The sequence below is a fragment of the Hyla sarda genome, chromosome 1 (assembly GCF_029499605.1).
Source record: "Hyla sarda isolate aHylSar1 chromosome 1, aHylSar1.hap1, whole genome shotgun sequence".
Lineage (NCBI taxonomy): Eukaryota > Metazoa > Chordata > Amphibia > Anura > Hylidae > Hyla > Hyla sarda.
Window position 1 is genome coordinate 402,610,839 of NC_079189.1, and position 138,507 is coordinate 402,749,345.

At 43.5% G+C, this 138,507-nt stretch overlaps 1 protein-coding gene and 1 long non-coding RNA gene across 3 annotated transcripts; one reads left to right on the forward strand and one right to left on the reverse strand.

Annotated features, from left to right (window-relative positions):
• The first annotated feature begins 18,141 nt into the window (after nucleotides 1-18,141).
• NFATC4 (nuclear factor of activated T cells 4) lies at nucleotides 18,142-108,678 on the forward strand. Of its 2 annotated transcripts, XM_056528157.1 has the most exons (11): nucleotides 25,276-25,588; nucleotides 27,126-27,218; nucleotides 68,505-69,594; nucleotides 72,352-72,514; nucleotides 83,265-83,464; nucleotides 83,609-83,781; nucleotides 87,418-87,558; nucleotides 93,433-93,488; nucleotides 99,343-99,469; nucleotides 99,670-100,845; nucleotides 108,191-108,678. In XM_056528157.1, exons 1-11 carry the CDS (start codon nucleotides 25,480-25,482, stop codon nucleotides 108,244-108,246), a joined length of 3,384 nt encoding a protein of 1,127 aa, XP_056384132.1. In that variant the 5' UTR covers nucleotides 25,276-25,479; the 3' UTR covers nucleotides 108,247-108,678. The 2 variants fall into 2 exon arrangements, with proteins under 2 accessions (XP_056384135.1, XP_056384132.1); XM_056528160.1 differs by lacking the exons at nucleotides 25,276-25,588; nucleotides 27,126-27,218 and adding an exon at nucleotides 18,142-18,183.
• Nucleotides 44,068-112,622, reverse strand: LOC130277512 (uncharacterized). Its single transcript, XR_008845463.1, has 3 exons — nucleotides 111,142-112,622; nucleotides 100,574-100,694; nucleotides 44,068-44,107 (listed from the first exon to the last, which is right to left on the reverse strand). It is a non-coding gene; the product is annotated as an uncharacterized LOC130277512 (long non-coding RNA).
• Nucleotides 112,623-138,507: the final 25,885 nt, after the last annotated feature.

Consider the following 138,507-nt stretch of genomic DNA (forward strand, 5'->3'; position numbering starts at 1 on the left):
AATGACAAAATATGGGTAAGTACACTTTTAGCATAATGCAATGTCTTCCCAGACAGGAAGCCTCCCATTGCAGCAAAACTACAACTGTAGTTTTGCTACTATTGGTTATTGAGTTTTAGTGTAGCAACAGTCGGGACGTTGGTGGGCGGAGTCTTGCTTCGCTGCGCTGAGGCCGGAGTTTACGTCAAGAAAGAAGACAGCGTAGCGCCAACAGGCACATAAACAATAGTGAAGCCACAAAAAAAAAAAAAAAATGGCTCGGTACGTTACCCACCCCAAAATGTGCATGAAGCTGTATTATTTTGGATGTTTCTTTTTTTTTAAGGAAAAATTTTTGTGCCACATATGGGTTATTTCCGTAGTCTGTAAAAATTCTTACACAATTATTTAGTACCTTATTCTATTTTAACACATTTATATTTATATAGTGGGTACGCCAGCATGTACGTGTCCTAAAAATAACAAGGTATACGCAGTGTGTATTTTCAACCTTAAAATTTATAGAGTTATTAGTTATATAATAATTTTTTCTATAATTAAGATTAATTGAGTAGCTTTGTTTCATGATGCAGAACAAGAACAGTTGTTAAAGTGGGTGTTAATGTCCTTTTCTGCAGACGTATGCACTTTCTGTAAGCCAGGTTGGACCTGGAATACATATGCAACTTTTAAATGGAGATGCAACTTTTTTTTATCATAAATAGTGACTATCGCATTTGATAAATACATGACCACTGCAAAGTAAAAAAAAAAAGAATAAAATACTACGTGAGCAGATTTTCAAAAATGTGCTTTGGAATAAGGAAAAATCTAAAAGTCGCAGCATGTATAGAAAAGTCGCACTTGTGCAAGTACGTGCAACTTTTTTACACACAAAAAATCTACTACGGAGCTTGATAAATCTCCTTTATAATTCTGACTTCATTGATCCACTGGACACATAAAACCAACTAAAACTGACTGTATCGAGATGGGAGAGTAATAAAGGTATATAAAGATAGCTAAATGTTTACACTTTTTTTTCAGATTTTTTTTTTCCTGTAACATAAATGCTGCTGATTGCAGACAGTAACATAGTTGGGGTACAGTCAGGGCCTGACTGGGTGTGAAAACCAGCCCTGGAAAAAATTACATACCAGCCCCATAGTGTTGCGTCATTATACCAGCACTTCGTCATTTTCTTGTTCATAAAAGGTAAAATATATTTCCCCCACATTAGGTGCAGTATAGTCCCCCGCATTAGGTGCAGTATAGTCGCTCACATTAAGTGCAGTATAGTCCCCCACATTAGGTGCAGTATAGTCCCCCACATTTGGTGCAGTATAGTTCCCCCAACATTAGGTGCACTATAGCTCCCCACATTAGGTGCAGTATCGTCCCCCACATTAGGTCCAGTATAGTTCCCCACATTAGGTGCAGTATAGTTCCCCCACATTAGGTGCAGTATAGTTCCCCACATTAGGTGCAGTATAGCTCCCCACATTAGGTGCAGTACAGTTCCCCCACAGACATACAGCCTTCAACCATATACAGTGTATGGCTGGAGGCTGTATGCCTGTTTGCTACCCCACTTCAGTATTCCGACCACCGCTCCGGGGTCATGATCTACTGCTATGGCCTATGGGTAGATCGTGACCCCAGAGCGATGGTCGGAATACTGAAGATGACGTGCCGCTGGTCACTTACCATATGCGCGCATCCTCCTCACCGCTCTGCTCTGTTACTATGGGTGCATGCACGGGATGTCAGTGACGTCCCTGTGTGCGCTACCTCCCGGAGGCCCCCGAGTTTTTAAAGTTAACGCGGGGCCGGTGGCCGCAGAGAGGTAACCGGTGCAACCTTGTGTCCCAAAAAGATTTTTCGGGACACAGGGAAGTCCCTAATGTGACGCAGCCACATCTCAAAGCGGCGACATGTCCGGCAGCCCACAGGGAAATTTCACCGGTAGGCCAGTCCGGGCCTGGGTACAGTTAGAAATTACAATCTTCTTACATCAACTATCAGCAATGGGTGACTTTAAAATTGTTTCCACCAGACAGCTGGAACATAAGAAAAGAAAAAGGCACGGGGAGTCCGAATGCTGGGACCCGCCGCAATCTCCTGCACGGGGCTGCGGCTCTCCCGTGCAGGAGGCGTGATGGCAGCAGCATGATGCTGCGGCCCACACGCCTCCTTCATGTAGTTCTATGGGAGAGGTGGGGAGGCCTATCCCATAGAACTGTACGGGGAGGGGGCATAACTGTCGACCTCTCTAGGTCGACGCTGTGTGCATTAGCGATCTCACTGAGCGCTAATGCGGGGGCCCCGTTCAGGAGATCCCGGGGGATCCCAGTGGTCGGACCCCCCGCGATCAAACCCTTATGACCTATCCTGTGGATAGGGGATAAGTGTAATAACGCTGCAGTTGTCCTTTAGGTCCTCCTTCAGACTCCTCTGTCCCCCCAGGACCCATCTAAAAGCGGCAGCTGCCGGGCCCAACTCTTAAAGTAAAGAAAGGAAGAAGATTTTACCATATATAATACTTTGTCTCGCATTATATATGGTAAAATTTGATATCAAGTTCCCTTAAAGGGGTTAACAGACCTTATTTTCAAATCTAGCGATTGGGACACTTTATGTGAGCATAACTTTGGGGTTCTTTTTCTCATCCGAGACTCATTCTGAGACTGTTTTAGTGACATTTTGGCCTTGATTTACTTAGAGTGGAGTGTAGGTTTCTGTGGGTTTTAATCCCCTACAAAAAAAATTCTATGGTATTTACTAAGGTTTCCCTACACTTTGCACTTTTCCCAACACTTTGCTTTTTTTTTACACATGCTCTGATCTGTGGGGTTTTCCTCAGCTCAAATCCACATTTTCTGTGGAAACCTTAGTAAATATGTTGGGTTTTTGCGAAAATGTCGGAACCACGTCCCTTTTTCGGTAGCCATGCCCCCTTTCCAGATGGGCACACCCCTTTTTTGGATTCTCAGTAAAATGGAGAGCTAATTGCTCTCCATGTTGGGTTTGCAATAGTAAATGAGGGCCATTGTACTTTATGTTTAGATATGTTAACAGAAAAGTACAGCTTAATATTTATATATATAAAACTCAACGTGTGTGTGTGTGTGTGTGTGTGTATGTGTGTGTATGTTCCACAAAAACTTCCAAACGGCTAACATGAAACTTAGCACACATGTTACTTATATGTAGGATAGGTGATTTAACCCTTACTCACTCCCATTTGCCACGGTCGGGGTTTTTGTTTAAAGTCCCATACAAGTCAATGGGAAATATATGTTACTGCATAACTTCCAAACGGCTGGAGATATTTCCATAATACTTGGTCACATGTTACTTATATGTCCACTTAAAATATAGGATAGTTAATTTAACCCTTAACTACCCCCATTTGTGAAGGTCAGGGTTTTTGTTTAATGTCCCATGTAAATCAATGGGAAATGTATGTTCTCACATAACTTCTGTACGGCTGGATGGGATGGGAGGTTAACCCCTTCATGACCCAGCCCATTTTCACCTTCATGACCTGGGCATTTTTTGAAAATCTGACCACTGTCACTTTAAACATTAATATCTCTGGAATGCTTTTACTTATCATTCTGGTTCCGAGATTGTTTTTTCGTGACATATTCTACTTTATGTTATCGGTAAAATTTCACTGATATTTGTATCCTTTCTTGGTAAAAAATATAAAAATTTCATGAAAATTTTGAAAATTTAGCATTTTTCTAACTTTGAAAGTCTCTGCTTGAAAGGAAAATGGATATTCCAAATAAATTACATATTGATTCACATATACAATATGTCTACTTTGTGTTTGCATTAAAAAATTGACAAGTTTTTACTTTTGGAAGACACCAGAGGGCTTCAAAGTTCCGCAGCAATTTTCCAATTTTTCTCAAGATTTTCAAAATCGTAATTTTTCAGGGCCCAGTTCAGGTTGGAAGTGGATTTTAAGGATCTTCATATTAGAAATACCCCATAAATGACCCCATTATAAAAACTGCACCCCCCAAAGTATTCAAAATGACATTCAGTAAGTGTTTTAACCCTTTAGGTGTTTCACAGGAATAGCAGCAAAGTGAAGGAGAAAATTCTAAATCTTCATTTTTTACACTCGCATTTTCTTGTAGACCCAATTTTTGAATTTTTACAAGGGGTAAAAGGAGAGAAATCACCCTAAAATTGGTAACCCAATTTCTCTTGAGTAAGGAAATACCTCATATGCGTATGTAAAGTGTTCGGCGGGCGCAGTAGAGGGCTCAGAAGGGAAGGAGCGACAATGGGATTTTGGAGAGTGAGTTTTTCTGAAAGGGTTTTTGGGGGGCATGTCACATTTAGGAAGCCCCTATGGTGCCAGAACAGTGGACCCCCCCCCCACATGTGACCCCATTTTGGAAACTATACCCCTCATGGAATTTAATAAGGGGTGCAGTGAGCATTTACACCCCACTGGCGTTTGACAGATATTTGAAACAGTGGACTGTGCAAATCAAAAATTTTATTTTTCATTTTCACAGACCACTGTTCCAAAACTCTGTCATACGCCAGTGGGGTGTAAATGCTCACTGCACCCCTTATTACATTCCGTGAGGGGTGTAGTTTCCAAAATGGGGTCACATATTTATTGTTTTGCGTTTGTCAGAACCGAGAGGAGGAAAATAGAAGGGGTCCAGCTCCTGGGTGGATAATCCAATAAAACTTAACCTTTAATGGCAACCAATTAAAACATGGAAAGTCGCCACAGAGGTGACGAGTGACATGTCACTAAAAACAAGGGGGGGGGGTGAAACGCCGACGCGTTTCGAGCAGTTGCTCTTAGTCATGGCGTTGGTACCTAGTCACACGGGGGTTTAAATACCCTCTGGCATATGGTCGGGTCCCACCGTGGAAAAAACTCCCCGCCTCCGTCCAACAGGATGTGACGTGGCATAGGGAAGGTAGTGAAGAAAAAAGAAGGTGCGGCCAGGTAAGAACTGACTAGGTGGAAAAAGATGGCCGATTAACCCATGCGTGACCCGTATGTCAATACATACTAAGTGTAAAGGCATACGATGTATGCGAACAATGCAGTGTAATAGTGCAGCGGCCGCTAGTGGGATATTAGCCTGTCGGGTAATTAGCCTGTCATATGACAAAAAGCGCATGTTGTGAATTAGCCTGTCATATAGCAAAAAGCGCATGTTGTGAATTACCACCTAAAAGTCCAAACTTGCAAATAAATATATTCATACACATGAGAGTTTAGCCCGTAACTAAATGTAACATGATAATAAACATGTTTAGCAATTGAGCAAATTAAATGCTTGAATGCGATGTACAAAGGATACATATAGAAACATATGAAAAAACTGTCTGGGAGACATGAGAATTCATGAATATGTTATAGTATACGGACACATGGGGACCTGTGGGTAAGTATAAATAGTAACAAAGGACAGGAATCACAACTTGAATTAAAACTCCAAAGATAAGTGAGTTTTACCATAGCCACAATAAGGTGATATATAGAAAAAACCAAATAAGGCCAAAAGAAAAAAATATATAAATTTTTTTGTACTGATTTAGTAAAAATACATGAGATCATTTCTATAGTTGAGACCCTTAGGAGCACGTGTTTCCATCCTTAGAATCCAAAAAGCCTCTCTTGTATGAAGGGCATGTAACCAATCACTCCCCCCCCCCCCCCCCCCGTTTGGGACGGGGTACTTTTTCAATTCCTTGGATGGAAACAGTGTTACTTTTCCCTTCATGGTGCTCCACTAAATGCCTGGTCAAACCAGACATAGATCTGGAGGAAAAATTAGGACGAATAGCAAGATGTTCATATATCCTTCTTTTTAATTTTCGTCCCGTGCATCCAATGTATTGCATACTGCATGCAACACATGTTGCACAGTATACAACATATTCGCTATCGCAGTTAATAAAGTTTTTTATAGTATAGCTAATGCCTGTTGCTGCTGACACAACCTGATGGGTGGAGGGCATTAGAGCGCATATATTACACCGTGACCTCCCACATTTATGGCTCCCATTGGAGTGGAGCCATGTGTTAGCGGGTTTGTCGCCCGGTAGATCACTGGGTGACAAAATAGACCCCAGAGATCTAGATCTTTTAGCTACACATCTAACCCCTCCAGATAACAGTTTCGCCATGTCGTCGTTTTGTAGCAGTACCGGGATATGCTTAGTGATAATATTTTTGATTTGATCAAAGTTTTGGCTATAAGGAGTGGTGAAAGTAGGAGTAAAGCACCCCTCCTTATTTTCTTCATGTGACGGAAGCAAGTATTCATCTCTAGATTTGGAATCGGCAATGGCTTTTGCCCTAGCAAGTATGGCACCACTGTATCCCCTCTGTTTCAGGCGTCCAGTGATGCCGGCACTTGCTAACTGATAGGATGTGTCATTCGAGGATGCCCTTTTTGCCCTTATGTATTCTCCTATAGGGAGATTCTTAGTGGTATGTGCAGGATGTCCACTTTGGGCATGCAGAATGCTGTTGCCCGCTGTGGTTTTACGGAACATACTAGTATCAATTTTTAGAGTACGTTTGTTCCCCACCAGAGTGACATCAAGGAAATTAATCGCTTCTTTTTCTCTGACCATAGTGAAGCGTAGATTCAAATCATTATCGTTGAGGCCAGACAAAAAACCATCACTTTCATGTTCCCCCAAACCTTGGCATATTAGGAGGAGATCGTCTATATACCTGCCGTACCAGTAGATGTTACTCTGGTACGGGTTACAGGTAGCATATAGACGATGCTCCTCCCAGAACGCCATGTAAAGATTAGCGAGGGAGGGGGAGAATTTTGCCCCCATAGGACAACCAGTAACCTGAAGAAAAAACAGACCATTGAAGGTGAAATAATTGTGTTGTAACAGAAAAGCCAGAACTTCAACCATATACTGTCTTAAACAGGGACTGTACTCAGTGTATTTGTTAAGATGATATGTTAACGCTAGTTCAGCCTTGTCATGTGGTATGCAGCTATATAGTGATACCACATCACATGAGACCCACTCAAACCCACTTTTCCACTCAATTTGAGACATGGCGTTTAGGAGAGACTTAGTATCCCTAATATAGCCCATCGTTCTCTGGACCAGGGGCTGTAGCATATGATCAAGCCAATTGCCCATACGCTCAAGGAGCGAATCAATACCCACAACTATAGGGCGGAAAGGGGGTGGGAAGACATTTTTGTGGGTCTTCGGAAGAGCATGAAAAACCGGTATTTTTGGATACTTGGGATTAAGGAATTCTTTTTGTTTTTGAGTGATTATATCCAACATAACCCCTTCCTCCAATATACGTTCCAATTTTGTTCTCACCACATTCGTGGGATCAGATGGAATTCTTTTATATGTTGTTATATCCCCTAACATATTCATGATCTCTCTTTCATACAGGCTTTTGTCCAAAATAACCACAGATCCTCCCTTATCTGCCTGTCTGATGTATATGTGTGGGTTATTCTTTAGATCCTGTAAAGCTTTATTTTCCTTCTTATTGAAATTAGTAGGTGATGTTGATGTTTGTCTTTCTAGATTGCGCAAGTCCATTTCCACTCTGCGTTGATATATATCCATAGCCTCGACTCTAGAGTTGATAGGGTAGAAGCTGGGGTTTGTTGTGGAAAAAATGTCCTTCGTGGAAGTGATATCATTGTTTGTACTATTAGATGGAACTTGCAAATCCATGAGGTTTAAACATGTGATCTGATCTGCAAAGCTCGTATGGAGCGGTAAATTGGCTTTTCCTATTTGGTTCAATATAGAAGGTTTTGATCCATTTGATTGTAATTCCACCATATCTGTATCACAGAAATGTTTCTTTACAGTAAGGGCTCGAATGAATTTATTGACATCCCTGATGGTCTGGTATAGATCAAAGGAATATAGTGGCACAAATCCTAGGCCTTTTTCCAAGACCTTCGTCTGTTGCTGGGTAATGGTGCATGCAGACAAATTAATAACAGTGTATTCATGAGATAGATCCTCAGGTATATGTCCCATTATTGTCTCCTGTTTCTGGTCCGCATGCCGTCGGTGTTTGCGTCCCGCTCTGTGTTTCCTTGATCGTGTCTTTTTGGTTTGTATTTTCTCCTCTTTCTGGTATCCGGACCTACGTCGTTTTTTGAAACCGTGTTATAAGGTGAGTTATGTTGATTTTGTCCAGCATGATTTTGATATCGGCCATTATCTTTTTGCTGATGTCTAGTTTGACTCCGATCGTCATCCGATCCCTCTGTGCAGTAATCTGTAGTATCGTTATCTGATGACGTGAAACTAACATTTTTTGCGGCATGAGTGTCCGGTTGATTATGATGTTTCAGTATTGATCTGGGTTTATACTCTTTACGTTGCCATGTATAGACTGTGTCATTTTGGTAATCATTTGTGTCCCTGGTAAATTAGATTTTTTTGACATCTGCAATAGCATCCTCCAATTTTGATAAGTGTTCATTCATTTTGTCCTGTAATGTGACAAGCTCCTGAGATCCAGTATATTTTTCCAAGAGAATAGTGGTTTGATTTATGTTGTCCTCCAGTTCGGTCATGCGTTGCTGTTCGCACTCTATGATCAGTTGCATGAGATCAAAGGAACATTTATCAAGTTACGGGCTAAACTCTCATGTGTATGAATATATTTATTTGCAAGTTTGGACTTTTAGGTGGTAATTCACAACATGCGCTTTTTGCTATATGACAGGCTAATTCACAACATGCGCTTTTTGTCATATGACAGGCTAATTACCCGACAGGCTAATATCCCACTAGCGGCCGCTGCACTATTACACTGCATTGTTCGCATACATCGTATGCCTTTACACTTAGTATGTATTGACATACGGGTCACGCATGGGTTAATCGGCCATCTTTTTCCACCTAGTCAGTTCTTACCTGGCCGCACCTTCTTTTTTCTTCACTACCTTCCCTATGCCACGTCACATCCTGTTGGACGGAGGCGGGGAGTTTTTTCCACGGTGGGACCCGACCATATGCCAGAGGGTATTTAAACCCCCGTGTGACTAGGTACCAACGCCATGACTAAGAGCAACTGCTCGAAACGCGTCGGCGTTTCACCCCCCCCCCTTGTTTTTAGTGACATGTCACTCGTCACCTCTGTGGCGACTTTCCATGTTTTAATTGGTTGCCATTAAAGGTTAAGTTTTATTGGATTATCCACCCAGGAGCTGGACCCCTTCTATTTTCCTCCTCTCAGTCTCACGGGGAGTGGCGGCTCCCTGCGTCCGTGCTCCGGGACTATTGCCTGATGCTTGACACATATGGATTTGGTGAGCTGATCTACCCCTTTTGTTTCTCTACTACTTTGTCAGAACCGCTGTAACAATCAGCCACCCCTGTGCAAATCGCCTCAAATGTACATGGCGCACTCTCTCTTCTGAGCTTTGTTGTGCGCCCCCAGAGCACTTTACGCCTACATATGGGGTATCGCCGTACTCGGGAGAAATTGCATTACAAATTTAGAGGGTCTTTTTTCCCTTTTACCTCTTGTGAAAATGAAAAGTATAGGGCAACACCAGCATGTCAGTGTAAAAAATTTATTTTTTTACACTAACATGCTGGTGTAGACCCCAACTTCACCTTTTCATAAGGGGTTAAAGAAGAAAAAGCCCCCCAAAATTTGTAAGGCAATTTCTCCCGAGTACGGCGATACCCCATATGTGTCCCAAAACTGTTGCCCTGAAATACGACAGGGCTCCAAAGTGAGAGCGCCATGCGCATTTGAGGCCTGAATTAGGGATTTGCATAGGGGTGGACATAGGGGTATTCTACGCCAGTGATTCCCAAACAGGGTGCCTCCAGCTGTTGCAAAACTCCCAGCATGCCTGGACAGTCAATGGCTGTCCGGCAATACTGGGAGTTATTATTTTGCAACAGCTGGAGGCTCCGTTTTGGAAACAGTAGCGTACCAGACGTTTTTCATTTTTTGGGGGGAGGGGGGCTGTGTAGGGGTATGTGTATATGTAGTGTTTTTTACTTTTTATTTTAGGTTAGTGTCAGTGTAGTGTAGTGTTTTTAGGGTACAGTCACATGGGCAGAGGTTCACAGCAAGTTTGCCGCTGGAAGTTTGAGCTGCAGCGCAAAATTTGCGCCATCTCAAACTTGCAGCACTCACTGTAAACCTCCGCCCATGTGAGTGTACCCTGTACATTCACATTGGGGGGAGGGGGAAAACATCCAGATGTTGCAAACTCCGAGCATGCCCTTTGGCTGTCCGTGCATGCTGAGAGTTGTAGTTTTGCAACAGCTGGAGGAACACTGGTTTGGAAACACTAAGTTAAGTAATAAACTTTCAAGTGTTTTGCAACCAAACTTAGTGTTTCCAAACCAGTGTGCCTCCAGCTGTTGCAAAACTACAACTCCCAGCATGCATGGTCTGTCAGTGCATGCTGGGAGTTATAGTTTTGCAACAATTGCAACAGCTGGAGGCACTGAGGTAGGAAACGGACAATGTTTCCCAACTAGTGTGCCTCCAGTTGTTGCAAAACTACAACTCCCAGCATGCCCAGACTGCCAAGGCATGCTGGAAGTTGTAGTTCGGCAATATCTGAAGGATCAGATGTTGCCGAACTACAACTTCCAGCATGCTTGGGCAGTCTGGGCATGCTGGGAGTTGTAGTTTTGCAACATCTGGAGGTCCACAGTTTGGAGACCACTGTATAATGGTCTCCAATCTGTGCTCTTCCAGATGTTAGAGAACTACAACTCCCAGCATGCCTGGACAGACTGAGCATGCTGAGATTTGTAGTTTTGCAACATCTGGAAGAGCACAGATTGGAGACCATTATACAGTGGTCTCCAAACTGTGGACCTCCAGATGTTGCAAAACTACAACTCCCAGCATGCCCAGAAAGCCAAAGGCTGTCTGGGCATGCTGGGAGTTGCAGTTTTGAAACTCTCAGAGGCAGCAGTGAGATCGCTTTACGGTGATCTCACTGCTGCCAATGAAGATGCCGCACTGCTGCCGGAAACTCACCTCCGGGACGCAGCGCCGCCAGGACCGCACGGAGGACGCCGGGACCGCACGGAGGACGCCGGGACCGCTCGGGACACCGCTCGGACGGGTAAGTGACGCCGGGGGACGGGTCAGGGACACTTAGCAGAGCGGTGTGTGTCCCGATCCCCGTGATCGGAACTCACACACCGCGCTGCTAAGTATTCTGATAGCGAAACGCTGCTATCAGCTAGTCAGATTTGATCAGCTGATAGCAGCGATCGCTGGGGGGGGGGGGGGGACGAAACCCCCCGTGGTCGCACGGTAAGATGGCTGGCTATCAGTGATAGCCACCATCTTTCCGGGCACTGCGGGGTGCCACGAGTAGCGGCAGTAATGTCCATGACGTACCTGTATGTCATGGGTCGGGAACACCTTGCCACCCATGACGTACAGGTATGTCATAGGTCGGGAAGGGGTTAAAGGGGTATTCTGGTGAAAACCTTTTTTCTTTTAAATCAACTGGTGCCAGAAAGTTAAACATATTTGTAAATTACTTCTATTAAAAAATCTTAATCCTTCCAGTACTTATTAGCTGCTGAATGCTACAGAGGAAATCCCTTTCTTTTTGGAACACTGATGACATCACGAGCACAGTGCTCTCTGCTGACATCTCTGTCCATTTTAGCAACCATGCATAGCAGATGTATGCTAAGGGCAGCATGGTGGCTTAGTGGTTAGCACTGCTGCCCTGCAGTGCTAGGCCCTTAGGTTCAAATCCCACAAAGGAAAACAATAAATAAAGACTAATTATTATAACGTCACCAGAGAGCACTGTGCTCGTGATGTCATCAGAGAGCATTCCAAAAAGAAAAGAATTTCCTATTCAGCTAATAAGTACAGGAAGGATTAAGATTTTTTAATAGAAGTAATGTAAAAATCTGTTTAACTTTCCAGAGCCAGTTGATTTAAAAGAAAAAAGGTTTTCACCGGAGTACCCCTTTAAGATAGAAGAATGAGATAGGAGGACGGGATGGTCAGGATAGGAGGTCGAGATAGGAGGACGGGATAGGAGGACGGGATATGAGGACGAGAAAGGTGGACGGGATAGGAGGTCCTGATAGGAGGTTTGAATAGGAGGTCGGGATAGGAGGTCAGGATAGGAGGACAGGATAGGAGGACAGGATAGGAGGTTGGGATAGGAGGTTGGGATATGAGGATGAGAAAGGAGGACGGGATAGGAGGATTGGGTAGGAGGTCGAGATAGGAGGTCGGGATAGGAGGACGGGATAGGAGGATGGGATAGGAGGACGGGATAGGAGGACAGGATAGGAGGTCGGCATAGTAGGACGTGATATGGGGATGGGATATGACAACAATATATGAAGACGGGATATGAAGTCAAAAGCTTCCTCCTTTGTTGATTTTCCTCCCCAACAAGGATTAGGAAGGAAAAACTGGGCACCGCCAGGTATTCAGCTAGTATTTACTATTTCTCATGATACAGCAGTTTTAAACTATGTTTAAATTAGGCCTTATGTGGCCCTATGTGCATGTACCTTTCTGTTTACATTTATTTGGTCAATAAGTAATGACATATGTTTGTTGATTTATATTTGTGTTCATTGGAGGAATTTTATGGGGTACTCTAAGGAAAGATATCTATCTATATATATATATATATATGTGTGTGTGTTAGTGTGTGTATGTATGTATGTTTCACAATAACGTCCAAATGGCTAAAGATATTAACATGAAACTTGGCACACATGTTACTTATATGTCCAAAACAAACATAGGATAGGTAATTTAACCCTTACTCACCCCCATTTGCCAGGGTCGGGGTTTTTGTTTAAAGTCCCATACAAGTCTATAGAAAATATATGTTACTGCATAACTTCCAAATGGCTGGAGATATTTCGATAATACTTGGTCACATGTTACTTATATGCTTAAAATAAAGGATAGTTTATTTAACACTTAACTACCCCCATTTGTGAGGGTCAATGGGAAATGTATGTTCCCACATAACTTCTTACGGCTGGAGTTATTTCAATACCTGATACACATATTGCTGGTCGAGATATGAGGACGGGATGGGAGGTCGGGATAGGAGATCGAGATAGGAGGTCGAGATAGGAGGACGGATGGTCAGGATGGTCGGGATAGGAGGTCGAGATAGGAGGTCGAGGTAGGAGGTCGAGATAGGAGGACGGGATGGTCGGGAAAGGAGGTTGAGATAGGAGGTCGAGATAGGAGGACAGGATGGTCGAGATAGGAGGTCGGGATAGGAGGACGGGATAGGAGGACGGGATAGGAGGATGGGATAGGAGGACGGGATAGGAGGTCGGGATAGGAGGTCGGGGTATGAGGACGAGATATGGGGTTGGGATATGACAACAATATATGAGGACGGGATATGAAGTCAAAAGCTTCCTCTATTGATTTTCCTGTTGATTCTTTGCCATCTTTCTCTCCCCTTGCCTATATCTCCCAGAAATCATTACAGCTCTGCTCTGCCACATATGTAGTGAGGTATAAATATGCTCTTGCTTGCATACACAGTAGAGACTAACTAGCAATAGGAGGTGACCTGATCATGTTTGTTGTTTGGCTGTCTTAGTGAATGCCCTAAGACTGTCATAACCAATGGCGACACATGGTGTTTTTAAATCAGTTTTGACCTATTATTTATCTTTGAGGGAACACCCCTTTTACATGTTCTTGCTGAATAGTTAGAGTCCATGCCATCACAGCAGATTGCTCAAGGTGTCCCTGTCATTTCAAAAAATGTTTGACATGGCAGGGAGAAGAATGTGGTAGCGCGCTTCTCTCACCCATTGGTAGGACGAACCTGCTATCATTATCCACATTTTGTACTATTTTAAATGTATTCGATAAAATTGTATGATTGTATATGCAAAATAAATGAAATTTACTGTTTTATTAATACATGTGTTATGAATTTATTTGGGTACTAAACTGCTATGGCATGTAGGGTATATATATTGGCTTTTCCGGTAGCCTTGTGTCACTGTGGGTGACACTGAGCGGTGTTTTTGGTTGTACAGATACCAAGCAAGCAGCAACAGTCTGGTATTACCTTAGTGGATAATGTGGTAGTATTTGGGAGTTAGTGCTAGCAGTTTTGGGGGCTATCGCTGAGCCCCGGATTAGTAATGGATTCCATCTATAAGACGGCTTCCTCCAATAAGCCTGAAAATTAAATAAAAAATACATCTGGAAAAATTTATTTGAAAAACACTCCCCCCACAAAGCCCTCATTAGCCATTTTATTAAAAGAAAAAATGAAAATGCTGGTCATCGACATAGTCTATGAAATCCAATGTAGTGCACAGGATACATAGATCTGAAATAAGAAGAAGAAAAAATGACAAAATATGGGTAAGTACACTTTTAGCATAATGCAATGTCTTCCCAGACAGGAAGCCTCCCATTGCAGCAAAACTACAACTGTAGTTTTGCTACTATTGGTTATTGAGTTTTAGTATAGCAACAGTCGGGACGTTGGTGGGCGGAGTCTTGCTTTGCTGCGCTGAGGCCGGAGTTTACGTCAAGAAAGAAGACAGCGTAGCGCCAACAGGCACATAAACAATAGTGAAGCCACAAAAAAAAAAAAAATGGCTCGGTACGTTACCCACCCCAAAATGTGCATGAAGCTGTATTATTTTGGATGTTTCTTTTTTTTTTTAAGGAAAAATTTTAGTGCCACATATGGGTTATTTCCGTAGTCTGTAAAAATTCTTACACAATTATTTAGTACCTTATTCTATTTTAACACATTTATATTTATATAGTGGGTACGTCAGCATGTACGTGTCCTAAAAATAACAAGGTATGCAGTGTGTATTTTCAACCTTAAAATTTATAGAGTTATTAGTTATATAATAATTTTTTCTATAATTAAGATTAATTGAGTAGCTTTGTTTCATGATGCAGAACAAGAACAGTTGTTAAAGTGGGTGTTAATGTCCTTTTCTGCAGACGTATGCACTTTCTGTAAGCCAGGTTGGACCTGGAATACATATGTAACTTTTAAATGGAGATGCAACTTTTTTTCTTCATAAATAGTGACTATCGCATTTGATAAATACATGACCACTGCAAAGTAAAAAAAAAAAAGAATAAAATACTACGTGAGCAGATTTTCAGAAATGTGCTTTGGAATAAGGAAAAATCTAAATGTCGCAGCATGTATAGAAAAGTCGCACTTGTGCAAGTACGTGCGACTTTTTTACACAAAAAAAATCTACTATGGAGCTTGATAAATCTCCTTTATAATTCTGACTTCATTGATCCACTGGACACATAAAACCAACTAAATCTGACTGTATCGAGATGGGAGAGTAAAAAAGGTATATAAAGATAGCTAAATGTTTACACTTTTTTTTCAGATTTTTTTTTTCCTGTAACATAAATGCTGCTGATTGCAGACAGTAACATAGTTGGGGTACAGTCAGGGCCTGACTGGGTGTGAAAACCAGCCCTGGAAAAAATTACATACCAGCCCCATAGTGTTGGGTCATTATACCAGCACTTCGTCATTTTCTTGTTCATAAAAGGTAAAATATATTTCCCCCACATTAGGTGCAGTATAGTCCCCCACATTTGATGCAGTATAGTTCCCCCAACATTAGGTGCACTATAGTTCCCCACATTAGATGCAGTATCGTCCCCCACATTAGATCCAGTATAGTTCCCCACATTAGGTGCAGTATAGTTCCCCCACATTAGGTGCAGTATAGTTCCCCACATTAGGTGCAGTATAGCTCCCCACATTAGGTGTAGTACAGTTCCCCCACAGACATACAGCCTTCAACCATATACAGTGTATGGCTGGAGGCTGTATGCCTGTTTGCTACCCCACTTCAGTATTCCGACCACCGCTCCGGGGTCATGATCTACTGCTATGGCCTATGGGTAGATCATGACCTCGGAATACTGAAGATGACGTGCCGCTGGTCACTTACCATATGCGCTCATCCTCCTCACCGCTCTGCTCTGTTACTATGGGTGCATGCACGGGATGTCAGTGACGTCCCTGTGTGCGCTACCTCCCGGAGGCCCCCGAGTTTTTAAAGTTAGCGCGGGGCCGGTGGCCGCAGAGATGTAACCGGAGCAACCTTGTGTCCCAAAAAGATTTTTCGGGACACAGGGATGTCCCTAATGTGACGCAGCCACATCTCAAATCGGCGACATGTCCGGCGGCCCACAGGGAAATTTCACCGGTAGGCCAGTCCGGGCCTGGGTACAGTTAGACATTACAATCTTCTTACATCAACTATCAGCAATGGGTGACTTTAAAATTGTTTCCACCAGACAGCTGGAACATAAGAAAAGAAAAAGGCACTATGGGTAGTTCTTGATAGATATGCATAATTTATTAGCCCTGCCACCATACAAAGACCAAATAATACTGCTATATCATGACTACATATTACCATCACATGGTCAAATACATTAACCAAATAGTGACTACATAGTTACACAAGTTCCCTACTGCTCCGCAGCTGATCGTACAACACAGAATGTGTGCCAGGGTGATCTGTGATACAGGTTGTACTATGAACAAATTAGTTTCCATATTTGATTAAACTAATAATACTGAGATAAAGACCAGTTACATGTTACCGATCTCACCACTGATTAGTAATGCTTTAAAGGCTCCGGTTACACAATTAAAAAGTTAAACAGATTTGTAAATTACTTCTATTAAAAAATCTTAATCCTTCCAGTACTTATTTGCTGCTGAATACTACAGAGGAAATTATTATCTTTTTGGAACACAGTGCTCTCTGCTGACATCATGACCACAGTGCTCTCTGCTGACATCTCTGTCCATTTTAGGAACTGTCCAGAGCAGCATCCAAAAAGAAAAGAATTTCCTCTGTAGTATTCAGAAGCTAATAAGTACTGGAAGTATTAAGATTTTTTAATAGAAGTCATTAACAAATCTGTTAAAATTTCTGGCTCCAGTTGAAAAAAAAAAGTTCCCCTTTAACCCCTTAAGGACTCAGACAATTTAATTTTTACGTTTTCCTTTTTTCCTCCTAGCCTTCAAAAAATCATAACTCTTTTATATTTTCATCCACAGACTAGTATTAGGGCTTGTTTTTTGTGCGACCAGTTGTCCATTGTAATGCCATCACTCACTTTACCGTAAAATGTATGGCGCAACCAAAAAAATTCTATTTGTGTGGGAAATTTAAAAGAAAACTATCCCGTCCTCCAGGGACGTGCACAGACATTTTGGAGTGCAGGGGCTGAAGTAAAAAAAGAGGGCACTTCTCATCATTTAAAAAATGTCTGCCAGACTTAATGGGCTGCGGCCCAGGGACACAGTGGACCCTTGACATTCCTAGCCCCCATAAAAGTTGGTGCTTTTGTAAAATAAAGTCAAGAACAGTTTCTATGAAGGTCTGCCATGTGTATATACACTTTGGCTGTGCTGTCAGTCTTATTTACAGAAAACATGTGACAGCTGCACTATAATATACTGTATTATAGAGGAGATTCATCAAAACCTGTGCAGAGAAAGAGCAGTGCAGTCGCCCATAGCAACCAATAAGATCGCTGCTTTCATTTTGCAGAAGGCTTTTCCTCTGCAAAGGTTTAAATAAATCTCCCCCTATATGCCCCGGTCTGACCTCTATATAACAGAACGGGCACTGTATCTGGCCTCACCCAGCACCAATCACCAATTAACCAGCACCCATCCCCAATCACCCAGCACCCATCCCCAATCACCCATCAGCCAGCACCTATCCCCAATCACCCATCACCAATCACCCAGCACCCATCACCCAGCACCTATCCCCAATCACCCATCACCAATCACCCAGCACCCATCACCCACCACCCATCAACCAGCACCCATCCCCAATCACCCAGCACCCATCCCCAATCACCCAGCACCAATCCCCAATCACCCATCACCCAGCACCCACCTTATGCAGGAATCTCCACACAGCTCTGGATCTTACACTGAAGAGATGGACACCACACAAATATATACTTACATGCTGCAATATACAAGTTGGCAAAAAAAGAGTTATGAATATACAAAGATGGCCAGGCATAGCACAGCATACAGGATGGAGGCAAGGAAGCTCCGCCTCCATTGTGCACAAGACTGAATTTGCATACTAGCAATGTGGGGCAATACCTAGAAAACAGCTGGTCCACATTTAGTAAGTATAACATTATCTTTCTCCTGTTCTGTAACCTAGTGTATTGGGTTTAGTGCGAGTAAACAGCCTGTCAGTTTCCCTTTAATTATATACCGTACCCCCCTTAATGATCTATATATTGTGCCACCATTCATCTATTAATTCCCTATATACTGTGCCACCATTAATGAACTATATACTGTGCCACTATTAATTAACTATACTGTGCCACCATTAACGATCTATACTCAGTGCCAGCATACATAAAAATATAATGTTCCAATATAATGAAATATATACTGTGCTTCCATAAATTCCCTATATACTGTGCTTACATTCCTCTATTAGTTCCCTAATAATGTGCTTCAATCAATACAAACAAGCACATAACATAAAGGCGCATACAGTACATAGGTAATATACACACATACATAGAGACACTTTGACAGACACATATAACATGGAATATATACTAAAAGATATAGCCAATAAGCACATCATACATACAGGTACACACATACAATCACTCACAAATATATACACACACATATACATACATTCACTCGCTTACATTATATATATATATATATATATATATATATATATATATATGCGTGTGTGTGTGTGTGTGTGTGAGCAAGTTAATCTATGTGTGTGTGTGTGTGTGTATATACGGTATATATATACAGTATGTATATAAATATATATATATATATATATACACACACACACAGATTCACTTGCTCACATATATATATATATATATATATACACACACACACATATATATGTGTGTGTGAGCAATTGAATCTATGTGTGTGTGTGTGTGTGTGTGTATATATATATATATATATATATATATATATATATATATATATATACAGTATGTATATATATATATATATATATATATATATATATATTTATACACACACACAGACTCACTTGCTCACATATATACACACACATATACATAGATTCACTTGCTCACATATATATAGGCACATACATAGAGATACACACACACACATATATATACACATCATACAGACACACTGACATACAATCACTCATATATACACACTCACAGTCACTTACACTAAGGCCCCAGCCATCCCTCTCTGCACAGGCACATACATAAAGATACACATACACACACAATATCACTCACTCATATTTTCAGCTACTTACAGTAAGTAAGGGCACCATCCCCCTCTGCATAGACTGAAGTTTGTGGCCGGGCAGACTGTGGGCGGGGCTTCTCTCTGCCTCCTCTGCTCCTGTCTCCTCAGTGTGGAGAGTAGCAGAGAAATAGCTGATAATGACAGGGGGAGTGGCGCCCCCTTCCTGCAGGGAGGGCACAGCACCCTCCATTAAACCACATACAAATCTCCCCAGCAATGGATCCTTTTAACTGCACCTATCACCCAGAGTCTGTAGCTCCTTTTGTGAGGGCACTATAGGGGCAGGTGAGGAAAAGGGGCAGGGGCTCCAGCCCCCTTTTACCCCTATGTGTGCACGTCCCTACCGTCCTCCTATCTCGACCTCCAACTATCCCTCCTCCTATCCCGCCCTCCTATCCTGTCCTCATATCTCAACCTCCTATCTCGACCTCCTATCCCGACCATCCCGTCCTCCTATCTCGACCTCCTATCTCGACCTCCTATCCCGACCTCCTATCTCGACCTCCTATCCCGTCCTCCTATCGCATCCTCCTATCCTGACCTCTGATCCCGACCTCCTATCCCGTCCTCCTATCTCGACCTCCTATCTCGACTTCCTAACCCTCCTATCCCGACCTCCTATCACGACCTCCTATCCCCTCCTCATATCCCGTCCTCCTATCCTGCCCTCCTATCCTGTCCTCATATCTCAACCTCCTATCTTGACCTCCTATCCCGACCTCCTATCCCGTCCTCCTATATCGACCTCCTATCTCGACCTCCAATCCTGACCTTATCGAAATATCTCCAGCCGTTTGGAAGTTATGCAGTAACATATATTTCTCATAGACTTGTATGGGACATCAAATCCTGTAAGGCTGGGTTCCCATTACATCTTCCCCCATACGGGAGCGCATACGGCAGGGGAGAGCTAAAAACTTGCGCTCCCGAATGCCTTTCTATGCGGTCGGCTCATTAAAATGAATTACATATGGAAGCAGTGGCGTTGCTAGGGTTGGTGTCACCCGGTGCGGTAGAAAATGGTGTCACCCCATACCTTCCTCCCCCTCCCCTCAGTAAGTTTTTAGCCTGTTGTGACAGACACCACTGTTGTAGCGCATTGTGAGAAATTCCAGTATAATAATCAGATATACCAGTTGCCACAGAATGGGAAAGTGTTAAAGAAGTTTTCACCATTTAAATATACAGCTCCCAGAATTACTTAAAGGGGTACTCCACTGGAAAACATTTACTTTTATATCAACTGGTGCCAGAAAGTTAAACAGATTTTTAAATTACTTCTATTTAAAATCTTAATACTTACAGTACTTATAAGCTGGTGTATGCTCCACAGGAAGTTGCGTAGTTCTTTCCAATCTGACCACAGTGCTATTTGCTGACACCTCTGTCCATGTCAGGAACTGTCCAGAGCAGGATAGGTTTGCTATGGGGATTTGCTCCTACTATGGACAGTTCTTGACATGGACAGAGGTGTCAGCATAGAGCACTGTGGTCAGACAGAAAAGAAATTAAAAAAGAAAATAACTTCCTGTGAATCGCTTATACAGCAGCTAATAAGTACTGGAAGGATTAAGATTTTTAAATAGAAGTAATTTACAAATCTGTTTAACTTTGTAGCACCAGTTGATTAAAAAAAAATGTTTTCCAGTAGAGTACCCCTTTATGCAGTGGTGAGGTTATGCTGGGAGTTGTAGTTTCACTGACCATAACTGTAGAACTGACAAGCGACTACAGCTCTGATAGGACACAAAGAGGAGAATACACAATGATATCAGTGACGTCTTCTCTATAGTGAGGAGAATACACAATGATATCAGTGACTACAGGAGACGTCTTCTCTATAGTGAGGAGAATACACAATGATATCAGTGACTACAGGTGACGTCTTCTCTATAGTGAGGAGAATACACAGTGATATCAGTGACTACAGGTGACGTCTTCTCTATAGGGAGGAGAATACACAATGATATCAGTGACTACAGGAGACGTCTTCTCTATAGTCTTCCCTTATCTAATTCAGATGGTACATACCGCCTGGTCCAGCTAAAACTTCTGTCTGTAGAATGTGACGCCCAGACGTCTCCTCACTATGTCAGCGCATTCTCATCCTCTATATGAAAACAATTATTATTATAAACCTGCCAGACACTGTATCCTCTAAATATAATACTACTATACACTATACTCTTTGATTATAAACTTTCCATACACCGTACCCACTGAATATAATACTACCACACTCTGTACATTCTGAATATAATACCAACACATACTGTACACTCTGAATATAAATCTGCCACATACTCTACCCCTGAATATAATACTATCACATACTGTACCCTCTGAATATAATACTACCATATACTGTACCCTCTGAATATAAATCTGCCACATACTGTACCCCTGAATATAATACTATCACACACTGTACCCCTGAATATAATACTATCACATACTGTACCCTCTGAATATAATACCAACACATACTGTACACTCTGAATATATTACTACCACCCACTGCGCCCTCTGAATATAATACTTAAAGATGAGCAAACTACAGTAAATTCAACTCGTCACAAACTTCTCGGCTCGGCAGTTGATGACTTATCCTGCATAAATTAGTTCAGCTTTCCGGTGCTCCCGTGGGCTGGAAAAGGTGTATATTGTCCTAGGAGAATCTTTCCTATGAATGTATCCACCTTTTCCAGCCCACCGGAGCACCTGAAGGCTGAACTAATTTACGCAGGATAAGTCATCAACTGCTGAGCCGACAAGTTCGTGACGAATCGAATTTACTGTAAGTTCGCTCATCTCTAATAATACTACCACAAACTGCGCCCTCTGAATATAATACTACCACCCACTGTGCCCTCTGAATATAACACTACCACAAACTGCGCCCTCTGAATATAACGTTGCCATACAGTGCACCCTCTGAATATAATACCACAACCGCAGTAACACCCCTCAACATCCGTTAGCTGATGCTATTACCACGGGAGGGGGGTATTGGTGGTGTTGCTAGTGGATGATCGGGGTGCTACTACTGGGAGGGGGGGGGGTGTTGCTGAAGGATGATGAGGGTGCTACTGGCCATCCCCCCTGGCAGTATCACCCCCATCATCCATCGGCAGGATCATCCTCCTTGCAGGAGCACCGCCATCATCCACCATCAGGATCTGCTGATGGAGGTGCTGCTGGGGGGGGGTAGTTGCTGGCGGATGATGATGGTGCTACTGCCAGGGGGGGGAGCATTAGGTAGGTAGCAGTTTCCCCACATTAGGTAGCATCTTTTCCCCACATTAGGCAGCATAGATTCCCCACATTTGGTACCAGTTTCCCCACATTAGGTAGGTACCAGTTACCCCACATTAGGTAGCAATTTCCCCATATTAGGTAGCACAGATTCCCCACATTAGGTAGCAGTTTCCCCACATTCGGTAGCACAGATTCCCCACATTAGCTAGCATAGACTCCCCACATTAGGTAGCATAGGCTCCGCACATTAGGTATCATATACTCCGCAGATTAGGTAGCATAGACTCCCCACATTAGGTAGCATAGACTCCCCACATTAGGCCGCAGGTTCCCCACAATGCGTCAAAGTCTCCCCACACACACACACACACACACACATGCACACACACAAAAAAAAAACACATACAACACAGAGAGACACACACACAAACACACAGTCAGAGAGACACACAGTCACAGACAGACACACAGTCACACACACACACACAGAGTCACACACACACACACACACACACACACAGAGTCACACAAACACACAGTCACACACAGAGTCACACAAATACACAGAGTCACACACACAGAGAGTCACACAAACACAAACAGTCACACACACACACACACAAACATAGATAGAGACAGACATACACACTCACCCATCCAGCGCAGCGATCCTTCTCACCGGGCGCAATGCGAGTGACGTAACTGACGTCCCCCTGCGCGGCCATGCGGTGTGACGTCAGGCCGGCCCAGACGTGGGAGCGGAGGCCGGGCACAATACTGGTGAAGGTGAGGGGGGGGCGTGATGACGGACGGGCGCACTGAAAGGGGGGGGTGCTAACGGACGGGCGCACCGCACACACAGCACAGGGGGGTGTGTGCTGACGGATGGGAGGCCGGTCGGGCACATAGGGGGGTGTCAGTGTAGCTGGGGAGGGGGTGTGGGTGCTGCGGAGCGTCTTGGTGTCACCCCATTAGGTTGGTGTCACCCGGTGCGGGCCGCACCCCCTGCACCCGGGTCGCAACGCCACTGTATGGAAGCGCATAGAAAGGCATTCGGGAGCGCAAGTTTTTAGCTCTCCTCTGCCGTATGCGCTCCCGTATGGGGGAAAATGTAATGGGAACCCAACCTAATACTGGAGTTTTAGTGCAGATTTTAACTCAATGGGAAATGTTAGAAGTCAATTTGGCAGCAGATTTGCAATATAAATTGACATGCTACAAAAATCCACACTGCAATGAAATTCCTCAATGGTTCCGAGCAGATTTTTTTTTCCACATCATGTAAAAGAAATTTTCCAAAATTTCACTCACAATACTGCTACTGTAATATGCTGCAGATTTTCTGCATGAAATTTCACTGAAGAAAATATGCTATTTACCCATCCTGTGGGTAAGTAGCCATAGAAGTAAGTAGTATGTTAGCTAATACTATGGACACTATAGAAATTCCGCTCAGAATAATTCCTTCCTTTAGGTGTGCGTTCACACTGAGGAATAGGAGAGGAATCCTCATGTAAAAATTCCACAGCGGAATTTATGTGAGGAAAGAGCGGAATATAGGAGGAAACTTTTTTTTTTTTTTGCTGGACTACAACCACCAATTGGAATTTCCCTTTTTATTTATTTCTTTTTCGTGCAGAATTTCTGCATGAATTCCACACAAATTCCAGGCGAATTCTGCACGGATTTTGCGAAAAATTCAGTGCGGAAATTATTTCAAGCGGAAACATTTTTATCATTGACTGCAATGGACTTCTGTCGCATATTCCACTAGAAGAATTCCGCGAGCGGAATTTACACAGTGCAAACAGTGCAGAGTGAAATACATTGAAGTCAATGGCAAAGCAGATGTTAATTATTTCTAAGCGGAGAGTTCAAGAGGAATTACGCTGTATGCTAACAGCTGAATTTTGTGACAGAATTTCAACTGCGGATATTCCAAACATGTTCCTTCTTTTCGCCAGGAACTGCATCGCTGTCCCTGGCGGGCAGTGCTAAATATCTGCGCTGACATTAGCGCCAATTCCAGTGACGCCTGCTGCACATGGAATCTCCTCCTGCCGGAATTTCTCCGTAGTATGCAAGGTCCCTAAGAATTTTTCAAACAGCTTTGGAAACATGAGGGGAGATTTATCAAAACCTGAAAAAAACCTGAGGAAAATTTGCCCAGTTGCCCATAGCAACCAATCAGAATGCTTTTTTCATTTCTAACAAGGCCTCTGCAAAATGAAAGAAGCGAGCTGATTGGTTGCTATGGGCAACTGGGCAACTTTTCCTCTGGACAGGTTTTGATCAATCTCCCCCATGATGTACTCAAAGAAAGAAAAGTACCCCAAGTGACAAATTCCAAGAACTCATACAGAATCCATGTTTTTTTGAATGTTTTTGTATACAGTGACCCCTCGACCTACGATGGCCCCAACATACGATAATTTCAACATGCGATGGCCTCTCAGAGGCCATCGCATGTTGAAGGCAGCATCAACATACGATGCTTTTGTTTGTCGGTCCCATCGCATAAACAGCTATCCGGCAGCGCAGACTGCTTCAGCTGCCACCTGATATCCGTTTACGGTGCCCCGTGTGGTCCGGTGACGATCACTTACCTGTCCTCGGGGCTCCGGCGCATCCTCTTCAGGATCCCCTGCATCGTCGGCGCTCTCCATCGACGTCATCACGTCGCTGCGCACACCGTCCCGTCATCCAATAGTAGCGACGTGATGGCGGCGACAGAGAGCGCGGATGCCGGGGAAGCAGAGGCCTTGCTGGAGGGTCGGGAACACCTCAGAGACGCGGTGACAGCGATGGACGGTGACATCCAGGGCAGCGGTGATGGTTGGAGCGTCAGGGACACCTCGGGGACGCGGCGACAACAATGGACGGCGACATCACGGGTGGCGGTGACGGTCGGAGCGTCAGTGACACCTCGGGGACGTGGCAACAGCAATGGACGGCGACATCGCGGGCAGCGGTGACGGGGACAGGTGAGTACAACTTCCTCTAACGGTGGTCTTCAACCTGCGGACCTCCAGATGTTGCAAAACTACAACTCCCAGCATGCCCGGACAGCCGTTGGCTGTCTGGGCATGCTGGGTGCTGTAGTTTTGCAACATCTGGAGGTCCACAGGTTGTAGACCACTGTCCTATACTTTACATTACACAGATCCCTCAACATGCGATGGTTTCAACAAACGATGGTCCATTTGGAACGGATTACCATCGTATGTTGAGGGACCACTGTATTATCTACTGAAACCTTCATTTGATTCCCAGATATCAGACGTTCGTTTTCCATAGTTTTGTCGAAGTTGTTGAACTTAACAGATGTCTCTTGCTCTTTTCCTTGTTTACATACATGAGAACCAATGAGATGTGATAGGAGCGAGCCAAAGATTCATTACAGTAATAACATCCAGGCCTCTCTGCTTCCAGTGACTGGACACATCAGCATGCAGACTGCAGGCGAGAGACAGAGGCAGGGAGGAAAACAAAAGATGGGGGAACTCAGCATTTAATAGATTTGTCTCCTGACGGGGGGGGGAAGTAGGAAAAGAAAAGTTTATGTAACTTCTTTCAAGAAACATTTATTACTAGTACTGGAAACTACGAAAAGTAAAGATGACATAGGAGAAGCTGGTTAATAGCTGGCACACCACTGCTGTCCCGTCCGCAGCTGCACTCTTTCCTTTAATGTTCCTTTTACAATTTGGACGTAAAGAGGCACGGCTCTGTCCTCAGCATCCCACCAGCCAATTGACAGTCTGCCTATCCAATGATATAGGAAGGTGGGAGCCTTCCTGGCCAACCAAGGCACATCCTGTCAAAAGCCTGGATCTTTTAAAACAAACATCCCTTCCAGTGACATACTGTATTTTTAGAGGGAGAGAGAGCAGAGGCCAGGACTAGGAAAAAAAAAAAAAGATTGGAATGATGTCAGTACAGGCTACAGCCAATTGCAAATGTCAAGGGGCGGCGCTGGAAACGTTCCTTTCTTCTTTTTGGGTTTTCCCTGCCCTGGAACAAAAAAAAAAAAAAAATCTATAATAAGTTTCCCATTTAAAAAAAAAAAAAAAAAAAAACAGAGGGAAAAATTTGGGAGTGAGGAATGCTGAGGCTGAGCAGTGGAGAGGACAAGAACAGGAGGGGAGCTAGGGATACTAGCATCTGCAGGAGGAATCCCCCCCCTCTGTCTGTCTTTCTGTATTTATATATTCCTCCTGTATATACAGTAACGTGCTTCATTCCTCTCCTTTTGTATCTGCACGCTCACATGTTCCCTGCTTTCCCCTGCTAGCTCTTGTCTCCAGCTTCTGTTGGACTCCACACAACTTTTCCACACTTTGGTCCTCACCTCCAATTTATTTTCTCCTATCCGTCATATTACTGCGCTGTGCACTTTTTACCTTTCTTTCAGAGACTTTCTCCTAATATCCCGATCGCCCGTTTCACTTTATTTCGTATATATAGTCCTATTTATTCTTATAATCTCCTGACTTTCCGCACGCTTCCAAATGGGGACAGCTATTTGCCAAGATGGGGACTTAGATTTTCGCCTGATTTTTGGTGAAGAAGATTCCGATTCGCCATCGCCCAGGAGTACTCTGCACACAGCTGGTAAGTAAGTGATATAGTACCGATTGGGGCTGAACAACAAAAAAAAAAAAAAAAAAACAAGGCTTGTAATTTTTTACTAAGTGCCTTATTTTATCTTGATATTGCTGCCTCTATATCAGTTTGTCTATGCATATGAATGTTAAGCACCTTTCTAACCTCTATTTTACGTTTCTTCCTATGGGGACCTGTATTGGGGACATCATTTCAGCGTTAATCTGAGTTGTATTCTATAGAAATAGCCAGACATGTGAACTGTAAAACAATAGGGAGAACAGTATAAAGCAGTGGTCTTCAACCTGCGGACCTCCAGATGTTGCAAAACTACAACTCCCAGCAGCCGTTGGCTGTCCGGGCATGCTGGGAGTTGTAGTTTTGCAACATCTGGAGGTCCGCAGGTTGAAGACCACGCATCTGGACTGACAGATAGCAGACTATAAGAAGAAAAAAGTAAGCATCTAAGTAGAATAAACTTTATCTATAGATATATTCTATTTAATTTATATGACAATTACGTTTAAAATGCATTATACATATTCTAGAACAGAAGAAAGGATGAGGGGGCAGAGACTGGATCCATTATATGATATAATCAGATAGCTAAATACTGCATAAAGTTACATTTTTAGGCCTGTGATAAAGGACCATAAATCTAGATCAGTCATAGCTGCCCAATGGCAAACGACAGGAACAATCACGATCCAGGCTACTAGTCATTGAATGAAGCATTGTCTGTGACTAATGTCAATCTCAGTGCAGGGCAGGCAGTGTGAAACAAAGCAGAAAAATACAATAGGTCTGGCAGATGAGGTATGGTACATCTAACTAAGGGAACCGTACATATTGTATTATTTTTACTATTATTATGATGATGATGATGATGATGATGAATGATGATAATAAAAAATGTATATTTATCTAAAAGAAAATTCACAATAAGTCCCATAGGAAATAAACACAGATCATTCCGATCTTACTTTTCACAAGAATAAAATACCACCACAGTGATAAGGTGTAGTTACACCCTACACTGTAGATCTAGATCAGACACTTAACCAAATGCCTCCACTGTGGGTTGGATATCAGGATGTGGTTTTTTATATAACAAATATGGGTCACAGACCTGGGAACACTATGTACTAAATCAGATAAGAACTTGACAGTGATATGTATTAGTCCGTTTCCAGATAAAACATTCAATAAAAAGTCTGTTCTCGGTAAGGCTGCATTCACACCACGTTTTTGCAATACAGTTCCCGTATCAGGTTTTTGATGAAAAACTGATTCCACAAAAACGGACTAAACTGTATCAAAACTTGTGTACAAATTTTAACCCGTATACAGTTAAAAACCGTATACAGTTTAGAAAATGATGTCCGGTTGCATCCGTTTTTAAGAAAAAAACATATACGTTTTTAACTTTTCACTCCATTTTGAATAAAGTTTCACTTTTTTGATTGAAATTCCAAGAAAAAAAAACTGTGCAAAGTCGAAAACCATATAATGAAAACCGGATGGAACCGTATGCACATACAGTTCTGTACGGTTCCCATTGACTCCCATGTTTTAAAAAAACTTATACGGTTTAATACAGTTTTTCACCCGGATCAAAAACCGTGGTAGGCTATGGTTTTGGGTACGGTAGAAAAACCGACAAAACCGTACCGGTTGCAAAACGGACTCAATCTGATGCATCTTTTGACATATGGTTTTCAATGGAGAGTCAATGCATATGGTTTTCAATACGTTTCCATATGGTTTTCACATAGAAAACGTATACGGGAACTGTATTGCAAAAACGTGATGTGAATGCACCCTAACTTATAATTGTTACATATTGTACTGCAATGTGTTTTATCACAAAGGCAGTCAGAGAAAAAAATTCATTATGGATTTGCTTATTTTAAGTAAAACAGGCGGAAAAGATTTTTTTTTCTGTGCCAGAGAAAGCTGGGTTACCATGTAGCTACCATTACAGCTCTTCTAAGAGTTGTCAACCAAGTCCGATAACACATTTGCCTAGATCTATTGTCATCCATCCCACATTATTGGGTGCCTTCCTTTGAATACATCTTCTATTTTAATGTACATAAATGGAGTCATGTGTTTACATGTGCTCTGTGCATATTATGGCCCTAGTTCATAATATATGGCCCCATAATGCTTCCTTCACACCTAGTATTTTTCGGATTGTAAAAAAGGCCATGCATTTTAATTAGATTTTAACAGTGTTTTTAATGCCGGTTTTTTTACTCTCCAAGTCCTATAGAGCAGGCGTAGAGCATGCAAAAATAAAATGCAAAAAGGGCACAGCCAAAAATGTATATGGTAAACATATAATAGACTATAAGGTAACATCTGGTCGCGTGCATAAAAAATGCCATTAAAAACCTGAAAGAAAAGCTGCAGAGAAATGGGCAAAAAGCGGCCATAACACTGAGTGTGACTACAGATAAGAGCGTGGGGTTCAGGAACAGGTGTTTCTATCCATGACATAGTTAACACAACATGACCTCTGGCCTGAGACTGGTCCTTGTTACGCCGAGCGCTCCGGGTCCCCGCTCCTCCCCGGAGCGCTCGCTTCACTCCCTCCGCTGCAGCGCTCCGGTCACGTCCTCTGACCCGGGGCGCTGCGATCCTGCTGCCAGCCGGGATGCGATTCGCGATGCGGGTAGCGCCCGCTCGCGATGCGCACCCCGGCTCCCCTACCTGACTCGCTCCCCGTCTGTTCTGTCCCGGCGCGCGCGGCCCCGCTCCCTAGGGCGCGCGCGCGCCGGGTCTCTGCGATTTAAAGGGCCACTGCGCCGCTGATTGGCGCAGTGGTTCCAATTAGGGTTTTCACCTGTGCACTTCCCTATATTACCTCACTTCCCTTGCACTCCCTTGCCGGATCTTGTTGCCTTAGTGCCAGTGAAAGCGTTCCTTGTGTGTTCCTTGCCTGTGTTTCCAGACCTTCTGCCGTTGCCCCTGACTACGATCCTTGCTGCCTGCCCCGACCTTCTGCTACGTCCGACCTTGCTTCTGCCTACTCCCTTGTACCGCGCCTATCTTCAGCAGCCAGAGAGGTGAGCCGTTGCTAGTGGATACGACCTGGTCACTACCGCCGCAGCAAGACCATCCCGCTTTGCGGCGGGCTCTGGTGAAAACCAGTAGTGGCTTAGAACCGGTCCACTAGCACGGTCCACGCCAATCCCTCTCTGGCACAGAGGGTCCACTACCTGTCAGCCGGCATCGTGACAGTAGATCCGGCCATGGATCCCGCTGAAGTTCCTCTGCCAGTTGTCGCTGACCTCACCACGGTGGTCGCCCAGCAGTCACAACAGATAGCGCAACAAGGCCAACAGCTGTCTCAACTGACCGTTATGCTACAACAGTTGCTACCACAGCTTCAGCAGTCATCTCCTCCGCCAGCTCCTGCACCTCCTCCGCAGCGAGTGGCCGCTCCTGGGATACGCTTATCCTTGCCGGATAAATTTGATGGGGACTCTAAGTTTTGCCGTGGCTTTCTTTCCCAATGTTCCCTGCATCTGGAGATGATGTCGGACCTGTTTCCCACTGAAAGGTCTAAGGTGGCTTTCGTAGTCAGTCTTCTGTCCGGAAAAGCCCTGTCATGGGCCACACCGCTCTGGGACCGCAATGACCCCGTCACTGCCTCTGTACACTCCTTCTTCTCGGAAATCCGAAGTGTCTTTGAGGAACCTGCCCGAGCCTCTTCTGCTGAGACTGCCCTGTTGAACCTGGTCCAGGGTAATTCTTCCGTTGGCGAGTATGCCGTACAATTCCGTACACTTGCTTCAGAATTGTCCTGGAATAATGAGGCCCTCTGCGCGACCTTCAAAAAAGGCCTATCCAGCAACATTAAAGATGTTCTGGCCGCACGAGAAATTCCTGCTAATCTACATGAACTTATTCACCTAGCCACTCGCATTGACATGCGTTTTTCTGAAAGGCGTCAGGAACTCCGCCAAGATATGGACTCTGTTCGCACGAGGCGTTTCGTCTCCTCGGCTCCTCTCTCCTCTGGTCCCCTGCAATCTGTTCCTGTGCCTCCCGCCGTGGAGGCTATGCAGGTCGACCGGTCTCGCCTGACACCTCAAGAGAGGACACGACGCCGTATGGAGAACCTCTGCCTGTACTGTGCTAGTACCGAACACTTCCTGAGGGATTGTCCTATCCGTCCTCCCCGCCTGGAAAGACGTACGCTGACTCCGCACAAAGGTGAGACAGTCCTTGATGTCTACTCTGCTTCTCCACGTCTTACTGTGCCTGTGCGGATGTCTGCCTCTGCCTTCTCCTTCTCTACAGTGGCCTTCTTGGACTCTGGATCTGCAGGAAATTTTATTTTGGCCTCTCTCGTCAACAGGTTCAACATCCCAGTGACCAGTCTCGCCAGACCCCTCTACATCAATTGTGTAAATAATGAAAGATTGGACTGTACCATACGTTTCCGCACGGAGCCCCTTCTTATGAGCATCGGATCTCATCATGAGAGGATTGAACTTTTGGTCCTCCCCAATTGCACCTCGGAGATTCTCCTTGGACTTCCCTGGCTTCAACTTCATTCCCCAACCCTGGATTGGTCCACTGGGGAGATCAAGAGTTGGGGGTCCTCTTGTTCCAAGAACTGTCTAAAACCGGTTCCCAGTAACCCTTGCCGTAACTCTGTGGTTCCTCCAGTAACCGGTCTCCCTAAGGCCTATATGGACTTCGCGGATGTTTTCTGCAAAAAACAAGCTGAGACTCTACCTCCTCACAGGCCTTATGATTGCCCTATCGACCTCCTCCCGGGTACTACTCCACCCCGGGGCAGAATTTATCCTCTCTCTGCCCCAGAGACTCTTGCCATGTCCGAATACGTCCAGGAGAATCTAAAAAAGGGCTTTATCCGTAAATCCTCCTCTCCTGCCGGAGCCGGATTTTTCTTTGTGTCCAAAAAAGATGGCTCCCTACGTCCTTGCATTGACTACCGCGGTCTTAATAAAATCACGGTTAAGAACCGCTACCCCTTACCCCTCATCTCTGAACTCTTTGATCGCCTCCAAGGTGCCCACATCTTCACTAAATTGGACTTAAGAGGCGCCTATAACCTCATCCGCATCAGAGAGGGGGACGAGTGGAAAACGGCATTTAACACCAGAGATGGACACTTTGAGTATCTGGTCATGCCCTTTGGACTGTGCAATGCCCCTGCCGTCTTCCAAGACTTTGTCAATGAAATTTTTCGTGATCTGTTATACTCCTGTGTTGTGGTATATCTGGACGATATCCTAATTTTTTCTGCCAATCTAGAAGAACACCGCCAGCATGTCCGTATGGTTCTTCAGAGACTTCGTGACAACCAACTCTATGCCAAAATTGAGAAATGTCTGTTTGAATGCCAATCTCTTCCTTTTCTAGGATATTTGGTCTCTGGCCAGGGACTACAGATGGATCCAGACAAACTCTCTGCCGTCTTAAATTGGCCACGCCCCTCCGGACTCCGTGCTATCCAACGCTTTTTGGGGTTCGCCAATTATTACAGGCAATTTATTCCACATTTTTCTACCATTGTGGCTCCTATCGTGGCTTTAACCAAGAAAAATGCTGATCCCAAGTCCTGGCCTCCTCAAGCAGAAGACTCCTTTAAACGACTCAAGTCTGCCTTTTCTTCGGCTCCCGTGCTCTCCAGACCTGACCCTTCCAAACCCTTCCTATTGGAGGTTGATGCCTCCTCAGTAGGAGCTGGAGCTGTTCTTCTACAAAAAAATCCTTCCGGGCATGCTGTCACTTGTGGTTTTTTCTCTAGGACCTTCTCTCCAGCGGAGAGGAACTACTCCATCGGGGATCGAGAGCTTCTAGCCATTAAATTAGCACTTGAGGAATGGAGGCATCTGCTGGAGGGATCAAGATTTCCTGTTATTATCTACACCGACCACAAGAACCTCTCCTACCTCCAGTCGGCCCAACGGCTGAATCCTCGCCAGGCCCGGTGGTCTCTGTTCTTTGCCCGATTTAATTTTGAGATTCACTTTCGTCCTGCCGATAAGAACATTAGGGCCGATGCTCTCTCTCGTTCCTCGGATGCCTCAGAAGTTGATCTCCCTCCGCAACACATCATTCCACCTGACTGCCTGATCTCCACTTCTCCTGCCTCCATCAGGCAGACTCCTCCAGGAAAGACCTTTGTTTCTCCACGCCAACGCCTCGGAATCCTCAAATGGGGTCACTCCTCCCATCTCGCAGGTCATGCGGGCATCAAGAAATCTGTGCAACTCATCTCCCGCTTCTATTGGTGGCCGACTCTGGAGACGGATGTTGGGGACTTTGTGCGAGCCTGCACTATCTGTGCCCGGGATAAGACTCCTCGCCAGAAGCCCGCTGGTTTTCTTCATCCTCTGCCTGTCCCCGAACAGCCTTGGTCTCTGATTGGTATGGATTTTATTACTGATTTACCCCCTTCCCGTGGCAACACCGTTATTTGGGTGGTCGTTGATCGATTCTCCAAAATGGCACATTTCATCCCTCTTCCTGGTCTTCCTTCTGCGCCTCAGTTGGCTAAGCAATTTTTTGTACACATTTTTCGTCTTCACGGGTTGCCTACGCAGATTGTCTCGGATAGAGGGGTCCAATTCGTGTCTAAATTCTGGAGGGCTCTCTGTAAACAACTCAAGATTAAATTAAATTTTTCCTCTGCATATCATCCCCAGTCCAATGGACAAGTAGAAAGAATTAACCAGATCCTGGGTGATTATTTGCGACATTTTGTTTCCTCCCGCCAGGATGACTGGGCAGATCTCCTTCCATGGGCCGAATTTTCGTATAACTTCAGGGTCTCTGAATCTTCCTCCAAATCCCCATTTTTCGTGGTGTACGGCCGTCACCCTCTTCCCCCCCTCCCTACCCCCTTGCCCTCTGGTCTGCCCGCTGTGGATGAAATTTCTCGTGACCTTTCCATTATATGGAGAGAGACCCAAAATTCTCTCTTACAGGCTTCTTCACGCATGAAGAGGTTCGCGGATAAGAAAAGAAGAGCTCCCCCCGTTTTTTCCCCTGGAGACAAGGTATGGCTCTCCGCTAAATATGTCCGCTTCCGTGTCCCTAGCTACAAGTTGGGACCACGCTATCTTGGTCCTTTCAAAATTTTGTGTCAAATTAATCCTGTCTCTTATAAACTTCTTCTTCCTCCTTCTCTTCGTATCCCTAATGCCTTTCACGTCTCTCTTCTCAAACCACTCATCCTCAACCGTTTTTCTCCCAAATCTGTTCCTCCCACTCCTGTTTCCGGCTCCTCGGACGTCTTCTCGGTCAAGGAAATTTTGGCTGCCAAAAAGGTCAGAGGGAAAAATTTTTTTTTAGTAGACTGGGAGGGTTGTGGTCCTGAAGAGAGATCCTGGGAACCTGAGGACAACATCCTTGACAAAAGTCTGCTCCTCAGGTTCTCAGGCTCCAAGAAGAGGGGGAGACCCAAGGGGGGGGGTACTGTTACGCCGAGCGCTCCGGGTCCCCGCTCCTCCCCGGAGCGCTCGCTTCACTCCCTCCGCTGCAGCGCTCCGGTCACGTCCTCTGACCCGGGGCGCTGCGATCCTGCTGCCAGCCGGGATGCGATTCGCGATGCGGGTAGCGCCCGCTCGCGATGCGCACCCCGGCTCCCCTACCTGACTCGCTCCCCGTCTGTTCTGTCCCGGCGCGCGCGGCCCCGCTCCCTAGGGCGCGCGCGCGCCGGGTCTCTGCGATTTAAAGGGCCACTGCGCCGCTGATTGGCGCAGTGGTTCCAATTAGGGTTTTCACCTGTGCACTTCCCTATATTACCTCACTTCCCTTGCACTCCCTTGCCGGATCTTGTTGCCTTAGTGCCAGTGAAAGCGTTCCTTGTGTGTTCCTTGCCTGTGTTTCCAGACCTTCTGCCGTTGCCCCTGACTACGATCCTTGCTGCCTGCCCCGACCTTCTGCTACGTCCGACCTTGCTTCTGCCTACTCCCTTGTACCGCGCCTATCTTCAGCAGCCAGAGAGGTGAGCCGTTGCTAGTGGATACGACCTGGTCACTACCGCCGCAGCAAGACCATCCCGCTTTGCGGCGGGCTCTGGTGAAAACCAGTAGTGGCTTAGAACCGGTCCACTAGCACGGTCCACGCCAATCCCTCTCTGGCACAGAGGGTCCACTACCTGTCAGCCGGCATCGTGACAGTCCTGTTTCCTTCTGTTTGTATAGTCTACTGTCTGAGACTAGGAGAGCCACACACAGTAGATAAACGTGTTACTAGACAGCACTGAGTAGTGAAATATATCTAGTATGTGTTACTATACAAAATCATTTTCATAAATTCCGGTATGTTTTCCAATAATAGCTTCCATGGATGAAACTGTGTGAGAAAAGGTTTTATTGTTATCCATAGGAAGCATCCCAGCTCACCTTTTCTTTTCTTAAGTCTAGATATTCTAGAGGAACACTGGTTACTGCAGACAACATGGACATTAGATCACATAGTTGTGTAAGGCTGGGTCCACACTACGTTTTGTCCCATACGGGAGCGCATACGGCAGGGGGGAACTAAAAGCTCACTCTCCCGTATGTTACCGTATGCGCTCCCGTATGTCATTCATTTCAATGAGCCGACCGGAGTGAAACGTTCGGTCCGGTCGGCTCATTTTTGCGCCGTATGCGCTTTTACAACCGGACCTAAAACTGTGGTCAACCACGGTTTTAGGTCCGGTTGTAAAAGCGCATACGGCGCAAAAATGAGCCGACCGGACCGAACGTTTCATATCCGGTCGGCTCATTGAAATGAATGACATACGGGAGCGCATACGGTAACATACGGGAGCGCGAGCTTTTAGCTCCCCCCTGCCGTATGCGCTCCCGTATGGGACAAAACGTAGTGTGGACCCAGCCTAAGATGCTCCCATACATGTGGCTTTAGAGTCAAGAAAAAACCCTGGCAAAGGAAGAAAAGCTCTGCTAGGTTTAATCGTGGCCTTTCTGTGGAAAAATATATAAAAAATTATCTTAAAGATGTCCTTATTCCAGCACTGGGCAAAGCAGCTTTCTTTCCTTTCTTACAATGCTGAAGCTAATGGATGGTGCCATGTATGAGTACTATGCTACCAGTTATGATGTGCGTGACACAACTAGGTGTCACGATTCGGCAGGCTGGAGGTGGATCCTCTGTGCCAGAGAGGGATTGGCGTGGACCGTGTCAGTGGACCGGTTCTAAGTTGCTACTGGTATTCACCAGAGCCCGCCGCAAAGCGAGATGGTCTTGCAGCGGCGGTAGCAACCAGGTCGTATCCACTGGCAATGGCTCAACCTCTCTGACTGCTGAGATAAGCGCGGTACAAGGGAGTAGGCAAGAGCAAGGTCAGACGTAGCAGAAGGTCGGGACAGGCGGCAAGGTTCGTAGTCAATGGTGGAATAGCAGGAGGTCTGGAACACAGTATGGGTAACACAGTAAAGCTTTCTCAAGGCACAAGGCAACAAGATCCGGCAAGGGAGTGCAGGGGAAGTGAGGTATAAGTAGGGCAAGGAACAGGTGCAAGCTAATCAGGGTGATTGGGCCAGGCACCATCATTGGTGCACTGGCCCTTTAAATCTCAGAGCGCTGGCACGCGCGCGCCCTAGTGAGCGGAGCCGCGCGCGCCAGAGCATGACAGCCGGGGACCAGGACAGGTAAGTGACCTGGGATGCGATTCGCGGGCGGGCGCGTCCCGCTATGCGAATCGCATCCCCGCCGGCCATGTCAGTGCAGCGCTCCCGGTCAGCGGGTCTGACCGGGGCGCTGCAGGGAGAGAAACGCCGCGAGCGCTTCGGGGAGGAGCAGGGACCCGGAGCGCTCGGCGTAACAGTACCCCCCCCCCCTTAGGTCTCCCCCTCTTTTTGTCGGGATGTCGCTCCACAGAGTACGAGGACATCGGGAGCGATTGTAGAGTCTCCTTCTGGGGGACAGTGAAGTCCTGGGTATAAACATGAATGGCAGACCGGTCAGAAGGAGTGGGAATGGGGAGGGGGGGCAGAGGGTGAGGCTTGGCACGGGGCAGAGTGTCACCAGGACGGGGACTATGAGGGGGCACGGCACAGTCCTGACAGGCCTTGGGGAGACCAGGCACAGGAGGAGACACTGAGGACCGACAGACAGGGCTGGGAGCAGACGTGAGGCACTCCTTGCGGCAAGCAGGACCCCAATTCTTGATCTCCCCGGTGGTCCAGTCAAGGGTGGGAGAATGGTGCTGGAGCCATGGCAGACCGAGGAGGATTTCAGAGGTACAGCCGGGCAAAACCAAAAATTCAATTTCCTCGAGATGCGGTCCAATGTTCATAAGCAGGGGCACTGTGCAATAACGCACAGTGCAGTGCAGCTTGACCCCGTTGACCGAAGAAATATAGAGCGGCTTGATGAGACGGGTCACCGGGATGCAGTACGTATCAAGCAAAGAGGCCAGAATAAAATTTCCAGAAGAACCAGAGTCCAAGACGGCCACAGCAGAGAAGGAGGAGTTGGCAGAAGGAGAAATCTGTACGGGCACAGAGAGAGATGGAGAAGCAGACTCCGTACCCAGAGACGCCAGGCCCACATGAACAGGTTGCGTGCGTGCATTTTCCAGACGTGGAGGACGAATAGGACAATTCACCAAGAAATGTTCGGTACTAGCGCAGTACAGACATAGATTTTTATCCCTACGGCGAGGCCTCTCTTCAATAGTCAGGCGAGACCGATCTACTTGCATAGGCTCCTCGGCGGGAGGCACAGGGGTAGATTGCAAGGGATACCGAGAGAGAGGTTCCCAGGGATTAAGGTCTTTTTCCTGGCGGAGTTCCTGGTGTCTTTCAGAAAAACGCATGTCAATGCGGGTGGCCAAATGGATAAGTTCATGCAGGTTGGCAGGAATCTCTCGTGCGGCCAGCACATCTTTGATGTTACTGGATAGGCCTTTTTTAAAGGTCGCGCAGAGAGCCTCGTTGTTCCAAGATAATTCGGAAGCGAGAGTACGAAATCGGATGGCGTACTCGCCTACTGAAGAATTACCCTGGACCAGGTTCAGCAGGGCAGTCTCGGCAGAAGAAGCTCGGGCTGGTTCCTTGAAGACACTGCGAACCTCAGAGAAGAAGGAGTGTACAGAGGCGGTGACAGGGTCATCGCAGTCCCAGAGCGGTGTGGCCCAAGACAAGGCCTTCCCAGACAGGAGACTGACCACGAAAGCCACCTTCGACCGTTCTGTAGGAAATTGGTCCGATAACATCTCCAAATGAAGGGAACATTGCGACAGAAAACCACGGCAGAGTCTAGAGTCCCCATCAAATTTGTCCGGCAGGGACAAGCGGAGGTTAGGAGCGGCCACTCGCTGCGGAGGAGGTGCAGGAGCTGGTGGAGGAGATGGTAGCTGCTGTTGCAGATGCTGTAGCTGCGACTGAAGTTGCTGTACCATGGTGACACTTCCGACAGCTGGTGACTTAGATGGGCGATCTGTCGGGATTGTTGGGCGACCACCGTGGTGAGGTCAGAGACAACTGGCAGGGGAACCTCAGCGGGATCCATGGCCGGATCTACTGTCACGATTCGGCAGGCTGGAGGTGGATCCTCTGTGCCAGAGAGGGATTGGCGTGGACCGTGTCAGTGGACCGGTTCTAAGTTGCTACTGGTATCCACCAGAGCCCGCCGCAAAGCGGGATGGTCTTGCAGCGGCGGTAGCAACCAGGTCGTATCCACTGGCAACGGCTCAACCTCTCTGACTGCTGAGATAAGCGCGGTACAAGGGAGTAGGCAAGAGCAAGGTCAGACGTAGCAGAAGGTCGGGACAGGCGGCAAGGTTCGTAGTCAATGGTGGAATAGCAGGAGGTCTGGAACACAGTATGGGTAACACAGTAAAGCTTTCTCAAGGCACAAGGCAACAAGATCCGGCAAGGGAGTGCAGGGGAAGTGAGGTATAAGTAGGGCAAGGAACAGGTGCAAGCTAATCAGGGTGATTGGGCCAGGCACCATCATTGGTGCACTGGCCCTTTAAATCTCAGAGCGCTGGCGCGCGCGCGCCCTAGTGAGTGGAGCCGCGCGCGCCAGAGCATGACAGCCGGGGACCGGGACAGGTAAGTGACCTGGGATGCGATTCGCGGACGGGCGCGTCCCGCTATGCGAATCGCATCCCCGCCGGCCATGTCAGTGCAGCGCTCCCGGTCAGCGGGTCTGACCGGGGCGCTGCAGGGAGAGAAACGCCGCGAGCGCTTCGGGGAGGAGCAGGGACCCGGAGCGCTCGGCGTAACACTAGGTAGAAGCATGGAGATGACGCTTTGCCATCCACCTAAGGTACAATCACATGTGTTTCATCCGCTGCACATTAGCTACCCATTGATTTAAAGGGGTTATCCAACATAAGGTGAATTTAGTACTTACCTGCAAGACAGTAATGGACATGCTTAGGAAGGTTTTGTCCTTGTCTTGGGGCCAAATGGCTGTGTTGTCCACCATAACATTGCTGCTTTCCTTTTGTGAAATTACTATTTCCTGTTGGAGTTCTCTCCCTTCAAATCCCAGGATCCCTTGTTTGTAAGTGTAAGGTCATTTTTCTCCCTCCCAGTCACCCCACCCAGCAAGGTCCCTTCCATGCACTGTATGCTTGAAACTACAATTCCCTATGGAGAATTATTTCCCTCCCACCCAGCAGTTGCTCCACCCATCGAAGCACTGCCATGGTCCCTTTCAACGCCTGACTCTTCATGTAATGTCTCGGTCCGCACTGCAACCTGGGAAAAGTAAGAGACAACAGTCATTTTGTATGCTGCTAAAAAATTAATATTGTGGCAAAGATCACATAAGAATTGGCAAGACCGGCCGTTAAACACAGATACAGACACTATACTGTGAACTATGCTAACTTTACAGCTCATCTAGCACAGTCAAATAAATAAATGCCAGAATACCCCTTTAATGTTTTAGCAAATTTGCTACTAATTCACAAAAAACATGTGGGTCCTGCAATCCATGGACAAGGACTGTAAGGAGTGCACTGCCACCAAAGTGTTTATTTGGAACTCAGAATGATACCCTTAGGGTATGTTCACACAATGGAATTTCAATGCAGAATTCCGCATTAGAATGATGCACAGAGATTCCGCAGCATTGGGATTCTGTGGCACTGTGCACATGCCAGATTTTCGGCAGCAGATGTTTTTGCCGCGGAAATCCATATTCCAGAATCCACAGAAAGAATAGACATGTCTATTCTTCCTGTGGAGTCCTCATGGAAATGCACTGCCATCCATTTTCTGCTGGCGCTCCACTGTCAGTGGAATGTCCTCATGTAGATTTTCCATGCGTACATTCCATTGTCTGACCATAGCCTGTTTTTTTTTTGTCAAATTTTGATCAATATTTTCACTCAAACCAGAATTGGGTCCAAAACACAGAAAAAGTTCCAAAATTTTCAGCCATCTACTACAGGTTTTGGTATAAATACTGCCCAAAACGTGGCTCCAAAGTTTACAATGGCAAACTCTTGTTACAGGAATTTCCCTTTAACCACTTAAAAAAATAATTTGTAATATCAGGGGAAAAAGTAAAAGAAAATAGAAAATAACTGTTGCTCAAAGCAACCAATCGCAGCTCGGCTTACAAATCACCATAGCTCGTAAGGATAGGAAAGCTGAGCTGTGATTGCTGTTATGGGTAAAATCCCTCCAGTTTTTCTTTCACATATTTTAATAAATCAACTGTCAATAGATCTCACCAAATCTAACATTGGATCTGCCAAAGTTTTTCAAATAAATATCTTATTTCTGTGAGCACCTTAACCCAAGGGTAAAGCTTACCATACATATATGGCCATCTGCTATTCACCCAACTCCCTCATATATATGCAGCTTGGTATAGGAAGAGGGGAATAAGCCACTTCCAGGCTCCTTTTGGCAGGGTTTTCAGTATCTACAGAGGGAGCAAAGACTTTGGCCCTATTCTTGTTACCTCAGCTCCAGTCAGAACCCCAAAGTGCCAAAGAATTCCATGCAACAGGCAGTGTCCTTACAGATACACTATATAGACACAAGTTTTAGGACATGATACGAGAAGAGCGAGATGTGACTGGCGAACCTGTTTTTGTGCCAAACTTTGGTGTGACATTGACTCGCCAAACTTTCGAACATTGCCAGGCTCGTGCAAACCTGGCAATGGTGGTAATAATAGCAAAAGAGATGGGAAACCCATGATGCTTTGGTGCCTGAATGAAAGGAAGCACTTGGAACACTCAGATATTATCAGGGAGGCCTTGCAGCTATGTTCAGCATGATCATATGATGTTATCCAAACATTGCTTGCATTTATGTGATATACAGCTCCCAAGCCAAGGACACAGCACTGTTGTAAGTTTAAGTGGCTAGTAACGCACAGTGCACTGCATTGCTTCTTCCATTTTGGAGAGAGAAAGCTGAGAAAGCCTTTACAAATTTTATAAAATGAAAACCGATATGTGCACGAAGTGCGCCTGAGATAACCCCAGTAAAGATCAAGTCATAAAATAAATAGATAACTTCATGTGAAAAATATATATATTTTTTTTATTATTAGTTCATTTTGACAACAGTTTATTACACATAAGGACAGAATAAAAAATAAGGATAAAAATTGTATATAAAAGAATTAATATATGTGTCTTAAAGGTAAAACTACAAGGAGTAGGAGGGGAGTCCAAACAATATGCTGAGTAAGAGGTATATAGATGACCAGAACTAGCTATCACTGCTGTATGGGGGAGGGAGGACAAGGGGGGAAAAGGGAAAAAATAATAAAAGTGATATAGACAAACAGAAAGCTGGCCTAAACTACAGCTTGGTTATCTGGTAAATGTGTAGCAGTTTAAACTGATAGGTAAAGTGAAAAGTGCAAAAAAGTTAACACATATAGGCCCTCATTTACTATTCTAAACCCGACTATTCGCAGACATCGTGCGCCAGTCTGCGACACGATGCGACATTTTTTCCCGACGGACCCGATGTGGATTCTCCCAAACCCGAAAAAGGGGCGTAACCCGACATTTCTGAGCTTTCCCACGTATTTATAAAGGTTTCCAATCCGAATTTGTTGTATTGTTGTGGATTTTTTCCCGACAGCTCAGAGGAGTTGGAAACCAAAACCAACAAAACCCACGTGCGACAAACAGGATGCGACATAATAATAAATACCAGGGGAAAAAAGCAGTCGGGTAAGAAAGCAACATAGACTTACAACCCGATTTTCTTAGTAAATGAGGGCCATAGTGCAGTTGAATTCAGCCACTAACCTGTGTGCAAAAAGACACATTCATAAACAAAGTGCAATGTGCAAAATAAAAAGTGCAAACAGCAAAGTGCGGGGACAAGGTAAATCACAGCAGTGACACAAAAAAGGGGGGATACATACAGGACAGGACTCCACCACTCCGCTCCGTTCTCCAACGAGTTTCGCTCGAGGGCTTTATCAAGGAGTGAGGTTGTGTAGGATACGTGCGGTATATATATAAGAGGAAACTGATCTGATACCTTAAACACACCTGCCGGAATGGCTGTCAGTGAATGCGCATGTGCATCCCGCGCGTGTATCACGAGATGCCCAGCATTAGCGTGTATAGAATGACTATAGAAAAATGGACGCCGTTTAAGATTTTTACAGAATTAAAAAGCAAGCTGAGCAAAAGCATAAATCAGTGGGCTGAGCTCAGCTGGGGAACTACTAATCCCAGCCAGCAGTGAACTAGCACCATAAAAGCTATAGTTCAGTGGGCTGAACTTCAGACAGTGACCTCCTATCACCTCAACTACTGTGTACAGTTGGTGCACTACAAACACTCCTCATTGTCTGCAATTACATGCCACGCTGGGAATGTTCATCCTAGAGGTCTGTTCCATCACCTCTACCTTTGCTTCCCCTCCTAGTGCTAAGCAGAATGACAGCATATGCCAGGAGGGGGAGTTGTGTCATAGTCAGCCTTTAGACTGTGTTGGACTGGGACTGGGGGTGGGACTGGGGGTGGTAGGTGTCGTGGTGAGATTGTAAGGCATCATAGTTGATATTCTGAGGTGGAGCAAGTAGCCCATGATTAGACATCAAAAGTATATACTGAGGGGGGGATGATGATGAGGAAATTGATGAAGAGGATGTCAGCAGGCCTGTTGATCTCATCAGCTCAGGAGTAGGTGCCGTGACACTGCTGCATCTGCAGTCTTGAGAAAAAATCCTTCCAAAATATGGCACAGTCAGTGGTTGTGTACCTATCTCTTTACATTATCCTGCAGTGTCAAAATTCAGATCAGATCAGATGCAGAAAACTAGTCAGAGTGCCGTCTCTGCAAAAAGACAGTAAGACATAGCGAGGATCCAAATTTTTTAACTACAACTCTATATAAGCACATGGACAAGCATCACAAGGCCTGGCTGCTGGCTACAGCTACCACTAGTCCACCAATGCCTGTAGTCCGCTGGGTACAGCTACCACTAGTCCACCAATGCCTGTAGTCCGCTGGGTACAGCTACCACTAGTCCACCAATGCCTGTAGTCCGCTGGGTACAGCTACCACTAGTCCACCAATGCATGCTGACACTGTCAGGCGTATTGTGTGCATGAGGAATGAGTACATTCTAAGATCCTCAGTATGAAGCCAGAGTTGCCGAATTGTTTTTACCTTCCATGGCTTTCCAACAGAAAATAGGGGTCTACTCTCCAATCCCCACTGAGTCAACAATCCACTCCTTCTTACAGTGCTACCCCTGGCAGAGGCATGAGAATAGACGCACACTTCTAATCTTTAGAATTTCAAAAGCTTTAGTAACATTTAGTTAATATAAAAGGTTACAAAAAATTATATTGAAGTATGTTCTGAATGAACTGAGCATCCACTTACCGTTAGCCACACTTATACCCTTGTGCTATATTCCGGGTGTTAATCCATTTATTTGTTGAACTGTTAAAGTAAATAATGATGACAAAGTTTTAAATCTGTTATTCCTACCTGACAAGAATCTTCATCAAAGGGATGTACTGCTAAAACCAGCCAGGCCTACACATTGACAACACGTCATTATAAAAAAAACATTTTGTATAGTTTTTTTCACATTTTTAAAATTTACTAAAGCTTTTTAACCACTTTGTACAGGTTCTTCCCTATAATAACTTCCAAAAGGAGAATTTTGTATATTTTATTCAAATTTAAAAAATAAAAAAGCTCTCTTTTCTGTGTACAGGTTTTTCAATATCCAGTTTCAACTCCCAAAAGGACAATTTTGTATAGGTTTCTGAAATTTTAAAATGTAAAGAGTTCATTTGTTTACTGTGTACAGGTTGTCAATATCCTGTTGCAACTCACAATAAGATAGACTTTTGTATAATTTTTTTCAAATTTCCAGAATTCAGAAAAGAGATTTATTCGCTGTGAACTGGTTCTTTTTTGAGATACCTTCACCAATCCTGTTGCAACTAACAAAAAAGGGATCATCTTTGGAACACTAAGAAAAAGCCATTGCATCTTCCCATACCCTCATTTTAACAACGGCAGACATCTGCCAACAACCAGTTCTAAGCACACAAAATCCGCTAGCGCAGTGTGTTTCTAAACAAACTGTTAGTTGCCATGGGTTACCACATATTGCCGTAATCTTGACATTAACTTAGCCTTAAAACTATTGGAATACATTCATAGGTGACCCTTGTAGTGTTATACAGGGCTTTAGAGCTCTCGGCAGTGTTATACATGTATTTTGAGGCTTATTTCATTGCTGGTTCGCGGAGAACCAAAAGTTAGGCAAGCTCGGCCAACAAATCTTTTGAAATCAGGTGTTATTCAGTCCCATTACCACTGGTACATAACATCATGCCCCTAACAATTCAGTCTGCCTTTATAAACATTTCTGAAAGAATTGGTCCTTTTAAAGAGCTCACTGATATTCCAGCATGGCACTGTTATAGGATACCACCACTACAACAAGTCAGTTTATAAAATGTATTCCGTCCTAGATGTTCCATGATGGGTATTACTGAAAATTGGAAGTGTTTAAGAACCACGTAAAGTAACAGAGCAGGAGTGTTGAGACGCATAATGCATTAACCCCTTAAAGGGGTAGTCCAGTGGTGAAAAACGTATCCCCTATCCTAAGGATAGGGGATAAGTTTGAGATAGCGGGGGGTCCGACCGCTGGGGCCCCCTGCGATCTCTCTGTACGGGGCCCTGGCTCTCGGCCCAGATAGCGGGTGTCGACCCCCGCACGAAGCGGCGGCTGACACGCCCCCTCAATACATCTCTATGGCAGAGCCGGAGATTGCCGAAGGCAGCTCTTCGGCTCTGCCATAGAGTTGAATTGAGGGGGCGTGTCGGCCGCCGCCTCGTGCGGAGGTCGACTCGCCCCCTTCCCGCGGGCTGTCGGGGCTCCGTACAGGAGATTGCAGGGGGCCCCAGCTGTCGGACCCCCCGCGATCTGCAACTCATCCCCTATCCTTAGGATAGGGGATAAGTTGCTCACCACTGAGTCACCACTGGACTACTCCTTTAAGGACAAAGCCCATTTTGACCCTAAATGGGGTACTCCGCCCCTAGACATCTTATCCGCTATCCAAATGATCATCATCCCAGCCATGCCCCCTCCATGCAAGTCTATGGGACAGCCATCACGCCCCCTCCCATAGACGTGCATGGAGGGGGCATGGTCATGACGAGTGGGGCTTGACCGAGTGGTCGTGATGTCACGAACCTCCGCCCCGCATCACCAGTCATCCGGCATCCATGCACCCGATGTCTGGGGTGCCGCAGCCGAGATCGCGGGGGTGGCCAGCGGCAGGATCCCTGCGATCAGACATCTTATCCCCTATCATTTGGGCCACTAAGGACCCCATCTTGGACCCCATCTTTAAAGGGGTACTCCGTGGAAAACTTTTTTTTTTTTTAAATCAACTGGTGCCAGAAAGTTAAACAGATTTGATAACTACTTCTATTAAAAAATCTTAATCCTTACAGTACTTATTAGCTGCAGAATACTACAGAGGAAATTCTTTTCTTTTTGGAACACAGAGCTCTCTGCTGACATCATGACCACAGTGCTCTCTGCTGACATCTGTGTCCATTTTAGGAACTGTCCAGAGCAGCATATGTTATCTATGGGGATTTTCTCCTACGCTGGACAGTTCTTAAAATGGACAGAGATGTCAGCAGAGAGCACTGTGGTCATGATGTCAGCAGAGAGGTCTGTGTTCCAAAAAGAAAATCATTTCCTCTGTAGTTTTCAGCAGCTAATAAGTACTGGAAGGATTAGGATTTTTTAATAGAAGTAATTTACAAATCTGTTTCTGGCACTTTCTGGCACCAGTTGTTTAAAAAAAAAAGAATTTTCCACCGGAGTACCCCTTTAACCCCTTAAGGACGCAGGACGTAAATGTACGTCCTGGTGAGGTGGTACTTAACGCACCAGGACGTACATTTACGTCCTAAGCATAACCGCGGGCATCGGAGCGATGCCCGTGTCATGCGCGGCTGATCCCGGCTGCTGATCGCAGCCAGGGACCCGCCGGCAATGGCCGACGCCCGCGATCTCGCGGGCGTCCGCCATTAACCCCTCAGGTGCCGGGATCAATACAGATCCCGGCATCTGCGGGAGTTCGCGATTAAAATGAACGATCGGATCGCCCGCAGCGCTGCTGCGGGGATCCGATCATTCATAACGCCGCATGGAGGTCCCCTCTCCTTCCTCCGTGCGGCTCCCGGCGTCTCCTGCTCTGGTCTGTGATCGAGCAGACCAGAGCAGGAGATGACCGATGATACTGATCTGTTCTATGTCCTATACATAGAACAGATCAGTATTAGCAATCATGGTATTGCTATGAATAGTCCCCTATGGGGACTATTCAAGTGTAAAAAAAAATGTAAAAAAATGTAAAAGTAAAAGTAAAAAAAAAGTGAAAAATCCCCTCCCCCAATAAAAAAGTAAAACGTCCGTTTTTTCCTATTTTACCCCCAAAAAGCGTAAAAAACATTTTTTATAGACATATTTGGTATCGACGCGTGCGTAAATGTCCGAACTATTAAAATAAAATGTTAATGATCCCGTACGGTGAACGTCGTGAATGAAAAAAAATTTTAAAAGTCCAAAATTCCTACTTTTTTAATACATTTTATTTAAAAAAAAATTATAAAAAATGTATTAAAAGTTTTTTATATGCAAATGTGGTATCAAAAAAAAGTACAGATCATGGCGCAAAAAATGAGCCCCCATACCGCCGCTTATACGGAAAAATAAAAAAGTTATAGGTCATCAAAATAAAGGGATTATAAACGTACTAATTTGGTTAAAAAGTTTGTGATTTTTTTTAAGCGCAACAATAATATAAAAGTATATAATAATGGGTATCATTTTAATCGTATTGACCCTCAGAATAAAGAACACACGTCATTTTTACCATAAATTGTACGGCGTGAAAACGAAACCTTCCAAAATTAGCAAAATTGCGTTTTTCGTTTTAATTTCCCCACAAAAATAGTGTTTTTTGGTTGCGCCATACATTTTATGATATAATGAGTGATGTCATTACAAAGGACAACTGGTCGCGCAAAAAACAAGCCCTCATACTAGTCTGTGGATGAAAATATAAAAGAGTTATGATTTTTAGAAGGCGAGGAGGAAAAAATGAAAACGTAAAAATTAAATTGTCTGAGTCCTTAAGGCCAAAATGGGCTGAGTCCTTAAGGGGTTAAGGAGTAGGGAATTGTTTTTGCAAATCTGACAAGTGTCACGTTATGCATTAATAAGTCTGGGATGCTTTTACTTATCAGTCTGATTCTGAGATTTTTTTTTTTTACATATTCTACTTCTTAATGAAAACTTCCAAAATTTCATGAATATTTTAAACATTTTGCGTTTTTCACACTTTGGAAATCTCTGCTTGTAAGGAAAATGGACATGCCAAATAAATGATATATTGATTCACATATACAATTTGTCTACTTTATGTTGGCATCATAAAGTTGACATGTTTTTACTTTTTAAAGACATTAAATGGCTTCAAAGTATACCAGCAAATTTTCCAGAAAAATTCAGAATCTGAATTTTTCTTGGACCAGTCTAGTTTGAATGGATTTAAGGTGTTTTTCTTTAAGGAATCCCCCATAAATGACCCTATTATAGAAACTGCACCCCTCAAGGTATTCAAAATGACATTCAGAAAGTTTTACAGGAATAGCAGCAAAGTGGAGGAGAAAACTCAACGGGGGAGAGTTATCAAAAACTGTGTAGAAGAAGAGTGGTGCAGTTGCTCATAGCAACCAGACTGCTTCTTTAATTTCTCATAGGTCTCTTTAAAAATGAAAGAAGCAATCTGATTGGTTGCCATGGTCAACTGCACCACTCTTCCTCTGCACAGTTTTTGATAAATCTCCAACATCTCCATTTTTTTACATGTTCTTGAAGCCTCTTTTTTTTTTTTCTTCATTTTTACAAGGGGTAAAAGGAAAAAAGCCCCCTAAAATTTATAACCCAATTTCTCTCGAGTATGGAAATTCCTCATATGTGGATGTAAAGTGCTCTGCGGGTGCACAACATGGCTCAGGAGGGAAGGAGTGACCTTGTGACTTTGGAGAGACAATTTTGCTGAAATGGTTTTGGAAATGGCATGTCACATTTAAGAATTCCCCATGATGCCAGAACAGCAAAAAAACAAACAAAAACAAAACAAAACACATGGCCCACTATTTGGGAAACTACACCCATCAAGAAATTAAACAAGGAGTATAGTGAGCCTAAACACCCTACAGTTTAGTTTTCACTAAAATGCTGGTGTTACCCCAAATTTTTCATATTCACAAGGGGTAATAGGAGGCCCGGATGACCCGAAATCTTTGTGATTCGCCGGTCAGAATTGACAGGCGAATCGCTGCGATCTCCGACATGACCCCCCAAGGCATAGCCATAGGATGCCTGCTGAACGATTTCAGCAGGCATCCTATTCCAATCAATGCCGGTTACCAACAGTGAACTGAAATGCTGAGGGCATACATGTACGCCTTCGGCCCTTAAAGGGGTACTCCGGTGCTTACACATCTTATCCCCTATACAAAGGATAGGGGATAAGATGCCTAATCGTGGGAGTCCCGCAGCTGGGGACCCCCGTGATCATGCACGCGGCACCCCGTTTGTAATCAGTCCTCGGAGCGTGTTCGCTCCGGTTCTGATTACGGGTCACACGCCGCCGGCCCTGCGGTTGCCCGTAATCAGACCCGGAGCGAACATGCTCCGGGGACTGATTACAAACAGGGTGCCGCATGCATGATCACGGGCGTCCCCAGCTGCGGGACTCCCGCGATCAGGCATCTTATCCCCTATCCTTTGGATAGGGGATAAGATGTGTAAGCACCGGAGTACCCCTTTAAGTACCAGGACGCAAGGGCGTACCTCTTCGCCCTTCTTCCTCGAGGGGTTAAAGTCACCAACACTCTGCTGACTCAATAACTGAAATACCTTACAAACTTGAAAACGTTATCTGACATTAAAACCACCATAAAAACTGTGTCAGAAGCTTCATGCCATTATTTTGCATGGCCAAGCTGTTGCAATGCAAATTCCCTATTTCTGAATGAAGTGATGTAAAGCACAGCTCCATTGAACTCTGAAGCAGTGAAAACAAGTTCTGTTGACGGCTGAATCACTCAAGGGGGATAATGCTAGAGGATTGTTTTTTGTTTGTTTTTTCTTTTTTTTTTTTTATGGGTGGGCTAGGCCCCTTAGTCCAAGTTAGGGGACATCGTCAGCATACCAGGACATTTCCAGACAATTGTTTGCTCTTACTTTTTGTTTGGGAAGGCCCTATTCTGTTACAGTATGACTGTGTACAAAACAAGGACCATAAAGGCATGGTTATGTGAGATTGTTGTGGAAGAACTTGGCTGATTCTGCCACTCGTCTTATAAGTGATTTATTTCTTTTAAACAAATCTTTTGTTATATATTTATATTAATTTTCTCCGGTGCCACTACTGGTTTTATGGTCTTCTTTGTTATTAGTCCCTAGCATGGCTAATCCCCAGCATTGCTTTCTCTCATTACTAGTCCCCAGCATTACTCCCCTCTAATTTCTAGTCTTCGGCATTGCCCCACTCTCATTCATAGTCTACAACATTGCTCCCCTGTCATTTTAAGTCACCATGATGGCTCACCTGTCATTCTAAGTCACCATGATGGCTTCCTTGTCATTCTTATACACCATCATTACTTCTCTCTCTTCTCATCATATCCCCACTCTAGTAACACCTCTTATACATGAATAAGCTGGGCAATGAATTGTGATGTGGGCAGTACCTTGTCCTTCTTTTACAACCCTCCACTTGCTCCTATGAGTCATGATCATATAGTGTTGCTCACGAATATTCGCAATTCGAATTTTATTCGCGAATATCGCATATTCGCAAATTCGCGAATTCGCGAATATTCACGAATATAGTGCTATATATTCGTAATTACGAATATTTGTTTATTTTTTATTTTCTTCACAGTACACATCACAGTGATCACCCCTCTCTGCTTCCAGCTAATACTACTGGGTGAGACTGGTGTGCTGATTTTTGTATATGCAAATTTTCACATACACAAATTTTCCCACACACAAATATTCGCATATGCGAAAATAAACCGAGAATATTACGAATATGCGAATATTCACGAATAAGACGAATATTTGTCCATATATTCGCGAATATTCGCGAATTCGAATATGGCCTATGCCGCTCAACACTATGATCATATGAAGAGCTTTCCTTGTAGTGGTACTCTGAGGGGATGATAGGTGCGGTAGTGTAGGCTAGCTGGGAGCAGAAGTCCTGCGGGGATTTGGATAATAATGTCAAGAAGCAGAGTAGTATAGCTAATGTGAGGTCTTCAAACGCTTTTGTCAAATAGGTTGTTCCCATAGTGTAAAGCACAGAATTCAGAAATCCAGAACAAGTGTAAAATGGAAACAATGTAGGACTTTACATTGCATTCTGTGCAAATTCAAGTAAAACGCAGTCATTCTAGCACACAGTAGGAGGTTACACATTTTAGGCAGAGGCGTGAAAAGTGGGTTACTGTCTCTTTGAGACTTGCTTTAATAGTAGATACAGTGGTGCCACAAGTTACAATATTAATTAGTTCTGGGACAACCATTATAAGTTTAAACCATTGTATCTTGAGACCATAACTGTATCGAAAACTGGTGATTGGTTCCAAAGCCTTTAAAAATGTCATCCCACAATAAGAAAAATTTAGATAAAAAAAAAAATAAGTTGATTAAATGAAATACACATAATGCAAATCAAAAAGAGCTGGTGGAAACTATAAATCACTATTAGGTTCTATTCATACGGCAGAATTCCACCTGAAGTGAGAGCCCGATACACTTCTTTGGGTTTACGCACTCCCGCTCTGCGAGTGGAAATTCTGAAGTGTCAATGTTAAATTCTGCCGCGTGAATAGACCCATAGAGTATATTCAGATGGCAAAATTTCCGCATGCTGAACTCCGCATAGTTGATTCAGCATCAAATTAAATAGAGATGAGCGAAGTTACAGTAATTCGATTCGTCACAAACTTCTCGGCTCGGCAGTTGCTGACTTTAGCCTGCATAAATTAGTTCAGGTGCTCAGGGGGGCTGGAAAAGGTGGATACAGTACTAGGAGAGAGTCTCCTGTATCCACCTTTTCCAGCCCACCAGAGCACCTGAAAGCTGAACTAATTTATGCAGGAAAAGTCAGCAACCGCCGAGCTGCGAGGTTCCTGACAAATCGAATTGCTGTAACTTCGCTCATCTCTAACATTAAAGCCTAATAGACTTCAATAGGATTCCGCACTCCCATTCCCACTGCAGAATTACAGCATTCAGATTCTGCATGGATTCTGTACAATATCAGCACTGATTCCGTGCAAAATCTGCACCAGTCAAAAACCACCAAAATTAAAGGGGATGCAGAATTAGCGCAGGAATTCTGCCATGTGAATATACACTTAGGGCACGTTCCCACGTGCCATATTTTGCTGCGTATTTGCTGCTGCATATTTTCTTTCCCATTGAAGTTCAATGGGAAAGAAAATAGGCAGCAGCAAATGTGCAGCAAAATACGGCACATGGGAACGTGCCCTTAGTGTAGATGACAGCAGTTTCTTCATACAAACAGTGGAGCAAATACATCAAAACTTGTGCAGAGAAAAAGATGACCAGTTGCCTAACAACCAATCAGAAGGCTTCTTTCATTTTTGAAAAGGCCTCTGAAAAATAAAAGAAACAATCTTATTGGTTTCTATGGGCAACTGGTCAACCTTTTCTCAGCACAGGTCTTTAAAAATCTCCACCAGAAAAATAAAATGGATCCATCCCCACCTGGTATGCAAAGGATCAGCTCATCGTGGCACAGAAAAAGAGCAGTACAGAACATGTAGTACCACACTGTGCTTTTGAGGGGCGCTACTAGATCGCCAATCACCCAATTCAATAATTCAGGGATTTCACAAATTAAATGCCCACTCAAATTGGTTGGGTCTCCCAGCCATTCTCATATGCCACCTATCCAGACTGTCTATAGAATTGTATGTTGAGTATGGTTTCAAGTTAAATAGTACAGGAAAGACCATTGTATTTAGAAAATATTGTAATCTGAAGCAATTGTAATTTGCGGGATCACTGTGCACTTACTGAAAAGTATACTTACTTACTTGCTTGTTGCACATTGTGGTGTCCCGATACTGGACTCGATCCCGTACCTTTGGTTGTAAGTCCCCATAGTCAGAGTTCCTCATGCTGATAGGGCTCTCCTGGTGGGATAATCCCTAGTCGCCTCCTAGTGTTCTATAAATTGTATATATTTAATATATTATAATGTAGTGTAAGTAATGTACAGGACCTTAGGTCACGTGATCAATGATATTTGTGTTATATTTGAGGTTAAGGACCTTCGCGTCATGTGATTAGGTCATGTGTTATATCCACAATCCTTTGTACTAGGACTGACAGGTTTGGGGAACCAATAAGCTTCGAACCTGCCCCTTCAGATATAAGTTCGCTGTATCCAAAGATCGCTCTCTTTCCTCCGGGAAATGACAGCGAGCGGAGCTCTGTGTAATTCTACAAGCAAATTAGGCCTGAAGCCTACCAATTTCAGATGCATACTGAACCGTGAGTTTATCCAACTCCATCCTAAAATCCTACGTGACCACTTAACCTAAAACATACCCCTAAATTCAGTGGAACAGCATCAAAACAAGGATTCAAAGCTTATTCCCTACAAGATCCCAGTCAACCTGTGAGGAGCCTAAATTCCGGTCCTCTTGTAAAGACGTTTGTTAATTGCATCCTGCATAAAATCTGCAGTAAAGTTATTTCAAGTTAAATACAATTCCGGTTGTGGACAATCCTTTATTCCTCCCTATCGTTCCTGGGACGGATGGCGGTAGGATATATATACATTGAAGAAACCCGCACCCTGGCGTCACGACCATTAAGGGTTAAATCTATACCCAGCAACACCATCCTGCAACACCCCTGTTCACCCCTCATCCCAAGTCACCATAATATGTAAGGCATATTCTAGTAAAAAAGCAGTTACAGATATAAAACTAGAACAGGATACAGTCAAATTAGAGCCTCTCTACTGTAAAGAGCCTACACAGGTAAGCTCCATGTGGTTTGCAGGACGATACCCTATACGGAGAGTTTACACTAAAGAAACTTCTGGGACCCATTAAGCCACACAGCACTAACTCTGACAATAGGTCACTGAAAAGATTAGTGTATGCAGATGGCTTCTTGATCAGCTTTTTCCTCCTCTGGTTAGAAGCAACTCCTACTTGGATCTGTAAACATCAAAACAGATGATTTAGCCTTTGTAATACAGGTGACCATTTCACCAAGTACAATCATTTTCTTTCCTTGTACCAGTCTTGGTGAAAAACAGAGATGAGCGAATTGAAGCTGTCCAACTCGAATTCGTTAGGAATTTCAGGAAATATTCGATTCGCAACGAATGCGAATATCGCCGCGATTCTATCGCGCAAATCGCTTCATTAAACTCCATTTTACAGCTTTCCATGCTCCAGGGCATCTAAAATGGCGGATCCACATGTCAGTACATGGGGCAAGGGACGCTGGGAAGGCGGGAAGGCAAGGCGGGAAGGGAAGTAGGCGGTATGATCCTGAATCACATGCAGGATGCAGCCTATCAGCAGCAAGTCACCCCTGTGATGTCACAGCCCTATATAATCGGCAGCCATATTACGGCCAGCCACTTCATTCATTACACTGCAGAGAGATAGGATGGACACCCTGTGTGTGTGTAACAGCAGAGAAAAGCGCAGTCCAGCAGCGTTTAACATCCTCCTAGTCACATCAGTGTTCTCGTGAACAGAGAGCATTGTTTTTTTCACTGAAAAGGATTTTTACTGCAGCTGCAGGCATTAACCTCCCAGTCACTTTCTTCAGCATAGTATTACAGAGAGGGTCACATAGCTGTGTGTTGCCTCATACATTTCAACAAACTGCCTCAACTTCATAAACCTTAGCAGAGGAGGCTGGAATAATTTTTCACCGCAATTCTGTGTCTTTGTTGCACAAAAAAAAATCATCTACTGGTTATACTAGTCTGTAGACTGTTTAATACCCAGCAGTCCCTTCCTAATAGTCTTTGACAGAGTGCAATTTTGTGTTTAGTACACAGCCTTTTTTGGGCTGCAACACTGTTGTGTACTGCTGGTGTTTTACAAAAATATATTTTAGGGTACTGTAGAGCATTTTTCTGCCCTCATCAGTGCATACCTCATACGTACATCTAAGTAGTGTACTATTTTGTACCTGTTAATCTGTCAAGGGCCTACATACTGTGAAAGTAGAGCCAAAAGTAATCACCGGCTGGTGTTTAAAAAAAATTACAGAGTTTTTAGGCTCATTGTAGCGCATTTTTCTGCCCTCATAAGTGCATACCGCATACATACATCTAAGTAGTGTACCATTTTGTACCTGTTAATCTGTCAAGTGCCTACATACTGTGAAAGTCCAGGCAAAAGTACTCATCAGCTGGTGTTGTACTCAGATACTTTTTTAAGTGTACTGTAGAGCATTTTTCTGCCCTCATCAGTGCATACTACATACCTACATCTAAGTAGTGTACTATTTTGTACCTGTTAATCTGTCAAGGGCCTACATACAGTGAAAGGAGAGCCAAAAGTAATCACCGGCTGGTGTTTTAAAAAAATTACAGAGTTTTTAGGCTCATTGTAGCACATTTTTCTGCCCTCATAAGTGCATACCACATACATACATCTATGTAGTGTACCATTTTGTACCTGTTAATCTGTCAAGTGCCTACATACTGTGAAAGTCCAGGCAAAAGTACTCACCAGCTGGTGTTGTACTCAGATACTTTTTTAAGTGTACTGTAGAGCATTTTTCTGCCCTCATCAGTGCATACTACATACCTACATCTAAGTAGTGTACTATTTTGTACCTGTTAATCTGTCAAGGGCCTACATACAGTGAAAGGAGAGCCAAAAGTAATCACCGGCTGGTGCTTTAAAAAAATTACAGAGTTTTTAGGCTCATTGTAGCACATTTTTCTGCCCTCATAAGTGCATACCGCATACATACATCTAAGTAGTGTACCATTTTGTACCTGTTAATCTGTCAAGTGCCTACATACTGTGAAAGTCCAGGCAAAAGTACTCATCAGCTGATGTTGTACTTTTTAAGTGTACTGAAGAGCATTTTTCTGCCCTTATTAGGTGCATACCAAATACCTACATCTAAGTAGTGTACTATTTTGTACTTGTTAATCTGTCGGGGGCCTAGATACTGTGAAAGGACAGCCAATAGTAAACACCTGCTGCTGTTCTAGATAAATACTGTTTAGTGAAGCGTATTGTAATCCCCTCATATACGCAATAAGTATGTCAGGCAGAGTAGTGCCAGGACGTGCACAGAGGAGTGGCAGAGGCCTAAATTCATCAGGTGCAGGCAGAGGTTGCAGCAGAGAAGGGGTGTGGGGCAGCCGGAGTCGCAGCGAGAAGTCTGAGCTCCTGTGTCAGCTAGCAGTCGTGTCGCGACCAGCAACCCAGCAGCTATGATTGATCGGTTCACTCGGTCATCCACTTCATCCCAAGTGAGGTTCACTCGGTCATCCCCTTCATCTGAAGTGACATCCGACACCCCCAGTTAACAGTCGCTGGGTTCCTCAGACTCAACCCTCAGTTGGCATGGCCCTCATGCTGCTGCTGCCACCTCCAGGCTCTGTCATTTTGCTGCTCTATGCTCTCCTCATACTAATGCTACCACCTCCAGGCTCTGTCATTGTGCCGCCATATGGTCTCCTCATGCTGATGCTGCCACCTCCAGTCTCTCTCATTCTGCTGCTCTATTGTCTCCTCATGCTGATGCTGCCACCTCCAGGCTCTCTTATTATTCTGCTCTATAGTCTCCCCATGCTGATGCTACCGCCTTCATGCTCTGTCATTGTGCCACCATATGGTCTCCTCATACTGATGCTAGCCCCTCCAGGCACTGTCATTGTGCCGCCATATGGTCTCCTCATGCTGATGCTGCCACCTCAAGGCTCTCTAATTGTGCTGCTCTATGGTCTCCTGTGTCATTCAGCCAATATATTGTTTTCTGATGCTGCTGGGACTGTCTTGGATATTACCTAAAAAAAATGTATGGTAGCACTAGCAAACATACATGCTCAATAGAGATTTCAATATTGATCTTTTAATGTTAGGGGTTGTGAAGCCCTCTTATGTTCGCATCTTGCTGCCTGATCCAGGCTGTGTGTTTCAGGAACGACTTGGCTTACTGATGCTGCTGCTGGGCCTGTGCCTAGCTAACATACACGTTCTATACAGATTTCAACATTGAAGGGGTACTCCGCCCCTAGACATCTTATCCCCTATCCAAAGGATAGGGGATAAGATGTCAGACCGCTGGAGTCCCACTGCTGGGGACCCCCAGGATCGCTGCGGCACCGCGCTATCATTACTGCACAGAGCGAGTTCGATCTGCGCGTCTTGACGGGCAATACAGGGGCCGGACATGATTATGTCACAGCATCGCCCCTCGTGATGTCACGGCCCGCCTCCTCAATACAAGTCAATGGGAGGGGGCATGGCAGTCGTCATGCCCCCTGCCATAGACGTGCATTAAGGGGGCGGGGCGTGATGTCACGAGGGGCAGAGCCATGACGTCACGCTGCTCCGTCCCCTGTATCGCCTGTCATTACGCACAGAGCGAACCAGCAGCGGGACCCCGGCGATCTGACATCTTATCCCCTATCCTTTGGATAGGGGATAAGACGTCCAGAGGCGGAGTACCTCCTTAACATTTTTATGGGGTTGTGAAGCCGTCTTTTAAACTCATGCTGATGCCTGCTCCAGGCTGTGTGTTTCACATAGCACGAGGTAACATACCTCTCCAAAAGAGATTTCAACATTGATCTTTCAATCTTAGGGGTTATGAAACCCTCTTGAGTACTACTGCTGCTTCCTGCTCCTGACTGTGTCTTTCAGGAACTACTTGGTTTATTGATGCTGCTGGGCTTGGGCCCTACATTTTTGGATCTTAGCACTAGCTTGCTTACATGCTTAATTGAGATTTCAACATTGATTTTTCAATCTTACGGGTTATGAAACTGCCTTGTGTACTCCTGCTCCTGACTGCTCCTGTTTGTGTCATTCAGCAACTACATGGTTTACTGATGCTGCTGGGCTGGGCCTTAAATTTTTGGAAGGTAGCACTAGCTAACATGCATCTTCAATAGAGATTTCAACATTTACCTTTTAATGTTAGGGGTTGTGAACCCCTCTTGTGTACTCATGCTGCTGCCTGCTCCTGTCTGTGTCATTCAGCAACTACATGGTTTAGTGATGCTGCTGGGCCTAGGACATTACCTATATACATATATATGTATATGGTAACACTAGGTACCATACATCTTCAATGGAAATTTCTAAATTTATCTTTTATTCTTAGAGATTGTGAGGCCCTATTGTCTCCTCATCTGCCACCAACTCCAGTCTCCTCATGCTTAAGCCAACTTCAGGCTGTGTCATTCAGCCAATATATCGTTTACTGATACTGCTGGGCCTGGGTCTGGGAATAAAAACTTTTGTTATCGTAGCACTAGCTACCCAAAATCTTCAGTTTAAATTTCAGAATTAATTTTATAATCTTAGGGATTGTGAAGGCCTAGTGTCTACTCATGCTGCTGCCAACTCCAGGCTGTGTCATTCAGGCAATAAGTGGTTTACTGATGCTGCTGGGTCTGGGTCTGGGAATAAAAATTTTGTTATGGTAGCACTAGCTACCCAAAATCTTCGGTTTAAATTGCAGAATTCATCTTATAATCTTAGGTATTGTAAAGGCCTAGTGTCTATTCATGCTGCTGCCAACTCCTGGCTGTGCCATTCAGCCACTATATGGTCTCCTCATGCTGCCTACACCTCCACACTGTGTCATTCAGCCACTATATGGCCTCCTCATGCTGCCAACACCTCCACGTTGTGTCATTCAGCCACTATGTGGTCTCCTCATGCTGCCAACACCTCCACGCTGTGTTATTCAACCACTATATGGTGTCCTCATGCTTCAGCCTCATCCAAGCTGTGTCATTCAGCCACTATATGGTCTCCTCATGCTGCCAACAACACCACGCTGTGTCATTCAGCCACTATATGGTCTCCTCATGCTGCCAACACCTCCATGCTGTGTTATTCAGCCACTATATGGTCTCCTCATGCTGCCAGCACCTCCACGCTGTGTCATTCAGCCACAATATGGTCTCCTCATGCTGCCAATACCTCCACGCTGTGTCATTCAGCCACAATATGGTCTCCTCATGCTGCCAACACCTCCATGCTGTGTCATTCAGCCACTATATGATCTCCTCATGCTGCCAACACCTCCACGCTGTGTCATTCAGCCACTATATGGTGTCCTCATGCTTCAGCCTCATCCAAGCTGTGTCATTCAGCCACTATATGGTCTCCTCATGCTGCCAACAACACCACGCTGTGTCATTCAGCCACTATATGGTCTCCTCATGCTGCCAACACCTCCATGCGGTGTCATTCAGCCACTATATGGTCTCCTCATGCTGCCAACACCTCCACGCTGTGTCATTCAGCCACTATATTGTCTGTGTCATTCAGCCACTATATTGCAATCTGCATGTCATTCTGAATAACAGTATTATTTCACTACCCTGGCACACTCCATAGGCGTGTTAGAACACAGCAAAGTGTTCTACATCCCTATTGAGGCTCTCTGTAGGCCACAAATAGCCGTTTTTAATAGAGATTCGCAACAAATAAATTCGGATCGAAACAAATTTTTTCAAAAAATTGGGCAAATCGGTCAAATCGAATTTTTCAAAAGTTTGCTCATCTCTAGTGATAACAGATGTATTATACAATCGACGCCCTGCTATATCAGCTGGGTTTGGAGATAACTCTGGTTCTGGCTGTTTAACCTCATATACAATGCATGTGAAAAGTCTTCAGACACTTTTACTTTTTTCACATTTTGTTCCGTTACTGAAATAAAAAAAAATAAAAAAAGGTTTTCCCAATAATCTGCACTCAATACCCCATAATGACAAACAAACACTAGAAAAATTGAGTCATTTCAAAATAAATTTAAAAAATTTATATTTTATTAAACCATAATAAAAGCAGAGGAAGGGGAGAGGGGGCGGGAAACCAACAGAGGGGGGATAGGACAGAACAATGGCGTCAATACTGCCAGCACTTATAAACAATACAGGTATTATAACAAAGAGGCGACAGGTAAACTGTGCATAATATTACAGGGACATAAGTCTCAAAGTGCTTAAGATACAGTACCAACCTCAAAAAGAAAAAAATAAGGTGCAAGAGTGCAGCAGGAGTGACGCCACCCCAACGTACGTTTCGGCGATATCCTTCGTCTACCCCCAGGACGAATCAGCCCATCTCTACATATACAGTCAACCATTAGTTTATAAACCTCACAAATAATGATAAAGGTGAGGAGGTAAATTGTAGTAAATCATCCTAAAACCTTAGAATGATCTTTTTTGAGCAAAGATGAATCAAGCATAGTTGTCCCTACAGATAGGAAAAAAACTTTTAGCAATTGCTTTACTGCTTGCTGATAGTGTGCACTTGAATAACCTATAATCCTTATTATTATGATAGTAACAGCTTTCTTGTATATACAGCAAGACAAACTAGACCACTTTTGTCAGGACCGGTGGACTTTAAACATCATACTAATTTGTGGAACTTATGCTCATTTCTTTCCGGATGTCTGTTGGGATGTGTGCATTCTCCTAGGCATATCCCTATGATTTAGCATTAACTACACTGCTCAAAAAAATAAAGGGAACACTTAAACAACACAATGTAAATCCAAGTCAATCACACTTCTGTAAAATCACACTGTCCACTCAGGAAGCAACACTGATTGACAATCAATTTCATATGTTATTGTGCAAATGGAACAGACAACAGGTGGAAATTATAGGCAATTAGGAAGACACCCCAATAAAGGAGTTGTTCTGCAGCTGGTCACCACTTCTCAGTTCCTATGCTTCTTGGCTGATGTTTTGGTCACTTTTGAATGTTGGCGGTGCTTTCACTCTAGTGGTAGTCTACAACCCACACAAGTGGCTCAGGTAGTGCAGCTCATCCAGGATGGCACATCAATGCGAGCTGTGGAAAGAAGGTTTGCTGTGTCCGTCAGCATAGTGTCCAGAGCATGGAGACGCTACCAGGAGAAAGGCCAGTACATCAGAATATGTGGAGGAGGCCGTAGGAGGGCAACAACCCAGCACCAGGGCCGCTACCTCTGTCTTTGTGCAAGGAGGAGCAGGGGGAGCACTGCCAGAGCCCTGCAAAATGACCTCCAGCAGGCCCCAAATGTGCATGCGTCTACTCAAATGGTCAGAAAAAGACTCCATGATGGTGGTATGAGCACAGGTGGGGGTTGTGCTTACAGCCCAACAATGTGCAGGATGTTTAGCATTTGCCAGAACACCAAGATTGGCAAATTCGGCACTGGCGTGCTCTTCACAGATGAAAGCAGGTTCACACTGAGCACATGTGACAGAGTCTGGAGATGCCGTGGAGAACGTTCATGCGGCCTGCATGACCAGTTTGGCGGTGGGTCAGAAATGGTGTAGGGTGGCATTTCTTTGGGGGGCAGCACAGTCCTCCATGTGCTTGCCAGAGGTAGCCTGACTGCCATTAGGTACCAAGATGAGATCCTCAGACCCCTTGTGAGACCATATGCTGGTGCGGTTGGCCCTGGGTTCCTCCTAATGCAAGACAATGCTAGACCTCATGTGGCTGGAGTGTGTTAGCAGTTCCTGCAAGAGGAAGGCAATGATGCTATGGACTGGCCCGCCCGTTTCCCAGACCTGAATCCGATTGAGCATATCTGGGACATCATCTCTCGCTCCATCCACCAACGCCACGTTGCACCACAGACTGTCCAGGATTAGGCGGATGCTTTAGTCATCAGGAGCATGCCCAGGCGTTGTAGGGAACTCATACGGGCACGTGGAGGCTACACACACTACTGAGCCTCATTTTGACTTGTTTTAAGGACATTACATCAAAGTTGGATCAGTCTGTAGTGTGGTTTCCACTTTGATTTTGACTATGACTCCATATCCAGACCTCCATGGGTTGATAAATTTTATTTCCATTGAAAATTTTTGTGTGATTTTGTAGTCAACACATTCATCTATGTAAAGACCAAAGTATTTCATACGATTAGGTCATTCATTTAGATCTAGGATGTGTTATCTTAGTGTTCCCTTTATTATTTTGAGTAGTGTATAAAAGCCTTAGGAAACCCATAGCTCTCCAGCAAACACCAGAGAAAACATGCTGGGACTATATTACCAGCTGATGCTCCACATTGTGCCTGTCTGTGAAGAAAAGAAGTGGAAAGCCAAGAGTTAAAGCTGTCTTGCTGATCCTTTATTTATTATAAACAATTTTGCCATGTCTGAGTCTCTGCAGCTTTTCAGCCCCCATCCAAGCTCTATCTCTGCAATACTATCCTGAATTTTTTTTCCCCTCTGACCCTTAGCATACCTAACAACTTTGCGGAAGGACAAAGAGGGACTGTTATGGTTCATTGTATAAAAGTTTCATTTTTATGTGTATTTCTATATGCCTGCATAGTTTTAAGTTTAAGAGGTCAATAAATTTTCCATTAAATGTCAAAAGTTCTGATCAGTTGCTGGTCTGGGTGTTCAGACTCTGGCCAATCACTAGAACAAGATGGAAGAAGAGAGTGCTGAGGCCCCTTTTACACTACGCTTATTACACAGTAGTGTGACGGCCGTCGGGGCCGCTGGGGAAAATACAGCTTGTACCGTCTTTTTCTCCCACTATTCTCATTGAAAAACAGTAGCGCCCTACAGACCCCATTGACTATAATGGGGTCCATAGGACCCACTGTTGCCCGTTGCGCCCCGTCAAAATGACGGCCGTAAAACTCTGAAAAAGATAGTTTGACGGCCGTTCTCGACGCAGCGGCAGTGTGAAAGAAGCCTAAGTGTGTTCTTTCCCAGATCCATGCCATGTGGCTGAGAGAGCCTCATAATGCAACTCTATGGAGCTGTCTCAGGGCAAGTGCACAGAACACTCAGAACTCGACTTATCGAAAACTTTTGAGGTCCCTAGGACACAGGTACCTTTTAAATATTATCACACAAATTATCTGAATATAACAAATTGTAAGATTCAACTTGTTTCAGATGATAAAATAATATGTAATTTGGGGTATTATATACATTTAGGAGCCAGAAAGTTTATTAATATCAATCTAGGTCCCAGGTGAAAAAGAGGGACATTTAATCAACAAATAACACGGTATGCCTTAGGACATATAGAAATCAATACTTCCTATGTAAACTATGCACTATATACTAAAATGTACTGTAGGAACTTTATATTGCACATTTTATAGTGCACATTAGTCTTTCCCTTCTTTCAATTTATTCCTATAAGTTCTTTCTTGAGTATTTCTAAATTTGTGTCTATAGTCTCTCAGTTCAGAGTGTTATTGTGTCCACGGATTATTAATGTGGCTGGCTGCGTGTTCCAGCCCCTGTGTTTTCCTCTTTTTCCTTCATCCGTTTATTACTCTGGATATTTGTCTTCCCGCCGTCCCTCTCTTACTTGTTTAGAATATCATTCTTATTTAGATATTCCAACATGTGGTACAAGTTAGTCCCTCAGAGGTTTGGCAGGCGAGCGTTGCCGTGGTGACGGTGATTTCGGCTGGCGTAGTTTGGGTTGGGGGGGTGTAATTAGGTACACATGTCCCTGAACTTCTGGATAACTTTATGGAGCTGAGGGGGAGGGATCCCATGAGCCACAGAGTGTCTGTGAGGAAAGATTTCTGCCTGCTATAAAGGTCAATGAACATTCAACGTCAGCTTAAAGGGAACCGACCTCCTCCTCTCCTCTATAGTTCTTTTTCATACCTTACCCTCTCATTTATATGAGTCTGTATTCCTAAACCCATTCACACTTGTCCTCTCACAGGCAGACCTGATCGTCACTATTCAGATATAAGAATAATGTTGTCACTGGAGTAAAATAGTTTTTAACCTAATGATTTTTCTATACGACTGCTGGCCAACTTTATTTTGTAACTTTTCCTCTTTAAACTAGAGGAACTAGCTTCAAGAAAGACAAATGGCCATTAACTTATAATGACCTGAACCTTTGCTATAGATAAACCTGGTGCCCGAATTTCTCAAACGTGACTTATTTATCTCAAGTGATGGTACACCAAATAGAAAATCTCTCAACGATATAAGAAATCACATATGTGATAACGCACACATATTTTCCATTTCGGTTGACACGTGCAGAAGGTGTGATTGTCACATACTGCCTCTGACGAGTTTGAGTTTAGTTACTGAGAATTCTTTAAGCAACTTTTTACACTTTTTTCAAGACCTTGTGCCACCCTAACTGGGTTATATTTAAAGCTATATAGATTTGCCCAGAAAATGGCTTTTGACAAGTGATAGGATGAAACAAAGCAGCTTATTGTAGACATCAGCTATATGGTTGTAGAGCAAAGGGTAGACAAAATATACAAAGATATGTGCCCCTATTAGAATTAAAGGGACTGCCCTATATGGATACACCTTTCTTAGACTGAAGCCATCCCAGAGACCAGCTGTTATTTCCATGGGAAGCTGCATTTAATATGTCATCCCCACTGCAGAGAAACAAAATATACTGGCCCACATTTATCATTGTCTTTAGACTGTTTTTTGTGTCTAAAAAAGGGGCAAAAAAGGTGCAAGCAGGGTTTTTTTTTTGCGCCTTTTTTTTGCCCCTTTTTGTTTACACATTTCTGCTGATTTTGAGTTGCACTTCACTGATTTTGGCAATAGAAATTATATGGAAGGGATTTATCATTGCACCTTTTTGTACAAAGGAGCAAAAAAAGGCGCAAAGCCTCTGAAAAGTCTCTACATGGTCCCAGACATGGTGTGGCTTTTTGGTGTATGTGTAGACAGAAATTTCAGAAAATGTGGACTTGCACAAAATTTATGAAAGCTCTTTTACCTTTATAAAAGTTGGCGCTCCTACACATTACCAGCACACACAAAAAAAGGTGTAAAAAAATGCTTGACTTGCACTGCAATGATAAATGTGGGCCACTGTGCCTACTCATATGGAATAAAACCATATAGTACATAATTGTGTTGAGGCCAACATAGCAGGAACCACTTTTTTAGCAGCTCTGGAAATGGTCCCTCTGTAACATTCATGTGTGCTAATAGGACATATGGAAATGGATTGTCCTGATGGTAAAAATTCAAATAAATGACATCAGATGAATATTTTTTTAGGTCAAGGTTCATGCGTTGTATTGTGGTGCAACATCATTTATGGTTTTGTTGTGCTTTAAGGCTAGGTTCACACATAGTATTTAAAAAAAAAAGTATTTATTTAGTTTTACAATTTAATTAACAAACATAACCAACAAGGTGAAGCATAAAACAACCACCTCCGTAGGTCCACAGACCAACTCCATCACAATAACAAAGATGCAAGGTATGCAAAAACATTCACCAGCAGGAAGGAAGGGGGCATCTTTGACCCAACCAGAGAAGCCCAACACCGATAGACAAACACACACTCACACAAACACACATCCAGGTCACCCCAATACCCGGCCCTTTCTAGTAAAGAACAGCAGCACGCTATAGAAAACCTTCTGGGACAATCTAGTAGGAGGGTCAGCCAACACATCACGTAAAAGCCAGGGGGTCCACACCTTGTCAAATTTCTTAGGGTACTTACAACTCACATACAATGCCTGGTACAATGGTACATATTTGTTAACCGTATTCAGCCATCGAGACAGAGGGGGAGGGGAGGTATCCTTCCAAGTCATTACTACCACTTTACGGGCACAGAACAGCAGGAACCGGATCTGTAGGTGTCTATGCAAACTAGAGACCACCTCATTAATAACTCCCAACATACATACCACAGGGGTAAGTAGAAAAGGGAAGTCCAAATTATCTGCCAGAAACATCATCACCTCCCTCCAGAAGGAGGATATGACAGGGCACTCCCAGACAGCATGCAAAAAGGTTCCCGACTTCTGAAGAACAACGAAAACATAGGTCAGACGAGGAAACACCAATACACTTCAGCTTAGCAGGGGTATAATACAATCTGAAGACATAGCTAGACTGAATCAACATGTCTCTACTACTAACTATGGTGGAATAGTACGAGCCTTCAACCTCTTTCCACTGGCACTCCGGAATACCAGCCACCCATTTATGAAAGGCTTCTGATAATGGGCTAGGTTCCAGCGACTTGAAGAGAGAATAGGACTGACTAAGCGGTTTAGAAAGATCTGTGATGCCCAAGAGAAGCTCCACATCAGAAAACACAGGAGTAAATGTCAGGGAGCCAAATTGTGCCTGAACCGCATGCCTAAGCTGAAGATACCTATAAAAGGCATTTCCAGGGATGCCATAACATTCCTTTATGTCCCAAAAGGATAAGAAAACCTGATCCTCCCAGAACAAGTGGATTACAAACTTGACTCCATGAGAACCCCAGAATCTGGCTTCCTGTATCCCATGCAGGTGAGGTAAATGTACATTCCCCCACAAGGGTGCTCTAGGAAATACCAGAGGCTGCGGAAATTTGCTCGACACCACGGACCACACTTTAGCTATAGTTTGTAGGGGAATAGGAAAGCAGGAGTGAGAGTGATACCTGTAGAGCAAGTTAGTGAGAGCTTCGTAGGAACCCATAAGTGCTCCAGCCAAGGCAGTTGCCGAGTTTGACAGATCCAGGTCAATCCACCATGCTGCATAAACCAGTTGAGAGGCAAGAAAATAGTTATATACATCAGGGGCAGCTAGGCTGCCATACCGTTTAGGAGCCTGGAGAAGAGCCCGACTAAGTCTGGGAGGCCTTCCCTGCCAGTAGAAGGATCCCAGAGCATTACACAGTTTAATGAAATATTTCCATGCAGGGGGATCATGGGAGCCAAATAAAAAGGTAAAGAAATTTAGGGAGGTAAATATATTGATCCTTCCGGCCAGAGAGAGAGGGAGTGAGGACCAAGCAGTCAACCGCTCCACAAGGGCGGCTCCAAATTCAGGGACAGATATTCCACCAGGGACGCAGTAACCTCCAATCCCAGGTATCTAAAATGGGGGACCACTTGCACCCCTGTTGAAAGAGAGGAGGGGAGAGGGACTCCAGGCGAGAGTGCCGTTAGAGAGGATTTATCATGGTTGCCCGACGAGCTTGAAATCGAACTAATCCGGTCAAGTAGGTCGATAAGAGACCCTAGAGAACCCCCTGCATCTGCTAAATACACCAGTGTGTCATCCGCACAAAGGGAAACGTTCTCTACAATAGACCCCCCGGGAATCCCACTGATAGTGGAATCTTTACGGATGGCAGCCGCCAAACGCTCAACTGCCAGCGCAAAAAGGAAGGGAGATAGTGGGCATCACACATAGTAATTTGATAACTATTTGGATCAGTATTTATAGCCAAAACCAGGAGGGAAACAAATTCTGAAAAAAAAACTCTTAAGGAAAGATTTTTTTTTGTTTGTTTGTTTGTTTTGGACCCAATCCTAGATTTAGCTAAAAATACTGACCAAAATGAGGGCCAAACACCGACCATAAAATGTGTGTGAAATATGATGTTTATTATAGTGGTATCCAGAACCTCTGCTGTATGGTAAATAAATCCTATAGAGAAATTTAACAGGTTTTCCATATGGTTTAGAAACCTGAAACCAACTTACAGTATGCAGCACATGATTCTGCAAAATGACTATTAAAGGAGTACTCCGCTGGAAATTTTTTTTTTTTATTAACTGGTGCCAGAAAGTTTAACAGATTTGTAAATTACTTCTATTTAAAAATCGTAATCCTTCCAGTACTTATCAGCTGCTGTATACTCCAGAGGAAGTTCTTTTCTTTTTGAATTTCCTCTCTGACTGACCACAGTGCTCTCTGCTGACACCTCTGTCCATGTCAGGAACTGTCTAGGGCAGGAGCAAATCCGCATAGCAAACCTATCTTGCTCTGGACAGTTCCTGACATGGACAGAGGTGTCAGCAGAGAGCACTGTGGTCAGACAGAAAAGAAATTCAAAAAAATAAAGAACTTCCTGTGAAGCATGTAGCAGCTGATAAGTACTGGAAGGATTAAGATTTTTCAAATAGAAGTAATTTACAGAGGATATGTATCCTCAGTCACCTCCTTTCCCTCAAGCAAGCTGTTCAAATATTCTTTTTCCTGCTGTAAGATTCGTTTTTTCTGTATCTCAGGAATGGTAATATAAGACTGTGTTTATTTACTGTCTCACAATACAGGGACACAATATTGGGATGAGACTCTAAATGTCAAGAAATGTTTCCCTGTAAAGAGAAAAATGAATACCAAGAGACCTGTCGAAGTCTCATACTCCCATGACTCAATTGGATATTTTTGGTTTCATAGTGCAGATAAACTGTTGATCATAGTTTTACAATCAGAACACAGAGCTCTTTGTCCTAATGTGTATGTAGCTAAGGGTTATATTTCAGCCTTTCAAGATCAAAAGGGTCAGTCATAATGAATGCTTGTATTAGCAAGAAATATTAAAGGTAAGTCTAACTGTATGCTACAAAGGCGGAAAACTAATAAAGTGTCAGGTTCTTTAGCCAATACAAAACAATAATAAAGTTTAAAACTTAATTAAAACAATTTTAAATTAAATTCAGGGTTAATATTTGTTAACATTCTATTTCTTTATCATACCACTGCAGATCTGGAATCAGATGATCCTTCAGTATGCAATGATGTGAGCCCAAACACCCTGACCCTTAATCCACCTAATACCTGTGTTTCTGGAGGAGCAGGTAGTGGAATGGGATGTGTTAGTAGGGCAGGCATGCACTCACCACCCCCAAGACGATCCTCAGATCATGAAATCAATGGAACATTCCTCAGCCAGCCTTCTCGGTTCATTCCACTTGGGGGATCACGCTTTCTTGAGTGTCCTAGTATACGTATAACAAGTGATTCACCCTCAAATAGTGATGTAGAACAGGAAGAGCAAACTAGGGGAGATATTTGGGATGACAGACCACATCGTGATCAACTCTTCTTGCCCCCAGATCCTTTTGGGTATCGAGACTCTTTCCTTAGCCCAAGCCCAGCAAGTAGCCATTCTTCATGGAGCATCCTTTCTTCTGAAGCATCCTCTTGTGATTCTCTAGGACAAATGTGTGAAGAGGTGGAGAGAGAGCTTAATGAAGCTGCATCTCGATTCACACTAGCTTCCCCCCTTGGATCCCCAAGAGGTTCACCAAAACCCTGGAGTGTCCATAATGATGAATTCTGGCCAAGTGGTCCTTCTGGTCCTTCAGCTTCATCTCGAGAAGAACTACTATCACCATATCCTCAAGGCCAAATTTCAAGGCCTAACTCACCATGTGGCAAAAGGAGGTACTCAAATTCTAATGAAGATGGTATCCACCATACCAGCTCACCTTCCCCTTCTCCTTCACGCAGAGGAAGCCTAGGAGATGAAAATCTGTCTTCTGAAGCTGAGGCTTCCCCTAAGCCTTCTGAGCACAACCAACAAACAATAGTAACCTCACAAGAAAGAGGAGATAACATTCCACAAAAAGCCAGAAGAACGTCAGCAGAACAAACAGTCGCCCCTGTTAGACCTGAGGAATCTTCAAGTCCTGCAAAGAGTTTTTCCTCTGGAGCATCTGTATGTGTAAGTGACGAGAACAATGTGATGTTCCCTCAAACCAGGAAAGAAAATGTAGGGATGGATTATTTGGCTGTGCCTTCAGCATTGGCTTGGTCTAAAGCAAGAGTTGGAGGACAGAGTCCAATTTTTAGGTAATGATTAAAATGTATGCAATTTCCTTTTTGTGAAGATCGGTTTCTGTTTTATTGTCCATTATTTAATAGAAATCACTCCTTTGAGGTTGCTTTCACAAGTGTCATATTCATGCTGTTTTTTTCAGAATATTTTGAAGCCAAAAGCAAGAATCAGTGTTAGGGTATATGCACACGGCAGATTTTTTGCAGAATGCCTGAACCAAAAATTTCTGGCAGACATTCCACTGACAGCAGTTGCCGTCAGAACTTGCTGGCACTAAGATCACTTGGAAATGTGCCGTCTCCATAGAGGCAATGCATTTTCATGTGGATTATGTCTGCGGAGGCCGTAAATCCCACGGTGAGTAGTGTTGAGCGGCATAGGCCATATTCGAAATCGCGAATATTCGCGAATATATGGATGAATATTCGTCATATATTCGCGAATATTCGCATATTCGTAATATTCTCGTTTTATTTTCGCGAAAATGAACATATGCGAAAATTAGCATATACAAAATTAGCATTATCGAAAATTCGCATATACGAAAATTAGCATATGCAAATTTTTCGTATATGCGAAAATTCGCACACACAGTAGTATTAGAGCCTTCTTTACACCACACAAGCTGGAAGCAGAGAGGGATGATCACTGTGATGTGTACTGTGAAAAAAAAAATAAAAAAAAATAACGAATATTCGTAATTACGAATATATAGTGCTATATTCGCGAATGTTCGCGAATTCGCGAATATGCGATATTCGCGAATAAAATTCGCATTGCGAATATTCGTTAGCAACACTGACGGTGAGCACGGTGCAGCAGAATCCCATTGAAAACAATGGGATTTCCAAGTGGAATTTGTTTGCCAGATTCCGCTTGGATATTTTGCCGTGTGAACTAGGTTTTACAGGTTTAAAGGGAGGTAAATTATATAGTAAAACAAACTAAACAACATGAACTATTTTAAAAAAATATATACTGTTTAACAATATATTTATTCTATGGAATGTTACTATAATTATGCTTATACTACACTGCTCCAAAATATAAAGGGAACACTAAGATAACACATCCTAGATCGGAATGAATGAACTAATCGTATGAAATACTTTTATCTTTACATAGTTGAATGTGCTGACAACAAAATCACACAAAAATTATCAATGGAAATCAAATTTATCAACACATGGAGGTCTGGATATGGAGTCACACTCAAACTCAAAGTGGAAAACCACACTACAGGCTGATCAAACTTTGATGTAATGTCCTTAAAACAAGTCAAAATGAGGCTCAGTAGTGTGTGTGTGGCCTCCACGTGCCCGTATGACCTCCCTACAATGCCTGGGCATTCTCCTGATGAGGTGGCGGATGGTATCCCAAGGGATGTCCTCCCAGACCTGGACTAAAGCCTCTGACAACTCCTGGACAGTCTTTGGTGCAACGTGGCATTGGTGGACGGAACGAGACATGATGTCCCAGATGTGCTTAATCGGATTCAGGTCTGGGGAACGGGTGGGCCAGTCCATAGCATCAATGCCTTCCTCTTGCAGGAACTGCTGACACACTCCAGCCACATGAGGTCTAGCATTGTCTTGCATTAGGAGGAACCCAGGGCCAACCACACCAGCATATGGTCTCACAAGGGGTCTGATGATCTCATCCTGGTACCTAATGGCAGTCAGGCTACCTCTGGCAAGCACATGGAGAGCTGTGCAGCCCCCCAAAGAGATGCCACCCCACACCATTACTGACCCACCTGCAAACTGGTTATGCTGGAGGATGTTGCAGGCAGCAGAACGTTCTCCACGGCATCTACAGACTCTTTCACGTCTGTCACATGTGCTCAGTGTGAACCTGCTTTCATCTGTGAAGAGCACAGGGCGCCAGTGGTGAATTTGCCAATCTTGGTGTTCTCTGGCGAATGCCAAACATCCTGCACGGTGTTGGGCTGTAAGCACAACCCCCACCTGTGGATGTCGGGCCCTCATACCACCCTTATGGAGTCTGTTTCTGTCCGTTTGAGTGGACACATGCACATTTGTGGCCTGCTGGAGGTCATTTTGCAGGGCTCTGGCAGTTCTCCTCCTGCTCCTCCTTGCACAAAGGCAGAGGTAGCGGTTCTGCTGCTGGGTTGTTGCCCTCCTACGGCCTCCTCCACATCTCCTGATGTACTGGCCTGCCTCCTGGTAGCACCTCCGTGCTCTGGACACTACGCTGACAGACACAGCAAACCTTCTTGCCACAGTTCTCACTGATGTGCCATACTGGATGAGCTGCACTACCTGAGCCCCTTGTGTGGGTTGTAGACTCCGTCTCATGCTACCACTATAGTGAAAGCACCGCCAGCTTTCAAAACTAACCAAAACATCAGCCAGGAAGCATAGGAACTGAGAAGTGGTCTTTGGTTGCCACCTACAGAACCACTCCTTTATTGGGGGTGTCTTGCTAATTGCCTATAAATTTCCACCTGTTGTCTGTTCCATTTGCACAACAGCATGTGAAATTGATTGTCAATCAGTGTTGCTTCCTGAGTGGACAGTGTGATTTCACAGAAGTGTGATTGACTTGGAGTTACATTGTGTTGTTTAAGTGTTCCCTTTATTTTTTTTGAGCAGTGTATAATTATTCTTCACTTTCTAAAACCAAATTATTTTTCTTTCTATATTTTCATATTATATAAGTAAATAAATATAGGTTGCTATTATTATACCTATACTATGTGTACCATTCCAAATGCAAAGTTATTGTTTTTTTTTTTTTTTTTTAATTAGGTCATCGTCTTTACCACCTTTGGACTGGCCACTTCCCTGCCAGTACGAGGGTTTAGAATTGAGAATAGAGGTACAACCCAGGACCCATCATCGAGCTCATTATGAGACAGAAGGGAGCCGAGGTGCAGTGAAGGCTTCACCCGGTGGACATCCTGTAGTCAAGGTAACTTTAACATACTATATCCACATTTCTATACTGTATCTAACACTGAAGTAATATCTAAGCTATATGTAGCATGCACCATTTTAGGGCATATGAACCTGATAAAAGGGTGTCACTCACACAGTAATGTCCATTATGCGCCTGAGTGTAAGGCAGAACACCAGAAAGCATCTCTTTCTCTCTATCTCTATTTTTCTTTCACTTGCAAGTCAGATTATTTTTGAATTTCTTGGTTGATAATTCATTTGAATGCTGAGCACGTAATACCACATTTCTCCAGTAGCGGCCACTACAAGAAAAATGCATGACTGGCTGCATCTACACCCATCAATAACAACTAATCAGGGCAATCAGCTAATCACCAGCCATTCCCAAGCTGCGAGTGCACTGTGACGTCTGGCATCCTCATAGCATAGTACTGTAGATCCTGCTTCCCTGTACTGATCCTCCACTGCTGCAGAATGGAGCTCCACTCTGCATCTAGACCCCTCTCCTCCACAGTGAAATCTCTCTCCTAGGCAGAGATATTTTATTTCACAGCTGCACAGACGTCACGGTGCACACGGTTTTTGGGAATGCCCTGCGTGCACCAAGCTCTTCAATTTGCATATTCAGAAAGCCTGGATATATATCGGAGGAACAGAGGCACCGATCTTCAAACTGTAAGTACCATTATTACTAGCCAGTCATACATTTTCCCTGCAGTGGCCGCTACAGGAGAAATGTGGCATTACAAGTTCAGCATTCAAATAATTAACCAACTACGAAATGTAAATGAGCTGACTTGCCAGAGAGAGAAAAAAAGAGATAGACGGAAAAAACATAAAAATTAGATGCTACTTAAGTATGATAATGACAGATTCCCTTAAAGCTGTATTACAATGAGTGCCCATTTTTCCAGGCCAAATGTCATATTTTTTAATCCCAATTATGGCGGAAAACTGGACTAATTATATTTAAGTACCCATCCCTCAATGATGTATGTGTAGTAATTAAAAAAAAAAAAAAAGGTTAGGCTATATTTATATACAAGTACGACCAAGACATGCCTGAAGACATAGGGGCATATGTGAGTGTGCAGTGTGATATATATGTTTGTGCATGTGTGTTACCGTATATACTCGAGTATAAGCCGACCCGAGTATAAGCCGAGACCCCTAATTTCAACCCAAAATCCCAGGAAAAGTTATTGACTCGAGTATAAGCCTAGGGTGGGAAATACCTCATCCCCCTGTCATCATCCAGACCCGTCATTAACATCCTCATCATCCCCTTGTCATCATCCCACACATCCCCCCTTCATCATCCCCTTGTCTTCATCCCACACATCCCCCCTTCATCATCCCCTTGTCATCATCCCACACATCCCCTTATCCCACACATCCCCCTTCATCATCCCCTTGTCATCATCCCACACATCCCCTTGTCATCATCCCACACATCCCCCCTTCATCATCCCCTTGTCATCATCCCACACATCCCCTTATCATCCCACACATCCCCCCTTCATCATCCCCTTGTAATCATCCCACACCCCCCCCCTTCATCATCCCCACCCCCCTTCATCATCCCCACACCCCCCCCCCCTTCATCATCCTCTTCTCATCATTCGCCCTCAGTGGTCTTCAACCTGCGAACCTCCAGAGGTTTCAAAACTACAACTCCCAGCAAGCCCGGGCAGCCATCGGCTGTCCGGGCTTGCTGGGAGTTGTAGTTTTGAAACCTCCGGAGGTCCGCAGGTTGAAGACCACTGCGGCCTTCAACATGCGGACCTCCAGAGGTTTCAAAACTACAACTTCCAGCAAGCCCGGGCAGCCATCGGCTGTCCGGGCTTGCTGGGAGTTGTAGTTTTGAAACCTCCGGAGGTCCGCAGGTTGAAGACCACTGCGGCCTTCAACATCATCCAGCCCCTCTCACCCCCTTTAGTTCTGAGTACTCACCTCCGCTCGGCGCTGGTCCGGTCCTGCAGGGCTGTCCGGTGAGGAGGTGGTCCGGTGGGATAGTGGTTCCGGGCTGCTATCTTCACCGGGGGCGCCTCTTCTCCGCGCTTCCGGCCCGGAATAGAGCCGTTGCCTAGACAACGACGCATCTGCGTCGTTGTCAAGGCAACGTGACTATTCTGAGGCCGGGCCCGAAGCGCTTAGAAGAGGCCTCCCCGGTGAAGATAGCAGCCCGGAACCACTATCCCACCGGACCACCTCCTCTCCGGACAGTCCTGCAGGACCGGACCAGCGCCGAGCGGAGGTGAGTACTCAGAACTAAAGGGGGTGAGAGGGGCTGGATGATGTTGAAGGCCGCAGTGGTCTTCAACCTGCGGACCTCCGGAGGTTTCAAAACTACAACTCCCAGCAAGCCCGGACAGCCGATGGCTGCCCTGGCTTGCTGGGAGTTGTAGTTTTGAAACCTCTGGAGGTCCGCATGTTGAAGACCACTGCGGGTGGGGGAGTTCACTCGAGTATAAGCCGAGGGGGGTGTTTTCAGCACGAAAAATCGTGCTGAAAAACTCGGCTTATACTCGAGTATATACGGTAAGTTATGTGACCTTTGGAAATCTCTATAGGTATGTGTTTACTATGCATTGTGCAATAATGCAGTGTCATGCTTCATGGCTCATGAAACATTGAAACCATTTCCTTCCAGGAGATACAGTATACAGTATAAAATGAACACATGCAGAAAAACAAAACTACAAACATATATATATGTTGCATTTGGATAGTTTTAAAGGAGTACTCCTGTGGAAAACTTTTTTTTTTTTTAAATCAACTGGTGCCAGAAAGTTAAACAGATTTGTAAATCACTTCTATTAAAAATTCTTAATCCTTCCAGTACTTTTTAGGGGCTGTATACTAAAGTGAAATCCAAAAAAGAAATGCATTTCATCTGATGTCATAACCACAGTGCTCTCTGCTGACCTCTGCTGTCCATTTTAGGAACTGTCCAGAGCAGCATATGTTTGCTATGGGGATTTTCTCCTGCTCTGGTCAGTTCCTAAAATGGACAGCAGAGGTCAACAGAGAGCACTGTGGTTATGACATCAGAGGAAATGCATTTCTTTTTTGGATTTCTCTTTAGTATACAGCCCCTAAAAAGACTGGAAGGATTAAGATTTTTTTTTAATTGAAGTGATTTACAAATCTGTTTAACTTTCTGGCACCAGTTGATTAAAAAAAAAAAAAAAAGTTTTCCTCGGGAGTACCCCTTTAACATGATCCCATAGAATGTGAAAATACATTTTAGAAAGTTTTGTGAATTTATCAGAAAAGGAATAAGCTAAATTCTGCATGGACATAAGTATTCAGTCCCTTTGCTCTGAGGGTTTCCATAACTCTTCATCATCTCTGAAATGTTTTTACACCTACATTGGAGTCACCCATGGTAAATCAGTTGCAGGGCCAGCCCAAGACATTGTGCTGCCTGAGTGAAAAAAAAATTAAAAATACTTGAGAAAAACTGGAAAAAAAAATGTTTGTTAGGGTTTATTTTTTTGTGCCATGAGCTGAAGTTTTTAAGGATTTGGTGTCTCTATGACTTTTTGATCACTTTTTGTTCCATTTTTTTTCTGGGACATCATGTGACCAAAAATCATCAATTTTAGCATTGGTGATTTTATTTGTGTTTACGCGGTTCACCGTGCATGATCAGGAATGCCATAATTCATCCACGGAGCATCAGGAACGATGGGTAAGTCCCCATTCTTCTCCAGCAACCCATTTGCAGCCAAGGATTACATTGTGGAATGCAGATGGGTCCCCTAGACACGAGGGATTACCGGCATTTAATGTTTAAATGCTGTGATCGCTATTGATCACAGCCTTTAACCATATAAATGACAGACATTGGAGCCAGCTCTGATGTCCGTCATTACCGGCAGATGTCAGCTGCTGATATCAGCAGGGATCTGCTGGTTATGATGCTGGGCCGCGTCACCCAGCCCATAAGGTTACCAGTACATCATGGGTCGGGAAGGGGTTGATAATTTTCTCAGGAGGCAATTTACCGCCCCTGTGAAGGTGTCCCCTTGGTCCAGTGGACCAAGTGGGACCCATTGTAGGGTCGGCCCTGTTTAGTTGATTAAACATGGTATAGAAAGACACAGCCCTGTCTATGTAAGGTCTTACAGCAGACAATACATATCAGAGACATATCAGAGGTAAAAAGTACTGCCTATACTGTTAGAGACAGGATTGTGTGGAAGCCTAAACCTAACGAAGGTGACAAAAACATTTCTTCTGCACAGTGGCCAAACTAAATAATTGGGAAAAAAGGGCCTTGGCAAGAGAGATGGACAAGAACCCAATATTCACTTTGGCTAAGCATCAAAGATCCTGTGTGCAGATGGGAGGTCAACCCCATCACTACGGAAATCTTTGACCATTACGACCTAAGTTTTAGCCAAAGTTGCATTGTAGCCCTAGTCTCGGGCTTTTAAAGGACATCTGCAGTGCTGGGCAAAAAAACTTTTTTTTACCTCCTTTAATAGGTCTTTGAAAGACCTTTCCAACGATGTCTCCCCCATCAAAATTGTCCCAGTCTTTCTCCCGTTATCAGCACATGAATTACGGAGGAGAAGTGAAAATAAAACTACATCTCCCATCATGCCTTGTGCTTACTTCCTGTAAGCTGCTGCCCTCCCCCTGTTCCATCCCCCCGAGCAAATTATTATATTGTAACACCCACATCTCCCTTCCCTATGCATACACCCTCCCCTTCTGCTCATCTCCCCCTCCCCATGCTGGCTCCTGTCCAGTGATGAAGCAGCTGCCTCCGTGGTCACTGTAGTGTGGGGAGTGGAGAGTGGAGAGTGAAAGGAAAAATGGTAAAAAAAACAACATAATTGTTTGTCTATAAAACTGTCCTGATAGGGGTCCCTCCATCTTTTTCACAACTACAACTCCAAGCATGCCCAGTTATTTTATATGCTGTTCGGTCATGCTGGGAATTCCAGTGGTGCCTCCAGCTGTTGCAAGACTACAAATCCCAGCATGCCCTGTCAGCTTTCTGCTGTATATGCATGCTTGGAGTTGCAGAGGTGACTCCAGCTGTTGTAAGACTATACATCCAAGCATGCCGTGTCAGCTTTCTGCTGTTCGAGTGTATAAAGGAGTTGTAGTTCACCAACACCTCTACTGTATCAGGAGACTCCTGGGAGTTGTAGTTCACCAACACCTCTATTGTATCTCTGTAATCTCCTGGGAGTTGTAGTTCACCAACACCTCTACTGTATCAGGAGACTCCTGGGAGTTGTAGTTCACCAACACCTCTACTGTATCAGGAGACTCCTGGGAGTTGTAGTTCACCAACACCTCTATTGTACCTCTGTAGTCTCCTGGGTGTTGTAGTTCACCAACACCTCTACTGTATCAGGAGACTCCTGGGAGTTGTAGTTCACCAACACCTCTATTGTATCTCTGTAGTCTTCTGGGAGTTGTAGTTCACCAACACCTCTATTGTATCTCTGTAGTCTCCTGGGAGTTGTAGTTCACAAACACCTCTATTGTATCAGGAGTCTCCTGGGAGTTGTAGTTCACCAACACCTCTATTGTATCAGGAGTCTCCTGGGAGTTGTAGTTCACCAACACCTCTATTGTATCTCTGTAGTCTCCTGGGAGTTGTAGTTCACCAACACCTCTATTGTATCAGGAGTCTCCTGGGAGTTGTAGTTCACCAACACCTCTATTGTATCTCTGTAGTCTCCTGGGAGTTGTAGTTCACCAACACCTCTATTGTATCTCTGTAGTCTCCTGGGAGTTGTAGTTCACAAACACCTCTATTGTATCTCAGTAATCTCCTGGGAGTTGTAGTTCATACACCAGTGTTTCCCAACCAGGGTGCCTCCAGATGTTGCAAAACTACTACTCCCAGCATTCCCTGGTTGGGAAACACTGGCATACACACACACACATAACAGGGACTACAACTCCCAGCATGTGTCATTCAGTAGTCCCCCCCCCTCTCACACACAGAATCATCTCCAGTATGATATTTATTCCCTGTAGTCTATACACCACCAGCCCGTGCAGTGTAATATGTCTCCTTCACACACATGTCCTCCCCTCCCTGCTCTGTGGTTTGCTCTGTGTTTCCCCCATGAAAACTTGAAACCTCCCCGTGAGAAGTGAGGTCCTATGTAGACAGAGCAGGGGAGGGGGAGGAGCTGTGGACGTCCTCATTCTCCCCCTGCTTGAATCTTACAGATAGGGGCGTTTCTGAGGATGAGCCTATGGCTGCCTCAGAAAGCACCCGCTCATGCATATGCATAAGCAGGGAGGACCTGACAGAGGCTAGGGGGAGCACAAACACTGCTGGGAGGAAGAGATCTCCGTCCCCAAGATGGCGGCTGCAATGTAATGAATAGGGGACGGACGCAGGACTACTGGGCTATGCTGGCAACTCTAATATCTCAGAAACGGCTGCATATAGGTAAATAGAACTAATTGACTGAATTGTATAACTTTTGTTTGGGGAACATTTGGGCAGGGATTTCTGACCACTACAGTTGTCCTTTAATCTACCACTACTGCCACTTTGGGGGTATCCAGCATGCATAGCTTTATATTAAAAATAAAAATTATACTGCATGGTATATGCTTTTTTACAGGATCCTGTTTTAGGGCAAATACAGAGGTCTCCACTATTGTATACAGCAGAAAGACACGAACCTCAACAGAGGCCACTTGAATGGAAGCCAATATGAGATAGGGTTTTTGATCCCAAAATTTACGTTTTAACAAATGTATATTACAAATATACAAACAATGTTATTAGCTATGTTATATAAAAAGTTTTTGCAAATGACACTGCCCTTTTATTAGGGGAAAATGAAAGGAAAGATACAAGCTGGAACCATACATGTGGTTTCATGTCAGACAGTTAAAAAAAAACTTGAATCCAATTACATTTCCAATTCCAGGTTTGAAAAAAAAAACTGTTTTATGAACATTTTGTAAAGAAAAAGTTGTGTTATATGATATATAGTTTTGATATGATGTAAAAAACCTTGGTAGTGACGCAACATCCTGCCATAATAGCATTATGTGTGGATGTGTGGAGCATATGTGAATGTGTCCAACCCGAAAACTAAAGGAGGCCGATGTTATAGACTAAGCTAGGTGATATGCAGAGTAAGTATACATAGTGCTGACTTTTATTGGATAGTGCACAATACGGACTGATCTGATACTCATGGTTTTAGATTCTTTGTGACTTTCCTGTATAGTAATCCAAGCCTGAAAGCCAAGTCAATCAGCTTGTATATCTAAGAGGCGGGGGATAGCGCTGTGGGTAAGGAACAGGCTCTAGCATCATAAAGCTCATTGGGTGACAAGATGATTCCCAGCTGTTCTCATCTCTTCTCTTTCCCACGCTTGCATTCTTACATACTGTATAGTTGAGCTTCTAAAAGGACATTAATGCTTGCCTGTGCTCTCTTTATACACAATCTACATCTTCTTCCCCTCTAGAAAAAATAACTACATCAACTTCATACAAAAATATGCTTTATAGAATCAGTGCAGATTGTCAAGTGCCATGGTCTTAAACAGGAATAAAATGCATAAAAAATGATGTCATGTCAATTCTGAATGCAAATTTTAAGACAAATGTTTTCTATTCATATCAGTAGAAATTGTGGTTTTCATGTAACTTTAATGTGAAATTAGGGTCATAAATCCAGATAGGCCCAGATTTCTAAATTTAAGAAAAAAAACTGCCTGATTTGCCCACAACAACCTATCAAAGCTCAGCTGTCATATCTTACCGAGTTGTGGTAAAATGAAAGCTGATCTGTGGTTGGTGGTTATGGGCAAATCAGACAGTTTTTGCACTCAGACAGACTGATAAATTTGGTGTGCACAAAGACCTAACCCACCCAATGACATAATAACAGTACCATGGGCCTTGGGCTGTTGCTCCCTCCAAAACACCATTTCAATAGTTCACACAGGAGAGAGTACACAGAAAATTTTCATGCAGAAAATCTGCAGTGAATAAGTACCAAAAAGGTATTTATACACTGGACTGCTTTATACCTCTATAAAATACTGATACAGTTACCAATTACCAGTATGCAAGGAACAAGTATTATGACATGCATACTATCATTTTGCGGTTATTGACCAAATCCAAGACTAACACTATATGAAAGACAAATAATACCACCACACTATGACCACAAATTATCAGGGCATAGGGGAAGATTTTTCAAAACCTGTGCAGAATAAAAGTGGTGCAATTGTCCCTAGAAACCAATCGGATCACTTCTTTCAGTTTTCAGAGGCCCTTTTAAAAATCTCTCTCTTTTCCTCTACACAGATTTTAATAAATCTCCCCCATAGTGACTACATTGCCACCATATTCTTACTAGATAAAACCCAGTATACCAAGGGCAATCTTACCAATATATCCACTATACACTATACAAGGGACAAAAAAATGGTACACATTTTACCACCGCCTAATGACTGAATGTCACTATACACAATCCAACATTACTTCCATAGTGACCATATTGTGATTACAATACAGTTACATCAAGTGACTTACAGTTCTTTTATTTTAGTCATCTTTCCCATTAGGCCCAGACTGCCATGATGACTTCTTCTGGTCACCAGTTATCTTTACAATGTCCCTTTTTGACCCACACAGTATTAGTGCCTAGTTACCCCTAGTATGTGCCCACACACACACAGTAGCTGTCCCCATCTAATATTGCACCCTCACAGTAATTTGTTCCCAGTAGGGCCCATGCAGAGTAGGTAACCTCCAAAATGTTCTTAATTTTCCCCATAACAGTGTCCTCACACAGTAGTTAGCCCCATAAATAACCCCACATGTTGACTAAGGCCTACCTTTGATTACTCTTCTAACAAAAATGTGGGGTCCCTAAGAGAGGGATCTGTGAGAACCAATCTTTCCCATGTTATCACCTCTTCCACTATCCATTGCCCATCCTACCCCACAATCTATTCTAGAGTACAGGCTTAATGTTCCAGGCCACTTCACAGGCCTATAGGGCAACCAGTTCCCACTGTACTTATTGACTACCCCTCAAGATTAGGATTCCCCCTTAAACCTTCAAAATTGAATTTACCTACAGCTTTCTCCAGGTCTGAACACTTAACTATTTACTCTTTACAAGTTCTCTTTACAAGTTTACCCCATCACAGTTCTCAGTCCTTATTACACACAGGCTGACCATGCCTCAGCCTACACCACTTTAGCAGTGGCCCACACAAAATACGGTAAGCCCCCTACTTCCACCCACAGTTCCTTCCTAGCCCCAGGATATCATAAGGGGTCACTCACTGTCTGCTTCATGTCCAGGTCCCACCTGTGAAAGCAGTACAACAGCTTCTCCAAGAGACCACCCTTTCTGCACAGGTAGCTCTCCTCATCAGCTCAAAACAGTCCTGTGCCACATCTCCCAGTATCCAGTCCCCCAGCACCTTAGCACCTTCTCAGCCTCCAGTCCCCCAGCACCTTAGCACCTTCTTAGCCTCCAGTGCCCCAGCACCTTAGCACCTTCTCAGCCTCCAGTCCCCCAGCACCTTAGCACCTTCTTAGCCTCCAGTCCCCCAGCACCTTAGCACCTTCTCAGTCCCCCTACCTTCCCTATAGAAGAGGAAGCTAGCATTCTGATGTCCGAGCTCTGGCATATTTCTTCATACACACAGGCAACCAGCACTTCCACTGCATTTCACAAGGCCATGTCCTAACTCTCTCTTGTTTATACAAGAAGCCTAGCTTTTTAACACTACATCAATGTTTTTTTCTCTTAAGTGTGGTATAGTGTTATATTGTGCAAAAGTAAAAATGAAATTTAAAAAAAGCTTTATAAATTTGTAATCACCAAATGGGGAACTGTGAAAATTTTAGATGCTGTATTTTTTTCAATGTCCTTAAAAAAGTTAACAAACATTAACAAACAAGTTGCTCATCCTGCAAAAAAAAAAAAAAGCCCTCAAATGGCTATTTGGCTCTTGTAATACAACCATGAAAAAATAATCACAATGTACAAATATATGAATGGACAATACAGGGAACTTTCTAGTGATTTTTTTTTAAACCTAGGCGGGTAACCATAACAAGGGGGCAAACAAGTTCAAGGGAGAGGGGGGGCTGGCTGTTTTTCTGGAAAAATATAATATCTCAGATTATGGATACAAGATTTATGAGGATAGAACTTTGATCCAGGGATTTATTCTGATGACCATATTGGAGTCGGGAAGGAATTTTTCCTCTATCACGGGGCATAGGGGGTTTTGCCTTCCTCTGGATCAACACAGTAGGGTTTTAGGTTTAACTTATTGGACTCTTGTCTTTTTTTCAACTTACAAACCATGTAATTGCAGTATGCGTGAATACTGGTGTGGAGTGTCCGAAATCAAAAAATCTAAAGAGACATGTTGTCATAAGAAAGTCATAGCAGGGCAGTATCAGAGAAAGTTCACATGGGTAATAACCGCTTGGCTTTTGGTGCGGAAACCACAATCATTTTCATGCCAACAACCATGCAATGTCACCTCACTCAGCTATGCACTGAAGCTCCCAGTGAAGTCAATGGAAGCTTAAGAGCTTGAACCCCCCGTCCACTTCTACCACCACCACTACCACCACTGCAACCACCACCAGTGTGCACATAGTCTTAAGTTTTGAGATTAACGATAGAGAATATTAACTGTGGCAATAATTTTTATAACAAACAGTTTTTAATGGCACATAAAGATATATCTAATCCCATGCTTTGCAGCTTTTAGGCTACAATGAAAAGCCACTTAACCTTCAGATGTTCATTGGCACTGCAGATGAGCGCAACCTGAGACCTCATGCCTTCTACCAAGTTCATAGGATCACAGGAAAAATGGTAGCAACACCCAGTTATGAAGCTCTTGTGGGAAGCACCAAAGTTCTGGAAATGTCTCTTCTGCCTGAAAACAACATGTGTGCCAAGTAAGTTGTATGTCACAAACAGGAGGGAATTTCACTTAAGTGACATATTTATTTTCACCATGATTTACATCTATAGGCTTTTTGATGAAATGTGTTTTACTGATTTGATACGTTGATGGATATTGTATATGTCTGATGTTCCAGTATAGACTGCGCTGGAATCTTGAAACTCCGGAATTCAGACATTGAGCTAAGGAAGGGTGAAACAGATATTGGCCGCAAAAACACCCGTGTCCGTCTTGTGTTTAGAGTACATATTCCACAAGGAGGAGGAAAAGGCATCTCTCTACAAGTGGCCTCTATACCTATAGAGTGCTGTAAGTAAAGATTGTAAATATTATATAGTACCATAAGAATATCATCAGTTGTGTAACTATAGGATATGCAAGAGTCTCGGTGCACCTCAGTCCTGGTGCCTGAATAAATATAAAGGCCTCTCAGCACTTCCTCTCTGGCACTTGAACTTGAAAGGAAAACATGAATTTATAATCATTTAAGAGAAAGGTATACCGTATTTTTCGCCGTATAAGACGCACTTTTTCTTCCCCAAAACTGGGGGGAAAAAGTCGGTGCGTCTTATACGGCGAATACACCCCTATAGCGGAGGTCCCTGCGGCCATCAACGCCGGGGACCTGCGATCACGGTGATGCCCTGTATTAACCCTTCAGACGCGGCGATCAAAGCTGACCGCCGCGTCTGAAGGGAAAGTGACACTAACCCGGCTGTTCAGTCGGGCTGTTCGGGACTGCCGCGATTTCACCACGGCGGTCCCGAACAGCCCGAATGAATAGCCGGGTTAGTGCTTACAGGACACCGGGAGGGACCTTACCTGCCTCCTCGGTGTCTTCTCCGTTCAGGGATCCCCTGTATGGCCGCAGATTGAAGACCACTATTGGGTTCAAAATCTTTTTTTTTTTAGATTTTGCGCCTATAAATTGGGTACGTCTTATACGCCGGTGCGTCCTATAGGGCGAAAAATACGGTAATTTGTTTTGTAGGTTTTGTCATTATCAGTTATCTGCCCATGTCTGTATCTCTGAGCACGATATAGAGCTGACAGGTCTCTTTTAACACCAAGATGACATTGCGCGTAAATGCATGCCCTTGCTGTCTGTTACTTAACGAACCAGGACCTACATGTATGCGCTAGAGCATTATATAACTATGAAGTGTGAACAGGAGATGGGCTTACTAAATAGCAAAGAGTGTTGGCTGCTCTGTTTGTCATTAAGCTTTTAGATGCCGTGATCAATGCAGATCACAGTGTCTAAAGCATAAATTAGATTTAGCTCTGGTTAGGTCCATCAGCTCAGTAGGTTCATCAGACTTCCACAACGTAATCGCGGTTGTCTGATGAGCTAAATTGGTGGGGGGAGGGTCCCTTTACTTGCCTCCTTCCGCCGGATTGTCAATCTTATGATGCAGCCTGGGAGAACCAGGTTGTATTAGAGGAACGCCGATCTCACTGTATAATGCTATGCAATAAGCATAAAATTGTCCAGTAAATGCAGTCTAATGATTGCATCAGACTGCCTTTACTGGAAAATGTTATGCTTATTTCATAGCATTATACAGTAAGTCTGATGAAAAAAAAAGTCCCCCTATGGGAAAATGTAAAACAAAATTTTTTTTTTATTAAATTATATAAAAGATCCCCCTCCCCAATAAAAAATTTAATCATTCTTATTTTACCATTTTCTTTCAGATAGGTAAAATTAAAGGTGTCATTACAAAGTACAATTGGGAATGCAAAAAAAAAAAATCCCTCATATGCGTCTGTGAATGAAAAAATAAAAGAGTTATGGCTCTTAAAAGGCGTGGGAAAGAAAAACAAAAGCAGCAAAATGAAAATTAGCTGTATCCTTAAGGGGTTAAGGACAATGTACGAAAAAGCAGGAGAGAAATGTTACCCAACATATATAACGTGTTGAGCATGTAGAGAAGCAGCTGTTCATAGTACACTACAGTGACAGCAGGGTTATTGTAGGTAGTAGGCTGTCCTGAAGAGATGGGTTTTCAGGTTGTCCTTGAAGATCTTGTTGGTGAGTAAAATCCAGATATTTTGGGGTAGTGAGTTCCAGTGTATGGGGGAAACACGGGAGAAATCTTGGAGACTAAAGACATACTTGGAGACTACAAATAAATAAAAAAAACACCAAGTACACATACAAATTACTAAATAAAAATGCCCCCTCTTCAGCTGCAACACAGGTTTGAACTGTAGGGAAAAGTAGCCCTCCCTATACGTCCATGAGTAAACACTGCTTTCAGTTATATCGGTGTCTTCCAAGGATGTGGATTCAGTTGAAAAGTATGGTGGAGCAGAATGCCCTACTACTTACTCTTGAAAGCAACATACTACTATGTGGGGACACAAAAGGAGGTTTTACTGTGTACAAAGCACCAAAGGTGGCATTGTAACTGTGTGTGGGGCAAAAAGGGGAGGAACACTATTACTGTCTACTGACTAAGAGGGGTACTATCACAGTGTGGTACAGAAATGGGGGGTACTTTTACTGTGTAGGGAAAATGGGGAGCATCATTACTGTCTCTGGTAGTATTACCACCTGGGGCGCTATAGATTGAAAATGTGTATAGAGGGTGGGAAAGGTACTAGAAAAATTAGGAGTCAGAGATGTCTCAGCAAAGACTTTATCAATGCCACTGGGATACACCCATCTGAGCACCCAAACTGGGCAGAGGCAGTTGGGATTTTGTCAGGGCAAAATCTACCCTGTGGTCCAGAGGACATATTTTTTTGTATGCAAATGGGTACGACCGGCTGCAAACTCAAAAATTGGGACCCAAGTCTCCCTTTGGAATAGAGCAGGGGGTAGTGCATTTACAACGTTGTTCTATTCATTGTCTGTGGGAGTACAGTGCTCTGCTATCTCCAGCGCTCCCACAGACAATGAATAAAGAGGACTTGCCCATGTGCCACTCGCTAGTCCATTCAAAGGGGAGATTCTCAAGATTGCTGCAGGTCCCAGCGGTGAGACTGCCCCTAACACCCTCACCAGATGCTTATCCTCTCTCTTACCATGTGAGAGCTTGAAATACCCCTTTAGGGTACGTTCACATGTACGCAGATTTGATGCGCAGGATTTGATTCACAGAATTTTCTGCTGCAGATTTCAATGGAAACTAAATGACTGAGCACGGCTTCTGATCGGCGCAGGATACTGTATGTGTGAACGTACCCTTAAGGATCATGTAAAGCAAGGAGAAATAAACAAATGGGGGGAGATTTATCAAAACCTGTGCAGAGGCAAAGTTGCCCAGTTGCCCATAGCAACCAATCAGTTTACTTCTGACATTCTTCACAAGGCCTCTAAAAAATGAAAGAAGCAATTGATTGGTTGCTATGGGCAATGTTGCCTCTGCACAGGTTTCGATAAATCTCCCCCATGATCTTTCTTTCCTGGGAAAGACAATTTGACACCATAATATGATTCCTAGCTTGATCTTTGCTATGAGGCCCCTTTTTCTTCTATGCACGCCACTGGGTATATTCCATACATAACTGGAAATCAATGTAGATCTATAAGAAATCTTAGATCTATAGATAGGAAATCAATGTAGATCTATAGGAAACTGATATCTAGATAAACATAAAGAATACAAAGCATCGGGCCTTTTACTCTAAAGTTATGTAAGGTTAGTCGCTTAAATAGCTATGGAAGTTAAATTGATACTTTGTTGAAATATTTTGTGTCTGCGTGCAGAGAACTATGCCAAGATATTTATATTCTCATTCCTGACATTCAGTGGTAATTGTATATAGTACACATGACATATAAATTTCATTTAGTAAACACTCTTATCACACGAGGGATTTCTAAGACCTACTGTACTAGTAAAAGAGAATGGAATAAATTAACTAAAGTCAGAAACTATGGAAAATACCTAAATGCTTAGACTTTAACACTTCCATTTCCTCTTTTCAATACAGCTCAACGTTCTGCTCAAGAACTCCCTCAAGTGGAGAACTATAGCCTTAGTGCATGCTCAGTCAATGGCCGGGAGGAATTGTTACTATATGGCTCCAACTTCCTCTCTGACTCAAAAGTCGTCTTCATAGAGAAGGGACCAGGTAAGATGCAAACAACAAATATGGTCTTAGAAACTAAATGTACGTAAAGGGAGAAAAATTGTACAGCATTTTTCAATCTACCAGTTCATTTGGATGATGATTTAACACGAAAGAGTCAAGTAGAAAAATAGTGCATGAGATAAGATATTTGGCCTTAAATCCCTTTCTGTTTCTCTTTTTGACCTAATAGAGTTGTTCTATAGGGGATTTTCTATTAGTTTTTAATTTTCATACAGGCTGGGACTGTACAGGCTGAGAACGCAGCTTTAGGCTGCATGGTGCCCTGTGCAAAATTGTGTTTTAGTGCCTCCACTCTATTGTTCATTGTAAAGCTCCCGGTGTATGCCTCTGACAGAAAACATGTAGGGATATAACTTAAAAGAAATGGACCTATTGTAAATTAGGAATTGGAATCCCCCAAGCATGAACATTTACCAGCTCCTTGTGTTTAAGGGAAGGGCACATTTTCCTGCAAGGTCAAGCCAAAATATTGCCCTCTTTAGGTTTATGTATTTATTTATTTATTTATTTATTTATATGGCGCCTACAGATTCCGCAGTGCTTAGAAATAATGTAACAAACAGCTAAGCACTGATATGTTACTCCAGACCAGACTCCATATTCCAGATCCTTACATTTGTTCAGACTCCAGACAAGACCCCTGACCCCAATAAATTGCAATAAAGCAATTAGATATAGAGGGTCACATAGCATCCAGGAAAATAGTATTAAACAGCACCAAGGTAAAGGGCACCAAGGTAAAGTTCTTGTCTACATCCCTAGTGGCCTAGGGCATGGAAGTGGTTGATGTATATATCCCTGGTGGTCTGGAGCAAGAGGTATAGCCTGCTTCCCTGGTGATATAGGACAGTGTAGAGTCTGTTTTGCTGTTGGTCTAAAGCAGTAAAAGTGTTAGTTCCAGTATCCCTGGGGATCTAGAGCAGTGCAGGAGGCACTGAATTATGTGCCCATTTGCCAATTATTGCTTTTATTGTTGTTTGGTTAAGTGCCACTTTCTGCCCAGTTACTACTCACTGCTACCTTGGTGCCCCTATGCTATTTATTGCCTCTTTAGAATCATTTTTTCACAGAGGAGCAATAAAGTGTCAATAAATGTCAATTGGGCAGAAGATACTAAAGGGAAAATAAATGGCTTATGGGCACAAAAGATGCTCTTTAATCTGTGCCAATTTACCCTGTATTGCCCTCTTTAGGTCTTTTCAGTGCTTGGGGTCCCCAATGTAATTTATTGAAGCCTGAAATGACTGACCTGCTGCCCGTTGGGATTTGGACTTGTAAAGCAGCAATGTGCACTTGTGCCCCTATATCTCCACACATAGAGGTTTCATAGAAGAAGGGAGGTTTTCTGTCTGGTGCCCATGCCTCATATTATGTGCTGGTATAAGCTGGTGTGATGATGTCATTATAATGAGCTGTATATTAAAGAGACAAGGCACAAGACTGGGAGTTAGCTCTCTCCCTCAACAGGGAATCTGTGGTCACTGGCAGCAACTACTATATAGAGAGCAGAGCGCATATTACGTCAGACCCAACCTGCCATGGAAATTCCGCTGTGTGCACAGTGCAGCAGAATCCCATTGAAAACAAATTCCGCCATGTGAACATACCCTGACTAATTCCTGTATCCACAGAAGCACCATATTTACAAGTCCATATGTAGCAGCATCCAACCGGAGGATAAGTCAATCAAAATAACTATTTTATTCCTTTATGGAACATGGATGCTATGTTTAAACCAATATATGGGTATTTTTTGAACATATTACCCAAGATGTTTACACATTAGTGACCAAATAAACATGACATAAACATTTTATACAAATATGACAAATCACAAAGTACAGGTAATTTACATATTATAGCTAGTACTATCTCCATAACATGTAATATGTTCACCGTGATCCCCAATATCACAGAATACCTTTTGTACAATAATAAAAGCATTATCAGCACTAAAAGATATTAGCAGAATCACCAAATGAGGCTAGACACTAACCTGAAGGCTAGACACACACTGATTGTGCGGTGCCTACTGTGCCTGCACTAACCATGACAAACAAAGGTGTCCCATGTCCTACCGGGCAGCAGACTGCTAAGTAGGAGGACGGGATGCTACTGGTCATCAGGAAGAGTGGAGCAGTGTTGAAGAGATTACAGAGCACTCATTTACAGAGCAGCAGACCCGTTTCAAAACAACTATAAAGCTGTGTGCAGCATTTTTGTGTTATCATTTACAGTATTTCCTACGTGGATCCATGTGCCATGGAGGAATAAAATAATCCCTTTGATTGGCTAATCCGATTGTTGGCTGTTGTTTGACAGGTTGTCAACCTTAGATACAAGATTATTATGATTTCTAGTAGTTTTGTCTTAAAAAATTTCTATATTACGGTTTATAGTGAACTTAAAAAGTAAAACTATAAATCATAAACCATAAATGTCCCTTTTTGACCATGCGTTTTCCAAACCTAGCACCTAAATATGAGTAGTGATAGTGTAGGCTCTGATTCTTTGTACTGTGATTGTGTTCATTTCTCTGCCCTCTGCCCTGACATCATTATGTGCCCAGTTGGAATAGGAATAGTAAACATATTTGGGTATATGGCTGTATGTGTGGCCACCCGCCGGGGACACAGATGTGGCCCCAGGGAATAATGCCTGTGGGATGGTTGGGACCTCCACAGGGTTGCCCCACACTCTATGGGCTGGCATCGTGTTGAGGGGGCAGCATAGTAGATGATAATGGTATTAGTTCCCTCACAGCACATCCTGGAAGATGTCCAGACTGGTAGTGTTTGGGGTGCCCTTGATGGTATGGTGCAGAAAGGCCCAAAAAATTTGTGGAGAAGGCACAACTTTACTATAGATCAATAAATTCTTCCACAAAATGGAGACACAGTACCTTAACAGTTGGATAAACAAGCGCCAAGAGTAGTTAGAGTAACCCAAAAACTGAAGTACAGCATCGAACATGAAGTTGGCAATCTTCACTCTAGCCCACATGTATGATCACTAGTCCTGAGGACAATTCTAACTGGCTGGCTCCCTGTTTGCCCAAGAAAGTCTCTTCTGACTCTTCTAGCTGCAGTACCCAACCCAAAGTACAGGTCCCTGAATATATGAGATTGGGACTGTGTTACAGATTTTATATCAGAGCTGTAGAAGTTTAAATTATGCTTTGTTGGCTATAACTGTTCTTCTCAGTCTATGAGATATTGCTATTACTCAGTTACACTCAGCTTAACAAACATAGGACATCTTCCCCGGGTTGCCATGGGTCCTTCAATTACAGTGGGACATCTGCCTAGGTTTAAATTGTGCTTTATTCAGTATATGCTTTGAAGATTTTTCTAACTTTTTTTTCAGTTGAAAATGTGTTCCTTAAAGAAGCCTCACAGTTATTATTACATACCATAGGAAAGAGAATTATCCATGACCACAAAGAAAAAACAAAAAACAGTTTAGTTATCAAACCATTTTCTGGGATATAGCATCTAAGGGAGACCAGTCCTTGGACCACAAATTGTCTGTAAGTTAAATGGGTCTTGAAACTTTCTGGAAATCAGCAGCCCATTCAATGTTATTTCAGGCACAGCTTGTTCATATTCTCTTCTACTTTTATTAGGAGTCTATAGAAATCTATTACTGCACCTCACATAGCATTTACCTAGCAGCTACAGATTCTACAGCGCCATTGATAAACCCTGCTAAAGATTTCTATATAAACTAGCCCAATCCAGAAAGAGAGGTTAAAGGCTATGTACACTTTTGCTAGCTTTCTTATCTATATATATAAAACTCAATGTGTGTATGTATGTTTGTATGTTCCAGCATCACGTCCAAACGGCTAAAGATATTAACATGAAACTTGACACATGTTACTTATATGTCAACAACAAACATAGGATAGTTAATTTAACCCTTACCCCCATTTGCCAGGGTCGGGGTTTTTGTTTAAAGTCCCATACAAGTCTAAGGGAAATATATGTTACTGCATTACTTCCAAATGGCTGGAGATATTTCGATAATACTTGGTCACATGTTACTTATATGTCCACTTAAAATATAGGACAGTTAATTTAACCCTTAACTACCCCAATTTGTGAGGGTCAGGGTTTTTGTTTAAAGTCCCATGCAAATATATGGGAAATGTATGTTTCCACATAACTTCCGTACGGCTGGAAATATTTCAATACCTGGTACACATATTACTTATATGTCAAATAAAAATATATGATAGTTAAATTAACCCTTATATACACCCTTATATAAAAGATGTGTTTTTGTTTCAAGTCTCATGCAAGTGTATGGGACTTCCAGTACCTTACTCCACAAGCTCCGCTCTGCATCTCCTGGTGAATGGGTCAATCAGGCTTTCAAGCCCCTCCCCATCTCACAAAGACACGCCCACTGTTTAAGCCCCACCCTTTTATTCTCTACCCTTTTTGTGCATCGGTCTGGCTTGCAAATCACACCCAGTACCACAAAGCCACGTCCCCTTCTATTTTCAGCTTACAATATCTTCATCACAAGTCAGTCCCACCTGAGGACAGGATATGAGGATAGGACATAAGGATGGGATATGAGGTCGGGATATGAGGACGGGATATGAGGTCGGAATATGAAGACGGGATGTGAGGACGGGATATGAGGATGGTATATAAGGACGGGATATGAGGTCGGAATATGAAGATGGGATGTGAGGACAGGATGTGAGGACGGGATATGAGGATGGGATACTCAGCTAGTTGATCTAATAAATAATACATGAAAAATAAGGCAACTTTGCATATGCTTTTAAATTCTTAGTTTTTGGGTATTCAGGGCTGCAAATATCAGTTCCTGATATGGACTTCTCTGCAATACCATGGTTACCCAAAATGTACAGTATAGTTGCCCAAAGATGAGATATTTTACATGATTTCAGCAAGAAGACTAGTATGGCTATTAAAGTTTTCTGAGCAAAATTTCAGGACAGTTTGTCAATATCAGAACAGAGGGGGAACAATACCTGGCACCACCACAGGTCAGCTGTTAGTCAGAGATGTGGTGTCAGCATACAGTACACAGTAACAGTTACAAACAAGACTATTACAGCAGCACACTGCTGGAACTAAGATATATGTGGAATATAACACATTTTACATTGCCATAGAAAAAATAGAGGTTCTGAGCTTTCCGTTTGGCTAAATAGTGTGTACCATCCCACCATGATAAGGTGACTTCATTTGGGACTGACCCTACACTATAGAAATGCCTCTCTTGGGCTAGAGCTAAGCCTACAGTTTCCGGGCATGTAAGATCCAGCTCTTCCCTGATTTTTATATATATATATATATATATATATATATATATATATATATATATATAAAAGAGGAAATATATAGAGCAAAAGCAGATGGCTCATTACGTCGTGTAGTGGCCATTCTGGTATACTGCGGATTAGCTCTTATTCACTTTAATGGAGGCTGAACTGCAGTAACCCTCTTGGCCACAACACATTGAACAGAAATGTCTGCTTCCTACTAGTTGTACTCTGCATGCAGGTTCCATAGCATAAGCAAAAAGCTGATTGGCAGGGGGTGCCAGGTGTTGGCATTTCACCAATCTGATATTGATGATGATCTTGAGGAAAGGTCATCAATAAATCTTGCTCTGAAAAACCCTTTTAATTTGGAGAGGGGTTGTCCACATTGGAAAACCTCTGTAATGCAAGCTTGAATTGATCCTTCTCTATAATATTCATAAATTCAGAATAAAACAGGCCACATGTAGTGTATTAATATACATCTGAGGGTACAATGAGCATTATTCATGCAGTGATGTTATGCTTTTTTTCCTTGCTGCTAATAGATGGAAAACTTCAATGGGAAGAGGAAGCAAAAGTAAACAGACTAAAGAGCAATGAGGTAAAATCCTACTTTATCTGTCAGAGGAGATTCTAGATAACTTCATTACTTATTAGGGAAAAAATCCCATGGAAAGTTAAGTTTACATCACATTCAGGTATCTCATTCAGAGGATCTCTTGAAATATACACTAAATTTTTGTATATTAACGCCTTCACATTTGCATATGGCTGGTATATACATTCATAGAAAGAAAAGTATATGCATATATATATATATATATATATATATATATACAGTATATATAGCCAGTATTCCAAGAATGGGACAAGATAGCAACACTCCAAATCCAAAATCAAGTGGTTTATTCACACATCTGTCAGTACATCATGCAACGCTTCAAACTTGTCAATGAGGTATTGTTCAAGCATGAAATAGACCTAATTGAGAAGGTTGAAACGTTGCCCGATGTACTGACAGATGTGTGAATAAACCACTTGATTTTGGATTTGGAGTGCCGCTATCTTGTCCCATTCTTGGAATACTGGCTATCTTGGTGAAGTTGTGGTTATAGCTCTGGATTTAGCTGGGCACCCAGAAATCCGGAACTTGCGTCCTTTCACACTGCCACTGTTTCTTTATTTGTTTATCTATATATATATACACTCACTAACAAAAAGGAAATAACGCATCAAGAAGTAGTTGTTGGAGTTGAATGAAACTTTATACAATATGTGTAAATGTAGTGATGATATATGTACCTGATTACATATAGAGTGAAAAGATCAGTAAATTGGGAAAAAACTGTTCAATTGAAATAGAGCTTTAGTGCTCTATTGGGCTGTCTCCACCCTGGATACAAGATGAGATACGGTAGGGCATGGAGGCATACAAGTCCCATATGGCATCCTGCGGAACATTTTCCCTCAGATGTTGCAGGTGGACCTATGGGTCCTACATACTCCTAGGTTGCTTAAACTAGCTCATCATAAATGGTTAATACGCAGGCCCAGGAATTCTGCAATCTGGCAGAGACATTCCTGGGAAACCCTTGATGTGTGTGGGCGATCATTATTCTGCTGAAAAAATCCAGTTGGAAGCCCTGCCATAGAGGCAACACATGTGGCTGAATAATGCCCTGCACATATCTCTGAGCTGATAGTGTCTGTCATATCACTACTAGGTGTGACCAATTGTGATATGTGATGGCTCCCAGATCTGGGACAGTCTGTCACTCCACAGCAAAGGCTGAATTGAAGTGCTCACTGCAAGGCCTCCATACTTGAACTTGACCATTCTCAGATTCCAAACAGAGCCTGTATTTGTCTCTCAGGACAATACTGTCCCAGACCTTAACCCCTTAAGGACCCAGGGCGTATGGGTACGCTCTGGCTCCCTGGTACTTAAATGTGCGCTGTCAGATACAAAAGCTTTTGATCTGTTGTAAAGCATGCACCAATAGGTTTTGCAATTGCTTTTATTAAATAATTTTCAGTATTTCATACTGAAAAAGCCATTCAAACAACTTCCCCCCTGCCTGCTTGGACACATATTAGTCCTGATGTGTCCATGCGTCATCACCTATGTCATGGACACACTTACTTGATTGACTGCTATGAGCGCAGGGCTCACCGCTGGAGGAAAAATCCTCCCACTGTCAGCTTGTGTCCCGCTACTGTCAGTGAGGACAAGCTGGGAGTTGCTTTGAGAGGAATTCAGAATAGTGAGAGAAATTAAAAGTGTAATAAAAAAAAAAAGAAAGGTGCGAGACACATAAAAATTAGATGAACATGCTCAGGATTAGGTACTGTGTTGGATCTGACGGGTACGCTTTAAGGATGCCCGTAGGAATTTTGGTCCCCGCCGCGCAGTGGGCGGGGACCGGACCGGGATGACTGCTGATATCTATCAACAGGCATGCCGTGCAAATGCCCAGGGGGGTCCTGAGATCCCCCCATGTCGGTGATTGCTGCAAATCACCAGTCAATTCAGACCGGCGATCTGCGGCGATTTCGGGTCATACGGGTCTCTAGAGACCCGGTGACCCAGAAAATAAGGGGGATCGGTGGTGTCCAAGACACCCCTGGTCCCCCTGAAGGGATAGGAGTTAGGTGGCAGAATCCGGGCAGAAAGGGGGAACTGTCCTGTGGCCGGCAGCGATGGTGGAGGTCCCTTAACGGTGATCGGCGGCGGCAATCCTCTCTCCCTAGTGCGGAGATCCTACTGAAGCCGGTGAGTAGATGCCTAGCAACATTTGGAGGGCCACAGTTTGGAGACCACTATACAGTGGTCTCTAAACTGTAGCCCTCCAGATGTTGCAAAACTACAAATCACAGCATGCCCAGACAGCAAACTGCTGTGTGGGCATGCTGGGATTTGTAGTTTTTTAACAGCTGGAGGGCTACAGTTTGGAGATCACTGTGCAGTGGTCTCTAAACTGTGGCCCTCTAGATCTTGCAAAACTACAATTCTAAGCATGCACGAACAACAAAAGGCTGTCTCGCCATGCTGGGAGTTGTAGTTGGGTACCTCCAGCTGTTGTGTAACTACATCTCCCAGCATTCCGTTTGGCGATCAGTACATGCTGGGAGTTGTAGTTTTGCAACAGCTGGAGGCACACTGGTTGGAACATACTGAGTTAAGTAACAGAACCTAACTGAAGCTTTTCCAACCAGCGTGCCTCCAGCTGTTTCAAAAGTACAATTCCCAGCACGCACAGTCTGTCAGTGTATGCTGGGAGTTGTAGTTTTGTAACAGTTGGAGGTTTGCCCCCCCCCCCCCCATGTGAATGTACAGGGTACATTTACACAGAGGGGTTTACAGTGAGTTTCCTGCTTCAAGTTTGAGCTGCAGCAAATTTTCCGCAGCAACACAAACTCTTATCGGGACACTCACCATAAACCCCCGCCTGTGTGAATGTACCCTAAATACACTACACTACACTACACTAACACATAAGAAAGGGTAAAAGACTACATATACATCCCCTTACACAGCCCCCCCCCCCCAAAATGGAGCCACTGACTGTCCAGGCATGCTGGGAGTTTAGTAACAGCTGGAGACACCCTGTTTTGGAATCACTAGCGTAGAATACCCCTATGTCCAGCCCTATGCAATCCCTAATGTAGTCCTCAAATGTGCATAGCGCTCTTTCACTTTGGAGCCCTGTTGTATTTCAATGAAACTGTTTAGGGCCACAAATGGAGTATTTCCATACTCGGGAGCAATTGTGTTAAAAATTTTGGGGGGATTTTTCTCCCTTTACCCCTTATGAAAAGGAAAAGTTGGGGTCTACACCAGCCTTTTAGTGTAAAAAAATTTAAATAAATTTACACTAACATGCTGGTGTGTCACGCCCCCATCCCATAGACATGAATGGAGGGGGCATGGCAGGACGTCACGTCCCCAGTCCCGGAAACCCAGAGGTTTCCGAAACTAGAGACGCAGTCCCGCATAGAATGCGGGTGCTGCAGGGAGATCGCGGGGGGTCTCAGCAGCATGCCCCACTCAATCAGACAGCTTATCCCCTATCCTTTGGATAGGGAATAAAATGTTTTTGCCCGGAATACCCCTATAATGCTTAAAGTGACAGTTTTCAGATGTGCAAAAAATGCCCGGGTCCTTAAGGGGAAAATGGTCTGGGTCCTTAAGGGGTTAACCGTCCAGGTTTTTATTTCATGACACCATTGCATAAGAAGGTGATGGAGGCTGTCCTTGCCAGGACACATAATGGGTTGCTATGACACCAATTTTACTTTTGAGAAGATCCTAAAAATGGTCCAGATAGAGCCAGGGGTGTATAATGAAGGTGCCACCTGTGTCTGCATGGTGGAAAAGGAAACTGTGTGAGCTGCACATGCTTGTCGGTGTTTTAAAGATCCCTTTTATTGGTGGTCTGTCTGGAACCTATTCGCAATGTGTGTGTGCCCTTACGTAACTACTACTCCCAATACCTCCTAGTAACTTATTCTGAATAACCTACATGGTGGCCAATTTATAAAAATGACCATCCTTCTCTCAGCCCAATGATGCCCCCCCCCCCCCCTCTGGAAGTCTGTCAAAGGGTACAAAATCTCTTTGAATGGTTTGTAGAAGCATGTCTAGCAGTAAACCATTACAAAAAGGGAAGGGAAGCACTTTACACCCTTTTGTGGCTTGTAATCATTTGCATATCTGCCTAGCATTTTGTCTTTGTCTGCTCATCCCTAAGCAAGAAAAGTCCACCACCAAAGATTTCCATATAGGAAACATATCTATATTTCTGCTGCCACCTTATGGTGCCAAAGGGTTGTGTTATGTAAATTACATGAACATTTTGCAACCTGGAGTTTACCATTATGGCTACCCATCATGAAGCCCATCAGTCCATAGTATGCATATGAGTATATGGAGGTTTGCATGCCATCTGCATTGACTACAGATGCTGGCAATATATATACTGTATTCACAACAAGCATTTCTTGTCCAGCTCCAAATAGCAAGCATGGTCTCAGCATTGTTTGGCAGGTGTCAAATATGGAGGTCTCTTTTGTGGCACACTACACTTGTGTTTACTTTAGTGACAAAGTTTCCATCAAAAATAACAGAAACCCGACATTTCCCCAGGAAACCTGAATACCCGAAAACATTTAATTATACAGGAATTTCTTAAAGTTAAAGGGGTACTCCACTGGAAAACATTTTCTTTTAAATCAACTGGTGCCAGAAAGTTAAACAGATTTGTAAATTAACTGATTGTACAAAGAGCAAAGTTCACACCAGGCACTACTATGTCCAAATTAGCCAGATATGTGTACGGGATGGCTCGAACTGCTGTGTCCGTGCAAAAAAGGTAAAGCGGCTAAGCGGAGGTGCTGACTATGGAAGTAGGTAATGTAAACAGCCGCGTTGAGTAGAAAAGAAAGAAGTCGCACTCACCCCTTAGAAGCAGTATAACAGTCCTTTCAGTTTATTCACACCGGCAAGTGGAACAGTTAAAAGAAGTCACACACGTGGGGAGCGAGAGCAGCCTCTCTCAGGATGTGGGGGCACACCACCCAGGCAACTAGTTTCACGTCACAGACTGACGCTTCCTCCGGCCAATAGGGTGTACACCTACGGCTGCTCTCACTCCCCATGTGTGTGACCGCTTTTAACTGTTCCACTTGCCAGTGTGAATAAACTGAAAGGACTGTTATACTGCTTCTATGGGGTGAGTGCGACTTCTTTATTTTCTACTCAACACAGATTTGTAAATTACTTCTATTAAAAAATCCCAATCCTTCCAGTACTTATTAGCTGCTCTATAATACACAAGTTCTTTTCTTTTTGAATATCCTTTCTGTCTGACCACAAGTGCTCTCTGCTGACACCTCTGTCCACATCAAGAACTGTCCAGAGCAAAAGAGGTTTTCTATGGGGATTTGCTCTGGAAAATTCCTGACATGGACAGAGGTGTCAGCAGAGAGCACTTGTGGTCAGGCAGAAAGGATATTAAAAAAAAAATAACTTCCTGTGTATTAAAGAGCAGCTAATAAGTACTGGAAGGATTGGGATTTTTTTAATAGAAGTAATTTACAAATCTGTTTAACTTTCTGGCACCAGTTGATTTAAAAGAAAATGTTTTCCAGTAGAATACACCTTTAAGCCATCTTTTCTTATGCAAAAATAATTGTTTAGGAAGGGAAGGAGGCTTGAGGCTTTGTCCACACATAGTATTTCTGGCGACTTTTTAAATGAAAAATAACAGTTTTACACCTTAAAAAGCAGCCCCAAAAGTCTTAAAAATAGTGTGGGAACCCAAAAAACTGCTGAAAATACAGCTAATATGTGATTCAAAATGCTGTGTTTGAACCAAGCTACACAGTGATTTTAGAAAGAGGGAGTTCCCACAAAAATTCTAATCTTTATGTATTTATTCTGTTAATTGTTCTAGTCTTTGCTGTCTGTGCAAGTACCAGAATATTGTAATAAGGAGATCACAAGACCCCTGCAAGTCTATTTCTATATTTCCAATGGACGTAGGAAGAGAAGTCCTATGCAGAGCTTTCGCTACCTACCAAGTAAGTCTTTTATATTTTGGGCACCGCATATATCATAACTGCCTAGAGATATAATTGTGTAGATCTTTTAGCTGGTATATCTAAAAACGTATATCATTTTACTGAACGAGAGTACTGAATGTTAATATTCTTTGTTTGTTTTTCTCATCTTTGTGATCTTCTGATCTTTTCCTTCTAATGTCCATATGTTTCATCTTCAGTCATATTTAAAGAGGAGCCTCTTCCTGAAATGACATTACATAGATTTCCTTCTGCTCCACTTCTTCCTCCATCTCACATAACTTTAGACCCTGGCCACATGGAGCTATCCACGTCATTTGTGGCCCCTGTAACATCAAATTTGTCTGAAGCACCTATGGAGGTGTCTCCTTATTACATTTCATCACACGAGGAAAGAATGTTCTCAGGAGCTTCTGACTGTAGTGCAAACAGTAGTTCCTTTATGGGTTGCTACTTTATTCCAACAGTGCTTCCTGACCTGAAATGTCCCCCATCCTACCCGGAGAACAGTGGTGACATGTCTTTAAGTCTGCCATTTCAAACAAATAATTCAGCACTGCCACCTAGTCCAGTTCCCTGGTCCCCACAGCCATGTTCATCCCAGCCCACATGCTCAACTACGTTTGGTGGATCCTTGCTTTCCCATTTAAACACAAACAGCAAACTGGAGGAGAGGGGAGCAGGTTCTCACCCAAACTACCAATCTTCTCCTATGTTGCCAAGTTTAGAATTTGATAGTCCTACTCCACATTTTGTTCCAGGTTATCAGCCATATCCAGCTTGTGCTCCACCAACTTACACTACTTTAGGTGAAATTGATAGCATAGATACAGTGCACTCTAAACAGTCTTCAACATCTCCAGAAATAAGCAGAACAGAGCAATGTGCTGGGAATCAACCATTTACTCCAAGCACAATCTCAAATCACACTACAAATCCCGCACACACCTTAAGATCAAAACTAGATAATGTGGGGTCAGCAAGTCATACAGGGTTTTCCACTCCTAGTTCAAATGTATCTCTATCCTGTAAAGATGATGGTGTGTCCCAAACATTTTCTACAAACTACCAAAACTTGTCCTCCTGCAGTACATCCCAACTCACCACTTTGTGTCCATCAACACATTCTGCTCCCTTCTCCGCTCCTCCTTCCCCAATCATCTCTAGTGCTCCAGATCCTGGTCAAGAGGTTACCCCCGATACTGCAGCCGGTATTCCCTCAAATCTAAATGAAAAAGATGCCTGTTATCAAGAACATGTTGAAGCATATAACAAGTCTACCAGCAATGAAGGCGGAGATGTGAGAAAAGAACATAGCCAAGTTTTTGAAAACCCTTTCCATCCAATACCAATCCAGGGGATCACACTGGAAGAAGGTAAATACAAATTTGGATTTAAAATGTAATTGCCATTTTATACTGTTCTCCTAATATTTTCCCTTCTAAAAAATGTCACTCTATCCCATGTTGCATTCAAATTTTGTTCAATTTAAAAAATGTTTATTGAAGTGCAGCAGAATTTCATTGGAAACAATGGGACTCTGCTGCAACTGAATTTCCAAGCTGAATTTTTCCAGCGGTTTCCGCTCCGGAGTTCCACTGTATGAACTTACCCTCAAACTGTTGTCATACAGCTTTTTGATGAGCCAAAGACAGAAATCAATCCAGTAGGAAGGAGAAATATAAATCATTTTCTTATATTTCATTCCTTTTGAATGTTTGGCTGCAAAATGAAATAAAATGTAAAAAAAAGGTCACTTCCGGTGAGTGCGGACTACGCCTCTGGCCCCTTGATTTTTCATCTTTGAAGCTGTTTACAAAACAAATTATTAGTCGGCAGCACATCTTCTCATGTAATAGAGAATGTGTAGCTGACAGTGATGGAAGTTAAAGGGTTACTCCGGTGAAAAACTTTTTTTTTTTTTTAAATCAACTGGTGCCAGAAAGTTAAACAGATTTGTAAATTACTTCTATTAAAAAATCTTATACCTTCCAGTACTTATTAGCTGCTGAATACTACATTGGAAATTCTTTTCTTTTTGAAATAGAGCTGTCTGCTGACATCATGAGCACAGTGCTCTCTGCTGACATCTCTGTCCATTTTAGGAACTGCCTAGAACAGCATAGGTTTGCTATGGGGATTTCCTTTTACCCTGGACAGTTCCTAAAATGGACAGAGATGTTAGCAGAGAGCACTGTGCTCATGATGTCAGCAGACAGCTCTGTGTTTAAAAAATAAAATAATTTCCACTGTAGTATTCAGCAGCTAATAAGTACTGGAAGGATTAAGATTTTTTAATAGAAGTAATTTACAAATTTGTTTAACTTTCTGGCACCAGTTGATTTAAAAAAAAAAAAAAGTTTTTCCTTGGTCCTGCTCTTCTAATATAACGCAGTAACCCCGCGTCATATCACGGCGGGCCCGGCGTCATAGTGAAGCCGGGACCCGCTTCTAATAGCGCGAAGCGCCGATCGCGGCGCCGCGCACTATTAACCCTTTAGCCGCGCGCTCAGAGCTGAGCCGCGCGGCTAAAAGTGAAAGTGAAAGTTCCCGACTAGCTCAGTCGGGCTGTTCAGGATAGCCTCCTCCTCGCTGTCCGATCTCCGAATGACTGCTCAGTGCCTGAGATCCAGGCCTGAGCAATCATGCGGCAGAATCGTTGATCACTGGTTTCTTATGAGAAACCAGTGATCAATGATGAAAATCAGTGTGTGCAGTGTTATAGGTCCCTATGGGACCTATAACACTGCAAAAAAAAAGTGAAAAAAAAAGTGAATAAAGATCATTTAACTCCTCCCCTATTAAAAGTTTGAATCACTCCCCTTTTCCAATAAAAAAAAAACCACAGTGTAAATAAAAATAAAAATAAACATATATGGTATCGCCGCGTGCGGAAATGTCCGAATTATAAAAATATATCATTAATTAAACCGCTTGGTCAATGGCGTGCACGCAAAAAAATTCCAATCAATAAGTCCTATCAATGCAAAAATTGTACCGTTAAAAACTTCAGATCATGGCGCAAAAAATGAGCCCTCATACCGCCCCATACACGGAAAAATAAAAAAGTTATAGGGGTCAGAAGATGACAATTTTAAACATATTAATTTTCCTGCATGTAGTTATGATTTTTTCCAGAAGTCCGACAAAATCAAACCTATATAAGTAGGGTATTATTTTAATCGTATGGACCTACAGAATAAATATCAGGTGTAATTTTTACCGAAAAATGTACTACGTAGAAACGGAAGCCCCCAAAAGTTACAAAACAGCGTTTTTTTTTTTTTTCAATTTTGTCGCACAATGATTTTTTTCCCGTTTCACCGTAGATTTTTGGGCAAAATGACTGACGTCATTACAAAGTAGAATTGGTGGCACAAAAAATAAGCCATCATATGGATTTTTAGGTGCAAAATTGAAAGAGTTATGATTTTTTAAAGGCAAGGAGCAAAAAACGAAAATGCAAAAACGGAAAAAACCCCGGTCCTTAAGGGGTTAAAGGTCCTCCTGAACAATCTAGCGATCATTCGCACAGCCCTGCCAATACCATATGAGTCATGTAATAGGTTCATTAAACTAGAACTTTGCTCATATTGGGGAACATTTATCAATGTTTGCTTTTGTATTCTTTTTTTTAGTTATTTTTTTATTACAATTTTTTTGCTTATGTGCGACTTTATTATCAACTGGTTTCAGCCTGTTGATAAACTTCTTTCACATAAGCAATTGTTTGTTTCTTTTTGCTTTAGTAGTGGCTTTTTCTGCTCCATGTTTGAGCTGGAGTAAATTTAGTAGTTTTTTTCATGTGATGCGACTTTTTTGCAACTTTCGCACTTGATAAATCTCTTACCACTACAAGTCAAAAATCACTTTTTGCTTTGGTAAGCAAGATTTAAATTTTTTGCTTAGGACACTGCACAATCAAAAAGTCGCAGAAAAAAAAGAGAGTAGTCGCACTTCCGACTTTTTTTCAACAATTTTAAGCAAAAAAATCTACTAAATGCTTTGATAAATGTCCCCCTTTGAGCACAGGTCTCTCCATATAATTTTACCCTAAAAAAGGTAAGGCTGCATTCTCATCTGTGTTGGAGCTCTGTATAGAGGGGGAGTTTCATTGCATATTTCTTGAGTAGGACTTAAGCAGACCAACAAATCTAGTAAATAAACAGACACCAGACAGAAACCTAATGGACACCATTAACCCCTTAAGGATGCAGGGGTAAATGTACGCCCTGCACCCGCTCCCATTCGCTGATGCATGCTCAGGAGCTGAGTGCTTGTCATAGTGGGATGTTCCCAGATGCTATCGGCAGCCGGAAAAAATCTAAGTGGATCCCAGCATAAAAATCCAGTAAAGCACATATGGGTCCCGTTCAGTTGTTAGGACAGAGGGACGCCTCTTACTTGCCTCCTCGCTGTCTGATCGGTGCTCCTATGCTCCAGAAAGCCATGGCAGCCTGAAGCAATGAAACGCCTATAACACTGATCAATGCTGGACTATGGCACAGCACTAAACAGTGTATGCAATCTGCAGATTGTATGTAATAGTTCCCTGATAAAAGTTTAAATTTCCCATTTTTTAGATAAAATTATGTAAACAAAAATAAATATAAAAACATGTGGTATTGTTGCGTGCGTAAATATCTGAACTATTAACCCCTTAAATGGGCACTGTCATTAAAACAAATTTTTGCTATTGCACTCCTTATGGTAAACAAAAAATTGTTCTAATATACTTTGATTTAAAAAAATGAAGTTTTCTATGTTTTATTTGTGCTTAAAAAATGCTGACACTAGGTGTCTCTTGACTTGTCCAGAGCACATTTGCCCCATCTCTTGCAAAGAAATTGGTCTCCTGCTGGCATGGAAAAAGTCCAAAATCAGGAAATGCAGTCTGGAGTGCTGAGGGGGGTGTGTGCAGCCTTAGCCAATCATAGCTAATCTCACACTGTACTGCGCTGGGCTGTGTGTAGCAGAGTGAAGGAGGAAGTTATTTCCTGTATGATTTCAGATGATGTCGTGCCTACTGGAGAATGCCCCTTCTCAGTCTGTGAGACTGAGCAGAAAATACAAAGCAATATATAGGTAGAAAACTAACAAATAATAAAAAATAAAGGCAGGGGGTGGTTTATCATGATGGGGGCAGTGAACTAGGAGGATTATAAAATTTGACAAGATCATGAGAGGTACTCTTTAAGCACCACCGTTTTTTTTTTCACTTTTGAACTTTCGTTTTTTTCCAACTCACATTCTAAAAATCAGAACGCTTTCAATTTTCCACCTACAGACCCATATAAGGGCTTTTTTTTTTGCACTACCAATTTTACTTAAATTAATTACATGTTAATTAAATGTAATTACTTCAATTATTTCACCCCAAAATCTAAGATGAAACCAGAAATAAAATATTTGTGGTGCTAAATTAAAAAAAAAAACACGACACTTTGTAACTTTTGGGGGCTTCTGATTCTACACAGAGCACTTAATTCTTAGGTCCATATGATTAAAATGATACCCTATTTATATAGGTTTGATTTTGTTTTACTTCTGTTAAACAATTATAACTTTATGCATGGAAACTAGTACCGTATATACTCGAGTATAAGCCGAGTTTTTCAGCACGATTTTTCGTGCTGAAAACACCCCCCTCGGCTTATACTCGAGTGAACTCCCCCACCCGCAGTGGTCTTCAACCTGCGGACTTCCAGAGGTTTCAAAACTACAACTCCCAGCAAGCCAGGGCAGCCATCGGCTGTCCGGGCTTGCTGGGAGTTGTAGTTTTGAAACCTCCGGAGGTCCGCAGGTTGAAGACCACTGCGGCCTTCAACATCATCCAGCCCCCTCTCACCCCCTTTAGTTCTGAGTACTCACCTCCGCTCGGCGCTGGTCCGGTCCTGCAGGGCTGTCCGGTAAGGAGGTGGTCCGGTGAGGAGGTGGTCCGGGCTGCTATCTTCACCGGGGAGGCCTCTTCTAAGCGCTTCGGGCCCGGCCTCAGAATAGTCACGTTGCCTTGACAACGACGCAGATGCGTCGTTGTCTAGGCAACGGCTCTATTCCGGGCCGGAAGCGCGGAGAAGAGGCGCCCCCGGTGAAGATAGCAGCCCGGACCACCTCCTCACCGGACCACCTCCTTACCGGACAGCCCTGCAGGACCGGACCAGCGCCGAGCGGAGGTGAGTACTCAGAACTAAAGGGGGTGAGAGGGGGCTGGATGATGTTGAAGGCCGCAGTGGTCTTCAACCTGCGGACCTCCGGAGGTTTCAAAACTACAACTCCCAGCAAGCCCGGACAGCCGATGGCTGCCCGGGCTTGCTGGGAGTTGTAGTTTTGAAACCTCTGGAGGTCCGCATGTTGAAGGCCGCAGTGGTCTTCAACCTGCGGACCTCCGGAGGTTTCAAAACTACAACTCCCAGCAAGCCCGGACAGCCGATGGCTGCCCGGGCTTGCTGGGAGTTGTAGTTTTGAAACCTCTGGAGGTCCGCAGGTTGAAGACCACTGAGGGCGAATGATGAGAAGAGGATGATGAAGGGGGGTGGGGATGATGAAGGGGGGGGGGGTGTGGGATGATTACAAGGGGATGATGAAGGGGGGATGTGTGGGATGATAAGGGGATGTGTGGGATGATGACAAGGGGATGATGAAGGGGGGATGTGTGGGATGATAAGGGGATGTGTGGGATGATGACAAGGGGATGATGAAGGGGGGATGTGTGGGATGATGACAAGGGGATGATGAAGGGGGGATGTGTGGGATAAGGGGATGTGTGGGATGATGACAAGGGGATGATGAAGGGGGGATGTGTGGGATGATGACAAGGGGATGATGAAGGGGGGATGTGTGGGATGATAAGGGGATGTGTGGGATGATGACAAGGGGATGATGAAGGGGGGATGTGTGGGATGATGACAAGGGGATGATGAGGATGTTAATGACGGGTCTGGATGATGACAGGGGGGGATGAGGTATTTCCCACCCTAGGCTTATACTCGAGTCAATAACTTTTCCTGGGATTTTGGGTTGAAATTAGGGGTCTCGGCTTATACTCGGGTCGGCTTATACTCGAGTATATACGGTATGTTCAAAAATGTCCTCTTCTGACCCCTATAACTTTTTTTTATTTTTCCTTATATGGGGATGTATGAGGGCTACTTTTTTGTGCCATGATCTGAAGTTTTTATCTGTACTATTTTTGTTGTCATGGGACTTTTTGATCAGTTTTTATAATTTTTTTTTATAATATGCATGCGGCGATACTACATATGTTTATATTTATCATGCTTATATAGTTTTTATATGGAATTTGGGAAAAGGGGGGTGATTTAAACTTTTAATATGGAAGAGGTTAATGTTTTTTTTTTTACTTTTATTAAACTTTTTTTTCACACTTTATTAGTCCCCTTAGGTGACTTTTAGGAGGAATCAGTATATTCCTCATGCAGATCAATGTAGTTCCATAGAACTACATTGATCTGTGTGCTCTGCGCTCGATTGATAAAGCCTGGTTCAACCAGGCTTTATCAATCTTAGAGCCGGAACCAGCACCGGAGGAGAGGTAAGCACCCTGGCTACCTCAGAAGTGGATCGCCACCGACACACCTCCCCGCACTGCGGGGGACGACCCACCCCACTGGACCACCAGGGAGTGTTTAAAGGTCCCTGTAGATGCTGCTGTCAGCTTTGACATCAGCGATCTAAAGGGTTAATAGCTGGCCGCAGCGATCGCCACATGTCGGCTATTAACGGCAGCCCCAGCCACAGGAATCAGCTGGGGGCTGGCTGGTATGAGTCGGGAGCCCGAGCCATACAGTTAATGGCACGAGGACGTACTTTGTTGTTAACCAGTTAAAATATAATGTTAATTAAACCACAGGGTCAATGGTGTAAACGTAAAAAAAAAAAAAATACCAAGCTCCAGAAGTGCATTTTTTTTTGTCACATCATATATTATTTAAAAAAAATAAAAATTATAAAAGGGGATCAAAATGCCCCATCAAAACAAAAATGGTACCAATAAAGGCTACAGATCCTGGCACAAAAAGTGATCCCTCATACATCCCCAAAAGGAGCCTTCAACAGGGACGAGAACAAAGCCCAAGTTGTTCATCTGTAACCTTTTTTTACACAGAAAAAATTCCCAGCGAGTAAATTGAGAATAGTTTGGTCATTCTATTCTTTTCAGATGATTTGCAATGTCCTATATACATCCAGTGATGATAAAATACAAAGCTGCCTATTTCTATGTGAATAATATAGACATGACAAAACTAATTCCCCTATTAGCAGTTCTGCCATCTGAATCTGCCCTATGTAAGGACAACATATATACAGCAGACTTATAAATGGGCAGTGTATCATTTCTGTACTTTTCTATTAGGCCCCAAAAGTTACTGAAAAAATACTTAAAATTTATTGCCATTTTGAACTGCTGGTGCCATAATCCCAATATCATTTTTAAATAAATAAAAAAAGAATTCAGTGGAGCATCAATGGCCTATTACACATCCTTATGACACTCTTCTCAAGGAGAAACCTTACCCCTTTGGACCCAAAGACAAATGATGACTAGAACATATTTTAAATAATAATAAACAGCTCTTTTCCAACCATACAAGAACTTTCCACCATCCCTGCTAATATTTAATAGTTATTTAATACTGTATGTGCAGTGTAAAAATGCTTAGCTGTCTCACTGTTTATCCTATTTCTTTCTTTCCATCACAGTAAGTGAATTTATAGGTCAAGACCTGCACAGTTTTCCAGAAAGGCATCAGAATTAAACCATGGCATCAAATCAAAAATAACCATTTCATGGGGAAAAAAACACATTCTCGCAGACAACTGTCAATAACCATGGACCAGCAGAAGAGCTATGACCTTTTGGATATATTCTTACTGAACTGACTTCTGAAACAAATTATATATATTTTACAGTAGTTTGTCTCAGACTACCAGCAAAGGACTACAAAAGGGATACTATTTCTTCATCTATTTTCTCCAGGTCATATAAATGACACACAGACAAGGTCATGAAAATCCGAGGTGCAAACCAGGGAAAACCACTCTGACTCTTTCATGATTTGGCCCCACCAAGGAACGATCACGACAAGTTAAAGGGGTATTCCGGCTTTATACATCTTATCCCCTATCCCAAAGGATAGGGGATAAGATATATGATTGTAGGGGTCCTGCTACTGCGATCTCGGTGCAGCCTCTGGTATACTGTGCCGGGCGCTGCCTCCGAGACGGGGACGTGACATCACAGCCACGCCCCCTAGTGATGTCACACCAGGTCCCCTCCATTCATGTCTATGGGATGAATAGACATGAATAGACTCCCATAGACATGAATGGAGGGGGCGTGGTCGTGATATCACTAGAGGGTGTGGCCGTGACATTACATCTCCGTCTCAGAATCAGCGCCTGGCACAGAATGCCGGGGGCTGCACCGAGATCGCAGGGGATAGCAGCGGGACTCCTGCGATCATATATCTTATCCCCTATCCTTTGCATAGGGGATTCGATGTATAAAGCCGGAATACCCCTCTATATGTTAGGCCTTATGCTATGCCCAAATACTCCACATATCATCTTCACCATATGAAAGGTAACTTCCTTGTACCATGGCAGTAGATGCCATGGATGCCAGTAGATGCCATTAACATTCTTATACCTTTCACCCATAGGAATGCAAGTCATTTGGAGTTATTTCCATGCTGTATTTATGCCCCCTTTATAATGACCTTGTATGTGCTACATTTTTTGTGTCTGTGTCAATGTTTGTAACTCATATGTGATGCAATCTGTACCTGTAAGGCTGTTTCCACTTGTTTTTTTTCCTGCAGTTTTTGGACATCTGCCATTGCAGTTTTTGAGCTAAAGCCAGAAGTGTATTCAAAAGGAATAGGACATATAAAGGAAGGACTTATACTTCTCCTCCCTTATGGATCCACTTCTGACTTTGGCTCAAAAACTGCAGTGGTAGTATTCCAAAAACTGCCAGGAAAAAACAAGTGGAAACTTAGCTTTACTGTTACAACAATGAACTCCCGAGTAGGGTGAATCTTTTATAATATACTTGCCAACAGTACAGCGCTGTAGGACAACATCCATTTTGCTAGGATAGCACCATGGGGGACACAAAACATGAACAGATTTTCATGGAGAGGCTTAGAAAATTGTGATGGGGGGCGGTTTCACACAGAGGGCCAAAGTAAAAAACTAAATGGGCCCAAATATAATTGCTTCTTAACCAGGGTTCTTTAGGGGCTACTCAAAACCTGGTCAAGATCTGCAAGATCTGTCACTTTTACAATATGAATAGCAAACAGCCAATATAGTACAAGGCAAGTATATTAGAATGCTATACATGACCCTACATTAAGTTGTTAGAAATGGGGAGCAGGTGACCCCTGGGAGTGGAAAACTGTTCAGAGGTTTCTCCATGGAAATAAGGTTGAAAATCACTACCTTACAGCAGCCATATTTTCTGTGCCATGTAGTCTGCATTTCCAGCATGATATTCTGATTAAAATACTCAGGAAGCGATGCCCCAGGGCCAACAGCACTATGCCATTCCTATTGTATTTCTAAATGTGGGTTTGGTCGGATTCTGCAGTAATGTTTGAACTATTCTACATATACTACGTGAAACTGGATGCAGAATCTGCAATAACAAATAACAATTTCTATTTAACTCAGGTGGTGACCCATAGTCATAATCAGATTAAACATAACCCCCTTAAGTCTACCATTAGCCTTCACATATATGTCCTTGGGTCTAGAAGTATTTGCATATTGACACCATTTTCATATTTTATATACATCACCACAGTGGATATAAATCAAAGCCATGAAAATGTGAATGAAGTGTAGACTTTAATGGTCTATTCACTCGTACAGTATTCTGTGCAGATTTCAATGTAAACTGAACACAGCTTGAAATCATACGCAGAATACTGTACGTTCAATAGACCCTAAGCGATAATATTTCGTCAGTGTTTCAGAAATCACGGCCATTTTTTTATATAGTCCCCCTGTTTTCACAGGCTCATAAGTAGCGAACATAGACAATAACGATTATTTTTCATTCCTGAATGCAAATACTTTGCAGTCAAGTCTGCCTAAAGTCTTAAACCCATGGACATCACCAAATGCTGAATTTCCTCCCTTGAGTTACTTTGCCAGCAAATATTTCTTTAAAGGGGTACTCCGGTGGAATTTTATCATTTTCAAATGGTGGCAGAAAGTTAAACAGATTTGTAAATTACTTCTATTTAAAAATCTTATTCCTTCCAGTACTTCTCAGCTGCTGTATACTACAGAGGAAGTTATTTCCTTTTTTAATTTCTTTTCTGTCTGACCACAGTGCTCTCTGCTGACACAGTCAGGGACTGTCTAGAGCAGGAGAAAATCCCCATAGCAACCCAATCCTGCCCTGGACAGTTCCCGACATGGACGGAGGTGTCAGCAGAGAGCACTGTGGTCAGACAGAAAAGAAAAGAACTTCATCTGGACCATTCAGCTGCTGATAAGTACTGGAAGGATTAAGATTTTTTTAATTTTTTTTAATAGAAGTCATTTACAAATCTGTTTTCTGGCACCAGTTGAATAGAAAAAAAAAATTCCACCAGGGTACCCCTTTATGCTTGTTTGAAGGGAAAAAAAAAACTCACCTGCCTATTCCTTTTCTGCTGCTATTCCAATGCTCACTGGGTCTCCACTCATCTCCAATTTCTGGTCCCCAACCTAACATGGAAGAAATGTCCACTTTAAGGGGTTATCCGATGAAATTAATTATTTCTTAATTGCCCCCTGACTGGCTAATAACATAACAAAAACTTTAACCCACCCTCCTCTTCCTCATAGCTCCAGTATAAGGGCACCCTGTCCGTGGCTGGTGACTCTGCTTTCTCCTGAGCCGCAGAGCATAGCGTCTACAGCCAGGGGAACTGACAGTGCAACTCACAAATTAATAGCCAAGACGGGGATACCGCTGCAGACAGTGATTGCCTGAGTAGTGCTGTGATGTAACATCTATATTTATGGCCAGTGAGTTGCTGAGTTTTCAATTCCTATGTATCCAGTTCTCCTCACAGTGTATATCTGGGTGCAGCGGCTTTGCTGAACAGCTGATCAATGGAGGTACCAGGTCTTGGACTCCATCCAATCAGATATTGGTGGTCTATTCTGAGTGCCAGAGTACCCCTTTAATTTACAATGAATTAGAAAGTAACTTGTCACACCGGACAACTAATTCATATTAGATTATTTCTACTTACTTTTAAGCCTGTGAAAATGGGCAGACTATAAAGAAACTGTAATTCCCAAATTATTAATGCAATATTTTTTGTTAAACCTCTAAAATTTAAATATAGCTATTATTATAAAATAAAAATAAAAACTTTTGAAGAGTTTTTATCAGTCAGGGTCTATAGGAAAGGTCCCATAGACTTACATTATAAGACAGTCTCAGTCAAATGACACAGGGCCGGAATGCTCACTTCTCATGGCTAGTTCTACTAATTGGTCAGGGTCTAAACACTAAGACCCCGACAAGCAAAACTTTTCATATGTCTCTATGGCATATGGCATAACTTCTGGATATAACAGTAAGTACTTATTAATACACATTACATTGCAGTTCAGCGGTAGCAGTCATTTTCAAATGTACTTGGCTGTTTTTTTGTATATATATATATATATATATATATATATATATATATATATATATAACTGTAATTTATTCATAATGCAGACTGACTGGCATAAATACCTGATACGTAAAAAAATACATGCAGAATATGTGACCTATCCACTTCCATCATGTAAACTATCTTAAAGAAACAAGTCATATGCAGATATATAGTGTTTCTGCTGAGAGAATGTGAGAAGATGAACAAGGAGACAAGGAGGTCAGCTCATATAGGTCTTTCACAGCACAGTGCTGCTTCCGTTCTCTCGTGTTATGCATAAATCTGCCACAAATGTGCTTTTCTTTCCCAATGTAGCACTAATTTATGAAGATGTACCCTCTGGATCTCTGCCTGAAGAAATGGTTTATGTATATTTATATATCTATTATTTTTATATATGCCATTTTGGCAGTTTGTAAGTTTGTATTTTGCAGCCATTCAATTAAAAATATGATGAAATCTCTCAGTACAAAGTTGTAGTTTTTATTTTTATTTTTTTATCATCGTCACACATGGAAACTATAAGATTATGGATAACTGCAGGAAATATCTGTGATGAACTTACCTGGCTGGCTCCAGCATTGTGTCTGGTACTCTCTCCGGCAGCTGAGGGTGTTTATTGATATCCTGGCAACGATGAATGCTGTTACTGTGTGATGCAGCCAGCCTAGCCAATAAAGAGGTGGGAGTGGTGGATGAATCAGCTGAGTCGCCAGTGCTCACCCCTCCCAGAAACTGGATATTTAAACTGCACCAAGTCTTGGTCCTGCACCAGTAATAGTTGCCCTTACCTTTCACCAGCATTTTTATGCCTTGTGCTTTACCTGATTTATCCTAACCTCTACTTGTTAAATGACCATCCCTTTGTCTGCTAACTTTGTACTCCGCTGCTCTCTAGGTTTGACCCTTTGCCTCTGTTTTTTATTTTATACTACACATCCCTCTTGGTTTCTAACTTATGGCTTGTCCCTAGTTAAACCCTTGGCTTCTGATTTTGTGCCTTATCTTCCCATGTGTTGCTGACCTGGCCTGTTGTTGCAAAAAAATGTCATGTAGGCCACATAGGTAACTGTTATTAAATAGATGGCTACTTGTTGTACATGTGACCTTTTGATTGACCTTTATTACCGTTTGGGGAAGGGGGGGTAAGGACAAAAAACAACAATGCCACCTTTAGATTTTGTTTGTTTGTTTGTTTTCTGGGTGGGGAGGGGGCTTCATTTTAAATTTACTACTTGTACTTTGTACAATAATACTTTTTATAAAATAAATACATTTTTGTGTTATCACATTCCAAAAATCTAACTATATAGCCCAATGGGTTTGTTTTATTTTATTTGTTTTGCTTTGTTTTTTGATTTTTTGAAAATATTTTGAAAATATTTTTTCATAGGACCATTTTATGGTACATTTAGTCATATAGCCATGCCAGGCATTAAGGCATTTGTTGAACCCCTGGCTCTCGTGGCATCCAATAACTGAATTTAAGCGTGCCGCGGATAAACATATATCCAGGGCCGGACTGGGGCTAAAAAAAAACAGCCCTGGAAAAATTAGCATACCAGACCCATAGCATTGCATCATTGTGGCAGCCACTGGCTGCAGGGAAGGGACAGGGAAGTCTGACATTTGATTTGCGAGACCTCTATAAGAGAACTATGTTGTGGCTGCGTCCTGAAGTCAAAGGGCGCAGCCACAACATACAAGACAGAAATATGGTATTATTGCTATGTAAAATCCACTTGGGGGAAAAACCCTCTCTTCCTTGCTCTCGCGCTACCACCAGAATCACAAAACTCAGTTCCGGTGTCCAGAGCTTCTGGTTAGGTGACGTGACTTTAAACAGCTGCTCATTCATTTACGGACCAAAGCGATGTCCAGCCTCAGCCGCTGATTGGATGACTGGCCGTGTGATGTCACATCACCTAAGCCGGAAGTGCCAGATACCAGGAACAGAATTCCGTAATTCCAGTGGCAGTGCGGAAGCGAGGAATTTAAGAAAGGGTTTTTGTTTTTTTACTGTCCCCCCTCATGTAGTAGACATTACATAGGGGTAAACTACAGTGGGCAGCATAACACTGGTGTAGGCATTGCAATTCCAGGACACTATGAATTGCAATGAGGCATTTGGATGTTTCAAAGTAATTATAATTTAAAAATGCCACCAGAATACAGGTAAACAGTCACAGGGGCAGGTCCTGGTGGCTGCTCCCTGCCCAGCCGGCTTGATTGACATGTCTCTCCCTAGCAGTGTATAGAGAGACACTGGAAGACACAGTGGACGGGTCCAACACTACCCGCTAGGGACTTGTTTAACCAATGCACATACAGCAAGCACCTTTTCCTGACTTTGCAGGTTCCTGCATGCAGACTGGTGCATTTTATACTGCAGGAGTGTATAGGGACTAGGTCTCCAAACTGTGGACTGCTAGCTGTTCCAACAACAGTCTGGGCATGCTGGGAGTTGTAGTTTTGCTAGTTTTAGTTAAGCAACAGCTGGAGGTCCACAGTTTGGAGACCATTGGTATAGGAAGAGATGTGTCACCTTCCCTGCTGACACGAGCCCCGAGGACTAATTACCAGGGTTCCAGTGGCATTTTTAAACTAAGATTACTAAGAGTGTCTTAGTGTAATTCATAGTATCCTGGGATCGTGATGCCTGCACCAGTTTTATGCTGCCCATTGTTTGGGCAGCAAAAAACTCATAGCAGGTTCCCCTTAACTGTAGTTAAATATAAAAAAAATAGTTAATTAAAAATAAATAAACAACTTAAATTGCAAAAAGAGAGAACCAAAGTGCCTCTCCTGTATAAAGTAGTAACAGCAGGTCTTCTTTCCCCAAAGCCCACCCTCCACCCCACATCACAGGTCCCCCCCTCTCCAGCCTCCACATCACTGCCCCCCCCCTCTCCAGCCTCCACATCACTGGTCCCCCCCTCTCCAGCCTCCACATCACTGCCCCCCCCCTCTCCAGCCTCCACATCACTGGTCCCCCCCTCTCCAGCCTCCACATCACTGCCCCCCCCTCTCCAGCCTCCACATCACTGGTCCCCCCCTCTCCAGCCTCCACATCACTGCCCCCCCCCCTCTACATCCTCCATATCACGGGTCCCCTCTCTCAAGCCTCCACATCACAGGTCCCCCCTCTGCAGCCCCCCACATCACAGGTCTCCCCCTTACCAAGCCTCCTACACACACACCACATAACAGGACTCCCACCCATTTCCCCTAACATAGTAATAACATTAGGTTTCACTCTCCTCTTACCCAGTATAATAGATCTTCCTCTGAGCAGCTGCAGTCACTGTGTGCTGACAGGAGGAGGGGCCAGGAGCAGTGAAAAGGCAGAGAGTAGAGGCTGAGGTAAGTGTCCTGTCTGTACAGCTCCCAGTACAGACTCTGTAGCCCTGGACCTGCAGACCTCCGCTCACTGTGACAGCCTGTTAGGACCTGTGTGTGATGCTGCAGCTGCAGTGCACACAGGTCCTGACACTCCTGACACACTGACACAGTGACTTGTCAGCAACCCATCCTCCAGACACTGCTGGCCCACAGGGCTGCCGGCCTACTGGGAATTTTCCCGGTATCATGGTAGGCCAGTCCAGGCCTGCATATATCTGCCCTAATAAAATTAAAAAGTAAATAATATTAGGACAAAGTAAATGGACAATGCAGTCTTTTGCAATGTTCATAATTTCTATTGTAGCAGGACATCAGCTGTATATTACAGTTCCTATGCCTGTGCCATTCACTTGACATCACTGTGTGCCCATTACGAAAAGGAAACCACAGATCAGATGTACCGCTATCCCAGGTGGGTAAAAATTTTAAGCCAGCCATCCATTTTATATGACTGTTGGGGCGATCAATCAGGGGCGTCACCAGGGAGTGGCCAGAGGGGGCAATGGCCTCCCCTACATCAGCCCCCCCCCCCCCCCCATGTGCCCCTCCCCAATTTATATGGCCATTATTTAAACTAAATTTCTGCAGCACATCCAGCCAGCCGACCCGCCCGCCAGCCGTCACCCCTGCCCTGCGATGTTGCACAGTGACAGTGAAGTAACGCTTATAGTTAAATGCAGCCAAACTGGCCGTCTGGGACACATTTAACTATAAGCGTATCTTACTAATGCGCCTATAATTAAATTCGGTGCTCGGCTGATTGACAGAGCAAAGAGGCATTGGCTCCTGGCCTTGTCAATCACTCTTGTGGTCACCTACAATATGCAGGCAACCAACAAGAGGCCTGAGCTTCCTTCCTCTGCACTCCAGCAATTGAGTGACAGCATCATTATGTGCCGGAGCGCAGACCAGGTAAGACAGGAAGAGAGAAGAGGCTGCGGGAGCTTGGTGAGTAGAGATGTCGCGAATTGTTCGCCGGCAAACAGTTCCCGGTGAATTTCGCATGTTCGCGTTCGCATTGCCGGGCGAACATATGTGAAGTTCGATCCGCCCCCTATACTTTAACATTGCAGTAAACTTTGACCCTGTGAGTCAGAGTCAGCAGACACATTACATTCCTAAGCTGCAGGCTTAGGAAGTGGAGGGTTAGAGAAGCTGCTCCTGCTGTATAGGGAAAGCGATAGCTAGGTTTCTGCTAGGTGGTGTATTCAGGGTCCAGTTTACTCCTAAAGCACTAGTGTAACATCTGCTTTAAGGACAGCACCCAAAAAAGCCCCTTTTAGGGCTGAACGATATCAGTCCTAGTTGGGAGGGAACCGCTGGTTAAAAGGGGTACTCCAGAATCAAACTTAAGTTCCTTCAAGCAACTAACTACTACAGTATTCAAAGGGCTGAAAGATATCAGTCCGTTAGTCTTGCAACAGCTGGAGGCACCCTGGTTGGGAGGGAACCCCTGGTTAAAAGGGGTACTCCAGAATCAAACTTAGGTTCCTTCAAGCAACTAACTACTACAGTATTCAAAGGGCTGAAAGATATCAGTCCGTGTGTTTTGCAACAGCTGTAGGCACCCTGGTTGGGGACCACTGCTTAAAAGGGGAACTCTGCTGGCAAGCTTTTTTTCTTTAAAGCAACTAACTACTATAGTATTCAAAGGGCTGAAATATATCAGTCTGTGTGTTTTGCAACAGCTGGAGGCCCCCTGGTTGGGGACCACTGCATAAAAGGGAAACTCCACTGGCAAGTTTTTTTGCTCATTGTCACACTAGTGCAAATCACATTAGGTGTGACAGTTGTGCAAATTAAAAAAAAAACACTTTTTTGGCTGTTAAATAAAATCAGCCGTCACTGTTAGTTCCCATCACAGTTGCCATTTTTCCTGCCTGCAGGACAAATTGTGTCACCCTAGTGCAAATCACATTAGGTGTGACAGTTGTGCAAATTAAAAAAAATACCTTTTTTGGCTGTTAATTAAAATCAGTCATCACTGTTAGTTCACGTCACAGTTGCCATTTTTCCTGCCTGCAGGGCAAATTGTGTCACCCTAGTGCAAATCACATTAGGTGTGACAGTTGTGCAAATTTAAAAAAAATACCTTTTTTTGGCTGTTAAATAAAATCAGCCGTCACTCTTAATTCACGTCACAGTTGCCATTTTTCTTGCCTGCAGGACAAATTGTGTCACCCTAGTGCAAATCACATTAGGTTTGACAGTTGTGCAAATTAAAAAAAAAATACCTTTTTTGGCTGTTAAATAAAATCAGTCGTCACTATTAGTTCACGTCACAGTTGCCATTTTTCCTGCCTGCAGGGCAAATTGTATCACCCTAGTGCAAATCACATTAGGTGTGACAGTTGTGCAAATTTAAAAAAAATACCTTTTTTGGCTGTTAAATAATATCAGTCGTCACTGTTAGTTCACATCACAGTTGCCATTTTTCCTGCCTGCAGGGCAAATTGTGTCACCCTAGTGCAAATCACATTAGGTGTGACAGTTGTGCAAATTTAATAAAAATACCTTTTTTTGGCTGTTAAATAAAATCAGCCGTCACTCTTAATTTACGTCACAGTTGCCATTTTTCCTGCCTGCAGGGCAAATTGTGTCACCCTAGTGCAAATCACATTAGGTGTGACAGTTGTGCAAATTTAACCAAAAAAATTACAGGCAGAGGAAGGCCACCCCGCAGGGGCCGTCGTGGTGCTGGGATTCCCTTTGGCCCTAGAATGGCCAGTGTTCAGAGGCCACGTACCCTGAACCCCCAAAGTTCTGAGGACTTAGTTGACTGGCTATCACAAGACACCCAATCTACTACTAAAGCTTCCGCTCGGAACATTGACGCATCGTCCTTCTCCTCCTCTAGCTTAGCTTCGGGCACCTCTCATGCTACCACTTGACCACCTGCCGCCACCACCAACACTAGCACCACAGCAGCTTTACTTGATCCGTCAGAGGAGTTATTTACACATCAGTTTGAAGACATGAGTGATGCACAACCATTATTGGCAGAGGATGTAGTTAACAGGGATATGTCTCAGTCAGGCAGCATTACACACATGGACGTACAGTGTGATGATGATGTTGTACCCGCTGCTGCTTCCTTTCTTGAGGTGTCAGATAGCGGTGAAGGTGTTGATGATGACGATGTGTCCGTGGATGCCACGTGGGTGCCCCGCTAGAAGAGAAGAAGAGGGGGAAAGTTCAGATGGGGAGACAGAGAGGAGGTGGAGACGAGTTGGAAGCAGGGGGGAGGTCGTCGCAAGGTCAGCCAGATGGGACGCCAATCAACGCATGCTGTTGCCACCACCAGAATGCCGTCATCGCAGAGCTCAGCAGTGTGGCATTTTTTTTGTGTGTCTGCCTCTGACAACAGCGAGGCCATTTGCAACCTGTGCCAGAAGAAACTGAGTCATGGGAAGTCCAACACCCACCTAGGCACAACTGCTTTGCGAAGGCACATGATGTCACATCACAAACGCCTATGGGATCAACACGTCACACGTCAGTACAAGCAGCACACAAAGTCAAAGCCACCATCCTCCTCCTGGTCCAGCATCTTCAGCCAGGTCAACCACTGCTGCCCTCCTTGCCCCCTCTGAACCATCCGCCTCTCCGTCTCTCGCCTTAAGCAGTTACTGCTCATCTGCCCACAGTCAGGTGTCTGTCAAGGAGATGTTTGAGCGCAAGAAGACAATGTCTCAAAGTCACCCCCTAGCCCGGCGTCTGACAGCTGGCTTGTCGGAACTGCTAGCCCACCAGCTTTTACCATACAAGCTGGTGGAGTCTGAGGCCTTTAAAAAATTTGTAGCCATTGGGGCACCGGAGTGGAAGGTACCCGGACGAAATTTTTTTGCACAAAAGGCAATCCCCAACCTTTACTCCATTGTGCATTGTGTCCATGTCTGGCACACAGTGTAGGGGCAAGGGTCCATCTGACCACTGATACCTGGTCTGCAAAGCATGGTCAGGGCAGGTATATCACCTACACTGCTCATTGGGTAAACCTGGTGACGACTGCCAAGCATGGAATGCGTGGCTCTGCAGAGGAGTTGGTGACACCAACACGACTTGCAGGCAGGCCTGCTGCCACCTCCTCTACTCCTCCTACTCCATCCTCTTCCATAACACCCTCGGCCGAGTCCTCTTCCACTGCTGCGTCTTGCTCCACATCACCGGCACCCCCTCAGCTCCCCAGGCGCTATTCCACATCCCGGATACGGCAGTGTAACGCCATCTTGGGGTTGACTTGCCTCAAAGTGGAGAGTCACACCGCACCAGCGCTCCTGTCGGCCCTGAACGCATAGGTGGACCAGTGGCTGACTCCGCACCAACTGGAGATCGGCAAGGTGGTTTGTGACAACGGAACTAATTTGTTGGCGGCATTGAGGTTGGGCAAGTTGACACGTGCCGTGCATGGCACATGTGTGTAATCTGATTGTATAGTGCTTTGTGCTCAAGTACCCAGGCTTACAGGATGTCCTGAAGCAGTACAGGAAGGTGTGTGGCCATTTCAGGCGTTCCTACGCAGCCATGGGGCACTTGTCAGATATCCAGCAGCGAAACAACATGCCAGTGAGGCGCTTGATTTGCGACAGCCCGACACGTTGGAATTCAACACTCCTAATGTTCTACCGCCTGCTCCAACAAGAAAAAGCCGTCAACGAATATTTGTATGACCGGGGTGCTAGGACATCATCTGCGGAGCTGGGAATGTTTTTGCCATGTTACTGGAGGCTCATGCGCAATGCCTGTAGGCTCATGCGTCCTTTTGAGGAGGTGACAAACCTGGTCAGTCGCACAGAAGGCCCCATCAGCAACATCATTTGTTTTCTTCCTGGAGTGTGCCCTGCGAAGAGTTCTGGATCAGGCAGTAGATGAGTGTGAAGAGGAAGAGTTGTGGACACCATCACCACCAGAAATAGCCTCATCAGCATCGCTTGCTGGACCTGCGGCAATGCTGGAAGAGGATTGCGAGGAAGAGGAGTCAGAGGAGGAATGTGGCTTTGAAGAGGAGGAGGAAGACCAACCACACCAGGCATCCCAGGGTGCTCCTTGTCACCTATCTGGTTCCCGTGGTGTTGTACGTGGCTGGGGGGGAAGAAGATTATACCTTCCCTGACATCACTGAGGACGAGGAACGGGACATGAGTAGCTCGGCATCCGTCCTTGTGCAAATGGGGTCTTTCATGCTGTCGTGCCTGTTGAAGGACCCTCGTATAAAAAAGATGAAGGAGATTGACCTGTTCTGGGTGTCCACGCTACTAGACCCCCGGTATAAACATAAAGTGCCTGACATGTTACCGCATTACAGCAAGGCGGAAAGGATTCAGCAGGTCCAAAATAAATTAAGAAGTATGCTGTAGACAGTGTATAAGGGTCATGTCACAGCACAACAGGGATCTAACAGGGGAAGAGGTGAAAGTAATCCTCCTCCTCCTCCCACAAACACGTCGGCAAGGACAGGAAGCTGTACAGACATGCTGTTGATGGAGGACATGCAGAGCTTTTTAAGTCCTACGCATCGCCACAGCCCTTCGGGGTCCACCATCAGAGAACGACTTGACCGACAGGTAGCAGACTACCTGGCCTTAACCGCAGATATCGACACTCTGAGGAGTGATGAACCCCTTTACTGGGTGTGCCGGCTTGACCTGTGGCCTGAGCTATCCCAATTTGCGCTCGAACTTCTGGCCTGTCCCGCTTCAAGTGTCCTGTCAGAAAGGACCTTGAGTGCAGCAGGAGGTAGTGTCACTGAGAAGAGGAGTCACTTTGGTCAAAAAAGTCTGGATAACCTCACCTTTCTTAAGATGAATGAGGGATGGATCCCGAAGGGACTGACACTGGGCGATACATTTGACTGAACAAGGCCTGATCAGATGAGCTGCCTTGGCCTAAAAATGGTCCACACGCTGCTGTATTTGAACTCTGAATGCCGGATGACTTGCGTGACTTATCCGCCACCAACTAGGGTTCAAGCCGCAATGTTTTAGGGCACTTTCTGCCTGGCAAAACAAACAGAAATTTTTCAGGCCGCTCCTTCAGCAGCGGCTGCGACAATACCAAATTTTCCAGCCAGGTGTACATGCCTAATTTTTCTGGCCTCTGCTGCTGCACATTTTATGGTGCTGCAATTTTTATGGCCGCTGCTACAGCTGCGACAATACCAAATTTTCCAGCCAGGTGTACATGCCAAATTTTTCTGGCCTCTGCTACTGCACTTTTTCTGGTGCTGCAATTTTTCTGGCTGCTGCTACAGATGCGGCTGCGACAATACCAAATTTTTCATCCATGTGTACATGCCTAATTTTTCTGGCCTCTGCTGCTGCAATTGTTATGGTGTTGCAATTTTTATGGCCGCTGCTACAGAAGCGGATGCAACAATGCCAAATTTTTCAGGCATGTGTACATGCCTAATTTTTCAGGTACTCTCTGCTGACATCTCTGTCCATTTTTGCAACCGTGGATATTAGATATATGCTAAGGGTAGCATGGTGGCTCAGAGGTTAGCACTGCTGCCTTGCAGCGCTGGGGCCTTGTGTTCAAATCCCACTATGTGCTGCCTCAACGGGGGCTCTAACTATGTGCTGCCTAATATGGGGGAATCTTATGTGCTGTCTAAAGGGGAGCTCTAACTATGTGCTGCATAAAGGGGGAATCTAACTATGTGATGCCTAAAGGGAGGCTCTAACTATGTGCTGCCTAATATGGGGGAATCTATTTGCTGTCTAAAGGGGGGAATCTAACTATGTGCTGCCTAAAGGGGGCTAAAGCACATTATGCCAAACCATTTAGGAATAATAGGTGATTTATGCCCTTTATGGATTAAAACCAGACTCTGCATCAACTATGTAATTTTCCATGGGAGTTTTGCCATGGATCCCACTCCGGCACACCACAGTCCAGGTGTTAGTACCCTTGAAACAACTTTTAAATCACTGTTGTGGCCAGAAAGAGTCCCTGTGGGTTTTAAAATTCGCCTGTCCATTGAAGTCAATGGCGGTTCGCCTTTTCGCGAATTTTTGCGGACGTTCACGGTTCGCGAACCGAAAATTTTATGTCCCCGACATCACTATTAGTGAGTATGCTTTTTGTTTTGTTATTTAATCTTGGAAAGAGGGGCTACCTAAAGGGGGCTTCTTTTAAACTACCTAATGGGGGCTGATGTTATACTACCTAAAAGGGGCTTCTTTTATACTAGCTAAAGGGGGCTAATGTTGTACTACCTAAAGGGGGCTGCTGTTATACTACCTATAACTATATACCGTGTATATAGTTGCAGCCCCAGTATATAGTAGTAGCAGGCCACTTTAGGTAGTAGTAGCAGCAGTGTGAATTGAATAATTCATCATGATGGCCTGGGCCGGATGGAGAAGATAAGGGAAGTGATTAACTCCCATCAGGGAAGACGTCATCTGTGAATCACCAGATGTAACTGTATGCAATCACTTTTTGGTCTCAGTATACATGATTTCATCAATAACATTATGATGGTGATATGTATGGTGATAATATTCCTCCTTGTATACTGTTATTATTGATAATATTGTTCTCAGTATTCAGGATTTGGTCAGTAACAGTATGGCTTCTAATATGTATGGTGATAATATTCGCCCTTGTATACTGGTATTATTGATAATATTGGTCAGTATACAGGATTTGATCAGTAATACCATAGTATATAGTAGTAGCAGGCCAAGCTCTCCTCATGCTGCATGCAGCTCCAAGAGATAATTTGCGCCCACAGTGTATAAGTGTAGCATTGTTATAAATCCGCCCCCCCCCCCCTTCTAAAATTTGAAAGCTGGAGACGCCACTGCGATCACTCCAATATTGACATCATTTGCAGACAATACTGAACCATACTGCATGCATTTACTATGTCCTCAGACTGCAGGAAAACTTAAAATGTAGAACAGCAAGGGATTTAAAGGGGTTTTCCTATTCAGTAAATACAAGTCACATGTATTTTACAGTAATTTCCACATCATATCTACAGTTTTCACTGTTTTGCCCCAGGATACCATCACACAATCATTTCTCTATGGTCCCACATGACATGATCTCATTCATACCTTGTGTCTGTGGTCACCTTCTTCCTGTGATGATCACTCCCCGCTACAGCCTGGACAGAATGCTGTGCTTCTTCTCAGGGGCTTGTCTACACTTAGATTGTACTCATAGCCAGTTGTCACCAAGAAGATCACAATTGTCAATTTAGCCCAGATGCCCCAGATTTAAGAAAATACTGAATGATACAAATGTGTTGCAGATTGTGCCCCTGAATAAATAGTACCCTTCACTGTGGCCAAAAATGCTAATGACTTTCCATTATAGAATAATTACTAGTAATGAGTGGCAGGGGCCATTTTCGACTTCGCGATATTTTGCGATTATATGAACGAATATTTGTCCTATGTTTGCAAAATTCATATATTCGCTATGTTTGTTTACTTTTTTTCCATGCGAAAATTGTAATGAAATTCGTATAGTGCGCATACCCTACCCTAACACTATACCCTACACTAGAACTTATCTGCTAAACTAACCTACCCTATATAACACTATCACTTTTTTGTTACACAGTACACATCATTGTTGTGATGTGTAATGTAAAGAAGAAAAAAACGCATATTCGTCATTCCGAATATATAGCGCTATATACTAAATATTTGTTAAATGGCAGTAAAAATTAGCATTTCAAATATTCATGCTCAACACTAATAATTACCTGGCAACATTCTAACACAGTCACTCAAGAAGCTGTCTGGCAAGGAAAGGAACATGGGGTCACTTGAGAAGCACACTTGGTAAACACTGCTCGATGAGTTTAGGGCAGCATGATTTGAGTGATGTAAAAGCACTGTGGAATGTGTTGGTGCAACATATATATATATATATATATATATATATACAGGGTGGGCCATTTATATGGATACACCTTAATAAAATGGGAATGGTTGGTGATATTAACTTCCTGTTTGTGGCACATTAGTATATGTGAGGGGGGAAACTTTTCAAGATGGGTGGTGACCATAAATAAGAAGTTAATATCACCAACCATTTCCATTTTATTAAGGTGTATCCATATAAGTGGCCCACCCTGTATATACATAATAATTATTCTGTGGAAAAAATAGTACACAGTCAACGTGCAAAAGACTTAAAATTTTCCTAAAACACCTCAATGTGATGATAGGTAAAAATACCTTTTTTCCTCATGGCAGTGTTTTCTAATAAACACAATCACGTTCGCACAGGCAGATCTACAGTAAGTTTAACACTGCGGGTTTCAACTGGAAATCTCTGCAGTGGGAAGTCCTCAGCAGATTACATCAACTTCAGTGGGGTCTACTGTGGATTTTCCGATGCAGAGATTTCACTGCGGAAAACCCACAGTGGGAAACTTGCTGTACTCCCTGTGTGAACGTACCCTGAAATAGAAAATGTAAAACTGCGTAGTTTAAACAGATACCAACACACTCAGGGACGTGCACAGACATTTTGGAGGGCAGGGGCTCAAGTAAAAAAGAGGGCACTTTTCATAATTTAAAAAATGTCCACCAGACTTAATGGGCAGATGTGCTTCGGCCCAGGGACACAGTGGACCTCCGACCAGGCCCCTTGACATTCCTAGCCCCCATAAAAGTTGGTGTTTTTGTAAAATAAAGTCAAGAACGGTTTCTCTGAGGTCTGCCATGTGTATATACACTTTGGCTGTGCTACCAGTCTTATTTACAGAAAACATGTGACAGCTGCACTATAATATACTGTATTATAGAGGAGATTTTTCAAAACCTTTGCAGAGAAAAAGCGGTGCAGTTGTCCATAGCAACCAATCAGATCATTTCTTTCATTTTGCAGAAGGATTTTCCTCTGCAAAGGTTTTAATAAATCTCCCACTATATGCCCCGGTCTGACCTCTATATGACAGAACGTGCACTGTATCCGGCCTCACCCAGCACCCATCCCCAATCACCCAGCACCTATCCCCAATCACCCATCCCCAATCACCCATCACCCATCCCCAATCACCCATCACCCAGCACTCATCTCCAATCACCCAGCACCCATCCCCCAATCACCCAACACCCATCCCCAATCACCCAGCACCCATCCCCAATCACCTAGCACCCATCACCAATCACCCAGCACCCACCTTATGCAGGAATCTCCACACAGCTCTGGTTCTTCCACTGAAGAGATGGACACCACACTAATATATGCTTACATGCTACAATATACAAGAGTTGGAGAAAAAAAGAATTATAAATATACAAAGACGGCCAGGCATAGCACAGCATACAGGATGGAGGCAAGGAAGCTCCGCCTCCATTGCGCACAAGACTGACTTCGCATACTAGCAATGTGGGGCAATACCTAGAAAACGGGAAGACCAATTTTTGTATACATGCACTGTAACCTATGTATTGGGTTTAGTGCGAGTTAACAGCCTGTCAGTTTCCCTTTAATTATATACCGTACCCCCCTTTATGAACTATATACTGTGCCACCATTCATCTATTAATTCCCTATATACTGTGCCACTATTAATGAACTATAGACTGTGCCACTATTATTTAACTATACTGTGCCACCACTAAGGGTGCATTCACACGTGCGTATTTTCTGCTACAGATCTGCTGCAGATTTGCTTTAGCAGATTTCTCTTCCCATTGTCAATGGGAAGCAAAATCTGCAGCAGCAAAATCTGCAGCAGATCTGCAGCTAAAATAGGCGCATGTGAACGCACCCTAAGGATCTATACACAGTGCCAGCATACATAAAAATATAATGTTCCAATATAATGAAATATATACTGTGCTTCCATAAATTCCCTATATACTGTGCTTACATAGTTATTAACTAGTACATAGGTAATAAACACACATACAAAGAGACACTATGACACATACAGTACATAGGTAATATCCACAGATACAAAGAGACACTTTGACACATATATACAGGTACAAATATACATATAGAAACATAAATACACAGACACACATATAACATGGAATATATACTAAAATATATAGCCAATAAGCACATCATACATAGAGGTACACACATACAATCACTCACAAATATATACACACATACATAGATTCACTTGCTCATATCTATATATATATATATATATATATATATATATATATACACAAACACATACATACATACACACATACAAAGATTCACTTGCTCACATATATAGGCACATACATAGAGATACAAACACACACACACACACATATATATACACATCACACTGACATACAGTCACTCAATATATACACAGTCACTTACGCTAAGGCCCCAGCCATCCCTCTCTGCACAGGCACATACATAGAAATACACACACACATATACACATCATACAGACACACTGACATAAAATCACTCACATCTATACACAATCCCTTACAGTAAGTAAGGCTCCACCCCCCTCTGTATAGACTGAAGTTTGTGGCCGGGCAGACTGTGGGCGAGGCTTCTCTGCCTCCTCTGCTCCTGTCTCCTCTGTGTGGAGAGAAGCAGAGAAATGGCAGATAATGACAGGGTAAGTGGCGCCCCCTTGCTGCAGGTAGGGTACCCTCCATTAAACCCTCCATTAAACCACATACAAATCTCCCCATCAATGGATCCTTTTTACTGAACCTATCACTCTGAGTCTGCAGCTCCTTTTGTGAGGGCACTAGAGGGGCAGGTGAGGAAAAAGGCAGGGGCTCCAGCCCCCTTTCACTTCTATGTGTGCACGTCCCTGAACACACTTATTAGTCTATTGCAGATCTGTTGCAGATTTTGCTGCCCATTGACTTCAATGGGCAGCAAAATCTGCTGAAGCATGTCTGCAGCAGAAAATATGCATGTGTAAACACACCCTAAATGAAACAAACAGTTCTATGAGACTATGCATTTCTGAGCAGTCCTAGTGCCAGCCAGACTATTTAAATGTGCAGAATGTTTTCACCTGTTTTCCTTGCGGACATTCTGCACATTTTACGCCATGTAATCATGGTGTGACCTTATGCCGAAATGTGCAAATTCAGAAGAAACTCATGGTCTGTCACAAACATGCTGTTTTTCTCTGAAATAACCACTAGTGGCTGCTGTTTCACTGTGCTGCACACATACACTTGACCAATGTAGGCGGCATTTCCCCCTAACCAGTTCAAAATCCAGTTTCCCCACTTCATAATTTTTTTTTTTTTTTTTTTAGAATATGCTGATTTTTTTTTTTTTTTTTTTTATATCAATAATTTTTTCAATTGGTAGAAAATCTAAATAATTGGGAAAAATAAATGTCTGTGTTTCAATGTTATACTTTTATCAACTTATATTTTATAGGAAAGCTCCAATTAGGGCTGTTTGTTTTTTGTTTTATTTATTTGTTTTAGTAAGAAGCATTTTTAATATTTAATTTTTAATGGAGGTTTTCCCTGTAGCCAGGCTGCAACATACTTGCTCCAGATCAAGAGGAAAAAAAGGCCTCTGATGCTAAATGCAGTGCTGATAAGGTTATGATAAGATCCTGCTGACCCTTGATCTACCCTAGAGACTGGCTGTCATTGACCATCTTAAAAGCCAACTTGCTTTCTTTATGTGCCTATTTCTAACTACTTGGAAATCCAAACTGAAATAACTTGCTCTAGTGTTGTGGCCTTTAGAACTGCTTTCATCAGACTGTTACTGCTGTTATCCTTTAAGCCAGTAGAATAACAGAATACTTAAAAGCGCTAAGCATTTTTCAATGCAATTGTTTTATTATTGCATAGTACTTATTATGGTAAACAAAATAAGCAAAATATTTTTTCCATATGTCTTCATTTAAAAAAATAAAATAAATAATAATAATGTTTAGTCTCTTTTCTGCAGCCTGCAAGGTTGACCTTCAATCTGGTCAAAGTCAAAAATAAACTTTGAAGGACGAGTATGAGGAGCTGGAGACTGAGCCCATCAGGCAGCTTCCCTGTTGGCTTCATTCTGAAAAGAACAGAACAGCCTGTACTATATGTGAAAACTTGTAAGCTGCAGAAAAGAAAATGACCAACATATTTATACAAGAGGAAACTGTTTTTACACCATTATAATGTTAAAGTATAATGTTTAATGTATAATGTTAAAAAAAAGTTTATGAAATGGCATAAAGCAGTTCCCATGTCTATGGAATGTGCCAGAGAAGGGAATCATGTAACTAAACTGTTTGCTAACTAGCATATATATTAAAATTTGGCATTTTAAACTTGGATATCCATTAGTGGACATGCTTCAGTACAGGATTTATCACATTAAGTGGCTTAGCAAGCAAAACAGATTCCAAAATATCAAAATCAATGTGAGTTTCTGGCCTGTTGACCCACACTGCCGCCTCCATGGTTCTAGTTTGGCATGACCGTGATAAGCACCATGGAGTTATCAAGTGCAAGTCATACTTATATACACACCCTGCTAACTTTCCTTTTGATAGATCAAAGGTGCTGTGTATTATGATACCTCTGACACATGTACTTGATGATCCTGTCAGATGTCTTATGCTTAGAGATGAGCCTTGATATTTTAGTATTTTTACCTGCGTTTAACATAACTTCCCATTTAAAAGCATTGGAAGTGAATGCGCAATAGCCATCTAAGGACACATTACGTGTATTTTTGGGGTTTAATCAAACATAAAGTATTTCTACCTGTGGGCACTGTCAGAATCAACAACTTTTTATATGTTTGACATCTTGGCAAACAGAAGCCTTTCTATCCGGCCGAAACGCGTCACTCTGTGATGTCCTGCTATCCTGCAACAAATATAAAGATTCCAAAGTCAGCTTTACGTCTATTGAAATGGAGTCAGCTGACTCAGCCCCGGAGTCAGGTGACTCCCCTGGTTGCACTGGAACTGGTCATCCAAATGCAGCGTCTTTGCCACTACTATCATCAACCGGAGGCAAAGCCTTCAGCAGCCAGAGCAAAAAACGCTGTGTGGGAAGGTAGTACCGTCCCCGCAAAATGCAGCCATAAGTAGATTCCACCGTGATCCCCATTTTCAACGAATCAGCCAAGATCATTACAGCTACTCAACTACAGGTACTGTCCAAAGGACTTTTGTTTTCGCCCACCTGCAGATTTGATTTTTTCAGGACTATGATGGATATCAATAAATTTGTCCGGAATTTAACTATCCGTAAACATTTTTATCAAGTTCCTGATAATAGTTTCTGCATGTAGTAGTGCTTATTCACCTAATATAAATTTATTGCAGCAGAATAACGAGTCCTCCTTTTATTTCTAGGATCCTGCTACCGATGAGATGGCTGGTTTCTCTTTCGTAGATCTAGCTGTTCTTTTGGATTTGTAGGATTTTCAGACCATGTCTGAGTCTAAACTTGTCCCTATTTTCCCTACTACTAATAGGAATTTTTATCCCATTATGTCCCGCACCCCTACTCTAGATTTTTTCCAAGAGGCGGTGGAGTGGGAGCTAATGGAGCAGACATGCTAGAAATGCCATCATAAGTTTAACCTCTCCATTAAAGAAAAAATTGCATTGTCAGAATTGGCAAATTTAGAGGATGTAGTTATCTGACAGGCGGATAAAGGGGACACTGTGGTCATCATGGATAAGGGCAGGGGTCAAGTCTTGGGGAAAAAAAAGTGTGGGAGCTCACCCAAAATTTCCACTCAAGGACTCGTCCTGCTAATGGGAACAGTGTTCATGCCGTGGAAAAAGTGCAGGAACTCAGCCCTGGATAAAGGCCCTTTATCAAGATTTAAATATGAATGTTATATCCGATGCATCTACATATAGGCCCTTACCTGATGACCCCACCGCCCGATTCAAACGTGAGTTGGCTGACTTTGTGAACCTTGGGGTAGAGGAGGGATTTATTATTTTGAAACAGAAAGATTGTTTATTAGTTGATAATTCTATTGTCCCCATTTTTCACTCTTTACCCAAGGTTCACAAGGGGGTATTCCCCCCTCCCCTTCGACCCATTGTTGCTGGCATATCCTCTCTACATCAGGGGATTTGCTTTTGGGTCGATACCATGTTGCAGCCTCTTATTTCCAGCATTCCAGGTTTTACTAAGGATATAAAACACACATTGGAAATGTTGGAGTCTGTAACATGGGTAAGGGAGTATTCGTGGCTTACGGCTGATGTGACATCATTGTACTCAGTCATACCCCATGGCTTGGCAGCTGTAGTAGCCCTCACATGGTTTCTGGATACATACTCATAAACCTTGGTGGTCTGCAGAAATACCTATTATTAGTTGTTGATTATCTTCTTACCCACAATTTTTTTATCTTTAATGGTAATTTTTTTCTCCAGACCACCGGGGCTTCAATGGGGGCAAAGTTCTCCCCCTCTCTCACCAACATCTATATATGTTGGTAGGAGAGGGGGATTATTTTCTTCCCAAATGACCACTTCATTTCTCACATCATCTGGTATGGCCGCTACATCGACGACCTATTCATTTGGGGGTCTGATGTAGCGGCCATACAGGGATTCTCCGAGTGATAATCAATACCACAGGGGTTCTATCTCAATATTAATCAATACAACTTGAAATTTACAGTTACACACCTAACCATGTCAGTGGCTCTTTTGGATTTGTTTTTGGAAGGCAATGTTCAGGGTAGAAAAATTTAACAAAAACATACAGGAAAGAAACAGCAGTAAATTCCATTGTGCACACCTCTTCCTGTCACCCTAAGCATGTGACGAAGAACTTACCTGTGTGCGAATTTATTCGCGCACAACGTAATTTCAGTACTGAGCATGATTTCATCCGTGAATCTGTTGAGATTTGTGCCCGCTTGACTGCACGGGGATACCACTCACGGGATATCATGCAAGGCAGAAATATTGCTTCTGTCCATGATTTGTGCCCGCTTGACTGCACGGGGATACCACTCACGGGATATCATGCAAGGCAGAAATATTGCTTCTGTCCATGATCGGGGTGCACTTATAAAGTCAGGAAAAAGTCCTAACCATAATAACATCTGTAGGGAGGTTGTTAGGTCCCAGTTGTTTTTTCCACCCAGTATAGTCTTGATTTTAACAACATATGTCAAATTATACACAAATACTTTCCTGTTATAGCTTCCAATCCAGTGTTCACACATGCTCTTCCTAATGTTTACAAATGCATGTCTAGAAAGGCCCCCACAATAGGGCAAATGGTTCCTCCCTAGCCGGAGATCCGGCAGCGGCGATGGCGGGTGCGTGGCGATGGCAGGTGCGTGGCAATGGCGGCTGCGTGGCGACGGCAGGGGTGTGTGGCGATGGCGGGGGTAGGTGCGTGGCGATGGCGGGGGTAAGTGTGTGGCACGTGCGTGGCAAAGTCCGGGGAGAGCGGGGCACAGCGGGGTGAGAGAGAAGGGAAAGTAGTTGCTTACCCGGTGGTGGCTCCGGATGAGTGGGGATCCGGCAGGCTGCGGAGGGATCTGACTGGCCGGTGAGTGGTCAACGGTGGCCCTCAAGATGATGCAAAAATACAACTCCCAGCATGTCTAGACAGTCTTGGCATGCTGGGAGTTGTAGTTTTGCAACATCTGGAGGACCACTGTTTGGAGACCACTGTGTAGTGGCCGCCAAACTGTGATCCTCCAAATGTTGCAAAACTACAACTCCCAGCATGCCCGGCTGCAAATGGCTGTCTGGGCATGCTAAGAGTTGTAGTTGTGTGCCTCCAGCTGTTGCACAATTACAACTCCCAGCATGCCTAGACAGCCAACTGCTGTCTGGGCATGCTGGGATTTGTAGTTTTGCAATATCTGGAGGATCACAGTTTGGAGACCACTACACAGTGGTCTCCAAACAATAGTCCTCCAGATGTTGCAAAACTACAACTCCCAGCATGCCCGGCTGCAAATGGCTGTCTGGGCATGCTGGGAGTTGTAGTTGTGTGCCTCCAGCTGTTGCAAAACTACAATTCCCAGCATGCCCAGACAGCCATTTGCTGTCTGGGCATGCTGGGATTTGTATTTTTGCAACATCTGGAGGACCACAGTTTGGAAATCCCTGTGCAATGGTCTCTAAACTGTAGCCCTCCAGATGTTGCAAAAGTGCAAATCCCAGCATGCCCAAACAGCTGTCTCGGCATGCTGGGAGTTGTAGTTGCATACCTCTAGCTGTTGCATAACTACATCTCCCAGCATGCCCTTCGGCGATCAGTAAATGCTGGGAGTTGTAGTTTTGCAACAGCTGGAGGCACCCTGGTTGGAAAATACTGAATTGGGTAACAGAACCTAACTGAAGGTTTTCCAACCATTGTGCCTCCAGCTGTTGCAAAAGTACAACTCCCAGCATGTACGGTCTGTCAGTACATGCTGGGAGTTGTAGTTTTGCAACAGCTGGAGGTTTGCCCCCCCCACTCCCATGTGAATGTACAGGGTACATTCACACGGGTGGGTTTACAGTAAGTTTCCTGCTTCAAGTTTGAGCTGCGGCAAATTTTCTGCCACAGCGCAAACTCCTAGCGGGAAACTCACTGTAAACCCGTCAGTGCAAATGTACCCTAAAAACACTACACTACACTACACTACCACATAATAATGGGTAAAACACTACATAAACACCCCCTTACATTGCCCCCCCCCCCAATAAAAATAAAAAACGTATTGTACGGCAGTGTTTCCAAAACAGAGCCTCCAGCTGTTGCAAAACAACAACTCCCAACATTTCTGGACAGCCACTGACTGTCCAGGCAAGCTGGGAGTTTAGCAACAGCTTGAGGCACCCTGTTTGGGAATCACTGGCATAGAATACCCCCATGTCCACCCCTATGCAATCCCTAATTTAGTCCTCAAATGCGCATGGTGCTCTCTCACTTCGGAGCCCTGTCGTATCTAAAGGAAACAGTTTAGGGCCACATATGGGGTATCTCCGTACTCAGGAAAAATCTTGCTACAAATTTTGGGGGCTTTTTCTCCTTTTACCCCTTATGAAAAGGAAAAGTTGGGGTCTACATCAGCCGGTTAGTGTAAACATTTTTTTTTTTACACTAACTTGCTGGTGTTGCCCCATACTTTTTATTTTCACAAGAGGTAAAAGAGAAAAAAAGACCCCCAAAATTTGTAACGCAATTTCTCCTGAGTATGGATATACCCCATATGTGGGCATAAAATGCTCTGCGGACGCACAGCAGGGCTCAGGAGTGAGAGCGCACTATGTACATTTGAGGTCTAAATTGGTGATTTGCACAGGGGTGGCTGATTTTACAGCGGTTCTGACATAAACACAAAAAAATAGATACTCACATATGACCCCATTTTGGAAACTACACCCCTCATGGAACGTAAAAAGGGGTATAGTGAGCCTGAACACTCCATAGGTGTTTGACGAATTTTCGTTAATGTTGGATGGGAAAATGAAGAAAACATTTTTTTTCACTAAAATGCTGGTGTTACCCTAAATTTTTCATTTTCACAAAGGAAAATAGGAAAAAAAAAAATTTGTAACATCATTTCTTCTGAGTAAGAAAATGCCCCATATGTGGATGTAAAGTGCTCTGCGGGCAAACTACAATGCTCAGAAGAGAAGGAGCGTTATTGGGATTTTGGAGAGAGATTGTGTCCGGAATTGAAGGCCACATGTGTTTACAAAGCCCCCATAGTGCCAGAACAATGGACCCCCACATGTGACCCCATTTTGGAAACTACACCCCTCACGTAATGTAATAAGGGGCGCAGTGAGCATTTACGCCCCACAGGTGTCTGACAGATTTTTGGAACAGTGGTCCGTGAAAATGAAAAATTTAATTTTTCATTTGCACAGCCCACTGTTCCAAGGATTTCTCAAACACCAGTGAAGTTTAAATGCTCACTGCACGCCTTATTAAATTCTGTGAGGGGTGTAGTTTCCAAAATGGGCTCACATGTGGGGGGGGTCCACTGTTCTGGCTCCACGGGGGGGCTTTGCAAACGCACATGGCCCCTGACTTCTATTTCAACCAAATTCTCTCTCCATAAGCTCAATGGCGCTCCTACTCTTCTGAGCATTGTAGTGCGCCAGCAGAGCACTTGACATCCACACATGGGGTATTTTGGGGGGCATTTTCTCCTATTACCCCTTGTAGAAATGTAAAATTTGGGGAAAACAGCATTTTAGTGAGAAAAAAATAAAAATTCATTTACACTTCCAACTTTAACTAAAAGTCGTCAAACACCTGTGGGGTGTTAAGGCTCACTGGACCCTTGTTACGTTCCTTGAGGGGTGTAGTTTCCAAAATAGTATGCCATGTGGGGGTTTACTTGCTGTTCTGGCACATAGGGGCTTCTTAAATGTGACATGCCCCCCCAAAAACCATTTCAGAAAAACTCACTCTCCAAAATCCTATTGTCGCTCCTTCCCTTCTGAGTCCTCTAGTGCACCCACAAAACACTTTACATATACATATGGGTTACAAATTTTAGGAAGATTTTATCCTTTTACCCCTTGTAAAAGTAAAAAAACTGGGTCTACAAGAACATGCAAGTGTAAAAAATGAAGATTTTGAATTTTGTCCTTCACTTTGCTGCTATTCCTGTGAAACACCTAAAGGGTTAACACACTTACTGAATATCATTTTGAATACTTTGAGGGGTGCAGTTTTTATAATGGGGTCATTTATGGGGTATTTCTAATATGAAGGCCCTTCAAATCCACTTCAAAACTGAACTGGTCCCTGAAAAATTCAGATTTTGAAAATTTTGAGAAAAATTGGAAAATTGCTGCTGAACTTTGAAGCCCTCTGGTGTCTTCCAAAAGTAAAAACTTGTCAATTTTATGATGCAATAATAAAGTAGACATGTTGTATATGTGAATTAATATATAATTTATTTGGGATATCCATTTTCCTTATAAGCAGAGTTTCAAAGTAAAAAAAAGCAAAATGTTCACATTTTTCACCAAATTTTTGAATTTTTCACCAAGAAATGATGCAAGTATCGACGAAATTTTACCACTAACATAAAGTAGAATATGTCACAAAAAAACAGTCTCTGAATCAGAATGAAAGGTAAAAGCATCCCAGAGTTATTAATGCTTAAAGTGACAGTGGTCAGATTTGCAAAAAAAGGCCTGCGTCCTTAAGGTGAAAATGAGCTGCATCCTTAAGGGGTTAACTCTAGACATGCATCTATGTAGTCATGGCATTGTGCTTAATCACATGAAAGAAGTACTTCTACTCTCTCATTACTTGGCATAGAGAGAGTTAGTGTGCCCATCAGAGGAGGTAACTTGAGGCAAAAACTCCTCGATTGGGAGGTTTATTGGATTCTAAATCTGGGAACACATTTTACAGCTGGCCTTAAAAAAGGCAAGATGTAATCTTACCTTATTAACATTTGCCTTTTGTTACATGTATGTAGTTGGTTCATAAATCATGGCAGTGATTTTGCCATCTTTTTCCACAGAACATGTTACAAGTGCTTGTCTCTGTTTGTCTGTTTGTCTCTGTTTCATTTGTTCCCACGCTTCTCACTGCTCCTTGCGGACACCAGTAAACAAGTTACAATTGGAATATATATATTATTTAGTATTTTAATATACTGGTAATAAATTACTGTACACTGTGACTTCCACAGGCATTAGAACTGTGCTCTACTTTATTTGTTTAATTATACATTTATTATAATATAGTAGTGGTTTAACATTTTGGACATTTACACACACCCATGGATGTCTACGGTGTTCCGCACACCCACAATTTTTCCTCTTTTTTTTATATGTACCATGTTTAAGTGTATGACACAAACATCATTTGCACATATGATTTTTAGTATTTTATGATGACTTTTTTGTATTATAATATTTATGTAGGGCTATAAGATACCGTGTTGTGTCTTCTCTAAATAAGCATAGGGGGTGTGAATATCTGATATATATATATATCCCTACGCCTATTTATTGGATTCTGAGATTTATGTCTTGTTGCATGAGTAAGGCCTCCTGCGTAAGGCCGAAATGCGTAGCGCTGTGATGTCTTGCTATCCTGCACCAGTTTTTATCCAATAAAGCATTCACTCTTCATACGGGCTTTGTGCCAGATAATTGAGAATAAACGTGGAGTAGCAATCTAAGTTAGGTGCATTTTCTAACATGTAATGTTTCTACCTGGGATAAACATACCTACATATTTAAAAGCATTGAGAGTGAACGTGGCATAGCTATCTAGGGACAAGTTTCTTGTATTTTCTTGGTTTAATCAAACATGTAGTATTTCTTCCTGGGTTTAACATAACTATGTATCAAAATGCATTGAGAGTGAACACAGATCAGGCATTTCAGGCCATGTTAGGTGTATTTTCTGTGTTTAATAAAAAAAAAAAACAGCATTACAAATTTAACATAAATATGCATTTCTAGCGTTCAGAGTGGAAGTTGACTAGTAGGTGAGTTACAAATCACCCTAAAAACATAAAAATAACCTCCAAATATTTTTTGGAAAAACATGTCTGGAAAAGGAATTGTTGAACGGGGTAGAGGACAGAGCATTCCTACAATGTCCTCTGCCAGTAAAAATGTTGATAGCGGTACCAGCCCCAAAAAAGGTAGCAGCAGCATCAGCAAGCAAAAGTACTTACTGTCTTATAGGTGTTGTGTGGTTTCAGAAGATAAGGTCCTTGTTGACTTGTAAATTTGTGTGAGGTGCTCTCAGGAGAATGAAAAAAAGTCTGACTATGACATTGAGCAAGGTGTCAGTGCACTTCTTATCGTCTACAGTTACATGGTCCTAGAAAGTGGCATTAGTCACAAGGAGGAGTTGTGTCACACTCAGCCTTTTGAGTGTATTTCAGAGGTGGTTGAGGTGGATACAGTGGCCGAGCATAGCACAAGTGCGACTGGTGGTGGTAGGTGTGGTGGTGGTGGTGAAAGTGTAAGGCATCATGGTGGATATGCTGGGGGAGGAAGGAGCCCATGATCAGACATCAGAAGTTCATACTGAGAGGAGTGGTGAGGACAGAGGAGTTTGATAATGATGATGTCTGCAGGCCTGTTGCTCCAGTAATTTTAGGAGCAGGTGATGGAGATGCTGCTGCATCTGCAGGTTTTACAAAAAAGCCATCCAGGGGAGCAGCACAGTCAGGTAGTATTTCAATAAACTATTCTGCCACGTGGAAATTCTTACCAGAAAAGAACTTAGCAGGTGCCAAAAATCACAGCACAGTGCCGTCTCTGCAAGAAGAAAGTAAGGCATAGCCAGGGTCCGAGTTTATAAATTACAGCCCTACGTAAGCACATGGAGAGGAATCACAAGCCTGGCTAGATGTTCCACCAGTCAAACACACCCTGCTGTCCACTGGCTACTGCTAGCACTCAGAGGCGTAGCGTGGGGGGTGCAGGGGGGGCCGGCCGCACCGGGCGCAACATCTGGGGGGGGGCGCGCTCGCACTCGCAGCTCTCTGCCCCTGCCTGGCTCACTCACTCTCTCTGCAGTGCTGGCTGTGCGAATCCGATCCGAGCCGCCGGGTTGCCGCCCACTGTGGAGGCAGTGGCGGATCCAGGGGGGGGGGCAACGGGGCAATTGCTCTCCCCCCCCCCCCCCCGAGATTGTTGCCCCTCTTCCGGAACTATCGCATGGTGGAGCGGGATCTGTCGGCTGTCCCGCTCCACCACCCCTTTCTCGCGCCCGTCATGTTGCTATCACACACCGCGGCTGCTCCATTCCTGCTGTCAGTGAGAGCCAATCACGGCAGGCCGGCGCGATGACATCACATCATCGCGCCGGCGCCCGGAGATCACGTCCCCACGGCTCTCACTGACTGCAGGAATGGAGCAGTCGCAGCGTGGGAGAAAGGTGACGGGCGTGAGAAAGGGGAGGGGGGAGCAAATTATAAGTGAAAGGGGCAAATGATGAGTAAGGGGCACATGTCAGGGGGGCATTTTATGTGGGGGCACATGACAGGACCCCCCTGTCATGTGTCCCTCATATATAGTACCCCATGTCATGTGCCCCTCACATA

Coding starts and splice junctions, on each gene's coding strand:
- NFATC4 (XM_056528157.1), top strand. CDS start 25,480: ATGGACGGCGACATCACGGGTGGCGGTGACGGTCGGAGCGTCAGTGAC. Junction 93,489..99,342: donor ACAGACTAAAGAGCAATGAG/GTAAAATCCTAC, acceptor TAATTGTTCTAG/TCTTTGCTGTCTGTGCAAGT. Junction 100,846..108,190: donor GGGGATCACACTGGAAGAAG/GTAAATACAAAT, acceptor TTTCCATCACAG/TAAGTGAATTTATAGGTCAA.